Consider the following 144,179-nt stretch of genomic DNA (forward strand, 5'->3'; position numbering starts at 1 on the left):
TAAAATCGTTAAGTCGTCAAAGAACGAATGCGAAAAGTAGTATTTTGCGCATTAAAACGGGCCTTTTCGAAAAGACTACGTCTTTAGATCCAATCGAATTGGAATGTCGTCTCGATATATTAAATTCACATAGTGAAAAATTAATTAAGTGCCAATCAAAGATTGAAGAAATTGTTGAAGACGACATAGCCCGAGGGGAGTTAGAGGACATCATCCTTGAAGCGAAGTCCATATTCAAGTCAATTTTAGCGAAAAATAAAACTTCATTTGCCGAAACATCGTTTGTAGCTTCTCACATCTCAAGGCTCCCTCAAATGAATTTGCCGATATTCAAGGGAGAATATTCAGAATGCAAAAATTTTATGAGATTGTTCGAGAGCTTGGTTCATAATGATCCAAATATCCCAGATACTGAAAAATTTAACCATTTGGTAAATTGTTTATCCGGAGAGGATTTGGGAACAGTTAGAGCATTTCAGATGTCGGATGAAAATTACCCGAAAGCGTTGGCAAGTCTCAAAAAAGTTTATGATAATAAATGTTTGATATTTTTCAATACAATATCTAAACTTTTTGAGCTGCCAACAATCCCAAAGCTTTCTGCGCCTTCGTTGCGTTCAATGATTGACGAAGTGTCAGCGGTATATGATTCATTGTTATCGCTGGGCGATGAAAAACAAATAACGAATGCAATAATCATACACATTGTAATGACAAAGGTTGACCCTGCCGCCCGATCCAAATGGGAAGAAGCGCTGGACTATGACAAACTGCCGCTTTGGAAGGACTGTGAAGCCACCCTAAATAGGAGATACCAGCAGCTATCAGAGGAAGGAGCATCACACTCACGGACGAAACCCATACCAAAAGGCAGTACGTGTCATGGGAAGCAACACCAAATGGATAGGACAAATCGGCGCTAGTTACTGCAAACACAAGGCAGCCTAGTTGTCAACAGTGCAAATCGAGGGATCACCATCTAACTGCCTGCCCTACTTTCAACGCTCTTCCGGTGCAACAGAGATTCTAGTTCGTCAAATCGGTACCCTTATGAAAAATTGCTTGCGTAGGGGACATACCGTTTCCAAATGCAGAGCGGATCGTTGCCGAATATGCAATCGATCCCATCACTCCCTGTTGCACCAGTATCCAGTGTCCTTCCCAGCTGCACCTTATCCGCAACCATCCACCACACATGCCATGCATACAGCGAGTTTGCCGGATCGAGTAATGTTGGCAACAGCAGTAATTTCAGTGAGGACCAGCTGTGGAGATTACCTGCCTGCGACTTCATGACGGAGGACTTGGCACAGAAGTTGCGGATTCGAAGTCAGCGCAAAACATTAAGCGTGATAGGAATTGGCAATTCCAATACAAAAGTGGGGTCAAAACTAAGAGCGTTTGTCAAGTCGCGTTAAAATAATTATTAATTTTCGGCGGAATTCTGGGTAGTGCGAAGCATTTCAGTAAATCATCCAGACCATAACATCAATGTTAGTGGTTGGAAAATTTCGCTCAATATTGAATTGGCGGATCCAGAATTCCAAAAATGTAAAAAAGTGGATATCCTATTGGGTGCTGAAACATTCTTTGATCTTTTAGCTGTTGGCCAAATTAAGAATGTAGGTCTAACCATCCAAGAATACTTATACTCAACTCTTCTTCATTTTCGCTTACATAAGTATGCACTAACAGCGGACATTACTAAAATGTGCAGTCAAATAATTATGCATGAAGAAGACAGAAATTGTCAGCTTATTGTGGGGAGAGAGCATCCTTCTGAGCAGATTCAAATGTTTCGTCTAAACACCGTAACTTACGGCACTGCGCCTGCTCCATTTCTCGCAACACGGTGTTTGCAAATGCTCAGTGATGCTAATGCAATGAAATATCCACTCGGTTCATTGGTCATCAAAAGGGACTTTCATGTTGATGATTTATTAACAGGGTCCGAAAATTTTGAGTCTCTATATCTTTTGAGAAGTGAGGTAATTAAAATATTAAACTCGGGCGGATTCACCTTAACGAAATGGTTTTCGAACCACTCTAATATTTTCGAAAGTGATTACACTGAAAATTCATTAAGCTTCAATGACAAAAGTTCCACTAAAACGTTAGGAATGCATTGGTTGCCGAAAGAGGATTTGTTTCGCTTTGTTTTAGATGACAATTTTAATGATCTGCGAGCCACTAAAAGAAATACATTGTCAGTTTCTTCTCGCCTTTTTGATCCTCTTGGATTACTATCCCCACTAGCTACTAAAGCAAAAATCTTATTGCAAGAGCTTTGGATCCAAAAACTAGATTGGGATGAGTCGATTCCTTTGCGCCTTGACACTAGCTGGCAGAACTTTAAAGCCAACAAACGTTGAGTGGAGTGCCATCTGCCAAATACATGGCTTCTCCGACGCCTCAATAAGGGCGTACGGATGTTGCATATACATACGAAGCTAATCTGCTAGTGGTATTAAATGTGTGCTACTTACTGCAAAGTCTAGAAGGGCTCCGCTGAAGACCAAATCTCTTCCGCGTCTTGAGCTCTCGGCAGCACATCTTCTTTCGAAATTATGGTAAAAAGTCGTGCCTATGTTGAGTCGACATTTCGAAAATATTACATTTTGGACAGACTCTGAAATCGTTTTACATTGGATTAAAACACATCCATCCTCACTACAAACCTTCGTCGCAAACAGAGTGTCCGAAATTCAAGAGTTGACTGACAAAGTACATTGGAGACATGTGCCAACGAAACAAAATCCTGCGGATCAAGTGTCTCGGGGTTGTAACGTGGACGAATTGAATAATTCGGTATGGTTTGGCGGTCCACAGTTCCTCCTAGAAGACCCTGCATTATGGCCAATTAATAACCACTTCCAACTCTCACCAGAAGACGAAGCATTAGAGAAGAAGAAAAATACATTTACATTAATTTCGACTGCTGAGAAAAATTCAATATTGGACCTTATTGAAAAATTCTCTTCTCATAAAAAATTGCGTGTGGTCGCATACATATTACGATGGATCAGGCAACCACCAAAATCCTCCATGGGACAAGATCTGACTTCAGAAGAGCTAAACTTGAGTTTTCTAAAAATTGCACAGGTGGTCCAGCATTCAGAATTTTCGGATGATATTCGAAAATTGCATAAAGGTACCACGCTACCCGCAAACTTGCAAAAACTCAACCCGTTTTTGCATGAGTACTCGGATATGTCGCTTTCATTCAAATTAATCCGAGTAGGAGGTCACCTATTAAATGCACCTCTCCCATACGATGCCAAATTTCCGCTTTTATTAAATAAAAGTTCGCACTTCGTTATAACGTATTTATGGTTCCTGCATATTCGAAATCACCACGCTGGGGCTAAAGCGTCGGTTGCGCTTCTTCGAGAACGCATATGGCTACTTGCCAGTCGAAAGACTTCGAGCGCTACGGCCCTTTCTTATATATGGCGTAGATTTTTGTGGTCCGATATACACAGCTTTAAAAATACGTGGTCGACCACCAGTGAGAACTTATATTGCAGTTTTCGTTTGCTTAACTTCCAAAGCAGTACATTTAGAATTAGTTTCAGACCTGTCAACTAATTCATTTATTTTCGCCCTAAAAAGGTTCATTGGTCGCCGAGGAATGCCCCAGAAGATGTTCACCGACAACGCAACCAACTTCGTCAGCGCCGATCGCAAGCTGTACGTGCTGAAGGAAGCGTTTCTGATCCAGGCAAGTGCCAGTGGACCCAGTTCGTTGTTGCGAGAGATGGCAACTTGTTTGCTGTCTCAAGCAACAGTTCTGGCGGCAGTGGTCCAATGTATACCTGAGGGGCCTTCAGGAGCGCAACAAGTGGCTGCACCCCAAACGCAATATGCAGCTCGACGACCTCTTTCTCGTTCACGAGGACAACGTGCCGCCGCAGCAGTGGGTAACAGAACGAGTCGTCGCAACCGTCGAAGGGCAAGACGGCAAGGTGCGAGTCGCAGACGTAACAACGAAGGCGGGCACAATTAAGCGCCCCATACACAAATTAGTCTTACTTCCAATGGACGTTGAAGGAACCTGATACTGTCAAAGTGGCCGGTGTTGCGCCAAGCGACATCTTTGTAAATCTGGAACTAAATTTAAGAAAATGAATTATTTAAATTAAATTATTATAATGAATGATGAAATTGAATTTATAAATATTGAATTGTACAAAATAATATACTTACCTTAATAATACATTTATATTACCTTCATTCATTACTTACCCCTTGTAATAAATATTTACATTACCACTAGTTTAAGCCGTTAGTTTTAAGATTAGGCTAAGCAATTCCAAGAACGGAATAAAAGATGATCTTGTAATTTGAACGTGAATTCGAACGGACGTGTTTTTAATTTATCGGAATATTATCTTTTCTCTTCCGTGACAGGCAATTAGACTTTCAATTATTCGCGGATTCCCTGTGTATATTTTCGCATCTCAAAAACGCTTGAGATTTTTCATTGCCTTTTTTCAAAGGCACTATATGAAAATTGTTAGTACCTAGAATTTCACTTAATTTCGCAACAAGAGTATTACTGCTACGCTCGCGAAAATATATTGGAGGTGGTTTGGCATTAACGACTGTGGTGGTCGCATCGTCGTCTGAACCATTGCTTAGTTTGGCAAATCTCTTGCCATTTAGGATTTCTGGCTTTCTACCATTTGGCGTGCCTGGTTGAAATTTTTTAGTATTGACCGCTGATTTTACTGAACTTAATTTCCTTTTTACGTTAATATAGCGATCAATACCAGTCTGAACAGACGGCTCTTTTTTGCTTGGTACATTTTCACCTTGCTTTTTGTTTTCCTTCGCTGTCCGGGTGCTTGCTGGTACCTACATACTGGTTGCTGTCAGCGCATTTGTTGTTGCCCGATTGCTGTTCTCTGCAGCTTCTGCTGACTGTGCTTGCTTAGTTGCCCTTTCAGCTGATCACTGCGATGATGAGTTATCGCCGTTAGTTTTGTTTCTGCCAGGAGTTGCTGTTGTTGGCTCGACAAAGCTAAAGTAGGAATTTAAAGAATGCCTACGGCCTTGCTGGTGAGGCTGAGCAGCATTCATTTTTGTTTGTTAGATTATTTTTCTTTTTTGTTTTAACTTTTTGTTTCGTACACAATTTGTTTATGTTTAATAATAACAATTTGTGTGCACTGTTTGCTATTTGTTTGTTTTCTACTTAATCACTTGTTTGGTTTTTTTAATTTTTGCTTGTGTGGTTTTTTTAGACCCAGAATTTACGGAGCAAATTAAAAACACATCCGTACACTTTGAACACTATGTGGAATTTCCGATAGAATGGGAGAAAGCGTAAGTAAGAAAGAGAAAAACTATCGTCTGTCAAGCTTATTGAAATATTAATATGTTAAAATAGAAAAGGCGATACACAATTTCTCAAGAAGAAGAATTAATATCAAAAGCAGCGAAATGCGCAATAGTTAGGTTAATTTTGGAGTTTCAACAAGTAAACTCATATTTGTTAAATATTTTAATTACTATTCTTTTAAATATACCTATATATAGAAATCAAGGCGAATTTTTTTTAACAAAAACTTTCTTTTTTGCAGATTAACAAGCAGAAAAAAAATTATTGGAGTAAGTTTACTAAGCCGACTGGACATTGCTGGCCATAAAATCACACGATATCTGTTTAAGGTTAGTGGCACTTAGTACATACATTTGTATAATAATAAAGTTAGACAAAAGAAACTTAAAAAAAAAATTATGGAAACTTTGCAATATCACCTATGACATCGAGATGGAACAGTGAGTAGCGTTGGAAACAACTGGGCTTGTCACCATTACTAAATTTTATTAACATAATATTTTTTTCTTACTACCTTTACTACAATAACTCTTGGTTGTGTGATAAAGTTTTTGAGGCGCTATTCAAACCGCATTTAATAAACGTTGAAGGGCAACGCATCGCTGGGTTATGGTTTAACCAGCGTTTGAAAAACTACGCTACTCTCGTAGCATTTCATTTTACTCTTGCTACCGCTCTCACTTTGTCGGGAGCCGCAGCATGGCCTTAGCATAACAATGTACAGTATGTGCTCTACTCTGCTCCGAGTTTTGTTAGGTAAAAAACTATAGCTGGAGCGGGAGCAAAAAATTAAATTCTGCGCTATGCTCTGGCGTAGCGGGTGGGAGCGGTAGCACAGCGGAGCAAATGAAAATTTTCATGTGCTACAGCTCCCGAATGTGTTTGTTGTTTTTTTTCTTTTTTGCTATTTTCTGGCATAATATTTGAATTAATTGAATAATTCAAACAAAACAATGTTATGCAAATCATTTTGGCACTTGTTGCGTCAAGTGCCTTTATAAATCTAAAATCAAATATTTTAAGAAATATATTAATAAAGTGAATTAGATAATAATTGAATAAATTATACATTTTTTTTTATTATGTAAAATATTTACCAATTTTATATTACCAAAAACATCATCTATTCCAAATGTATTACAATACTCAATTACTATGAATTTTCGAAATTAATTTTAACTATGTACATATGCTTTCCCCCTTTTTATAAACATTAGCGTGTTTTTTTTTAACTATTAATTTTTTCAGTCCCGTCACGAAATTTCCTTGGAAATACCCCAAAAAAAAATTCCCTGAAAATTTTAGCCCTAAATATTTACATTAAGAACTGGACCGAGGCATGTAAAAATTTTCCATAGAAAATACACTACAATCCTGATTTTTATCTTTAAATTCCTACAGATCAGAGGTATTTTATGGCATTTTTATATGTGCGGAAGAAATTGCGGGAATATAGCGCGGGAATTCCCGCAACTGTTTTATTGAAGGAAACATGAATGACGGGAATTCCCGCAATTTACGCTAATGTGTTAATCCATTGCACTGTGTATTTGCAGTTCTATTCTACCATTCCCAATATTTAGTAATTTTATAATTTTTTAGGAAGTATCAGTTTGAAATTGTACGCATATACATACTTCAATGTATATTGCAAAGAATCGAAAAGATTTCTGTATATCTAAAATTATAATAAACCTTTTTATCAACACTCCAATTATTCCGCTTTATCTTTACGTTAGATATCGCGTTTGGTTTGTTATGAATGCATTTGTGTCCTTGACCAATAATCTAGCAAAGTATCCGCAGTGCCTTGACGATGAAAATTCCAATGCCATTTTTTGTTGTGATATTAAATATATCGGACGGGCTCGTCTTAAAAAAAAAACTACCTGGTTAAGAAGCAAAACCAGTATAACCCATATACTAAGCATGTTTGGAAATGAAAATTTTTACTTATTTCTTTCTATTTTTGAATTACTAAAATGTTCAAATGATTCTTACATAAATTTTGAACAAATGCTTATGATTTGAAATATAATTTTTGTATTTATAAGCTGTATTGAAATTTAGTATAAAGAGATAAAATGTATCCTATGTCCTTACCCTGCTTCTAAACTACCTCCCCACCAATTTCAAGCAAAATCGGTTCAGCCGTTCTTGAGTTATAAACGACTTTCTTTTATATACCAACTTGTACCATACTTGTAAATGCCAGAAAATAGCAAAAAAGAAAAAAAAAAACAACAAACACATTCGGGAGCTGTAGCACATGAATATTTTCATTTGCTCCGCTGTGCTACCGCTCCCAATTTTTTGCTACCGCTACGCCAGAGCATAGCGCAGAATTTAATTTTTTGCTCCCACACCAGCTATAGTTTTTTACCTAACAAAACTCGGAGCAGAGTAGAGCACATACTTTACATTGTTATGCTAAGGCTATGCTGCGGCTGCCGACAAAGTGAGAGCGGTAGCGATAGCATAACAATAATTTTAGAAATTTTGCCGCTACGGAGTAGTAAATGAGAACCCTGGGTTTAACACCATACAAACGGGTGATATCGATAAATTAACAGAATCGTACGAGCATATCGTGCTCGTGTGGATAAATTTGGTGATTGGCGGTAAATTATTGCAAATGAAACAGAGAAGAAAATAAAAAATATTATAATTTACAGAAATTTAAAATTAATCTTGAAGATCCGCTAGTGTGTTGGAAACAAGAAATTTAAGAAAAGTACTAAGTAAAAGTACTAGCATCCCCGGATTTCGGGGATAAAATGGGTATCAGTGGAAAGGGGACGTTCTCCAGATCACGAAAATATATATATATAGTTGCCGCTGACTTATAGTTTTAAAGATATTTGCATTTGAAGTTGAAAAATTGACAGCTTTTACATTGATAATTTGTATATTGTTTCTTTTCTTTTTCACTTATATTATTTTATTTTTCGCGCCGCGCTTCAAAAAAAATAACCATGGCAACCCTTTTCTTATTGTGCAAATGCAGAGAATTGTAACTAAAATAAAATAATTAAAATAAAGCTTTATTTACAACAAATATTAAAACAATTAATATGTAGTAGTGAAAAAGTTACTCACAATATACAAATTATCAATGTAAAAGTTGTTAATTTTTCAACTTTAAATGCAAATATCTTTAAAACTATAAGTCAGCGGCAACTATATATATATATTGTCGTGATCTGGAGAACGTCAGCTTTCCAGTGATACCCATTTTATTCCCGAAATCCGGGGATGCTATTCTAAATCCCAGCCAAAAATTATATAAAAATACTGAAGTTGAAGTGACAAAAAGGAAAACAAATCGAAGCAACATATATATATGCTTGCTACTGCTAACATGTTTATATGTTGAAGGTACCAAACCTCTCGTAACATCGACTCATCGTCCATGCCGCTGCGTCATATAGCAAGACGGGAATAATGAGTGACTTATAGAGTTTTGTTTTTGTTCGTCGAGAGAGGACTTTACTTCTCAATTGCCTACTTAGTCCAAAGTAGCACCTGCTGGCAAGAGATATTCTGCGTTGTGGATTTCGAAGCTGACGTTGTTGTTGGTGTTGAAGCTGGTTCCAAGATAGACGAAATTATTTACGAAGTTATGACTGTCAACACTGACGTCGGTGCTTAGTCGCGAGTGCGATGACGGTTTGTTTGATGACAAGATATATTTCGTCTAGCTCTCGTTCACCACCAGACCCATTTGCTTCGCTGCTTTATCCATTCTAGAGAGAGCAGAACTATCGGCGCTATTGTTAGGCCAATGATATCAATATCGAAGAGGTTGTGCGTGTCAATTCTGTTTTCACGGGTTTTTTCCCAGATGTTTATGCGACTTCTGATCTTGCGATATTTTGCTACGCCGCACATATCATCCTGGCAGCACCCATCGCACAAAACCCACACACACCACACCAAAAGGTCACAACCCAATTCAACACAACATGTCATCCACACAACCGCATCTACACATCCGGCTCGAAGGACCATGTTTAAACCCCTCAATGATATGGTATTCAAAATTCACTTACACTCGCGATTAATATTACAAATGAAAATACGCGGGTAATTTGGTGTACAATTACTTTAATGTTTTGTATATTTAAAAATACAATCAAGTTTTAAATCTATACATATAGACGAATTTAGAACGGTGTTCAGTTCAATTAAATTATAGTTGAGTTGAGACAGGATGCCGCTCGCAGGAAGTGAATTGACACGAAATTGTTTCTAGCGCGTGGGAACTTTGTTGTGGCGAATATCCAATCGAATGTTGATGTGCGATGAGTGTCTGGCGAATGTGTCGAACGACTGTTGACGTGCGGATTGTATGAGACGAATAAGTTCAATCTGCTCAGGAGACCACCCTTTATGCTGAGTGGGTGGATGTACAAGTGTGGTGAGTTGTCTTGTGTGCGAGTGTGGTGTCGTCAAGTATTAGTGTGTGCTAGTTTTTCCGATTAAAGTGGGGGGATGCTTAACTCATTTAAACAATACCAACCACACTACACACCAACACTTCGCTTTTCACCACCCACAACCGATACAAAAGGATTGGTCAGATGGGCATAAGGGCTTTTTTTCGTTCTTACCCGTGACCTCTAAGGTTTTCGCCATCGGTACGATCGTCGACGCAACGCCGCGTAACACTAGTGAACTAAACTTTCAACTGAATTTTCAAATTGTTAAGTGAACCAAAGTGCTAATAATTTTTGTAAAAAAAAGAAGAACATTTTGTGTGAATATAAAATAAGCATTGAAAAAATGGGGAATAAAGAAATACAAACAAAATTTTAATTTGAAAGTGAAATATTTATTTTCTTCATTTCAACGAAATTTTGCGAATTATACATTCCAGGTGCAAGTGCGGCACGATTCCGATTACTTTGGCGGAGGGGTAAAAAAACCGATTTTCCGTATAAATGGGGTATGTACGGATAGGGGAGCTTCTCCAGAGGAGGAATATCCAAAAATAATGAAAAAATTACTAATATTTTTTAAAATATTCACGATTAAAAGTTCAAAAATTTGCACTAAGAAAACATGTTATTTCTCTATGTTTCACAAAATTTTTTCACATTTTTTACTTTGTATATTTAAATACACACTCTAAGCTTTGAAATAAGCTTACATTTCACTTTTCTTTTGCTATATTTTACTTAAATTTATTAATTTAAAAAACATTTAGCACACTCATCGTTGAAAAGGTTAGATTGTTTACAATTATGAGGAAAACGAGCCTTGCCACATCTTAAACAGTAAATATGTAGTATTTTTAACGATTTTTCTTCGTTTGTTCTATAGCGTGATTCTTTTTTCTATATTAACTATAAAAAAAATACTTTCTACATATGTGTATGTGTGATACGTAATTTATGTGACGGAAGTACTTTCGCGAAGTACTCCTTTCTGCGTTGGCGGTCTTCGGCCGCGCTTTAAAAAAATAACCCTGGTCGAGCGAATACCCGGGGTGACTGAAGTACTTTCACGTAGTACTCCTTTCTGCGTTGGAGGCCTTCGGCCGCGCTCTAAAAAAAATAACCCTGGCCGAGCGAATACCCGGGGTGACTGAAGTAATATCGCATAGTACTCCTTTCGGCGTTGGCGGTCTTCGGCCGCGCTCTAAAAAAATAACTCTGAACGACCGAATACCCGGGGTGACTGAAGTACTTTCGCGTAGTACTCCTTTCTGCGTTATCGCCCTTCGGCCTCTTTTTTGTGTTGGCGGCCTTCGGCCGCGCTCTAAAAAAATAACCCTGGCCGAGCGAATACCCGGGTTACTGAAGTACTATCGCGTAGTACTCCTTTCTGCGTTAAAAATAAAAAAATATATTGACTTTTTGTTATAAAGTGGTGAAAGTGGTTATATTCACTCATTACACTCATATTCAAACAAAATTTAAGTTTTCGTTATAAAATTGATAAATTTTGATTATTATTTCTGTTAGCGATTTCCATTTATTTTTTATTATACATTGGTTTGTATATTAGGTGACGATATATATATATATGTATATATTATATTTAAAGTATGAGTTTGAGTGCATAATAACCAAAAAATATAACTACTTTATATCCAAAACTCAAATTTTGTTTCAATATGAGTGCACGATAACCAAAAAATATAACCACTTTGTATCCAATATTCAAACAAAATTTAAGTTTTCGTTATAAAATTTATACATTTTGGTTATTATATCTGTCAGCGATTTCAATTTATTTTTTATGATACATTGGTTTGTATTTTAGGTGACGATATATATATTATTATATTTAAAATATGAGTTTTGGATATAAAGTGGTTATATTTTACGGTTATCATGCACTCATATTGAAGCAAGATTTGAGTTTTCGTACTGTACTGTAACCTTACACTTTATTACGTGACATTAATATATAATATTACTTATACATATATACATACATAAATATAATATTATTATATAATATTAGTAATACATGTATATAATATTACTTATTTGCTTAATAAATTTAAAAAAGAAAATATCCATATGCATGAATAGAGGAATTTCAGCGAATTGCCTTGTCATCACATGGCAGCGCTCCATTTCTTCGTAATTTTTGGTAAACAAATGAGGTTCAAACGAGTGTAAAATGTAATTTTTAAAATAAAGATTTTTTAAATAAAAAAACTGCTAAAAGTGTAAAATGGGGATTTATTTAAAAGATTATAGTATAATTTAATTAATTTGAAGAGAAAAATGTGAATAAAGTGGGTTTAACGTGGTGAAATAGCTCCTTGAAATGTTCGAATTTTGCGAATTTTTGAACTTTAAGGTCGAATATTTCGTAAACTAAGCGTTTGCGGTACTATAACCCTATATATTTTTTAATCAGGAGGACTTCCTCTTTCCAACGGTACCTTCAAATCACGGCGCCAAAGAAATCGGAATTGTGCCGCAAGTGCAACAAGTGAGTATATCACCGACATCAGGGTGAACAAAAGATTTAACACAAACAAATGGTCCTTCCAGCCTCTTTGAAAGGCACCTAGAGAAAAAAAAATAAAAATATAGAATACAAGATACTCATACATACATATTAACAGTGAAAATAAATTATAATAAACAGGCGCGAAACAAATTGAAACAAACTAACACAAAACTCACGAAAAACTAAAAGCGGGCGCGATTTTATAATAAACGGGCGCGAAACAAACTGAAACAAAACTAACACAAAACTCAATAAAAACTAAATGCGGGCGCGTATTAATGAAAAAAGAAAATAAAAAAAATACAAAAAAACATTAAGCAGGGGAGAGGAAACCAGCAAGAAAGCAGAGAAAAGAAATGCTACATACAGCAATAACGCCGGAACAAGGAAAAAAAAAACTAAACTCAGAGAGCGAGAAGGAAGAGGAATATTCGCATAAATAAGTATCTCACCCTCTGAAAGACCCTTGGCGGAAATTAATGTGAGTCCAGCCCAATTTAATTTTTTAAAATTGAAGTTTTATGCACACATGTATATACAAATGTATGTATTTTTTTTCTTTTAAGTAACAGTTAGTAATGTTTCGGCATACAGTTACTTATAAAAAACCCAACTGTCCTTAATAAAATATATATATATATATATTATACTAGCTGACCCGGCGAACTTCGCACCGCCTAATTATTGGAGGCATATTTAGTAAGTCACGAACACACGACACAATACTTTTTTAATTTTATTGAAATTTGCTGCTTTTAGATTTTTAGGAATATTAAAGAATTATAGTATAGATGCACAGCAAAGAGACGTTAACATTTCAAGTGACATTTTACCATAGACAATTTTTTTTGAGTGAATACTGACAAATATTTACACTATAACTATCAAACTACATCTGTCGTTTTTTTTTTGACGATGACCATGGTTAGGAAAGGAAGAAGAACTACATCTGTCATCGAGAAAAAAAAAATTGAATCAACTATAATATAGTTATAGTGAAGCTATATATCCCTCAACTCCTTAAAATGCATTGTCCGTTTTGTAAAAAGTGGAAGGAACGGCAGAAAAAAAATAATAACTGTCCAGATTGTATTAAATTATTATTAAGATGCGACGAATGCTACAACATATTCGCTGTTACCTTCAGATTTTGTACCAATTGTGGTAAGAATGTAGAACGAATAATACGCGTGAACAGGGCAGAAGTACAAAAAAATATATTAAAGCTAAAGCTGCTATCTAAACCAAAACACGTTTCTACAATGCCATCTTCATCATCTGAGGAGACATTCTGTGAATTAAATTTATCGGCCGAAGACATACAGGACATTCAAGTTATTGAAGACAGCCAAAAGCCCAACATCAAGAATGTTCTGGTAGATATTGATGTTATTGAAGACAGCCAGCAGCTCAACATTGATAATGTTCTGATCGAATAAGATTTGTCCGAGTCGCCTAGTACTTCCACCATATTATCATGTCCTGGCGAGCCAAGTGGTTCCCAAGTAGATGGAGCCAAGTTGATGGAAATAAAGAGTTACTAATACACGTTGACATTAAGGATCCAAATGCACATATTATATACATATTAAGTCATTTATTTATATTTATACACTTGGATGTGCTCGTTTCTGGACTGTGAACATGATAAACAAATCTTTGCTTAAATTAAATACAACACAGTTATGATCATATACAGTTAATTAATATAGTAATAATATAAAATTGTCATTCTTCCTACATTATTTACATTGCCGTCAGCATTGATTGCATCGCGAAGATGAATGTACTCTTCAGATCGAAGCTGCTGTTGGTTAAGACGGATGTATGTCAATCTTTCAGTCTCAATTTTGACGTACATGTCCACTGCATTGACATAGTTCAGCGAATTAAAAGACAGCGGCTACGCTGGCTAGGTCATGTTGTCCGAATGGACGAAAACACTCCAGCTCTGAAAGTATTCGACGCTGTACCCGCCGGGGGAAGCAGAGGAAGAGGAATACCTCCACTGCGTTGGGAGGACCACGTGGAGAAGGACCTGGCTACGCTTGGATTATCCAATTGGCGCCACGTAGCGAAAAGGAGAAATGACTGGCGCGCTGTTGTTAAATCGGCTATAATCGCGTAAGCGGTGTCTACGCCAATTAAGAAGAAGAAGTCCACTGCATACTGATGAAAGAGCCGTTGACACATCAAAATGTGATTTACTTCACCTTCACGGATCATGAGTCTGTATGCATAATAATTCATGGCACTGACTTTTTTGGGTGTATCAGCACCTGGAAGTACATATGATAAAAAAATACATTTATATATTGAACATATAAAATATTTTATTTTGTATAATCTAATTACCTGTTGTTGGATTAACCATTTTGATATCAAAATGGTACCCATCTTCTCCCTGCCAGAAAATTAATGGGTATTGCAAAGCATCATAAGCTCTATGCGTTTCATAGACACGTTTCAATTCATTGTTCCGGCGATTAAGTACAATATCTCTTGATTGCAAATTCTCTCCAACAACGACAATAGCCACTTCATCTATTGTCGGTGAATTAAACCTCCTTGCATGCTCTCCAGCAGGTGTTTGGTCGGCTCTTATTACAATATTATGGCTGTCTGATGGCATTCGATCCAGTGCCATTTTGAACATCTTCACTGATTCATTATTCTCGTCAAGAAATGTTTGCAGTTGTTGGACAATGATTCGCTTGACGGTTGGATTATGACCACAACGTGTATCAACTTCCACATCTTGATTGCCCATAAAATAAATTTGCAACAATTTATGATCAGCTGCCAGTGCCAGCATTGCCCCCAGTAGGTGATGAATTTGTCCTTGTATCTGTAATTGTTTAAGAACTGGTTAAATTAATTGTGATACAAATACAAATTAGAATTTCACTAAAACAATTATGGTATACTACCTTGAAAGTAGGCATGAACCCGTCTTGTACTATATGCGTTGAACCAAACGATGTCATTTGGAAGCAATTATTATATTTTTGGATGTTAGCCAAGAAGTGTTTAGACTCACTTTCCATCCCATTAACTAATGAGTGTAACGGTTCAGGTGGTGGAACCAATTGAGGCAATTGTACATTGCCACCAGCACAACATAATCCTGCAGGTTCACTACTGTACTTTAATGCTTTACAATGTTGACAAATGATTGACATTTCTCCAATCGTCACAGATTTGTCGGCACTATAATCAAATTCCGGATCGTAGGAAAATGCTCCTCGTTCGAGGTTTACAGGAGCATTGCGTCTGCGGAATCGATTAAATTCGTTATCCCGTGCTCGCTGCTGTTGTGATCGATGTGCACGAACTCGTTCCATTCTCCCCCTATCCACTTGATAGTTATTTACTCTTGAACGTAATTCTCCCATACTTGTACGACTGTTATCATTATCAGCATCTCGCTGGTCATTAGTGCGGTTGGAGCGTAAAGTAGCTCGTTGCACATTTACACGACTTCGACGACCTATGTCAGGTCGTTTTCTTTTCCTCGGCATTGTAAGCAGCGAGAAGAAAATCACTTTTAGCAGTATTTCAATATTTCTCCAATTAAATGTTTCTTTTTTTTAACATGAGATGACAAACCCAAGGATGTTAAAGTAGGAGCGCAGCAAAAAGTCTCTAAATTTATGGACAAAACAATGTAACGTTCGGATACACGTGCTTTTTACATGAGATGACAAAACAATGGAACGTTCGGATACACTTATTACTTACTTATTACTTTCTTATTTCTCCAATTAAATGTTTCTTTTTTTTTAACATGAGATGACAAAACCAAGGATGTTAAAGAAGGAGCGCAGCAAAAAGTTTCTAAATGTATGTACAAAACAATGCAACGTTCGGATACACTTATTACAGGGCATCTCGACAGGATAGAATTTATAGAATACTAACTGTTACTGCCATTGCCAAATCTGTATGTGGGCATTTGCTATCATGATATAATCATTTGCGCAAAAGCGTAGGGTAGGTAGGTTCGAGATGATGTAGCGTAAAATTTCTTGAAAAATTTATTTTATCATTTGCGAAATGACGTCGGGTAGGTAGCTGATGTAGGGCACGTTTTGAGCTCTTGAACTCCTTAAATCTTTTGTGTTGAACATAAAAAAAGGATAAATATCCTTTTGTTTACAGATGCATTTTTGGAAAAAATAAGATAATAACAAAGGATAAAGATCCTTTTTTTACAAATGTATTTCTGGGAAAAATAAGAATTTATATTTTTGGACTACTATATAATAATTGTGGCATAACTTTTATATACCAATTAAAATAATAAATTTAAAATGAGAAATGATATTTTGATTTATGCTTGTATAAGTTTATTTAATTTAAGACTTCCCAACCCAATTCGCATAATATTTCTATAAATTAACAATATTATACTAAATATTAAATGTTATTTTGAAAATGTACTTTATTTTTATAATATAACACAACCGTCTTTACTCGCTCTTCTAATTTTCATATTACCAAAATTAAAATGCCGTCGGCATATATGGAAATGGGATATGTTGCCTCTTCGAAATTTTCGTATAAATGAAAACTGTGCTGTTAAACTGCTGAAGAGACAGCTTCTAGCTTACGATATATGGCAAACTATGTAGTATTCTATATCTAGTAAGCAATGAGCAATGTGGAGTCTGCACAATCAGAGATGCCCCGTTATTATAATAAAAGTATTTTTGAGAGTTGGTAACACTGTAAGGTTGGCACCATCAAACATGTCAACACATTAATTATATTTATATTTTGAAATTATAATGAATTTAAAATGAGAAATGATATTTTGATTTATGCTTGTATAAGTTTATTAAGTTTAAGACTTCACAACCCAATTTCCATAATATTTCTATAAATTAACAAACTAAATATTAAATGTTATTTTGAAAATGTACTTTATTTTTATAATATAATACAATTGTCTTAACTCGCTCTTCTAATTTTCATATTACCGAAATTAAAATGCCGTCGGCATATGTGGAATATGTTGCCTCTTCGAAATTTTCATATAAATGAAAACTGCGCTGTTAAACTGCTGAAGAGACAGTTTCTAGCTTACCATATACATTGGTAACACTGTAAGGTTGGCACCATCAAACATGTCAACACATTAATTATATTTATATATTTTGAAATTTGAAATTGAAATTTAAATACACGATGTTATGAGCAAAGTTGATATTATGTTGTCGATCATTTTTATTTATACAGATTTATATATAGATATACAGTAAGACAGTTCGGTATATATGTATGTATGTACCGAAATAACTGACCTGCCTATATGCTTATTTTGTGTTTCCAAACACAGCGCAATATAACTCAAAAAATAAAATTAGATTAAAATTTTACAAAGTCAAGTATAACAACTTGCAACTATCCGGCGACATCCCTTGGGCTAATAAGCAACAAGCAGGATGTGTACGACTAATAAGCAAAGGCGAACAAAAAAAAGAAGGAAAATATATTGTATCGGGTGATTTTTTAAGAGCTTGATAACTTTTTTTTAAAAAAAAACGCATAAAATTTGCAAAATCTCATCGGTTCTTTATTTGAAACGTTAGATTGGTTCATGACATTTACTTTTTGAAGATAATTTCATTTAAATGTTGACCGCGGCTGCGTCTTGGGTGGTCCATTCGGAAAGTCCAATTTTGGGCAACTTTTTCGAGCATTTCGGCCGGAATAGCCCGAATTTCTTCGGAAATGTTGTCTTCCAAAGCTGGAATAGTTGCTGGCTTATTTCTGTAGACTTTAGACTTGACGTAGCCCCACAAAAAATAGTCTAAAGGCGTTAAATCGCATGATCTTGGTGGCCAACTGCCCATGCATCCCGAAAAAGGCACTGTTTGGTGTGGTTTGTACGCTGGTGGAATCATTGGACCGTATTTTTTCAAAGATGCTGTTGGACGCAACGTTACGGTGAATGGCGATCGCTATCGTTCGATGCTAACAAACTTTTTGTTGCCAAAAATGGAAGAACTGAACTTGGTTGACATGTGGTTTCAACAAGATGGCGCTACATGCCACACAGCTCGCGATTCTATGGCCATTTTGAGGGAAAACTTCGGAGAACAATTCATCTCAAGAAATGGACCCGTAAGTTGGCCACCAAGATCATGCGATTTAACGCCTTTAGACTATTTTTTGTGGGGCTACGTCAAGTCTAAAGTCTACAGAAATAAGCCAGCAACTATTCCAGCTTTGGAAGACAACATTTCCGAAGAAATTCGGGCTATTCCGGCCGAAATGCTCGAAAAAGTTGCCCAAAATTGGACTTTCCGAATGGACCACCTAAGACGCAGCCGCGGTCAACATTTAAATGAAATTATCTTCAAAAAGTAAATGTCATGAACCAATCTAACGTTTCAAATAAAGAACCGATGAGATTTTGCAAATTTTATGCGTTTTTTTTTAAAAAAAAAGTTATCAAGCTCTTAAAAAATCACCCGATATAAGAAAAATACATATGTATATATAGACATTATTAATATATATGTATATAATAATAAGTGCAACACATACATATGTGCATATATTTCCGGATTTTTATTCTATTACACAAATATGTGCACATGCCCATGTAATTAAATAACACTGTGGAACCTTTTTGGGATTATTGTCTGGGGGGTGAGAAATTCCAAGTCAGGGTGATGATACTAGGTCAGTATAGTAAATAGTAATGTGTCATTTTTTTTATTACCTTTTAAATTTTTTCCTTATCTTGATGTTTTTTCGCTTAGTTGTTACATTTTGGCAAAAACGTAGTTTAACATAACTCGCGAACCACTATTATCTATTTTTCCAATCCATTAGACGGTTGTAGCAGCTTTTACACACTATATTTGGTACCCAATTTTCGTTCACTATAACATAAGAAAAAATTTAAAAGGTCATAACAAAAAACTGACACATACGAACGCCAAGCCCTTTGTGGGTTTTATACGTACTATACTGACCTAGTACTATCACCCTGACTTGGAATTTCTGACCCCCCAGATTAGCTGTTGTACTGTGAAATTTAAAAGGTCATAAAACAAAACTGACACATACGAACGCCAAATCCTTTGAGGGTTTTACTATACTGACCTAGTACCATCACCCTGATTTGGAATTTCTCACCCCCCAGATTAGCTGTTGTACTGTGTAATCAAATGGTACATACATAAGTTAAATAACGCCAAAGTTCAACGACCTGCGCTTTCGCTTAATTCGTGTCTTCAAACACACCACAAAATAAAATATCAAAAAAAAAAGCAACTAAATTTATATAAGGCAAGTATTCCTACTTGCGAATCTCCAGCGATAGCCCTTGGACTAAACAAACAAAACAAAAAAAAAACGCCACAAGCAGGATCGTTTAAAACATAAGCAAAGGCAAAAGAGAGAACCACAAAAGATAATAAGCGAAATTTATGTATGTACACATATTTATGTACCTTTACATTTGCATGTCTCCCGCCGAAATTTATACCGCAATCACACTCACCTTTATGCTCATGCTCTTTCCGTACTCAATCGCTCACTAAAGAGATCCTTATAAAAGCAATTGATACATACATATGTATGTACTGACCTGGGAACAAATACTTATAATCTTTCAATATAACACATTATATACATATATAATTATTTTCCGCGCTTTCATCGACCGGTTACCGATACATATATACATTAGGGTGGTTCTAGTGAATAGAGGTGAATTTTTTTTCTGAAATTTGTGTGTGCTCACTTCTAGGAATGTGCCATTTAGTGTAAAAATACAATTGTAAAAGTTTCAGCTTAATCGAACTTTGCTTTCCCGTGCCGAAAGGGCCTTGAAGTTTGATAAAATGGCCATTTTTCGCGGAAAACCGTTATTTTTCGAGTTTAACTTACTACTGATTCCACCTTTACAATAAATTTATTATCAAATGAAAGGTAATTTTGTTGAAATTAAAGTCTATTATAATACATTTTCTTTAGAAATGTATGGTTTGGAAGTTATTTAACATTTAATGGACCAAGTTCGTGTTATGTGCCTTTTTGGTGACACTCATACATAATATTTTTCGGACTAAAGATCAGAATAACTTTTATTAACCTTTACTTTACTACTTTTTCACATTTCAACCTCACTAAACATATTTTTTCTCCAATAAGCTGGCATCTCTAATATTATTTGGTATTGTGTATCTCTGGCATCTCATGGCTGACTTGTTGCTCATATTTACCGCTATGTATTCTGGTAGTAAGTAAAAAGTGGGGAATCCCCTATTTGATTTTGACGCTTTAAGAGAAATGTTATTTTAAAGTTTGTTGTGCTAAGTGAACAGTTCGATATTAGAAAGTGCAAGATATTACATATGTACATAGTTATATAATTAAATTCAAATGGCTACTACCTCATCTAATGTTCGTGTTAGATCTAAAACCCTAATTTATTTAATTGGGTATTCATCTCATCAAATAATCGGGAGTAAACTGCCATCTAATCATCAAGTGTTAAAGTCATTGTTTTACAACATTCGTGAAGTTGGATTACCTTTTAGTAATGCTGCAAAACTCACTCTGACGGAAGTTCTTGTGTTCTGGGAGAAAGCTAGAATACCTTATCAATTACGAAAAACTGCTGTTCGCAAAGTCGAAAAATTATATAAAATTAAATTATATTCAGAAGTGTTCAAGATTGAAGACAAAACGTCAAGAGGAAAAAAATCTTGCATTCACATCCAAACTGTCCGATCTTTTTGATGTAGCAGTGGAAGATGCCATTTCAAAAATGTCTAATCAGGAAGATATAAATTTTTGACATATCAGATAATGAAAGGACGTCCAGGCCATATGGAAGGTATCGATGTGAATACAGCTCTAGCTGAAGAGCGGCGATGGCGACAGATTTCACCAGTAAGCGCTGGTAAGTATATAGTATAGTTGCCCAATTTTACTAAAAAATCAGATACTCAAACCCATACTTAAATAGGTAATAAAATGCTGGCTCTTAGAAGCTATAACCTTTATTCATTCCTCTTTGTTACCAACATCAACAGTATTTTTCTCCCAAAATCCATACATTTTCTTTCCTTTTTTTATTGCAAAAAAAATGTACGAGACATCTCATTGTCTTCTGAATCAGAAGTGGAAGAAATCACCTCGGACGAAGTATTTACCGATGATGAAAACGCCAGCAAAGCGGAGACAGCGAGTAAAAAAAGGAAATACAGTCGTGGTTGTAAAGAAGTAATGACGGAAAAATTATCAATTTTGCTAGATATGTAGGTGCAAAATTTCTGATAGAACTGCTGTGCGAATAATTTTCGCAACAGCTGAAAGTCTGGGCTGTAATGTCGAGGAATTTGCACTTAGTAGAAGTGCTTTAAGAAAACGCAGAATATCCTTTCGAAGTCAACGGGCCCAGAAAATCAAGGCGAGGTTTAAAAACTCAGACTGAGGGTATTGTTGTTCATTAGGATGGAAAACTTTTACCAAACCTTCTTCAGAAAGAATGTGCTGAACGGTTGGCAATCTTGGTAAGCAAAGGAGACTATGAACAACTACTGGGGGTCCCGGAATTAGAAAATTCCACAGGCGCCAGTCAGGCAGAAGCTGTTAGCGGTAGTCTAGAAGAATGGGATATTGGCGATAAAATTGTTGGTATGTGTTTTGATACGACGGCTTCCAACACAGGACGAATGAAAGGCGCATGCACCTTGTTAGAAAAACAGCTAGGTAAAAGTTTGTTGTACCTGCCGCCATCACATTTTAGAAGTCGTTTTACGGTCAGTATTTGAGTACAAAATGGGATCAACGACTGCTCCCCAACCTGACATTTTTAGAAGATTTCAAATACATTGGCCTAACATAGATTAGCCTAAATACATTGAAGGGGTACAGGATGATTCGGTAAAGAAGTCAGTGAAAAAGTTCGAAAAAGAGGTTTCGGAATTTCTTCTCTTTCAGTTAACTGAAAAACAGCCGAGGGATGATTACTTAGAACTTATTAAGTTATGTTTAATATTTTTAGGAAAAGTCCCTTCTCACGATGTTTCGTTTAACACTCCTGGTGCTTATCATCACGCCCGTTGGATGGCAAAAGCCATTTACTCTCTGAAAATGTTCATTTTTAGAGAACAGTTTTCTATGTCCGAAGAGGAGTTCAGTTCACTAAAAGCTATTTGTTTATTTATTGTTAATTTGTATGTGAAGATGTGGTGTCAAGTTTCAAACGCAATAAGTGCACCTAGTAATGATTTACAATTTGTTCAGAATGTAATTAAGTACAGACGTAATGATCAAGGTGTATCAGAAAAGGTATTGGGAAAATATTTACTTCACCTGTGGTATCTGAACCCGGAACTGATTTGCCTTAGCTTATTTGACAAAAATGTTTCAAATGAAATAAAAAGAAAAATGGCAAAAAAGATTTTATCGTACAGGAATTTAACAGAAGAAGAGCGGTCTTCAAGGATAATGAGGGTGCAAGTTTCTGAAAATGAAGCTGTAAACCTATTTAAAAATATTTCGCTTCAGAACTTTGTTTCGGATCAAAGCCTGGCCTTTTTCGAATATTTCAAAGTCAAAACTGATTTTTTGACAGAGCACCCCAAGAAATGGTCCGAAAATAAAGACTTTTTGAAACTTCAAAGTTTTGTTAGGAGTATGAAGGTAGTAAACGACACGGCAGAGAGAGGAGTTAAGTTAATTCAAGAATTCAGTAGTATTCTTACAAAAAATGAGGAGCAAAAACAATTCCTGCTTCAGGTGGTAGCGGATTGTCGTCGGCTTTACCCTGATACTTCCAAAAGTAACTTTTCTCTACCCTTATCTGATGAATGATATTGAAAATAATAATATATAAATAAATTGTTAAATTTTTTATAGTTTTTGTTTTTAGTATGAATTTTCTTTTCTATATGTTTATTTTTTAAATAGATTTGTTCCCATCGTCTTATCTTTTTGTTAAATATTGTACCAACTAATGTACGAAAACTGAAAATACAATATATATCTAAAAGATTTTACTAATTTCTAGCTTTTTCTATTATAATAATATAAAGGACTTCAGTGTATGCATTGTTTATGGTTAAGGTAAGGATAGTTTCAAAAATCGTGGAGAACCTCGAGTGTTACTGCGAAGAACTATACTAAGGCATTTGACACGAACTTGGTCCATTAAATGTTAAATATCTTCCAAACCATGCATTTCTAAAGAAAATGTATTATAATAGACTTTAATTTCAACAAAATTACCTTTCATTTGATAATAAATTTATTGTAATGGGAGTGAATCACTCATAAGTTAAAGTCGAAAAATAACGCTTTTTCGCGAAAAATGGCAAGTTTATCAAACTTCAAGGCCTTTTCGGCACGGGAAGGCAAAATTCGATTGAGCTGAAGCTGTCACAATTGTATTTTTATACTAAATGGCACATTTCTAGAAGTGAGCACTTCCAAAAATTGAAAATTTATTTTGAAAAACCACCCTAATATACATTTATGTGCATTTAGCATTTTTGCTATATTGGACATACTTTTATAAATATACATACATATATACAAATATATATATGTATATACAACAATTGCAACAAAAGTTATAGTACAGAAAGTAAAAACAAAACAAGTATACAAATTAAGCGCGAGTGAAGCGAAGATAAATTAATTGATACACGGTAGAAAATATAATAATAATACATATATGAAACAAAGGATTAAACGATTTATGCGGTGAATAAGCGTTCGCAAAGTCATAATCTATTTCATTTATAAGAAAATGTATTATATCTACATACAATAATAAATTTTTACACATTTTTTTTCACAATACCAATCTTATTATTGTATTTCAAACGAAATATTTACAAACATTTGTTCATATTTTTTCATAATACCAATTTTACAATTGTAGTATTTCAAACGAAACATCTTTAAGCTCAAAACTTCCAATTTAATTTTATAAATGCAATCTGATAAATCTAAAGAGGTTAACTCTTTCAGTCGTGGTGGTTAGTGTCAATAACAAACACTTTCAGATTTTTTATATTAAAATCCACGCCATCTACCGACAATCGCGTGAATTATCATGAATGTTTGTACCTTTTTTGATAAGGTGTGACCGGGTTAGCGGCATATTCGATGAATGACAGTTCATTTGTTTTCATTTGAAAATTGCGCTAACGTACATTTATTCTTGTGTTTGATAAAAAATATCTGTGAAGCGGGTAAGTAACGTTTTTCTTTAATGTTATGATGATCTTAATGAAACTATCATTAATTTTTTATTTTCAATGTGTATTATCGCCGAAAATATAGTGGTTAGTAAACTAACCACCGTGACTGTTGCAGGTTTATAGGTTTAATCTACATATGAGTTAGGCATGTAAGTATTCATGTATTTTTATATTTATTTCAGTATGTCGCTCAAGCTAAATAATAGACACATCGAAGAATACTAGTTTGAAGATATTCCTTCAGATAGCGAGAGTATTTGTAGCGACGAGGATACAGAAGATCAGCCAAATCCGCTGGTGTTAGGCGATTCGAATGGAGAAGTTCAAATGACTGATTATGACAACTTTGATTCCGATGATGACATCCCTCTGTCTAACTTAGTACTTCGGAATCCTGAATCTACAGAGTCTAACACTGTAAACTCAATCAGACCGGCTACAATGGCTCCAAAATGAAAGAAGAATTATAGAATGGACATACCTGCTGAAATTACTGAAAGTGTGGTAATAACCGATCAAATTCTTAGCATGGAGAATGTGCAACCTCTTATACTATTTCGCCTTTTTTGGACAGAGCATTTACAAGATATTTTATGCTTTCAAACTAATCTTTACGCTACTCAATCAGGAAAGCTTTATTCACCCACCACTACAGAAGAGCTTGATGCTTTTATTGCTTTGAACTTGGTAATGGGTATGAAGAAATTGCCGACCTACAGAGATTACTGGTCATCAGCACCTGATTTGCATGACGGGTATGTATCGAGGTTCATGAGCTTTAATAGATTCAGTTGGCTTTTGAATTACTTACAGTGGATTGCCAAATTATTAGGGACAGTCGCATTTTTCCCCAATTTGTTCCTTTGGGCGCAGTTGAGTGCGGTTTTAAGAGCAACAACTTTACAGGAAAGTACTTTTTGCGTTCACCACATCTTGATAACTTCAGTTTTAAGTAGATTTTGAGAGTTAATGTATTTGTTTACTTTCTACAAATATTTTATTAAAGGTAGACTCGCAGGGTGCTGAACACGTATTTTAGTGAAAGTTGAAATTAATTATTTAAAAAAAGTTTTTATCATTTTTGTGCAACAAACGCAGATCAAATGTAAGTATCATAGTTGTATTATTAAAAAATAATGAATTTGGGCCGATTTTCATTATAATATTTTTTTATTTTGCTCCAGTATGGGTCGAGGGTGTTATTTGTCCCCAAGGAAAAAATCAGAGATTAAAACTCTTCTCCAGCACATAAGCCATTCGCAAAGGAACATAGCAGAACTAGCTGGAGTTTCTAAGACAGAAGTGAATAAAATAAAGATTAGTTTGGATCAAAATCAATCACTTTCGCCAAAAAAAAGGGCAAGAGTGGAAGAAAACGCATAACAACATCACGATCTGACCGGAAAATTCGGGACATCTGCTTGCAAAACAGGAAGAAAAGTGCTGGGCTCTTAACTCAATTAGTTCAAGAGTCTGGAGTAGTAGTATCCAAAAGAACCGTGCAGCGAAGGTTAGCAGAAGAAGGGTTGACTTGTCATCGTCCTGCTAAGGAAACCTCGGTTAACAGATGCGATGAAGAAAAAACGTCTTGCCTGGTCCCAAAAATACCGCCAGAAGACTGATGAGGACTGGAGTAAGGTCAGCTATTATTATTACTGTCATCTTACACCATTTTTAAATCATATATTTGAAAATAATAAGCAACTTTCTTTTTTTTCAGGTATGTTTTTCAGAGGAGTCAACCTTTGAAATTCTGGCCGACAAGAGCAGCTTCGTCCAGGCGAAAAATGTCACCCTGACTGCATTGTGGAGAGGGTTAAACACCCTGTTAAAATAATGGTGTGGTCTGTCATAAGTGCTAAAGGGGTTGGACGTCTCTACATTGTCCAGGGTACCATGAGACAAGACCAATACAGACAAGTTCTGGAAACTCGACTGTTACCGCAACTTAAGGATTGGTTCCCAGACGGTGAGGAATTCATTTTTATGCATGATTCAGCGCCATGTCATAAAGCAAGAAGCATAACCAAATTTCTGGCAGACCATAACATTCCAGTTTTACCTTGGCCTGGCAATTTACCTGACATGAACCCCATAGAAAATTTATGGCAGATTACCAAGGCCGAAATTGCCAAAGAGATAATAATTACCGAGGTAAAATTGATTGAAAGTTAATAAATGTATGGCACTACAACCCCATGATTAAAGAAAGTGCCTTAACGTGCATAGAAAGTATGCCCAGACGGATTAAAGCACTCATTGAGGCGAAAGGAAATGTGACTAAATACTGATTATTAATCAGAAATATTTTATCTCGCTCATATGTATATTTTTGAAATAATTATTTTTATTTTTTTGTTCTTATGTTAGTTTGTAAATTACTCTTTTATTATTATTAAAGCTTTTTATACCCTGAACAGGGTATATTAAGTTTGTCACGAAGTTTGTAACACCCAGAAGGAATCGTCGGAGACCCTATAAAGTATATATATAAATGATCAGTATGTCGAGCTGAGTCGATTTAGCCATGTCCGTCTGTCTGTCCGTCTGTCCGTCTGTCTGTATATATACGAACTAGTCTCTCAGTTTTTAAGATATCGTTTTGAAAATTTGCAAACGTCATTTCCTCTTCAAGAAGCTGCTCATTTGTCGGAACGGCCGATATCGGACCACTATAACATATAGCTGCCATACAAACTGAACGATCGGAATCAAATGCTTGTATGGAAAACTTTCACATTTGACAAGATATATTCACGAAATTTTGTATATGATATTCCCTAAAGAAACAATGTAATTTCCGAAGAAATTGTTCAGATCGGTCAACTATAGCATATAGCTGCCATACAAACTGAACGATCGGAATCAAGTGCTTGTATGGACAACTTTTACATTTGACAATATATATTCACGAACTTTGGTATATGTTATTCCCTAAAGCAACAATGTAATTTCCGAAGAAATTGTTCAGATCGGTCAACTATAGCATATAGCTGCCATACAAACTGAACGATCGGAATCAAGTGCTTGTATGGACAACTTTCACATTTGACAATATATATTCACGAAATTTTGTATATGTTATTCCCTAAAGAAACAATGTAATTTCCGAAGAAATTGTTCAGATCGGTCAACTATAGCATATAGCTGCCATACAAACTGAACGATCGGAATCAAGTGCTTGTATGGACAACTTTCAAATTTGACAATATATATTCACGAAATTTGGTATATGTTATTCCCTAAAGCAACAATGTAATTTCCGAAGAAATTGTTTAGATCGGTTAACTATAGCATATAGCTGCCATACAAACTGAACGATCGGAATCAAGTTCTTGTATGGACAACTTTCACATTTGGCAGGATATATTCACGAAATTTGGTATATGTTATTTTTTAAGCCAACAATGTAATCTCTAAAAAACTTGTTTACAACGGATTACTATAGCATATAGCTTCCATACAAACTGAACACATAGTTACTAACAGAAATGCACCTGAGTTAAGGAATGTATTCCTTATAATAGTAACAAACATCAAAACAACCTTTTGTTTCAGTAAACAGAATGCAGAAACAACCTTGAGTTAGAACAATTGAAGTGCACTGTCACTACAACAAATAATCCTAAACAAACAAGTATCAAAACAACATTGAGTTTGAATACCACAACCTTATCTTAGAACAAAGCAATTGTATCTAAGCAAGCAATATATATATAAACAAACCTAAACAAATAATATAATCTGTATCTTAACAAACTATCAACTAGTAATAAGTAAACATATTAGTTAGTATAAATAGAAGTAAGAACCATGTAATAAGTTAGTCTTAAGAGTATAAATAAAGAGTACACATTTCGGTGCAGCTCAAAATATATTCTTTTGACTCATTTTTACTTATGGTAAAAATTAACTCCTGTGAAGGGTGTTTAGCTTCGATGCAACCGAAGTTAACGTTTTTTCTTGTTATAACTAAAAAAGACCAATACTTCACTTATACCGTATTTTTGTGACTGTACCTAATAATTTGGCAACCCACTGTACATGTAAATGACAATATTCTAATGCCCAATAGAAATTGCCCAGAAAGCAAACTTTATAAAATCAGACCACTACTGGACATCATGCTAACTAATTTTATAAAAAACTACAAACCATCAGAAAAAGTTGCGATTGATGAAAGTATGATAAAATTCAAAGGCAGGAACTATCTGAAATACTACATGCCGAAAAACCTACTAAACGAGGGTACAAGGTTTGGATGATGTGTGCATGGTCAGGTTACTGCCTCGATTTTGATGTTTACACGGGAAGACAGGGTGCTAGCGTTGAAACTGACTTAGGTGGTAAAGTTGTAAGAAATTTTGGCGAAAATTTGAAACACAAAAATCATAAAGACTATTTTGACAATTATTTCAACAGTTACCCTTTGCAAGTTAAATTACGAGAAGATAATATTTTCGCCTGTGGAACTGTGAACTCAAATAGACAGTTCTTACCAACGCTAAAAGAAGACAAGCATTTGCAAAGAGGAGAACATGATTACCGGATGAGTGACACAAAAATATCTTTTTTGAAATGGAAAGATAAGAGATCAGTTTTCATGTTATCAAATTATCGTGACCCTAAAGATGTCGAAAAAGTTACCCGCCGAGAGCGTGATGGTACCAGTATTGAAGTATCATGTCCGGAATCTGTGAAAGATTACAATGCGAATATGAACTTCGTTGATAAATTCGATCAACTGAAAGGAAGTTATGCTGTTGATAGAAAATCCCACAAGTGGTGGCACATTTTCTTTCATTTTCTTGATTGTAGTATTGTCAATGCCCTTTTAATTTATAAAGAACATTCAGACGAAGTGTGAACCAGGGTCTACTGGCCCCAGCATATGTCAGAGACAAACGAAGGCCCGAATCAGTGAACAGCAACTGCAATTCTACAGCTTCTTCTACAGCCCTGCATTTATAAAACATCACAAGCCAACAGTCCCTTCAGAAATTCGTCTTGAATCCAGTCGCCATCAACCTGAAGGAAGCACATCAAGAAGATGCTGTCTATGCAGCACTAAAATATTTCCAGTCCGTGCTGTATGGCAGTGTAGTACGTATACATGCAAAGTGCCTCTTTGTCTACGCAAGGGAAAAGCTTGTTTTTCAGATTTTCTTGAAAAAAAAATTTACCTTAGTTTCGTTCCGGAGAATTTCATTATGTCATATAATATCGAGCCTTTACCGCCATTTTAGCGTAAGCGACAATTTTTTCGAAAATGAGTTTTTTATAGAAACTAGTAATTTAAGACGTAACGGACCTATCCCTGTTGATGTTTATCTCCAAAAAAGAAACCGTTATAAAGTTAAAGCAAGTGCTAAAATTATCGTAAATACATACATTTTTAAAACCTTAACGTAAGCGACACCTAGCGTTTTTATCTTAAGTGCCTTGCGCACAATTTCATGTCGTGCAAGCGACAATACTTGTGTTCGCAATCGACATGAGTGCTTGACTTAACGGTGTTTACTACTCGTATATGCAAACCATTCTTGTACCTGTCGTCACACGTTTATTTCCATGAAAGGTTTGATGAAACAAACATCGTTCTCATTGGATTTTTGTTTAAAAATAGTTTGACGCATAATCAAATTTTGTGTTAATTGAATTATAATCGTACTGTAGATAGTAAACACGACAGTTATCAAATAAATCAACAATGTCGACTCCAGCAGCTAAGGTATGTATTATATTTTAAATTTGGTTATTGAAATTTTATTGCATATAATATTCTCTCATTTACATTATTTATGTGATATTTGTTTTTGTATGCTATTGTTTTTTATACTCCCGAATAAAGGAAACTATGCAGATTCCAAGAGGAATAATACGTGGTGTTAAGTTAAAGAAAACCTTTATTTTGTATATACATAGCATAAGTTTAACAAATATTTCAAATATTTTATGTAAATAAATATATTTTTCAGTTATAATTATAACTATTTCATTAAAAACCTTCAAAAATACGTATTTATTTACCAAATACAGTTCCTTAGACTTAGTTAGTTTAATAGATATTTTTATCGTAAACGCCAAAATAACCTTAGATTGGAACAGCAAAAAAATGTAAGCGCCATAAATAGCATAAATACTTATTAATTTTATTTTTTTTTTCAATTATATCTGTAAATGTCTGAAAAGCATTAATGTATGAGAAATTTTAAATTACTACCACATTAATGGTTAAAAGTATTTAAAGAAAACCTTCTCCTGTAAAGTTTGGTTTTTGTCGCTTACGCTAAAATGGCGGTAAAGGCTCGATATTAATAAACAATATAAGTAACTCATAATTGTTTTGTTTCTATCAATAGTCACGGTGGTTAGTGCCACTAACCACCTGATACCTCGAAAACCGTCATACGTAGATTTTTTTTTCATAATAGGTTGTCAAAAAAGTCTTGCGGTATATTCGCTAGTTGGCGCTGAAAGCGCGTAGTTCTAGTTTTGTTCGTCGCATCGGGTCATGCTATACCTTTTTGGAAAGCTCATTTCACGCGCTAACACGTGTTTAATTGATTGTCGTTTCTTTTAAGTCGTTCGTGAGTTATAGCGGCGCAAACATGGAGCAAAATAAAGAGAAAATACGGCATATTTTACAGTACTACTACGATAAAGGCAAAAATGCATCTCAAGCCGCCAATAAAATTTGTGCAGTTTATGGACTCGATACAGTTTCCATTTCTACCGCACAACGATGGTTTCAACGTTTTCGTTCTGGTGTAGAGGTGGTCGAAGATACGCCACGCTCCGGAAGGCCTGTCGTCGAAAATTGCGATAAAATCGCTGAATTGGTCGATAGAGACCGGCATAGTAGCAGACGTAGCATCGGTCAAGAGCTGGGCATGAGTCATCAAAAATTCATTTCAATTTCAATAAAAAAAAATCAATAAAAATACCGCAAGACTTTTTTGACAGCCCATTACTTTCAGTGATATTTCAGCTGTAAATAAAAAGAACCAAAGATAATACAGTGTCAAGATTCCTAACTGAAAGTGACAGTTTTGTTAGATACTGCACAAGATTTAGTGCTTCCCCTATTAATGACAACACAGAATCCGTTCTAAATTTAAAAATTCAAAGCATAGATAGCATATGGGCACGCCTTCTGGCAGCATATGATTCATTAGCTCAAAAGCTTTACCATCTCATATACAAAACAAAAGGGGAAGCAGGCAGTATCGTCAACCGTTTCGGTTTAATTGACGAAAACTTTAATCTGGCTTGGGAAGCACTGGTCGAAAGATACGAAAATGAAAGAGTATTGGTAGACAATCAAATAACAATTGTAATGAATTTACCAAAAATTCAACAAGAAACCAGCCAAGACTTTCAAAACTTATACTCGACAGTGACTAATTATTTATCTGTGTTAGAATCACAAAAGATTTCCACAGAATCGTGGGACCCTATCCTATTAATTATTTGTGCAGCAACACTGCTTGATGCTTCTTTGCTACGATGGGAGCAATCACTAGTGGCAAGAAAGAAATCGCCAAAATGGCATCAAATGAAAGAATTCTTAACAACTCAGTACGAAATATCTGAGCGAGTTGACAAAAAAATAGTTAAGCCAAAATGAGTCGAATAAAACTTTTTTAAACCCCAAGCCAGCAATAATATTCAATATAATAGGCACGCTAATAGAAGCCAAACATTTGTGACAAATCAAACCAATCATTGGCAATCATTATGTGAAATATGTAAAGGAGTTCACAATACAAGATCTTGCGAGAAGTTTAAAAAAATTTCTGTTTCAGATAGGAACAATCTTGTCCAACAACATAAACTTTTCATCAACTGTCTGTCCAATTCTCAAGGGACAAAAGACTGTGAGAGCAAATTTAATTGTGTGTACTGTCAACGAAGACACCACTAATTTCTTCATATTACAAATTTTAAAAATATGAAGCAAAATCAATTTCATAAAACCACCGGATTAGTCACTACAACCAAAATTGGTAATCCCGAAATATCAAATCCCGAAAAAAGGGAAGAACAACCATGTTGCTTTAAAGCAGCAAAAATTCAAGCTCTTCATTCAGAAAATAAAAGCAAAATACTTCTACCCACTGCGGTCATCGCTATTGAACATAGAGGAGTATTATTCAAATTAAGAGCATTAATAGATCAAGGTTCTCAAAGATTCTTTATATCATCGAAAGCTCAAAATCGGCTAAAATTGATTGCCAAAAATTCAAATTTCCAAACAAAATTTGCCTACTCACTATAGTCTCCCCAAACGCGGATATAAGAATAGATGCACAAGCCATCGTTCTGCCGCAACTCACAAATTTGCTTCCAAGCTGTGAAGTAAATAAAAAGCAATGGGAATCCCAACTGCCATACGCCATCACAAATCGATTTATTATTAGGTAGTGACTTAATACCTCAAATAATTCTTGAAGGTATAAAAAAAATATCCAATAAATTGTTAGCCCAAAATACAATCTTTGGGTGGATATTATGTGGCCAAGTCACAGAAAAAATTAATTCTTTTACAACTGAAGTTGAAAATGTTTCAAACGAATTTTTAAATGATGAACTCAAAAAATTCTGGGAAGTAGAAGAATTACCTCAGACTACTCAACTTTCAGAAGAAGACCAGGCATGCGAAGCCTATTATAAGTCCACAACAACAAGAAACGAAAATGGTCGTTATGTTGTGCGACTCCCTTTCAAACCCACCTTCCCAGATTCTATAGCTCTAGGTCACTCTAGAATATCAGCAGTCCAGCAATTTCTAAGCTTGGAAAAAAGTCTGATAAAGAAAAGTGAGCTCAAATCAGCACATGATAATGTGATGGACGAATATCCAGACCTCAATCATATGGAAGAAGCTGTACCATATGAAAAAGTATTTAAAGGCAGATATTTATCTTTTTATCTGCCACATCACGGGGTAATACGACCTGATAAAATCACAACAAAAGTACGAGTGGTTTTCAATGCCTCAAAGTGTACAAGCTCAGGTAAATCACTCAACGACGTACAATATACTGGCCCAACCTTACAACCTGATCTCATGCTGCTAATACTAAATTGGCGCATGTTAAAATACGTTTTTAATGGCGATGTAGAGAAAATTTACAGACAAATTTTAGTACATAAAGATGACCAAGATTTCCAGCGTATAGTCTTCCGCAAATCAAGTAATAGTCCAATCAGCGACTACAAACTTAAAACCGTCACCTTTGGCATCAATTGCGCACCCTATTTGGCGATCAGGACACTGCATGAAGTGGCAAAAACGTGTGAAACAAATTTGCCCTTAGCAACTTCTGTATTACAAACACAAACATATGTTGATGATATTTTATCAGGTAGCCACAGTCTGTCCTTAGCGTGTGAATCACTATCTCAAGTGATCAAAGCACTAAATTCAGCGGGATTCTCCTTAAAGAAAATTACATCAAATCATCCCGAAATAATAAAAAACATAAAAAAGGAAGACTTATTAGATACAAATGTCCTTAAATTTGAAACGGCCAGTACAACAAAAACCCTAGGGATTCAATGGAATGCGATAACAGATCAATTCTCATATACAATTGAGTCAATATCTGCAATGTCCGCCATTACAAAACGCCAAATACTTTCCTCGGTGGCAAAACTTTTCGACCCCGCAGGATGGTTTTCGCCAATAATGATTCAAGCAAAAATCCTCATTCAAGAATTGTGGCAAATGGCACTGAATGGGATGAACAGGTAAAACCTGTACGTTTAACAAAATGGGTTCAATTTGCTAACAACTTGCATACTATATCAGAAATTGGAATGCCTCGATGGGTAAATTTTTATATCACTCCAGAAGAGGATGATATTCTCCACCGGTTTTCTACATTTCCTAGAGCACTAAGAGTAGTCGCTTATATGCACAAATTCACTCAAAGACTTAAACAAAAAATGAAAGGGTTACCAAATGATCCTTGTGTACAACTAACGCATACCGATTTGCAATATGCCAAAGATAGTCTCATTACCTACACCCAAACTCGCTATTTCATTCGATAGAAAGCAAAGTTGCTCGAAAGACGACCTTATGATCATTCTTAATGTATCTTCACCAGCTTACACTACATGGTGAGCATCGCTTAATGCAGCAAATGATCGGACAAGAATTTTATATACCGCGACTAAGGCCACAACTTAAAAAGACGATTTTTATGTGAAAACAATGTACCTTGTACAAACATAAAATGCGTTCGCTGGTATGACCTTTACCACCTGAAGGCTGCAATTATGCTCTACCTTTTACTATTACTGGGGTTGATTTTACTGGACCTTTCCAGATAAAGGCCTAGATGTTAAGGTCTTCTTCATTTAGAAAAGGGTATGTGGCTGTTTTTGTATGTTTTACGACAAAGGCAGTACACCTCGAGCTTTGTTCAAATCTGACAACTGCGGCTTTCCTCGCAGCATTTGCAGGCTTTGTCGGACGACGCGGATTTCCCTCAAAGACTATGAGCGACAATGGAAAAAACTTTATCGGAGCTCAAAGAGCCACCGAGAAAGAGTTCATAAACTTTATAAAAGAAGTACCCCCTGAAGTATGCACCCCAAGAGATCGATTGGCAGTTTATACCTCCATGTTCTCCACACATGGGCGGACTCTGGGAATCCGCAGTAAAAAGCTTTAAGTCCCATTTAAAGAAAACGGCTGGTAATCATAAATTCAATTATGAAGAGTTTACTACACTACCCACTCGTATAGAAGCCGTATTAAATTCAAGACCGATATCACCCCTCTCGCAAGATCCCTCTGATTTCACAGCTCTTACACCTGGACACTTCCTCAGAGGAGCTCCTCTTCTCGCCATACCTGAGACAGAAGGAGACTCACTCACTTTAATAAATCGATGGGAAAGAATTAAGATTCTCCATCACGAATTCAGCCACAGATGGAAGGAGGACTATCTTTAAGATCTCCATAAGAGATATCGATGGAAAACGATCCAGAAAGAACCCAGTACAGGCGAATGCGTCATCATACAGGACGAATGGCTTCCCCCAACGGAATGGCGACTAGGTCGCATTGAAAAGGTACATCGGGGACGAGATGGTCATATAAGAGTAGTAGATGTACGAACACAAACTGGCCTACTAACTCGACCACTAGTGAAATTGTGTTTTCTTCCAAATACCGAAGAACCGCTCACCGAAAACAAGCGACCGCAAACGCATACATAAAATCAAGCAATAATTAATTAAAAATACACCGTTTTACAATCCGTACGTGCAAACCTAAAACCAATGAGCGATAAGAATTGAACTGTAAATTGAAAAATATGTATAGTATACGACGATATATGTATCTATCTCTAAAAACAAATACCCAATTTCAATCCTTGAATCATACAATGTTTTAATATAGTATATTCCTATTCCAATAGAAATGGACATAGAAGACAACCAACTTACTCCCAAGACTGTGACGTCCTCCATTGCTGCACCTAGAGCATCAGCTCCACCCATCGCCGCACCAAGGACACGAAGTCTTGAGTCCGCCAAAGCAATCATCGGATGCAACACCTAGGGATACATATGAAGATCCATTTGAAGAAAATTTGCCTCCACGATGCAGCTTGTGCCATCGACCCCACGTTCTGAAGAGGTGCACTCTCTTCAAAAGCATTAAGCCATTCAACGCCAACAGATCGCCCGCGCACACGGCCATTGTATGAATTGCTTGGCGGACTCTCACGCCACATTCGAATGTCCAACCGATGGGTCATGCCAATACTGTTAACGCCCTCATCATACCAGCAATTCACACAAATAACAGACACAGACAACACGAGGATCCTGTACAACCGCCTAGGAGGGCCAGGATGTTTATGCGACATCTGATCTTGCGATATTTTGCTACGCCGCACATATCATCCTGGCAGCACCCATCGCACAAAACCCACACACACCACACCAAAAGGTCACAACCCAGTGGAACACAACACGTCATCCACACAACCACAGCTACACATCATACCAACCACACTACACACCAACACTTCGCTTTTCACCACCCACAACCGATACAAAAGGATTGGTCAGATGGGAATAAGGGCTTTTTTTCGTTCTTATCCGTGACCTCTAAGGTTTTCGCCATCGGTACGATCGTCGACGCAACGCTGCGGAACACTTGAACTAAACTTTCAACTAAATTTTCAAATTGTTAAGTGAACCAAAGTGCTAATAATTTGTGTATAAAGAAGAAGAACATTTTGTGTGAATATAAAATAAGCATTGAAAAAAAGGGGAATAAAGAAATACAAACAAAAAATTTATTTGAAAGTGAAATATTTCTTTTCTTTATTTCAACGAAATTTTGCGAATTATACATTCCAGGTGCAAGTGCTAGTGCAAGTGCAACAAGTGAGTATATCACCGACATTAGGGTGAACAAAAGATTTAAAACAAACACCAGATTTGGCGCATGGTGAATATCTAGTAAATAGTATAAAGTCCAATCAGTTTATTGACGGTACGCGCAATAGAACCTTATACGCGATGGTGAAAACGACTATCCAATGGAAGCTGGCTCAGATTATGGGGCGGATGTTCTTAGTTTACTCAGAGGATACTAGGTCAAAGACCGGAAGTCGTGAGCTGCTTGAGCAATATGTAAAAGAATCGTTTCTGGCCACTCCCAAGTGAATGGCGATAAAAGAACTTTCCTCACATGCGTGCTACATATCACTCCATCCTCCGCCGTTCGGTACCAAACGAGGTTTCAGACAAAGCGACTCTCTATCGTGCGACTTTTTCAATCTGCTGCTGAAGAAAATAATTCGAGCCACAGAACTTAACCGAGAAGGTACAATCTTTTATAAGAGTGTACAGCTGCGGGCGTATGCCGATGATATTGATATAATTGGCCTTAACACCCGTGCCGTTAGTTCTGCTTTCTCCAGACTAGACAGGGAAGCAAAGGAAATGGGTCTGGCAATGAACGAGGGCAAGACGAAATATCTCCTGCCATCAAACAAACAGTCATCGCACTCGCGACTTGGCTCTCACGTTGACAGTCATAACTTTGAAGTCGTAGATAATTTCGTCTATCTTGGAACCAGTGAAAATACCCACAACAAAGTCAGACTCAAAATCCAACTCAGGACTACTCTTGCTCACAGGTGCTACTATGGACTGAGTAGGCAGTTGAGAAGTAACGTTCTCTCTCGACGAACAAAAACCAAACTCTATGAGTCACTCATAATTCCCGTCCTGCTATATGGTGCAAAGGCTTGGACGATGACAGCAACCGATGAGTCAACGTTACGAGTTTTCGAGAGAAAAGTTTTGCGAAAGATTTATGGTTATATCGCATTCGTTGGAACGATCAGCTGTATGAGTTATACGAGGCCATTGACATAGTTTAGCGAATTAAGAGACAGCGGCTACGTTGGCTAGGTCATGTTGTCCGAATGGACGAATCCAGCTCTGAAAGTATTCGTCGCAGTACCCGCCGGGGGAAGCAGAGGAAGAGGAAGACTTTCTTGTTGTAGGCAGCTGCCTGCCTAGACGTAAAGCTGACGTTTAAAATTTTTTCCGCTTGTTCAGGTTGCACCTCGTCATCTTCCACATGTGTGCTGCTTTCTTCTAGATTTGTTGGTGCAAATGCAGTGGTTCCAAATGCGTCACCGCTTGGATTCACTGCCTGCTGTAAGCTGAGCAAATCGTCCACGGCCTGCTCAAAAGACGTTACGCTGCTTTGGGTGTAAGATCCTCCACCTGTGGCTACAATACCGTTTCTATTTTCTGAAATTTTTCTCTTTAATTTTAGTTTGTAGTCCAACCAAACCTAAGTGATACAAAAATTAATACAGATATATAAATATATCCAATAAAAAATTGTTATACTTGCCTTATTCCATTCACTTCCACTACGTATTGCAGAGCCGATATTATTTCATACAGCCGCAATACCTTCCCACAACTCCATCCTTTTTTTGTTGAGACAAACGGGGCTATTCCTCTGGCTAGGTCAGGATTTTTCTCCATCAATCTCACCATCAACTGAAATTGTTTCTGTGCGGTTCTTTTTATTGTTAAAATAAGAAATTTTTTAATAAATTAAATACAATAAATAAGTTTTTAAATATACTAACGTAGTATACTAACGTTTTCCTCTTAAAGCAAATGCTTCTTCGGAATACCTTGAAGGTGTCTTTAAACCATATGTTACATTCGATGCACCAGAAATTGAAACTAATTCTTACGAAAATTACACCAAAATTCCTATAATAACTAACGATAAGGTATGTGCAGAAATAAAATACTTCGGACTGAGTAGGCAATTGAAAAGTAAAGTCCTCTCTCGACGATGACATCAACTGATGAGTCGACGTTGAGAGTTTTCGAGATAAAAGTTCTGCGAAAGATTTATGGTCCTTTGCGCATTGGCCACGTCGAATATCGCATTCGATGGAACGATGAGCTGTACCAGGTATACGACGACATTGACATAGTTCAGCGAATTTAAAGACAGCGGCTTCGCTGGCTAGGTCATGCTGTCCGGATGGACGAAAACACTCCAGCTCTGAAAGAATTCGACGCAGTAACCGCCGGGGGAAGCAGAGGAAGAAGAAGACCTCCACTCCGTTGGAAGGACCAAGTGGAGAAGGACCTGGCTTCGCTTGGAATATCCAATTGGCGCCACGTATCGAAAAGAAGAAACGACTGGCGCGCGGTTGTTAACTCGGCTATAATCGCGTAAGCGGTGCCTATGTCAATTAAAAAAAAGAAAATTACTCTACAATCTATATTTATTGAAAATCTGCAGAGGTGATTATGTTCAAATAAACCCAGTAAGCCAGCGAGTTAAAGAACGTAATCCTTATAATAATTACAAACATCAAAACAACACTGTGTTTGAATACCATACTAACCTTATCTTAAAACAAAGCAAATGTACCTAAGCAAACAATATACATATGTATATGTAAACAAATAATATAATTTGTATTTAAACAAACAATCAACTAGTAATAAGTAAACATACTAGTTAGCATAAATAGAAGTAAGAACCATGTAATAAGTAAGTCTTAAGAGTATAAATATGTAAATAAAGAGTACACATTTCGATGCAGCTCAAAATATATCCTTTTGACTCTAGTAAAAATTAACTGGGGACTCAACCGGGATGGCAAATTTATTTGCTACGCAAAAAGCCAGATTTTAATCCAAAAAGAATAACATATGGCAAACGAATTAAGAACTACGATTTAAGGGGCATGCATGCCCTCATTAGAGTGAAGGCAGACATCACACCCGTCCAAGAAATGCGATGGACGAGACAAGGACTGAGACAAGTAGGTCCTTGTGGCATTTAATACAGTGGCCATATATAGTGCGCAAATTCGGCGTGAGATTCATGGTGGGAGAGAGACTCCGTCGCCGAGTACTGTCATTCACCCCGGTGGATGAACGACTAGCCACAATCCGCATCAAAGCGAAATTCTTCAACATATCGCTGATCTGCGTCCACGCCCCGTCGAAAGAGAAGGACAATGTGACCAAAGATGTCTTCTATGAGCGCTTGCAGTGCACCAATGGGAGCTACCCCCGCCACGATATCAAAATCGCGCATGGCGACTTAAACGCCAAGGTGAGCAAAGAAGGTATCTTTGGCACAAAAGTCGGTAAATTCAGCCTCCAATATGAAAAATCCCCAAATGGGTTGAGGCTGATCGACTTCGCCGGGCCCCGAAATATGATTATCTGTGGTAGTAGATTCCAGCGAAAGAAAATTCATGAAGCTACCTGGTTGTCTCCGGATCGAAAAGTCACCAACCAGATCGATCATGGTGTCATATACGGAGGCAGGTCTCAAGTGTTTTAGACGTTCGTACCCTCCGAGGTCCTAACATCAACTCGGACCGCTATCTTGTTGCAGCCAAGCAGCTCTGTTCAGCAAAAAACCGTAGTCAACAAAGACAGGGAAGGTTCGACTTTGAAATTCGGAAAATGCAAGAAACAGGTGGTACGATGAGGAGTGGCGTGGGCCGACAGGAGGACCCATAATCTGCGCCAACTTCCGTGGGATAAACCTTCTCACCATCGCGTATAAGGTTCTATCACGCGTATTGTGTTAAAGATTAAAGCCCACTGTCAATACACTGATTGGACCTTATACTAATTACTAGATATTCACCATGCGCCAAATCTTGGAAAAGACCCGTGAAAAGAGATTTGATACGCACCACCTCTTTGTCGATTTCAAAGTGCTCACCATCAATGTCAGCCTCGAAATCCAACTTTTTGCACTTCTTGCCAACAGATGCTACATCGGACTGAGTGAGCAATTGAGAAGTAAAGTCTTCTCTGGACGAACAAAAACTCAACTCCATAAGTCACTCATTATTCCCGTCCTGCTATATGGTGCAGAGGCATGGACGATGACATCTGATGAGTCGACGTTACGAGTTTTAGAGAGAAAAGTTCTGAGGAAGATTTATAGTCCTTTGCGCGTTGGCGACGGCAAATGTCGCATTCGATGGAACGATGAGCTGTATAAGATAAACGACGACATTGACGTAGTTCAGCGAATTAGCTTTTATACGCTGGCTAGATCATGTCGTCCGAATGGATGAAAACGCTTCAGCTCTGAAAGTAGTCGTCGCAGTACCCGTCGGGGGAATCAGAGGAAGACATCCGCTCCGTTCGAAATACCGGGTGGAGAAGGACCTTGCTTCGCTTGGAATCTGCAATTGGCGCCACCTTGCGACAAGGAGAAACAACTGACCCGCTGTGTTAACTCGGCTATAACCGCGTAAACGGTGTCTACGCCAGTAAAGAGAAAGAAAAGCTGTGCCGGCAATCTTACTATATTCAGAGCGGTGAGTTATAGGTAAATATTTTCACCACTGGTGCAACTTTTAGCAACATCATGGTGTCATTGAATCCAACTCGGGGAATTTTTCTGCTGCGTTTGCGATAATAGACTCCATCCAAACTCAACCTCGGTTGGATGCAACACATGTAATGGATAGCGCCATTTTAAGACTTGCTGAGGGCTTAAGGCACACAGGGAGTGGATCGGAAGTTATGTGGCACTACTGTGATATTAGCCTCTACAGCAATTTACAGCACCCAGTTCGAGCATGGCGCCGTCAGTCTAGTCGAGAGTGCAACATAGGACCTCTACGGTGCCAGAGAGCATGACTTCCATGACTTTAGCTAATCCTTACCATCCTAACGGGGACTAGGTAACAGCTAAAACAACTCCCAGTCTGATCAATTAAACTCCTTCTTATCCAAAATCGACCGCGATATACTAAATACATGTCCAACATGCCCACTTTCCATGTCCAGCAACCATTATCATCTGACACCCTTCTTCCTACGATCCGACCCCGTACCGTTAGATGATTTCGATGAGCGCCAAACCGCTACAACAACAACAACAACACCATCGAATGACATAATGAAAAGATTATATGTATATGGGTACCATACCAATCCATATCAATGTTAACGACACCGCCATACCAATACAAAAGTATTAATAGTTATCATAGAATCATATTTTATTTTTCATAAGTTAGTAATATATATATATATATGTATATATATAGTGACATATTCACTCTCACATCCATCTACTAATATCCAATTACTGCAGCATCAGTATTTTGGTGACACATTCATTCTCACACCCATCCATTAAAGTCAAGTAAACAAATAACAAGAGCTGCGCATCATTTTTGCTGTGCAGAGAATTTAATGTAAACAAATGACCGATATTCAGTGGCGATCGCGCCTTAAGCGTCTTCGCTTATACAAACCAAATAATCTATAAGCTCTCATCCAATGAATCAAGCGACCAACTACACTCTCATTTTAATGTAAACAATAGCCAATAGCCAAAACCAAGATTTTCATTCTCTTTGTAAATTAGTCTTAAGCTGAAATCCAATTGACGCACACGAAACCTTTCTTTCGTCGCGTACAATTTTAATAACTAATAAATAATAAAACATTTTAAACATTTGTATTTAATTTATTAAAAAACGGATCTTAGCGTTGTCCTTAGTCTTTCGACGGGACATTTATTTGACTCAATTATTTCAGTGGCGCAGTCGGTAGGATACTACAAGTATCCGAAAAAAAGAACCGCGAGTGGAAAATAAGTTAAATTTTATAATCCGCAATTCGCAAAAATACGCGTTTCAACTGGGAAAATAATTCCAATTCGGTCATCCCAAACAAGTGGAAGCAAATTAAAAATTCAAAAACACAAAAACCTGTAAGTCCAAAGGCAAGGTAAAAACATCGAATTAAGTGACAATCAAACAAAAAAATGGCACAACCAGCACAACCAGAGAATACAATAAACGAGAGCAACCTTGCTGAGGCCCGTGGACAACTTAAGGATGTCCCTCCATTTAGGGGAGAACCAGAAACACTTTTTACCTTCATCAGCAGAATGGACTACATACCGTCCCTCTACCATACCAATGATGTGCGACAACAACGCATCCTGCTTGGAGCCATTGAGCGGAACATAGAGGGTCATGTGACTAGAACATTGGGTCTGCCAACCATAGAAGACTGGCCGACCTTGAGGTCCAGAATGATCAGCGAGTATAAACCACAGGCGCCGAACTACAAGCTGCTGGAGAACTTCCGCGAGACGCCCTACAGAGGAAATCTGCGTGCATTCTGCGAGGAGGCCGAGCGACGACGCCAAATACTCATCTCCAAATTACATCTCGAAGGTAATCAATCAAACTTTATTATTTATTTGCAAGCGGTCAGAGATTCCATAAAAACACTAATTCGAAAATTACCAATTCAATTGTTTACAATTTTGGCCCATTACGACATTCCAGACTTGAGAAGTCTAATTAACATTGCACAAAATGAGGGCATTTATGAAGAACATATTAACTTTGAAACAAATAAAAACATTGAAATTAAAAATAAAACTCCAAATTTTTACCAAAATCCGAAAGCATTTAAAAATTACCCAATCAATCAATCCCAATACCAACCGAGATACCCCCAATATCCTCAACCATTACAACCCAGCTTCAACCCATACATGCATGCACCCAGACCCATTTATACACAACAATTATCTAACAACCAACCCATGGGACCCGGATAAACTTATCCCGGACCCAACAGGTACAGGAATCCTCAACCAATTTTAAACAGAATTCCATTTCCCAAATCTAATTTTAACCTAACCCCTCAAACACAACAACCACGCATGCCATCTAACCCAAACTTCCCACTACAACAAACAACCAAACGACCAAGACCATCGGACAGCGAACAAACCAAAATGTCCATTGACGAACTTAGATTACAAGAAGCACAAGAATACGAACAAAATTATCAACAACCATACGAACAAGAATACTACGACTACACTCAGTATCAAGACCAGACTTATGAAGAACAGTGTCAGGCACCACTCAATCAAGACCAAGCCGAAATCAATTTTGACGAAAATTTTCAGTCACCAGCCCCGGAAGATACCAATACTTAATAATTACCCACAAGGGCCACGCTCACAAATGTTTGATTGACACAGGATCCACAATCAACATGATGCGAAAGAATTTTTTTTCTCTACCAATACACAATACTGAATGTGAAGTTTTTACATCAAATGGCCCGATGATATTAAAAGATTCAATAACTCTGCCAAGCAACAACATAATTAGGACACCTGAACAATTTTACTTGCACGACTTTTCTGGCGACTACGATGTGCTAATTGGCAGAAAACTGCTCAATAAAGCACAAGGTATAATAAATTACAAAACTCATACTATTACACTTTTCGATAAAACCTACCCATTGATAGACACAGATTCAAACAAAGATCAATTTTTCTACACACAAGATTCATATGAGAAACCAACCCCCAAATCAGATAAAAAAATAGACTTTTCACTATTCCGTCTGGATCACCTTAACCCGGAGGAAACCTATAAATTAAAACATTTATTAAACAAATTTAAAGATTTGCAATATTCTGAAGGAGAACGTTTGAGATTCACAAACACAATCAAACATGTATCAAACACAACACACAATTCTCCCATTTATTGAAAACAATACCCACTTGCTCAAACACACGAAAATGAGGTAGAGAACCAGGTGCAGGGGATGCTTGAGCAGGGATTGATCAGAGAAAGTAATTCACCCTACAATAGTCCCACTTGGGTTGTACCAAAGAAATCCGACGCTTCGGGAAAAGCAAAATACAGAGTAGTCATTGATTACAGGAAGCCGAATGAAATAACCATTCCCGATAGATTTCCTATTCCCAACATGGACGAAATACTTGGAAAACTGGGAAAATGCTAGTACTTCACAACAATTGATTTAGCTAGGGGTTTTCATCAGATAGAAATGGATTCAGAATCCATACAGAAAACTGCATTTTCAACCAAACGTGGTCATTACGAATACGTTCGCATGCCATTTGGCCTAAGAAATGCACCCGCCACATTCCAGAGGTGCATGAATAACATACCCCGACCATTAATTAGCAAACACTGTTTGGTTTATTTGGATGACATCATTATTTTTTCCACATCTCTCGACGAACACTTAAACTCATTGCAATTGGTTTTTGAAAAACTGTCCGAAGCAAATCTAAAGTTGCAACTAGATAAATGCGATTTCCTGAAAAAGGAAGCAACCTTTCTAGGACACATCGTAACACCCGATGGAATAAAACCAAACCCTTTTAAAGTAGAAGCCATAGCATCATACCCAATCCCAACAAAAGTAAAAGAAATCAGAGCATTCCACGGAATGACCGGTTATTACCGAAAGTTTATCCCAAGCTACGCTGACATAGCAAAACCCATGACCCGCTACTTAAAAAAAGGAGCAAAAATAGACATAAACAACCACGAATATGTGGAAGCATTCGAGAAACTTAAAACCCTAATAACAAGCGAACCAATTCTACAACTTCCCAATTTTGAAAAGAAATTTGTATTGACTACAGACGCTAGTAACCTGGCTCTTGGAGCCGTCCTTTCTCAAAACAATCACCCCATATCTTTCATAAGCAGAACATTGAATGACCATGAATTAAATTACAGCACCATCGCAAAAGAATTACTTGCCATAGTTTGGACCACAAAAACATTCCGTCACTACTTGTTGGGAAGACATTTCCAAATAGCTAGTGATCATCAGCCTCTCAGATGGTTACATAATTTAAAGGAGCCAAATGCCAAACTGCAGAGATGGAGAATTAGATTGGCTAAGTTTGACTTTGATATTGAGTACATAAAAGGGAAACAGAATTCAATTGCTGACGCACTGTCCAGAATCAAGGTTGAGGAGAATTATTTCAGTGAAGCCACCCAACATAGCGCAGTAGAAGACAGTAATGATCTTATCCAGTTAACAGAAAAACCAATAAATGTATTCAAAAAACAGATAATATTCATTGAATCAGATCAGAATAGTGTAAAGCAGACAACCGTTTTCGGAAATTCAATAACCACAATTCACTATAACATGACTGTTGAGAACGCCAAGCAATTCTTACTTGACCACTTCATTTCCAAAAGCATTGCCATGTACATCGTGAGCGATGCCGATTTCGAGATCATCCAGACAGCCTATAGGGAAATTATTAACCCCTCTTATACTAAAGTGACTCGTAGCCTCATTCTATTGAACAACGTGAGCTCATATGCTGAGTTTAAAGAAATCATACTTCAAGCCCATGAAAAACTGTTGCATCCAAGTATCCAAAAAATGACTAAATTATTCAAAGAAAATCATTATTTCCCAAATAGCCAACTACTGATTCAAAACATCATAAATGAGTGCCGTGTGTGTAACCTAGCCAAGACAGAACACAGAAACACAAAAATGCCTTTTAAAGTCACACCTAGCCCTGGGCATTGCCGCGATAAATTTGTAATAGACATCTATTCATTCGAGGGTAAGCATTACCTTAGTTGCATTGACATTTACTCAAAGTTCGCCACTCTAGAACAAATAGAAACAAAAGATTGGATAGAATGCAAAAACGCCCTGATGCGTATCTTTAACCAACTCGGAAAACCTACACTGTTAAAGGCAGACGGGGACGGTGCATTTTCCAGCCTAGCTCTTAAGCAATGGCTCGAGTTGAATTACAATTAAACACAGCTAAAACGGGCGTGGCGGATGTTGAGAGATTACATAAAACAATAAATGAAAAAATTCGCATAATCAATTCCTCCAAAAACGATGAAATCAAAATGGGCAAAATGGAAAATATTCTTTATATTTACAATCACAAAACCAGGAATGACACCACTGGACAGACACCCGCACACATATTTCTTTACGCCGGACAACCAACCCTGGACGCACAAAAAATTAAAGAACAAAAAATAAACAAATTAAATGATGATCGTCAGGAATACGACATAGACACCAAATACAGAAAGGGTCCCCTTCAGAAAGGAAAGTTAGAAAACCCATTAAAAGAAAACAAAAATGTCGAACAAACCGACCCGGACCATTACAAAATCACTAATCGGAACAGAGCTACTAACTATTATAAAACGCAGTTTAAAAAAACGAAAGAAAATTAATGAGGTCCCCATTCCACAGGTATCTGGCGCACAGTGATGATACTGTCCCTGTTGCTTACCATGAGCCATGCCCAACAAATTCAGATAGGCGGCATCGATACAAACCATGGATATCTTCTTTTCTGTTGTTTGTTGTTGTTTTAACCGAGATTCAATCCCCGTTGGGATGGTAAATATCATTTGAGTTGTCGTCGATGTCATCTAACGGTAGGCCCAAGAAACGTGCTGTTTCGACGGGGTCGGACCAAAGGGAGGAGGGTGTTAGATGGGTAGGGTTTGAGGGGCATGCAAAGAGGTGGTCAGTGTCAAGCGGAGACTCGTTGCATGCAGGACATACATCGAGTGTGTCAGGGTCTATTCTGGATAAGTAGGAGTTTAACCTGCTACAGTATCCAGAACGAAGTTGCGCAAGGGTCACACGCGTTTCTCGCGGCAGCTGGAGCTCTTCGTCTGCGATGGGTGGTGGTTTAACTCCAAGAACGCCATTCACGGGAAGGGAGTCGGTGAAGGTGTTGATGGCTCCACTGTGAATGGCGGTCAGTACCTGTCGAAAGTTAGTTGCGTCCGAAGTCCGGTCGGCGTACTGTACGACGTCGTCGACGTAATCCAGGAATGACCTCTTGATGCTCCTAGGAGGCGGTTCCGCTCCAAGCAGATGGCTGCAGGGGTGATTTCTGCGAAAGCATCCCAGCAGGAACTGCCTGGAGAGGAGTTCGTTATGCTCCTTAACCGGGAACATGCGCGTCTCACTATGGAGGTGTTCAATCGGAGACATCAAGAGACATCCTGTAGTGGTCCGGAGTGCAGTATTTTGGCAGGTCTGAAGTTTCCTCATCTGCGTGCCACTGCATCCAGGCGACCATATGGGCGCTGCGTAATTGAGGACCGGCCGGCCGATTGCCTTGTATGTTGCCAACAACGTTTCTTTGTCTTTTCCCCATGTGCTGCCGGCTAGCGACTTGAGGATTTTGTTGCGGCTCTGTACTTTGGCGATAATCGCGGTCGAATGCGGAGAGAAGGAGCATAGACTGTCGAAAGTTACACCTAAAATCTTAGGATTATTGACAGTCGGAATTTTGACGCCGTCGACTGCAATGTTAAGCTCAAGTCTATACTCCTTCGTCCAGTTGGTAAAAATGGTCGCTGTGGATTTGGTGGGGGAGAGTGTTAGATTTCGTGCAGTGAGGAAACGAGAAAGATCGGAGAGGTAGCTGTTTACCTTCGAACACATGCCATCGATTCCATTGCCCGACGCCAATATCGTGCAGTCATCAGCGTACGAGGTTATGGAAACTCCCTCTGGTGGTTGTGGGAGTTTCGAGATGTAGAAATTAAACAGTAGTGGGGAGAGGACACCACCCTGCGGAACCCCCTGTTTAATTCTTCTCAGTTTAGATGTTTTACCTCGAAATAGTACGGATGACTGGCGACCGCTCAGGTAGTTCATGGTCCACCTCTTTAACCCTGGAGGGAGCGTAGTTGTTTCAATGTCCTGCAGTAGCGTTGTGTAATTGACCGTGTCAAAGGCTTTTGACAGGTCCAACGCTACGAGGATCGTTCTTTCGCAGGGTGGTTTCTGGTTGAGGCCACGAACTATCTGGGCGTTTATGACGCTAAGTGCTGTGGTGGTGCTATGCACTTTTCGGAATCCATGCTGGTGGCTGGCTAGGCTCAGGTGGTGAGTGAAGGTCGGGAGTAGCAAGGCCTCAAGTGTCTTCACTACTGGGGAGAGGAGAGTTATCGGGCGATAAGATTCCCCTTTGTTGGCGGGTTTCCCAGGTTTCAGTAGTGGGACCACTCTTCCGACTTTCCACACATCGGGTATTTGAAGAGTGGTCAGCGACAGATTAAGTACCTTGGTGAGATATTCTACTCCCGTCGAGCCTAGATGCTTTAGCATTAGCATGTTGATTCCATCAGGGCCAATGGATTTGGAGGATTTTGCTTTTTTGATGACACCCTGAACCTCCTCATCGGTGAAAGTAAGTGGCGCGCCGTCGTTTGGCATTTTGCGCAGCCGTCGGTTAACACATCGTTTAGCTTTATCTACCGAAGGGTGCAGTGTGAACTGCCGGCTAAAATAGCTCGCGCACTTCTTCGGGTCCGAAGAGGCATGACCATTGAATTGAACTTCAACTCGGTCGTCATGTCTCTTCGGGTTAGACAGAGCTTTGACAGTAGCCCAAAGCTTACTCACTCCGGTGGAGAGGTTGCAGGACTTCAGGTGTTCTAACCATTTCGTCCGCTTATGTTGATTTACCATACGCCGAATCTCCAAATTGAGATCCCGTATTCGGGGATCCCCGGGATCGGCATGGCGTAAGGTGTCGCGCTCATTAGCTAAAACGGCTGCTTCGGCTGGGAAATTTGGGCGGATTTCCGCTATTCTTCCAGCCGGTATGAAGCGAGCGGTAGCTGCTGCGATCACCTTGCGGAATTGACGTTCGCCAACGCATACGTCCGTAGGAATGGGTAGAGCGTTGAAGGTGCTCTCAGTAAATTCTGTGAAGCCGACCCAATTAGCTTTGTTAAAGTTAAAGTAGGTGCGGTTGTCCACAGAAACAAAATCAGGAGGCTTCTCGATCGAAATAATTATGGGCAGATGGTCTGATGCGAGAGTTAGCATAGGTCGCCAGGTTATGCTGTTTATCAGACCACCGCTAGCAATGGTAATGTCCGGCGAGCTATTACAGGTGCCCATAACTCTGGTGGGGGCTTCGTCATTCATTGTGCAGAATGTCGAATCGTCAATCTGTTCCGCCAGCTCCATCCCCCTACGATCATTTGACAGGCAGGAATGCCAAAGATCGTGGTGCGCGTTAAAGTCGCCTAGTACCAAACGGTTTTCACCACGAAGTAGCGCACTTATATTCGGGTGATATCCTGTTGGGCAACATGTAACTGGAGGGATGTATATATTAAATATTTCGAGCTCGACATCGCCTGACCGGATAGCTATACCCTGACATTCTAGGGTAGTATCCCTGGGGTCGATGTCTACATCGATTAGACGATACTGCACGGTGTTGTGCAATATGAAAGCTAGGCCACCACCATTATCTCGCTCGCGATCTTTACGTATAACGTTGAAACCTGCACAACTCAGAAGATCTGAGCGGCTGTTTAACTTGGTTTCTTGGACCGCAGCTATCGATAGACGTTCCCGATTCATTAGTGCAACTATCTCCTCGATCTTGCTCTGGAGTCCGTTGCAGTTGAATTGAAGTAGCCGGGTTTGTCGCGGGTGTCCGTGGGTGATCCTGGGGGTGAGGGAGTGACGTGTGGGTGGAATTTGTTGCAGCTGTAGTACCCGCAGGGGCGGTTGTCGCGCTGGGGTGTTGGTTGGCGACGCCACTGTTGTGAGTTGCGGGGACAGACTCCTGCAGCATGGGGCAACGTATGAGTCACTCCACTCACGTGTGGTGCGCAGGCCGGAACACGTCGAAAAATGACACCAGCCAGTACAAGAATTGCACTTGACGGATGTCACATTCCGGCGTATGACGGCTTGACACACGGAACAGACTGTGCGAGGGACCAAGAGCTGCTGGTTGGTTCTCGCACGAGGATTGGAGCGGGATGAAGGTTGGGGGGGGGACAAGTCAGAAGGGGAGTTATGTTGCCTGATTGAGCTCCTAGGGACCGTGGAGGTCCTTTGTTGGCCACTTGGATTGGTGGCGGCGCGGCGCGCGAACTGTGTGCGGATTGCACAGCCGTAGAGGCTTGTGTCGCAATATTGCGCAGGCAACATGGGGCCACGTAACGCGTGGTCCACTCCCTATGGGTCTTAAGGCCTGAGCAGGTCTTAAGATGGCTCCATCTATTGCATGTGTTACACCTGACCGAGGTGGAGTTTGGATGGAGCCGTTTTGCGCATACGCAGCAGAAAAATTCCTCCGGGCCCGGGTTGGACTCAATGCCAGCGCGAGTCAGGAGGATACGGAGCAACCCTGCTGCAAGGCATTGCTCTAATGACGACAAACACAAATTAATACTCACCGATCCAAACGGGGTTAGATCGCCGAAAAAACAGCCCTTGGTCGGATGAAATCCGAGTCAATTCCGGTGCGTAGAACCGGCTGTCGTGGGAATTTTCTCAAGTAAACCAATTCAAAGACCATCAGCATTCCAACATCATTGCCTAACATTCAACCTCACAGAAATAAACACTATAACCACATATTTTGGAAACAAAATACAAAACAGTACAGACACACCCCGCATCAAATTTTTGTATAACAAACTGATTAAAGAACCAAGCGGGATCACTCTACACAAAGAACGTAGACAAAAACGCGGTCTTTTCAATTTCGTAGGCTCAGCTTTTAAATTCCTTTTCGGCACACTCGACGACAATGACAGAATACAATTCGAAGAGAAACTGAATTCGGAGGCGAAAAATTCAATAAAAATGCACGAATTTAACGAAGTAATGCAGTTCGTTAATGACGGATTGCAGAGAAGCAAACAGTATGAAAACAATAGAAATAGCATTGACACCTTGGTTTATGAACTAATGCAGTTCATTGAGTACATTGAGGACCTTGAAATGGGAATGCAGCTCTCACGACTGGGACTGTTCAACCCAAAACTGCTTAATTACGACAAGCTCCAAAAAGTTAACAGCGAAAACATATTATTAACAAAAACATCCACTTGGATTAACTATAAGAATAATGAAATACTAATAATCTCACATATTCCTATTAATCATGAACTAATTAACACCATTAAAATAATCCCTTATCCCGATAGAAATGGGTACCAATTGGAGTACTCAGGCAGTGATTCTTACTTTGAAAACGATAATAAAATTTACAATCAAGACAACAAAGAAGTAAATAGTGAATGTATTGCAAACATAATAAAACAAAGAAACCCAACATGTAATTTTGTACCAGTCCTTACAAAAGAAATAATTAAGTATATTGAACCAAATGTTATAATAACATGGAATCTGACCCAAACAACTCTTACACAAAACTGTCAAAATTCAAACAGCAACATACAAATAAAGGGAAATAAAATTATAAGAATAACACAATGTAAAGTAAAAATCGAAAATATTATTTTAAGCGAAAATTATTTACACCCAGAAATTGACCTAACACCTTTGTATCCACCGCTCAACATAACTAAAATCAAAATCTTAAAACACAATGACATTATAAAAATGATTTCACAAAACAATATTACACTTTATACAATTATTATACTGGCTAATCTGGCTTTGGTCGCAATGATTTTTATTCATACATAGTAGTAGTAGTACATAAACTTTAATCCATTTATATTTTTGTATACAAAATTAAGAAAACAAACTGAAAGAAATCAGCCACAACTTCAAGAAAACGAACTTGGAGAAAACCCATTACCCACACTGTACCCATCAATGCCAGCCCAAGTATATGCTGCCTTTTTAAGGGGGGAGGAGTGACATATTCACTCTCACATCCATCTACTAATATCCAATTACTGCAGCATCAGTATTTTGGATACACATTCATTCTCACACCCATCAATTAAAGTCAAGTAAACAAATAACAAGAGCTGCGCATCATTTTTGCTGTGCAGAGAATTTAATGTAAACAAATGACCGATATTCAGTGGCGATCGCGCCTTAACCCTTTCACCCCTGAGTTTTTTTTCGAAATCAGGCGGGGTTTTCATCATTACGACAGCAAATACTGTAGTATGACTAAAATATACGATGTTTGGCATACCTGAAAAATCGGATATCCTTACGGTTATCCTGGGATATAGTATAATCCCAATAACATTTATAGGTGGGACGCATAAGTCCCAATAATACCAAAAGGAACAAAAAATTAAATATCAACTTCTAATAAAAAATAATGGATTTCACTGTTTATTCATTTTTCCTTTTACAAATTTAAGCCACTTGTGAAAAGAAGCAAAACATTTAAAACATAAAGCGTTGTTGCATCCAGAACAGACGTATTTGGTTCTGGTTTCCTTATTTTGTGAAGTGCAATGAACGCATCGGCGACGAGAAGGCTGTTCAATAGGAAGATGATCGCCAATATTTAGACGTTCAGTTCGTGATCGCTTTGCTGGTCTTCCCCCACATTGACGTGTTGAGAGCTTTTTGTGCTTTATTCCTTCAGCTGAATGAGCGAAATTTTACGGCGTTGACGTTGTGTAAATATAATCCAAGCGTTAACCACAGCTAGCATAAAAATCTTGTAAAATACCTTTTTCCACCATTTTTGCGACTTACGATTCATGTCGTATATTGCAGCCTTCTGATCTGATAAGTCTACGCCCCCCATTATACGATTGTAGTCTGCAATAGCTAGTGGACAATCAACTTCTAATTTAGAACCATCTTTTTGTTTTCGGCTAACGTTAGGTGAAAAACCTATAAAACGCTAAAACAACATTTTGCTCAAGAATGTCTGCTGTCAAGTTTTCTACAATTCGTTCTCCCAGAGTTCCTTTCAGATTAGAGGATGTGTCTTTTCCAGTATATACATTCAAGTCATAAGTGTAGCCTGTTTTGGCATCACAGCGCAGCCATAATTTTATCCCTCTCTTTATTAGCTTCAAAGGCATATACTGTTTCAAACTTGAGCGACCCTTGAATTTTGCCATACACTCGTCTATGGATTGCGCACTACTTTCACTTCGCGCTGCTGGGAATGTTTTTTTATGCATGATACAACTTCTAAAACTTGACCGTCATCGTCATCCAACTCCGATTCAGAAGAAGACTCATCACCTGATTTGCTTACATATTTAGCGTTTGCTACAGGAACTTCCGCATCTTCGTCATCGTCATCCGATGGTTCATAGCTAGACTCAGAGGCACTAAAATCATCGGCCATATCGTCGCTATCCTCTTGTAAAAAATAATCAGCAATTTCGTTCTCACCCAATTTTTTCCTTGTAGACTTTTAATGGTATAAACAAATATTGGGATATTATTATCCCAAACAAATGCATTATTGGGATTATATGTCCCAATGTAGTTACAAATATAAAAAACTTACCTTTTTCAATCCAATTTGTTTCCAATTTCGAAGGAATTATCTTTATTCACACCTAAACCGTAAAGCAAGCGGAATATTACGAATAAAAACTGAACCAGATAGACGTTTAACATTGAAATACAACGCGTGACTGATAAAATTTCGCGAAATGTCTGTGCAAAATATTCGGTAACGGGAAATTGATGTCAATAATAACGGAATGCGGTTACTGATCATCAAAGAAGTCTTCAAGGCTTTATTGGGTACATTTCAATGCGTAATTGGACCAAAATTAAAAGTTATACACATGTTTGAAGTTTGCTGGGACATATTGTCCCAGTAGGGGCGAAAGGGTTAAGCGTCTTCGCTTATACAAACCAAATAATCGATAAGCTCTCATCCAATGAATCAAGCGACCAACTGCACACTCATTTTAATGTAAACAATAGCCAATAGCCAAAACCAAAATTTTCATTCTCTTTGTAAATTAGTCTTAAGCTGAAATCCAATTGACGCACACGAAACCTTTCTTTCGTCGCGTACAATTTTAATAACTAATAAATAATAAAACATTTTAAACATTTGTATTTAATTTATTAAAAAACGGATCTTAGCGTTGGCCTTAGTCTTTCGACGGGACATTTATTTGACTCAATTATTTCAGTATATATATTATGTATTTTTATTTAGATATTTTCTAGTGTTCCATAAATTTATAACCGGTATATATTTTAAAAATTCAAGACCCATTCTGATCCCAACCATTTTCTAAAGATAAAACTCTATTTTTAATTGATGTGTTCATGTAAGGTCTCAAAACCCATTCAGTATCCGAAGCTTGAATTTCATCTAATATTCCCAATTTTATTTGGTACAACTTTAGTTGAAATCTAGGGCCAATTTCTATTAATTCCAACTCTTTATTTTCATACTTATATAAATGATGGCGAAATGATACAAAGTCATCATGATTAGCAAAAGTGATTACCCTTTGGGAATCCCCCTTCGGCGTAGGAAAAAGATGTTTTAATATATTTACTGCTCGCTGCCCAATTTTGGTTTTAAAATTGTGAAAGATTAAGTGGGGACTTTGTTCGCTCATTTTTCCAATAAAAGGTACATCATGTCTCATAACAACACTAGAAATGTTAAAAAACGCGGTAGGGCCGTTAGGTAAGTGGCTTATGACTATATTATCAGGTATTCCCCGATGTTCGTGTACAATTATAATATCTGTCACGTCGTTAGAACAGCATAATTTTACTATTTGCTTTAAATCATTTTTGCCCCTATTCATTCGCTGTGCATTTGGAAAAATTAGTCGTAACTCCTTTACAAACATTTTTAACCTTGCAGAAGGGTTGTGTGATGTCGTGATCATAATTTTTGGGGTGCAGCTGTTCCCATATTTGTATTCATCGTCAACTTCATCAACATCTGAAATTAAATATTAATATCATAAATAAAAAAGTAATTTGCAAATATCTACCAAATTTTGTAAAATATATGTAGATACAACTACTACTTTTCATAGATCTGTTTTCATACATTGGGGTTTGAAAAGTTGACTATCATAAGCTTGAATGTGTCACATTTTCAAAGCACTATTTGTGCAACGATCTTTTCAATATGCATACGAGTCAAGTTGTTTGTTCGGGATAAACTCATAGACCGTTTAAAATAAAATTTAGCGCACGGTCACTGTCTTTAGTTTCACATAACTAAAAACATAGTTTATATCTCAACTATGTTAAAAGTCAAAACAAAACATAAATACACAAGTTAGGAAAGGCTAAGTTCGGTTGTAACCGAACATTCCACAATCAATCTCTAAATTTTATTAACATAACTCACATACTGACCGCTATATGCGGTATAAAGACACCTGAAGTTCTTTATAATGTATTAGGTATATGGTATATGGGGCTAATAGAGCCCATACACGAGCACACAAGTGCGTTCGATCGGTGTGAATTCGTTTGCGCATACACGACACACAAATCCATTTTGCGTTCATTCTTCACAGAGTTAACATGTGAGACAGGCAAGCGGACCATTTCTTCGAATTTATTTCTAATGTCGCACTTTTATATATTTCTTTGTATTTCGATAACAAGTTATTCAAACTTTTATTTTTCTTACACTATATGTATGAGCGCTTAGGCAAAAAGCGAAAACTTTGAAGCGTGATTACTCGGTTTTTCATTTTTACGATTATTCTTAATTGGCGGGCAGGATAGAAAAAAAACTAAACGTCGTATGGAATTAGGGCAAAGTTTATTATCATTGGCATAAAATTATCTTCTATTTAAACTAAAAAAAATATTAAGAAAAGTCAAGTTTTAACATATTTTTAAACAGCATAAATTAAAATTTTTTTGTTCAAAAGCCACTCTTTATTAAATTTTTAATAAAATTTTAAATTTTATACTTTTTTTTGGAATTTTCTTAGTTTAACTAGAAGATAAATTAATAAAAAATATGAATCTCTTTGAATTTTTTGTTTCCGATAGAAATTGCGACCTGCATCCTGCCCGCCGTCCGAAAAGATTTCATATCCGAATATCAAAAATATCCAAAAAATTTGTGAAAGATGCTCAAGTATATAACTATAAAGCCTAGAAATTTCGCTTGAATCAATTATTTCTTTCCCTCCCAAAAAAATCGATTTTTTGAGGCCTCGAAAGCAGGCTCTGCCCTTAACACTTGCCATTGTCCGCGATCTTCACTGTTCGGCGACACGAGAGAAATGAGATTTTGTGCGCCGACAACGCCATACACGATACACATGCTCGCGCACCGATCGTAAAAAATCAAACATTTTCGCGAACATGGATCGGTACGCGAACAAGCCCATACACGATAAACCGCAAGCGCACACATACCGATCGAACGCACTTGTGTGCTCGTGTATGGGCGCTTTAACGGAAGTAGGTTTGAACAGTTTTGGTTCGATTTGAACAATTTTTGGTCATAAGGTGTCACATTTCAAAAGCACCATTTGTGCAGAGATTTTAATCTCGTTATATTAATTGCTTCGTGATTTGTATACTGGTAAGTAAACGAATCGAACATTAACAAAAATTAGGTGAACGAAACTATTATACTCTGTAGCAACATGCACCACGATATCTTAAAATTTCCTCAAGTTATCCTTGCGGATAAATGGACGAACAGGCAAAGATAAAAAAGATATATCTTGATTAAATGACATCCGCATTAAAACAAGAAAAAAAAAAATAACTTCGGCTGTACCGAAGCTAATATACCCTTCACAGGTGCATTTCTTTTAGTAACTATGTGTTCAGTTTGTATAGAAGCTATATGCTATAGTAATCCGATCTGAACAATTATTTCGGAGATTTTATTATTACCTTAAGCAGTAATCCATGTAAAAATTCGTGAAGATATCACTTCAAATACGAAAGTTTTCCATACAAGCCCTTGATTCCGATCGTTCGGTTTGTATGACAGCTAAGTATCTGCTATAATGAGCCGATCTGAACAATTTCTTCGGATATTACATTGTTGCCTTAGAAAATAATCTATACCAAATTTCGTGCATATATGTATATTGTCAAATGCAAAAGTTTTCCATACAAGAACTTGATTCCGATCGTTCAGTTTGTATGGCAGCCATATGCTATAGTAAGCCGATCTGAACAATTTCTTCGCATATTACATTATTATCTTAGAAAATAACCTGTGCCAATTTTTGTGAAGATACATTGTCAAATGTGAAAGTTTTCCATACAAGAACTTGATTCCGATCGTTCAGTTTATATGGCAGCTATATGTTATGGTGGTCCGATATCGGCAGTTCCTAAAAATGAGCAGCTTCTTGAAGAGAAAATGACGTTTGCAAAATTTCAAAACGAAATCTTAAAAACTGAGGGACTAGTTCGTATATATACAGACAAACGGACAGGCAGACAGACGGACATGGCTAAATCGACTCAGCTAAACATACTGATCATTTATATAGATATATACATACTTTATAGTTTCCTTGTGGGTGTTACAAACTTCGTGACAAACTTAATATACCCTGTTCAGGGTATAATAAAGAAAAGGTATAACCGAAGATTTTTTACTGACGCAATTTGCAGACAAGCTGAGAATATTTTCAGGTGTTGAGAAATTTTATATTAAACAAGTAGGAAAAACTAAGTTCAAGTGTAACCGAACATTTTACCTTCATACAATATTTCCAGGTGTGGAAAAGACATTATATTCAGGGGTGTTGTGGAATCTGATAGTTGTCGGAATCAGAATTGAAACCGATCAAAAAAAGCAGTAGGTGTCATGAATTCAGATATTATTGGTTTGATATTCGAAACAGAATTTGTATCGGCTTTGAGTGTCACGGAAACCAATTTTATCGGTTTTGCTGTCAGAAACAAATCAAGATATATGAACTTTGGTATGTTTCTATCACTTCGCACGGTTGGTTTATCTGTTTTCATGTTCGTTACATGTCCAAATTGGTTTGTGTGTTTATCTAGGTCAAATACTTTAGCCGCTAGAGCGTTTTAAAGGTTAAGAAAAATGTAATTTTTCTCAAAATGTTAAATTTTTTGTGAACGCTATAAGACCCACTTGTGGTAAGAAAATGCTTCCAACAAGCTAAATTTCCTTACCATTATCATATCCGCCGCAAGAAGATCTGGATTATGGAATGTTGATGAATCACAACTATCCTGAACAAATTTGAAATAAATTAGTATCGCCCATAGTTGTGGAAAATATGATATACATATATACCTGAACAGGTATGTGATATCCATGAAACTAATTTTAAAAACATGGTATAGGAAATAAAACACATCTCCCAAGGAACTTCTTAAAGTGAAAGTGAAAATGAGTGCACTGAAACTATAATCTTCCCACTGCAAAATAAGCTTCATCAAACAGGAATGAAGTCATTCTGTATTCATATCAATCAACTTTGTACATTTTTTACCTATTATTTTTTAAATAAAAAAGAAAAAAAATTTGTTTATAATATGACAATAAGTGCTGAATCGCAGGTCTCCAACTTAGACAGGTTTATTTTACTTTTCTCACAGCGTTAATGGGATATATTCAGGGGTGTTGTGGAATCCAAGACAGAATTGCTTAGCTGTCAGAATTGCAAACCAATTCTGATTTTCAATGGTGTCACAGAATCTGATTGGATTTTCGTCTTTTCGAACATACGCAAAACCAATATTCGAATCAGCTGTTTACTAATGTGACAAAACTTGCAAATGAATACATTTGGAAGCAATCCTATTAAAGTTTTTAATGAGTTCCGAATTAAAGAAAGATTTTAAGAGACAACATTTATCGAATGAATAAATACGCATTTGGGTGTTAAGTTACGTTTAATACGTTTTGTAAATCTTCTTTAAGGGCGAATTTTTTTTTTTTTTGCTTAAATCTCTTTAAAAATTATCTAAGAATATACCCCCAATGTTATAGATGGGAATTTGAAATATTGTCGAAGCTAGAAGGGAAATAGTGACCGAGCACTGGTAGATATGTATATACATACATATGTATATGAGCGCTTGGGCAGAAAGCGAAAACTTTGACGCGCGATTTCTCGGTTTTCATTCTTACGATTTTTCTTAATTGGCGGACATGCTGATTTGTTTTTACGATTCCGAGGGTATTGTAAACCTAGAGTTCGTCTCACCTGGCCAAACGATTAATGCTGTGTTTTACCTTGGTGTTATGAAGCGTCTTTTGTCACGCATTTGTCGTGCTCGACCACAATACCGTGAGGCAGGGTCATGACGCCTGTTGCACATTATCGCCGCGTCATCGGTCGACGCTTGTCACCGATTTTTGACAAAAAAAACTCCATATTAACCATTAATTACTCACCCTACTCACCTGACCTGGCACCCTGTGATTTTTACCTATTTGGAAAACTTCATTTGCCCATGAAAGGACACTGGTTTCAGAACATTTCAGCTGTCCAAAAGGCGACGACCGATATTCTCAAGAGCATTCCGAAAAATGACCTTAAACACTCATTTGAAATGCTAATTGACCGGGCTAAACGCTGTATCGAAGCACAAGGAAACTACTTTGAATAAAAAAATATCTTTTTCTTCTTAATTGGCGTAGACACCGCTTACGCGATTATAGCCGAGTTAAAAACAGCAAGCCAGTCGTTTCTTCTTTTCGCTACGTGGCGCCAATTGGATATTCCAAGCGTAGCCAGGTCCTTCTCCACTTGGTCCTTCCAACGCAGTGGAGGTCTTCCTCTTCCTATGCTTCCTACGGCGGGTACTGCGTCGAATACTTTCAGAGCTGGAGTGTTTTCGTCCATCCGGACAACATGACCTAGCCAGCGTAGCCGCTGCCTTTTAATTCGCTGAACTATGTCAGTGTCGTCGTATATCTCATACAGCTCATCGTTCCATCGAATGCGATATTCGCCGTGGCCAATGCGCAAAGGACCATAAATCTTTCGCAGAACCTTTCTCTCGAAAACTCGAGTTTTAGAAAAATATAACTTTAACTTACACCCAATTTGTGAAAGAGGTACTGTTTGATACGGTAGCCTTCATTATTAGTTGGCACTGCCTTTTTGTTATTGTGTAATAACTCAAATCAAAAAAACGAATGATGATTTAAAGTTATTTATGCATTACTTGATAAAAATTGAAGGTGTAGAAACAATTTAGTTAAGCGTTAGTGGATATAAAGTGAACTTTTAAAATACATACATTGTGACGAGTTACAGACTTTAAAGTAATTTTTGAACTTTATTAATAGTTAAAAAAATAACTTTAATTCAACATTTAATTTTTATTCCATTTATTCACACAAAAAAAGGTTGCAATCCAAGGAATTATCAGTGTTACCGTATCTACATAGTTTGAAAGAAACTAAAATAAATAAAGAAAACAGATAATAATAGAATTATTTTTTGTACTGGCGGCCTTTGCCCGAATTACAGACATAATCCTGTTAGTTCAACACCGTAATGTCGTCAGCTCTTTTGCGTTAGCGACTTTCGCTCGCGGTTCAAAAAAAAAACATTCTGAAAAAGGATGCGTGCGAACTATGTAATAATTACAGCAGTACGCTATTGCGTTGCATATTTGCTGACAATCTACTGATTTAGCGTTACCGTTTTATTGCATAAATTGCGCCTAAATTCACGCAAAACATGATACTTTGATAAATTTGAAACATGCTATCGGCATTGCCATCTCGAACGCACCCAAATTTAGCTACATTCATTTCACGATTATCAATTTGGTATTGACGGTATTAATTTTCTTTTATTGGTTCTGGTTAGTTTGCAAAATATGTATACATATATGGTACAAGTAGCCCTTATAATTGGTTTACATGCAATCATTATCTTATAGCATTGACAGACGGCAGCGTTAAACCAGATTAATTGCATTTTTCGGGATTAATTCAGGAGTTACCACAGCTAACTCCGTTGCTGAATCCAAAAATAACTCTCAAAATTTTAGGGAGTTTGTGAGATTTTCGTTGGCAACATTGTTAAAAATGGCCAATTTTCATCTATTGTGAATGAAATACAAGCAACCCTGACAGCTGTTTATCAAATTCTCAATATAATATCAATAAAACTTCTATGTTATGATGCAGTTTTAAAAATAATGTGTTGATATGTTTTTGTAATAAAAAATGGTTTGGTAAAAATTGGTCGGCTAACAACCGTAATGTTTATCTTCTACCAATTTTCATTGAAAATATTATAAAAAGGACAATGAGCTGTTTATGAGAGTTTCAAACTCGCATAGCTGCCGTCTGTCACCTACAAATTTGGATCTGATTAAGTGCGCAGTTAATCCGGATTAACGCTGCCGTCTGTCAAGGCTATTATTGTATGAATAAATATAATTGAACATAAGTTAAATATTCAATGAAAGTAATTTTTGTAGTACTTAATATAAAACAAACGTGTAGAAATGAACTATTAGTGGACTTAACTTTTTTAAAAATATAAGTTAAAAATCATAATAATTAGAGAAATAAGTACTTTAAATATATTAATTTTTGAAATTTAAATGAAGTCAGTGACAACTATAATATATACAGTGAGAGTCCTCATAACCTGGCACTCACCGTCGTTTTTGTGCGGCTAAGGGAGCTGTCCATGTATACATATATATGTATTTTTACTGTTACAGCGAGCTTTGCATGAGGAGCGTACTTTTTAATATATTTATGACAAAGTGAATAGGTCTGCAAAAGAGCAAAGTTTTAGGATTTCCTGTGATCTTCATATACAATGTATGAAACTGGTAAAATCCTTTAGGCCAATTAGTTAAATGTGCTTCTTATTAAAAGTATAGAAAAGATCCAACATCGATCGCGCTGAAAATTGCACCTTTTTGGATATCGTTATTTTAGCTAATGCAAAATTCGAATACAATCTCTGTGACATCGCACAAAGTGTATTAAGCCTCGAAAAGTAATGATGAAGTGGGGTTTGATCAATCCTTCGAAATAAAGGAGCTGCCCCGCAAGAAAAATGGGCAGTCGGGGCGAAGGATTGGCAACAGCTCTAAAGTATGTGCCAGGCCAAGTTGTTAATGGGTGGTTACAACGGCTGACTTTCTAATTGTTTTTTCTTTGCATTCGTAATGATATCCGTGCGCGATAAATGCGCAAATAAAAGCAATCGGAGTATCGCTCAATTTGTTGATGCAATTGTTCAAAACAATGGCGACCGAAGAAGAAAAGTAAGAAATGTTCACATTTTTTACAAGCAGGCGGTGTTGTAAAACTTTAAGGACAGCGGTCCAGAATTTCCGTTCTTGCAAATTCCTCAACGACATGGTGACTTACACCTTATATAGGTCTTACGTAGTTTTCGACCATTTTAAATATACATTATTTTGAAATTGTTAGGCACTGTTGTCGAAGCGTCTTCAGTTTACTCTCAGCTGTCGTACACTACACAACGCAACGAAATTTATATCATATCCGAAGAAGCTCTCACGATAATCCTTCATCTAAATGGAGGTCTAAAAATATAAATTTGCATAAAAGACATCATGTTTAATCAAACTAGCTTTAAAAGAGCTGTGTCATGAGTGTGTTATTTCATATGTGAATTCTGGACTGACAATTAATAATGCTTATAAAATAAATCATCGTATAGTGTTTGCAAAATTTACTAATAATACTTTCGTTAGTTGCTTTCAAAATATAACTAAAGCTGCTGAAACAATTTATAAATGGAAGAAGAAGGTTTGGATGATTGCGTGACAGTTTTTGGAGACGGCACATGGAACAACGCGACCACACTTCACGTTTCGGTGTTGCAACTCTTGCGGGTAAATATAATAAAAAAAAAAATATCGTAAAATCGACTTATTGTAAGAGTTGTGAACTATGGGAAAAGAAAAAATATACTCATCCTGAACAATACGAAGGTGGTATGAAAAGCATGGCGATTGCGATGCAAATCATGTTGGATCGGCTGGAAAAATTTAAGTTGACAGTGTAAAAGAAATATTTAGCTTAATTGGCGACGGTGATAGTGCCACACACAAAGGCTTATTGGATTTGAATCCATATAATGATAAATGTATGTACATATAGAAAAAAGAATGGCCACGCGATGACGTAATCAAAAAAAATAGCCAAAGGATTAGGAAGGAGTTGGCTGATCAAGTTATCAATAAATTACAAAAATGTTACGGATTAACAACTACCAGACATCAAGAAAATATTGATGAAATGTGCAAAGGAATTTTGGGCATAATTTTATCACTTATGTTCATCAGATAGAAATCCAAACCATAAAAATTGCCCCTTAGGTGAAAATAGGTGGTGTTCCTATCGCCGCGCGGAAGCTCAAATAAAGACTTTGATAAGGATATTACGGAAGCTTTGAAACCAATTTATACAGATTTGAGGTCAAGGGTCACAAAATAACAACGAAAGTTATAATGGGTTGCTATGACACTTTACTCCAAAGCACCATCACAGAGAAATGAAAACGATCGAGCTCGCTAATTTCCAATTAGTTTCAATATTTAATGATGGTTTTTATAGTATTTTTTTATAAGTGATGGAAGTAATGTGCGTGGCCGTATTGCGGAAGAATATGCTGTTCAAAGAGATGACAGCCGAATCAAGCAGACGGAGATGCGTCACGCGGTGTCCTCAGCAGGCATTTTTCCAGGAAGAAGAAGGGGTGTTGTATAGGCCAGACATAGCAGAAGGCAATTTTTATGGCAAATGTAAATCATCGTTAGTTGTAACTTTAAACGCTTTTTTCTCGAAGCGACATTTTTCAAAATTGCTGACATCATAACTCAACGAGAAATTAACCGAAATTAAAACTAAGTATTCTTGAATATATTTACTACACAATGATCTACAATTTTTCTGATTTGTTGAAAATTGTCAATTTTGCATTAAAAAAACGACTACCTTTTTACTTCAAATTAACGACACTGTTTTCAGAACTACTCCAGTTTGTTAATTTTTGTAATGGCAATATATTCAACTTTAATAACCTTTTTGAATTTATTTTGTTTCAGCTACTCATTTGGCCGAAATCATGTCAGCAGCTAGGGAACTTATTTTTGTGCAGCAGTGTTGCTCCGTATCCTCCTGACTCGTGCTGGCACCGAGTCCAACCCGGGCCCGGAGGAATTTTTCTGCTGCGTATGCGCAAAAAGGCTCCATCCAAACTTCACCTCGGTCAGGTGTAATAAATGCAATGGATGGAGCCATCTTAAGACCTGCTCAGGCCTTAAGACTCACAGGGAGTGAACCACAAGTTACGTGGCCCCCTGTTGCCTACACAATACTGCGACACCAGCCTCTACGGCTGTGCAATCTGCACATTGTTCGCGCTGCGCCGCCGCTCACCCCGAGTAGCCAACAGAGGACCTCCACGGTCCACAGTGATTCGCCTGGATCATAGTAGGCGGACAAACGTCAATGTAAACAATCAAATAATTGACAGTACTCTGATTATAACAACCCTTGATATTTCACAATTTTAAGGAAGAATTGCGCAAAATATTCTAATACGGTTAACTACAATAACTTTAATTGAAGTGATACGGTGTTATCATTTTTATGTTTTCAATTTAAATAATAAATACAATATAAATAGTGATATAACAAGGTTTGCAGAGGAAAACACGACTGCTGATGAAATGGACTTTAATTTAGATGATATGTATGTATATTTTATGCAATTTAATACTTGGTTTGCGTTTAGCTAATACGTTGTACGAGGTTTTGAAAACTCATATAAAAATGTTTGTGTTCTTTTTATTTTCAAGTTTTTAACGTATGCAACTTTTTTTATCCACATATATCCAAGCTAATGTTTGAATATTGTATAACGGCAACCTTAAGCTATACAATCGAGTACCACATCTTTCCTCAATAATTTTTAATTATCTTTTTCCAGATCGAGTTGGTTCTATTTCAAAAATGGAGTTATTTGAAGAATGGCGAAAATGTAAAATAGAGCAAAATTCCAGGTTAAATTTTGACAAAATTTAGTGCTATAGATGTAACGTCTGATACACAGAAGGATATAAAGTTTAAAATTTCGAGTGTTTCGCCAAAATTTTCCAAAAAATGGACTGAAGCAAATATGATGATTGAACGCTTTTTAAACAAAAATCGCAGTTGGTTAGAAGGAGCAGATTTACAATTTCACCTACAAATGGAACATCTCTGTCCTACCTCATCAACTGGAAGCAATCGTCCTCAAGGTAGACCAAATACAAATTTTGAAGAGTCGTCTTTTAAAACGAAAAAACGAAGGGTTGAGGACTTACTAGAATCGCGAGGTGCCATCGAGTTGATCCTAGCCGCTGAAGTAGCAAATCGCTTGGAGGGTAATAGAAACATAGCTACTTCGATTAGAGAAAGTTTGAAATCTACAGAAAAAAAGAAGTCTGGTAATACTACATGCGAAGGCAGGCAATTGACAAGTGATGAGGCATTAGCTTATTATGTGGATTCTAAGTGCACAAGATAAAGTGCACAAGGAAAATATATATTCTAATTCGTCATTCACACTAATCAGCGAATGGGGATGAGACGGAAGCTCCGCCCATAGCGCTTATAAACAAAAATTTGAGAACTGCGATGCTACTGATGAGTATCTGTTTGTTTTTGCTATTGTTCCATTGAGATTGAGTGACGATGCCAGCCAAAATATTTTATGGCAAAATCCGCGGCCTTCGTCCACTCTTTATGTCGCCCAATTAAGCTGATTTTTTCAAAGGAAACAACTGATTTTACTACATCAGAAACTAACAAGGTTTTGGAAAAAGCATCTCAACTTCTTCCAACACTATGTGATAATCGCGGTTCTCAAATTTCGGTAAAACATAATCTTTTACTTACAATGGCAGACGGAAAAGTATGTAATGCTTTAACTGGTACACTTTCTTCACAAAAATGTTACATCTGTGGTGCTACTCCCAAACTGATGAATGGCGAATTAAAAGACGTAGTGGTTAAAAAAAAACATTACAGTTTAGGTTTGTCTACTTTGCACGCCTGGATTCGTTCCTTTGAATGCATGTTACACATTTGTTATTGTTTGGACATAAAAAAGTGGCAAGCTAAGAGCGATATAGAAAAGGCTAGTGTAAAACAGCGTTCGGAAGAAGTAAGGCAAAAGTTTAAAAACCAGATGGGACTTATAATAGACACACCGAAACCTGGATATGGGAACTCTAATGATGGGAATACGGCCCGCAGGTTCTTTATGAATCCGGACCTGAGTGGAGGGATTACCGGATTGGATATTAATCTAATTAAAAATTTTAGCATTTTATTGAGAACGCTATCCTCCGGCTACGATATTAATTGCAATAAATTCGAAAATCTTTGTTCCAAAACCAGAACCCTTTATCTTAATTTATATTCGTGGTACTATATGCCTGTCACGGTACACAAAATCCTGGTACATAGTACGGAGGTAATTAGAACTTGTATTCTTCCTATCGGGCAACTCTCGGAGGAATCTCAAGAGGCCCGTAATAAGGACTGCCGTAGATTTCCCAGAAAGCAGTCACGTATAGCCACGAATATAGATTTACTACATATGCTTTTAATAATATCCGATCCGGTAATCAACTCACTCAGAAAAGTTCCCAAAAAGAGAACAGATAAATTACCGGTGGAAGTTCTAAATTTAATTGTACAGCCTTCAATACTATCAAAAGTACCACGCCAGGTAACATGTGACCATGACGGTAAGGATTATGTAGTATCTGATTCAGATGAATCTAACAGTGATGATTAGTTATTTAATGAGTAATGATGTTGTAGTATTAAACATTTTGTTGTTGTGTGTTATTGTTATTTTTATGTTATTGTTAATATTAGGTCTGTTAGTAGAAAACCCTTTTATTAGTCAGTTATTGTTATTTTTATGTTATTGTTAATATTAGATCTGTGCGTAGAAAACCCCTTTATTAGTCAGCTCGCTTCTCATTAGTTGAAATGTAATGGACTTACAAACAGATTTCTATGCATTTCAACCAATTAAAAACGCGATGATTAGTAACAGATTTTCTACGAACACACCTATTATTGATATTATAATTTTCTCTACGTTCAAATAAATGTTGTGTGTTCTGATATTTAAAAAAATAATTAAGTATATTTTTTAAACAATTCTTTGTTTTCTACACGTAAATCTAAAAAAATATATTAATTTTTTCAATGAAACTTAAGATAATTAATTAACACGACCAAAATAATTAAATTTCAAACTAAAATATTTTTATCCCCCTAGCTTGTATTAAACGATACACTGTGCGGTCTCCAGGAGCTCAAACATGCAACATAGCTCCCATTCTGACAGATCTTCTGAGTTGTGCAGATTTCAACCTTCATATTGCACAACACCGTGCAGTATCGTCTAATCGATGAAGACATCGACCGAGTTATATCGTCACATCAACCCCCACCAAAACCCAGAAGGCACCAATAGAATAATAAGAACATATCATTAAATTTATTTTATTATTTGAGGCATTGCAACAACTGTAATTAATACTTCCTGTTATCAACTTTTGTGCAATTGTTGTTGTTTTAATTTTTACTGACTCATCAAATTTATTTTACTTGCTTGACTTCATAAGACAGCAATGGAATAGTAAGAACATGTCATTAAATTTGTTTTATTAGGTATTTAAAACATTGCAAAAGTTGTAATTAATACTTGCAAAAATTGTAATTAATACTTACTTCCTGTTATCAACTTTTGTGCAATTATTATTGTTTTAATTTTACTGACTCATCAAATTTATTTTACTTGCTTGACTTCGTGTGGAATTGGTTTGAGAAATAAAAATTATTATTGGTGTAACCTTCGAAGAAACAAGGTGTTTAAAGTGTTTTATTTGAACGGAAGAAAGTTTGAGCAACATAACTGGCGCAGTCGAAAAGCCAACGGTTCGAGTCGAAACTAAGAGTGCTAACGAAATAAAACTTTGTGAATCCTTTGACCACATAAGGGGCCGCCTGTTCTAAATCCGAGGGAATATCGGACGGAAAACAAATACCAAGAGCACATTGGTATAAGGCCACAAGGAGATAAGTGAACCGTTGGAAAAAAGGACCTACACCCCTCATGCATACCATTCTCATAGGGGCTCTGTAAGTAAATGAGCGGTTATTGAATTACATATATATATACAATAAAAAAAATAATAATAAAAAAAAAAAAATTGAGAAAGAATTGAAGAATTGAATTGAAGAAAAGTTAACATACATATATATATATTGCGAAAGTAGATGAAATTAGAAAATTTGGAATAAGAATATATTAATTCAAAAGAATGATTGGAAAGATCAAAAAAAAAAAATAATAATAAAACAAAAAAAAAAATCGAAGAAAAGTTAACATATGTATATATAAGAAAATAATAAAGAAAATATAACATACATTGCCAAAATCAATAAAATTAAAAAAGGAAAAGGAAGAAGTGGAAAAGTAGAAAAAGTTAAATAAAAATTAATTACATATAATTTTTGTGTAGGCATTATTTGATTCCAAATTCCTATCAATCGGAACCAAATTATTATTATTATTATTATTATTATTATTATTATTATTATTATTACAATAACGCCAATCGGCAATATACATTAAGAGAAACAAATAAAAAATGAAAAATGTAGGTAGAAGGTAAATGTGTATATGCAGAGTACTATGGTGATGGTTTCTGGTTGTGGCGGGCAGCAAATGGAGTCCTTGGTTAAACAAGCAGATGTTTCTTAGTATTGTTTATGAAGGCAGAGTATGTATCTCCGTAGAAGTCAATCACACCTTGAAAAGAATTGACAGATTTGGCCAGTCTATTCAGAGGACCGTTGATCACATAATTTTTCTTGGAGTTGGAAGTTTTTAGTAGACGATTACGTCTAAGTAAAGTGCCTACTGGGGCAAATTCAAAGCAGCCAAGAATGTCTGGAGCATCAATAATATTATTGACAACCTTGTAATAGAAACTAAGATCGGCAACCTGTCGACGTGCTGATAGTTTATTGATACGAAAGCTCTGGTAAATTTCATCAGTGGAGTAAGTATGTGTAGACGATGATAATTTATAGGCTAACGACTTGCAGAGTTTACGTTGAACCTTTTCCACTTTGTCTATAGATGCATTAGTATATGGAGACCAGATGACTAAACCATATTCAAGGATAGGTAGGACTAGCGATTGAAAAAGTCTGGTTACAGAGTAGGGGTTGTTGAAGTCTTTGCTGTTTCTTAGGATAAATCCGAGGGTTTTAAATCCCTTTGATGTGATTCTATCAATGTGTTTAGAGAAGGAGAGCTTGTTGTCAACAATGATCCCCAGGTCTTTTATCTCATCAACCTCTATGATTTCCTGATCCTTGAGTTTGTATTTTGCAGGAATTGGTGAGTGTGAGCGAGTGAAAGTTATAGCGGCGCATTTGTTGATATTAAGATCAAGATTGTTCACAAGGCACCAGTTACCAAGAGAGTCAATATCATGCTGTAGAATTAGGATATCTGACATACTAGCTATGGGCCTGAAAATTTTGAGATCATCTGCATACAATAGGTGATCTGATATGATATTGTTGCCAATGTCGTTTATGAATATATTGAAGAGTACCGGGCCCAAATGAGATCCTTGTGGTACCCCAGATGTAACGATATATTCGAATGAAAGATGGCCATCGACTCTAACTTGTAGGCGTCTACCCGTAAGATATGAATGGATCCAAGACAAAGCACTACTTCCAACACCATAGTTGCTCAACTTGTGCATGAGTATATCATGGTCAACACGATCAAACGCCTTGCTAAAGTCTGTGTAGATGCTGTGAACACAGTTTCCGGAATCCATAGCATTTAACACCTTGTTAATGTATATGAACAAATTAGTAGTTGTAGATCTGCCCCCAGTAAATCCATGTTGTCGAGTGATTATAACGTGTTCGAAAGACTGCAGTAGTTGTGGTAGCACCAATTTCTCAAACAACTTAGCAAGGGCAGACTGAATACAAATAGAACGATAATTGGTGACCATAGCTTTAGATCCATCCTTATGTATTGGAGTGATATATGATAATTTCCATGACGAGGGGAAGATACCACCGCTAAGTGATTCACCAAACATATGCGTCAACGGTTCGCAAAGACTGATCGCGCAGTTCTTTAGGAATAAGTTAGGTAGACCATCAGGTCCAGCACCTTTTCTAGGGTCAAGTGAAAGGAGTAATTTAAGTACTTCGTCATATGATACTGTCAGATCGTTCAGGAGTATGTTCTGAGATCCCGGGTTGTAGGTAGCTGCAGCAGCGCCATGGCGATTGTTAGGTGCGTAAACACATGGAGGAAGGTATGTCACTGCTAGAACGGTTTTTGTCTTTGACATAGTTCCAGAAGGCTTTGATGTCCGATTTGAGTTTGGCTTCAACATTACTCACGTAATTTTTATAGCACTCAGAGCTCAGTGATTTGCACTCAAGTCTCAGTTTACTGAAGCAAGAGTAATTGTAGTTGGTACGTCTTGTCTTGTACAACGCATGCGCCGACTTCTTCAATTTAATTTTGCGAATGAGATCTTTTGAAAACCAGGGTGGATAACTGCTGTGTTTATAAGTATATGTATCAATTGTGCTGAGTTTATATAAATCGATCCAATTTGTTCTCAGGTAGAAAGTGTTGAGCTCAGCATAGTTGGCCTTTTTGAAAGAGTACGTAGAGGAGTAGATAGGAACTAGTCCAGGCTGAAAGTTGAGCGTGATATCTAGAGCGCGATGATATGTGTCTTCAGGAACCAAGGCAAGCGAGTGTTCAGGAGAAATGTCGATGTCGCTGAAACAAGGGCTGAGTTGTGAGCATTGAGAATGTGGTTGCGCTGTGTGCAATTCAGGAGCGAATAGCAGTCGTAAAGTAGTTTTTCACAGTCCGCACGAGAAGAGCTGCTAGGGAGGTTGAAATCACCAACTATCAGTAAGTCAGATGCTTGGTGTTTTTCTCTAATGAAAGAAATAGTGGCCAGGTGGTCAACAAAGATGTCATAAGGTGTCTGAGGAGGTATGTATACACAGCCGATGATTAGGTCACGGGATGCGCCCTTCACCCTGATGAATATTTGCTCTAGGCTATTATTTTCAGTAGAGATTGGCTCAGTGTGTAGATAACGTTTGCATGCGATAAAGACTCCACCACCACGTACTTTATGATTAGCATGAGATGTACGATCTTTACGGTAGATATTATAAGAAGAGTCAATGACTTCTCCATCACGTATAGATGGATGGAGCCAGGACTCAGTGATGCATATGATATCAGACTGGTTAGACGACGTGTTGGTCAGAAATGCGCAGAGTTTTGTGCGCAGACCTCGAACGTTCTGGTAATATAACTGGATGAGAGATACTTTCTTCTTGTTCGTTGTGCGAGCGAAAATTCTTCTTTACAATCTTAGGCATACCATGGATATACTTTATAGTCATACTGTCGTTGCCGCTTTTTACTAGAGAGTCAAGTTCCAGTCGTAAATCTTTTAGGTGCTGTTGTTGAGAAGGGGTAAGATCAGCTTTGAAAAAGACTGCAGTGTTACTATTAGGTGGTCTGTATTTGATAATTGAGAGCGCATCATCAGCTGAGCGAGTTGTAATATGTAGCGCACGTGTACGACCCGGTGTATGTCGGCCTAGTCTGCGTAGCTTAAATTCAGTGGCAATGTTCGAGAGACAAGAAGGCAAAGCGGCTACTAGATTTGTCCTGTCGTCATCCAAACGATCTTTATCCATTGGTTTGACTGATTCCGGGATGTTTAGAGCAATTACATTGACTTTACGGCGCTCACGTTCCAACATTTCAGTGAAGATATCTTCCTTGCTCACTGGTAAGTCAGGCTTGGCATTGAGTTTATTATTAATTTTATTCTCTACTGATGAAAGCCTATCGTTAAGGGCAGTACATTTATTAGCGAGTATTGTATATTGTTTAGACAGATTGCTTACCTCATCCTTAAGGTTATTTACGCTACTTACGAATGATTTTTTGAGATCTTCAAATTTGCGGTCATAGTCAGAGGTGAAGCGATCAAAGTACTTCTGGAAGAGACTTTCCATTTCATTAGCTTGTGGCGAGATGTGTGTTAAAACTTCATCATTAGATAAGTGGCTGTCACATGTCCTAACACTGATATCATTGCTGCAGGATGAACAGTTCCAAACCGACTCCTTTTTCTTGATACTGATCGCTGTGGCCTTAAATTCCACAGATGAAAGGCCTGTACACCTAGAGTGAAACCAGAGTTGGCAAGCAACACATTGGATGCTGGACTGTACACCATCTCGTATCAGCTCAGAGCAATAACCACAAAATTGTGATGTTGTGTTTATTTTCTTGGGTGGCATTATTTATCGATGGATAGCACAATTTATATGTAACTAAGCAATTACTGTAGCCCTCCTTTATTTACGACGCACTGCAAACGGACTGCACATCAGCAATGCACCGTTGCCGTATATTTTGTTATTGGTTTTCTTCACGTTTTATGCTTTTATGTTATTTTCCTTACATTTAGTTGTTGTTTGCATCACATGCCCTCGTTGTTGTCGTGCTCAATGAGAAATACCGTTTGAAGTGACAAAAACTCTGTTTAGAAAAATTAGCAGCAACTTGTTTGCTTATGTACGCTTTATTAAATCTTTAAATAAAACAAAACTTTTGCGGTAGGTAGTATTTTTAACTCTTTAAACGTTGTTGGCTTTTCATCAATTTTAATTTTGGTTAATATACATTTGAGTTGAAAAGAAAATTGTATCGCGCAAATTGCCGTCTACACACGTCCGTTCGTATCGAGTTCCTACCTCAATACCTCTTACGTAAATAAAACAAATTATTTTTGATGAGTAGTAAATCTAGATATTTTCCATATCCTAAAAGTTTTTGGATTTTTAAGTCAAGAAGCCTACCCGTTATATCCGAGGACAGTACATTAAATTTTAATATGCTTTCAAATACAGAAGTTCCAAGTATATCAGGGACTCAAACGACAAGTAATAATAACAACATGAATAATATCGACATTTTTAACTCACTTAGAATTCCAGATGCAATCAAGGACCTACCCAAATTTGATGGTAATCCAAGATTGCTCCACGAATTCATTAGTAATGTGGAAGAAATTCTCCTTCACATTAGTGGAGCAGATAACACTCCTCATGGACTAATCCTCTTGAGGGCCATAAGAAATAAAACAGATGGTCAAGCCAACGAAGTCTTAAACATGTATGGCACATCCCTCAATTGGGATGAGATCAGAGGAAACTTGATATCGCATTATTCAGATAAAAGGACAGAAACATCCCTAATTAGAGATCTTCATTGTTTAAAACAATACGGCAAACCGATCGAAAAATATTACAGCGAAATAATGGAAATCCAATCTGTCTTGTCTAATAATTTATCTATCCATGAGTCCCGACACTAATGTAATGCAAAGAGAAATCTATTTTCTGAAATGTGCCTAAACTCATTTTTGTCGGGTTTACGGGAACCTATGGGATCTACGATTAGAGCAATGAGACCAGAATCATTGCCGATTGCCCTTGACTACTGCATCAGAGAACAGAATATTCATTACAATAGGTCCAATTTGAATAAACCCAAATATCCTCAATGGAGACCAAATTACCAATATAATCCATATCCTAAATATCCACAAAATTTTGTAAATAATGCACCAAGACAAGAAAATTATTACCAACCTAAAAGATATTCTAATTTTTCAACCAGACCTTACTATGTTAATAACAATAATTTGAGCCAAATTCAAACAATCAGAATCGTAATTTGTTACTCCAAAATTCCCAAGTACATCGCGAGAATTTTTCAAATTTTAAACCCAGCCAACGCTTCGATAATTTTTCGAGACAAACAAATTGGAGACAATCACAGCCTCCACCAGAACCTATGGATTTTCAAAATTTGAAAAGGGCACAAACAAATTTAAAACTAGCCCAAGCACTCAATTTAGTAGGATAACAAATAGGAATGAAATGAATAATATTAACGAATTTAGAAGTCTTCGAAATGAAAGCTCTGTCCCATGTCTTGACCACGCTAACAAGATAAACCTGGACCAATATGAAAATTACAATATTGACGATAATCAGGATTTTTTACAGTTAGCCTCAAGAAACAAACAGGATATATAGACTGCAATAAACATGGTAGTATTTTACCCTATATCAGTATAAGCTCTCCATTTGGCAGACAATTAAGATTCCTAATAGATACCGGAGCTTCTTCTTCATTTATAAACCCGGAATTTATAAATCCCTTAGATATCAAGAAATGTATTCCAATAACTATATCTACCATCTTACATAAATATATAATTGACAAGCAAGTGACATTACCTATTTTCAAAGAAATTAGGAAAACAGGAACTCTTACATTCTTAGTTTTTAAATTCCATGATTATTTTGACGGACTGTTAGGCTTAGATTTTCTGACAAAAATTAAAGCTAAAATTGATCTTGAAAATAAAATACTAATTACAAATAATATTACAATACCTCTTAAAATGAAACCAAATTTTTCCTCTGATAAATTCACCATAAAGTCAAATTCGAAACAAATCGTAAAACTAACTGACAGTCTAAGGAAGGAGATATTATGATAAATACAATAACTTTGGACAACGGCTTAATTATTTCTCCAGGCATATATTTTGCGAAAGACTGGTTTAGTACAATAGAAGTAGTTAATCTCACGGGGAATGACCAAACAATTTTCTTAGAGCAACCCCTGAAAACAAGTCCATATGATTCAGAAAACTTCGTCGAACTTAATAACTTTAATATGCATTGCAAATTAAACAGTGAAAGAATTGCAAATTTATCTGACATACTCCGAATGGAACATCTGAATGGCGAAGAAAAGCATAAACTTTTGAAACTATGTACTAAATATAGTGATATCTTTTATAGAGAGGATGAAAAGTTGACGTTTGCAAATGAAATAAAACACAGAATTAGGACGACGGACGATATTCCTATTCATACTAGGTCTTACAGGTATCCTTTCGTTCACAAAGAGGAAGTTCGAAGACAGATATCAGAGATGTTGGAGCAAGGGATTATTAAGCCGAGCTTTTCCCCATGGAGCTCTCCAGTATGGATTGTTCCAAAAAAGAAGGACGCATCGGGGAAAACGAAATGGAGACTGGTCATTGACTATAGGAAGTTGAACGAGAAAACCATCTCGGACAGGTACCCACTCCCGAACATATCTGAGATCTTGGATAAACTGGGCAAATGCCTTTACTTTTCGACTTTGGACTTAGCAAGCGGCTTCCATCAAATTGAAATGGATCCACGGGACATATCAAAAACAGCCTTTACTGTGGAAGGGGGTCACTACGAATACGTAAGAATGCCTTTTGGCTTAAAAAACGCACCCTCAACTTTCCAGAGGGTCATGGATAATGTCCTAAATGATTTAGTTGGAAAAATCTGTCTAGTGTATTTAGATGACATTATTATATTTTCGACGTCCCTCCAAGAACATATTGAGAATCTAGAAAAAGTCTTTCTAAAGTTAAGATGTTCAAATTTTAAGGTCCAGATGGACAAATCAGAGTTTATGCGAAAAGAAATTGCTTTTTTAGGACATGTAGTCACGACGGAAGGCATAAAACCGGATCCGACAAAAATAGAAGCTATCCAGAAATTTCCAATACCACGAACTAATCGTGAAATAAAATCGTTCATAGGCCTACTTAGTTATTATAGGAAGTTTATCCCGAACCTGGCAAGACTTGCAAAACCAATGACAGAATGCTTAAAAAAGGGCAGAAGCATAACACTAAACGCCAGATACCTAGAAGCTTTCGAAACATGCAAGAACATTTTAATGAACGATCCAATACTGCAATACCGTGATTTCACAAAGCCATTTTTACTCACAACAGACGCAAGTAACATTGCGCTTGGAGCAGTCCTTTCTCAAGGTCTCATAGGTAGTGACAAACCTATTTGCTACGCAAGTAGGACTCTTTCTGAGAGTGAGATTAACTATTCCACTATTGAGAAAGAGCTTTTAGCTATAGTGTGGGCAACCAAATATTTCCGCCCATATCTCTTCGGTCGTAAATTTAAAATAATTACTGACCACAGACCACTTACATGGCTAATGAGTCTCAAGGAGCCCAATTCGAAATTGGTGAGATGGCGCCTGAAGTTGGAAGAGTATGACTACGAGATCGTATACAAAAAAGGAAAATTGAACAGTAACGCAGATGCATTGAGCAGGATAAAATTAGACCATGATAAAACCGCTGATATAAATTTGTGTGATTCGGAAGAACTGTCTACAATACATTCATGTAAGGAAAATGTGAATGATGGCATACCAATTTCAGAAAAACCTTTAAATGAATTCAACTTGCAACTTTTATTAGAAAGATCTGACAAAAAACCCAGTATGACTGTTGAAACCATCTTTAGAAACAAACAACGTAGAACTATAAGAGAAAAAGAATTTTCTCAAGACACAATAGTTCAGATTTTCAAAAAATTTATACCCTCAGGTAAACTAACTGCCATTTTCTCCGATGAACCAACCTTCAGAACTATTCAACTGATATACTCAAAATACTTTTCAAATGGAAAACAATTTCGTATTGTCCGATGCACTAAAATCCTATCAGATGTAACTGACAATGATAAACAAGTTGAACTAATTCGTACCTGTCATGAAAATAGGAACCATAGAGGAATTACCGAAATTTATGAATACTTAAAGAGACAATATTATTTTCCCCTTATGCAATCTATAATAAATAAAACTTTAAATAATTGTGAAATTTGCAATACACTCAAATATGACAGACATCCACCAAAATTAGAATTCCAAGTTACAGAAACACCAAACGAACCTCTTCAAATTTTGCACATTGACATATATACTATAAATAGTAAATGTATTTTGACCATCATCGATAAATTTTCTAAATATGCGACAGGCTATACATTACCATCAAGAACAAGCGTTTGTGTGCTTAAAGCTTTAAAAACATTTATGAACCTTGCGGGAATACCTAAGAAAATTGTTTGTGATCAGGGTACCGAATTTACATCTAACATTTTTAAAGATTTTTGTAGACAATATGAAATTATACTTCACTTCACATCATTTCAACAATCCAGTAGCAACTCTCCAGTAGAACGACTTCATTCAACCCTAACTGAAATATACAGAATTATAATGACAACCAGAAAATCCAAGAAATTGGAATTAGATCACGAAGAGATATTAGATGAGACGTTCATAACTTACAATAATACAATCCATTCATCTACAAAATTTACACCATATGAGTTATTCTTTGGAAGACCGTATAACTTCTCAAGAGACATAAAATACGACAACAAACACGAATTTTTAGTTAAGTTAAATGAATTTAAAGAAAAACTATACCCCATAATTAAAGAAAAAGTTATGAAAGCTAAATTAAAAAATATTAGTCGTCTTAATAAATCTAGGAAACCTCCAGAGCGTAGGAACAAAGAAGAGGATATATATAGAAAAGAATGTAGGAGAAACAAAATAACTGCACGATTCTCAAAACATAAAGTATTAAAAGATAATGACGTTACTTTACAAACTACTAAAGACAAAAAATTACACAAATCAAAAATTAAACTGAGACCACGAAAATAATAAACAATTATTTACCTTTAGAATAGCCTTTGCTTATGGACAAGTCTTGGAAATACAAAATTTTGACGAAGACCAGAATATGATAGCCCTGAAGATTGGACACGCGAGAACGATTGAAAGTTATTTCAATTTCATTCATATAATAGACTTGGACAATTTTAATTCGCAAACTTCAAAATTAATTACTATCGTAGACAAATTTGAAAAAAATAGCCTTCTAAAAGATGCTGCTAAAATTTGTAAGATGAAACTTAAGGGACTCGAAAACAAACTACAGACATTAAATCCATATAAACGTACAAAACGAGGACTATTCAACGGCTTAGGCTCTGTAATAAAATATGTAACTGGGAACATGGACGCAAATGACGCTATGACTATAAATAAACAAATACAAGAACTACAGGACACAACATTAAATTCAAAAATAATAGAGGAAAATCAAAAAAGTTTGAATATACAAATGATACAGAGAATTAAAAATTTGACAGAGCATATGAATAACAATCAGGAAAGCATTACAAAATTTTTAGAAAAACTCTCAACAAAAACAACTAATCATATTCTAAAAGAAGACAATGCGCTATTAGAAATCCAATATATGAATCAGCTTGATTATAATATAGATTAATTATTGAACCATATCTCTGACATAATAGAAGCTGTAACGCTCGCAAAACTTGGTATAGTATCAAAGCTTATTATTCATCCAGATGAATTGGATGAAATAAGACACCATTTTAAATCCCAGAATATTGACTTAGTTTCGGACGAACACCTTTACGAACTTCTGGAACTCCAAGCTTATTATAATAATAGCAACCTAATTTTTAATATAAAACTTCCAAATTTGGCTAAAAGTACGAATTCGTTTTTCCATCTCATTCCTCTTCCTATGAATAAAACGAAAGTAATTAAAACAAAACCATACGTAAGTTACAATAACCACGAGCTCCAATACTTAACAGAGATTTGCCCAAAAATTGAGAACGTGTATTACTGCAAGAGGTCAAATGACTTCGAAAGCACCAATAATTCAACTTGTATCGCTAGAATCTTGAATAATAAAACATCAATATGTCCTGCGAACGATGTGGGGCCCACATTGAATATATTCCAACCGGAAGATAATTATATAATGGTTATCAACGTAAAGGGACTACCGATAACCACTGATTGTGGGCAAAACTTCACAATTGAAGGAACCTCCCTTCTCCACTACACGAATTGTTCCGTCACGATAGCGGGAACAACATATAAAGACAACCCTTCAGTCCATTGGGACACAATCTTCGTAGCACCACCAAATAATGTGCAAATAACAACAATAACAGAGACTTTAAGCCTAGAGAAGATCAAAGATTACAGTTTCATCAACAACAAGTAAGGAAGGGCTAAGTTCGGGTGTCACCGAACATTTTATACCCTCGCATGATAAAGTGATAATCGAGATTTCATTATCCGTCATTTACGTATTTTTCAAATATTTGTGTAAAGTTTTATTCCGCTATCATCATTGGTTCCTAATGTATATATTATACAGAGAAGGCATCAGATGGAATTCAAAATAGCGTTATATTGGAAAAAGGCGTGGTTGTTAACCGATTTCACCCATATTTTGTGCATGTCATCAGGGTGTTAAGAAAATATTACATACCGAATTTCATTGAAATCGGTTGAGTAGTTCCTGAGATATGGTTTATGGTCCATAAGTGGGCGACGCCACGCCCATTTTCAATTTTAAAAAAACCATGGGTGCAGCTTCCTTCTGCCATTTCTTCCATAAAATTTAGTGTTTCTGACGTTGTTTGTTAGTCGGCTAACGCACTTTTAGTGATTTTCAACATAACCTTTGTATGGTGGATGTGGTTATTATCCGATTTCTTCCATTTTTGAACTGTATATGGAAACGCCTGAAGAAAACGACTCTGTAGAGTTTGGTTGACATAGCAATAGTAGTTTCCGAGATATGTACAAAAAACTTAGTAGGGGGCGGGGCCACGCCCACTTTTCCAAAATAATTACGTCCAAATATGCCGTGTACCAAGTTTCATCATGATATCTCAATTTTTACTCAAGTTACAGCTTGCACGGACGGACAGACAGACATCCGGATTTCGACTCTACTCGTCACCCTGATCTCTTTGGTATATATAACCCTATATCTGACTCTTTTAGTTTTAGGACTTACAAACAACCGTTATGTGAACAAAACTATAATACTCTCCTTAGCAACTTTGTTGCGAGAGTATAAAAATGATATTACGAGATTAAGAAAGGATGCAATTCAAAGGAGAAACATAATAACGATAACAACATTGATACTCATCACCTTAACTATCACTTGTGTAACTCTGTTATGGAAAAACACCAGAATTCGGTATTATCCTTAGCCCACTGAAGCCGCTCTGTCTCCACCAACTTCGTTGTGGCCATCGCTCTACTCTAAGGGGGGAGGAGTTATATCGTCACATCAACCCCCACCAAAACCCAGAAGGCACCAATAGAATAATAAGAACATATCATTAAATTTATTTTATTATTTGAGGCATTGCAACAACTGTAATTAATACTTACTTCCTGTTATCAAATTTTGTGCAATTGTTGTTGTTTTAATTTTTACTGACTCATCAAATTTATTTTACTTGCTTGACTTCATAAGACACCAATGGAATAGTAAGAACATGCCATTAAATTTGTTTTATTATTTAAATCATTGCAAAAGTTGTAATTAATACTTGCAAAAATTGTAATTAATACTTACTTCCTGTTATCAACTTTTGTGCAATTATTATTGTTTTAATTTTACTGACTCATCAAATTTATTTTACTTGCTTGACTTCGTGTGGAATTGGTTTGAGAAATAAAAATTATTATTGGTGTAACCTTCGAAGAAACAAGGTGTTTAAAGTGTTTTATTTGAACGGAAGAAAGTTTGAGCAACATAACTACCGCAAAGATATTACCCTAGAATGTCAGGGTATAGCTATCCGGTCAGGCGATGTCGAGCTCGAAATATTTAAAATATGTATACATCTCCCCAGTTACATGTTGCCCTACAGGATATCACCTGAATATAGGCGCGCAACTTCGTGGCGAAAACCGTTTGGTACTAGGCGACTTTAACGCGCACCACGATCATTGGCATTCCTGCCTGTCAAATGATCGTAGGGGGATGGAGCTGGCGGAACTGATTGACGATTCGACATTCTGCACAATGAATGACGAAGCCCCCACCAGAGTTATGGGCACCTGTAACAGCTCGCCCGATATTACCATTGCTAGCGGTGGTCTCATAAATAGCATAACCTGGCAACCTATGCTAACTCTCGCATCAGACCATCTGCCCATAATTATCTCGAACGAGAAACCTCCCGATTTCGTTTCTGTGGGTAACCGTACCTTCTTTACCGTTCACTTCATCCCGGCTGGAAGAATAGCGGAAATCCGCCCCAATATCCCAGCCGCTTTAGCTAATAAGCGCGACACCTTACGCCATGCCGATCCCGGGGATCCCCCATTAAAGGATCTCAATTTGGAGATTCGGCGAATGGTAAATCAACATAAGCGGACGAAATGCATAGAGCACCTGAAGTCATGCAACCTCTCCACCGGTGTGAGTAAGCTTTGGGATACTGTCAAAGCTTTGTCTAACCCGAAGAGACACGACGACCGAGTTGAGGTTCAATTCAATGGTCATGCCTCTTCGGACCCGAAGAAGTGCGTGAGCTACTTTAGCCGGCAGTTTACACTGCACCCTTCGGTAGACAAAGCCAAGAGATGTGTTAACCGACGGCTGCGCAAAATGCCAAACGGCTGCGCGCCACTTACTTTCACCGATGAGGAGGTTCAGAGTGTTATCAACAAAGCAAAATCCATTGGCCCTGATGGAATCAACATGCTAATGCTAAAGCATCTAGGCTCGACGGGAGTAGGCTATCTCACCAAGTTGCTCAATCTGTCGCTGACAACTCTTCAAATACCCGATGTGTGGAAAGTCGGAACAGTGGTCCCACTACTGAAACCTGGGAAACCCGCCAACAAAAGAGAATCTTATCGACCGATAACTCTGCTCTCCCCAGTAGTGAAGACACTTGAGGCCTTGCTACTCCCGACCTTCACTCACCGCCTGAGCCTAGCCAGCCACCAGCATGGATTCCGAAAAGTGCACAGCACCACCACAGCACATAGCGTCATAAACGCTCAGATAGTTTGTGGCCTCAACCAGAAGCCACCATGCGAGAGAACGATCCTCGTAGCGTTGGACTTGTCAAAAGCTTTTGACACACTCAACCACACAACGCCATTGCAGGACATTGAAAAAACCACGCTTCTTCCGTCAGGGTTAAAGAGGTGGACCATGAACTACCTGAACGGTCGTCAATCATCCGTACTATTTCGATGTGAAACATCCGAACTGAGAAGAATTAAATTAAAGAATTCGTATACAAAAAATTTTCGGGTGATGTTTAAATATATATCTATAAACCCTCGAAATTTCGCTTTAATTATTTCTTTCCCGCCCAAACAAAAAAAACGTGAAGCCTCTAAAGCGGCTCCCCCACTTAAAAATCCGCATTTCCAAAACTCAATAATTAAGACATTTCATACTTTATTCTTATGTTTTCTCCTATAGAAATAAAGATAAATCAATTGGTAACAATAAAACAACTCGATTTCTTAACTTACATTTCAAATCTGTGTGCGATTTTCTTCTTGCTTTGTTTCTGACAGCAAAACCGATAAAATTGGTTTCAGTGACATCCAAAACCAATACAAATTCTGTTTCGAATATCAAACCAATAATGTCTGAATTCATGACCCCTACTGCTTTTTTTTATCGGTTTCAATTCTGATTCCGACAACTATCAGATTCCACAACACCGCTGATTACCTGATTTTGATCTGTACCTTACAACGATCTCAAATTTTTAGTATTTAATAAGTTTTGTGATTCAACCATATGTATTCATTAAATTAATTTAATAATAATAAATAAAAAAATATATAAAAAAAAAACATCGGCCCACTCCGAGATTAGCAGGGATAGTTGTCAAATTAATTGTAGTTCTTTTTTGAGGAAAAAACAAAAAAAAAATGGCGAACTTTCACAAAATGGCGAACTTCCAAAAAATGACGATTTTATTTAAAAACCGATTATTTTATATAATTGATCGTGCTACTTTTTTTAATGTATTTTTTCGAAAAGTTCATTCAAAAACAAAAATTTTAAAAAAAGGTCCCCAAAAGTCAATTTCTACAAAAGTTATGGCTATTTGAAAATAAAAAAGCCTTTTTTTTTGGAAAATTCATAACTTTTTTTTGAAGTTGGACAAAAAATTTTGAAAAAATTCTCAAAAATGTTTTTCAAAGGGTAGAAAAGAATGGATAAGTTTCAGCAAAATCTAAAGGCGTCGGGTTCAAAATTGGTCGATTTGGTATGGAATACCCCATTTCATATAAACCTTCCCCTTCAATCACTCTATCTATTAAAAAAACCGCATCAAAATCCGTTGTGTAGTTTTAGTTTTAAGCATACATGGGGACAGAGAAAGCGACTTTGTTTTATGTTATGTAGTGATGATAAGCTGACAACAAAGTAGTAAGCCTTTCCTTTTTCGCTCTTGCTTCGCCTCGTTGGTTGGAAGGGCCATCAGAAAATCCTTCGTGCTCCAATATAAAGTTATGAAGCACGAAACAAGAAATAATAACTTCCTTGCTAACTTAATGTCTTGGGTTTCTAAAAAATTTAGTATTCTGAACTATGGACATACTATAACCTGCTTCTGGACAGAAACCAGTCCCAACATTTAAGCGATTGTAAGCCTTTATTCCATAAATGTTCGAGCATATAGCGTAATTTCTGAAAAGTGGAGTAATAATATTACTTCGAAAGATTTTTGCATTCTGAAATGGCAATAATAATATCGCTGATCTGCGCCCACGCCCCGACGAAAGAGAAGGACGATGTGACCAAAGATGCCTTTTATGAGTGCTTGGAGCGCACTTATGAAGGCTGCCCCCGCCACGATGTCAAAATCGTGCTTGGCGACTTTAACGCCAGGGTGGGCAAAGAAGGTGTCTTTGGCACTACGGTCGGTAAATTCAGCCTCCACGACGAAACATCCCCTAATGGGTTGAGGCTGATTGACTTCGCCGGGGCCCGAAATATGGTTATCTGTAGTACTAGATTCCAGCATAAGAAGATTCATCAAGCTACCTGGCTGTCTCCGGATCGAAAAACTACCAACCAGATCGATCATGTTGTGATAGCCGGAAGACAAGTCTCCAGTGTTTTAGATGTGCGTGCGCTCCGAGGTCCTAACATCGACTCGGACCACTAACTTGTTGCAGCTAAGATCCGCACCCGCCTCTGTGCAGCAAAAAACGCGCGCCACCAAACACAAGGAAGGTTCTGCTACTCGGCTTGCACTCCTGCTCTCTGAGAGCACTCGTCAACAACTCGGTATAAGGGAACTGTGGGACGGAATTTCAAACTCCTTACGTACAGCTGCAACCGAAACCATTGGTTTTCGGAAAGTGCAAAAGAACAGCTGGTAGGACGAGGAGTGCGTGTCGCAGCGGAGAGAAAACAGGCTGCCTACCTCGCAACGTTACGATCGACCACTACACGTGCGGGATGGGATAGATACCGAGAGTTGAAGAGGGAAGCGAGACGCATTTTTAGACAGAAGAAGAAAGAGGCTGAAATGCGTGAGTACGAAGAGCTTGATAAGCTGGCCGACAGGGGTAATGCTCGAAAATTCTACGAGAAAATGCGGCGGCTTACGGAAGGTTTCAAGACCGGAGCGTACTCTTGTAGAACCCCCAAAGGTGATCTAGTCACTGATGCCCAGAGCATACTTAAATTATGGAGGGAACACTTCTCCAGCCTGCTGAATGGCAGTGAACGCACAACACCAGGAGAAGGAGAACCTGATTCCTCAATCGATGACGATGGAGCAGACGTTCCATTACCCGACCATGAAGAAGTCCGAATAGCAATTGCCCGCCTGAAGAACAACAAAGCGGCAGGGGCCGACGGATTGCCGGCCGAGCTATTCAAACACGGCGGCGAAGAATTGATAAGGTGCATGCATCAGCTTCTTTGTAAAATATGGTCGGACGAAAGCATGCCCAACGATTGGAATTTAAGTGTGCTATGCCCAATCCATAAAAAGGAGACCCCACAATCTGCGCCAACTACCGTGGGATTAGCCTCCTCAACATCGCATATAAGGTTCTATCGAGCGTATTGTGTGAAAGATTAAAGCTCACCGTCAACAAACTGATTGGACCTTATCAGTGTGGCTTCAGACCTGGCAAATCAACAACCGACCAGATATTCACCATGCGCCAAATCTTGGAAAAGACCCGTGAAAGGAGAATCGACACACACCACCTCTTCGTCGATTTCAAAGCTGCTTTCGACAGCACGAAAAGGAGCTGCCTTTATGACGCGATGTCTGAATTTGGTATCTTCGCAAAACTAATACGGCTGTGTAAACTGACGTTGAGTAACACCAAAAGCTCCGTCAGGATCGGGAAGGACCTCTCCGAGCCGTTCGATACCAAACGAGGTTTCAGACAAGGCGATTCCCTATCGTGCGACTTTTTCAACCTGCTTTTGGAGAAAATAGTTCGAGCAGCAGAACTAAATAGAGAAGGTACCATCTTCTATAAGAGTGTACAGCTGCTGGCGTATGACGATGATATTGATATCATCGGCCTCAACACCCGCGCCGTTAGTTCTGCTTTCTCCAGGCTGGACAAGGAAGCAAAACAAATGGGTCTGGCAGTGAACGAGGGCAAGACGAAATATCTCCTGTCATCAAACAAACAGTCGTCGCACTCGCGACTTGGCACTCACGTCACTGTTGACAGTCATAACTTTGAAGTCGTAGATAATTTCGTCTATCTTGGAACCAGCGTAAACACCACCAACAATGTCAGGTTAGAAATCCAACGCAGGATAACTCTTGCCAACAGATGCTACTTCGGACTGAGTAGGCAATTGAAAAGTAAAGTCCTCTCTCGACGAACAAAAGCCAAACTCTATAAGTCACTCATAATTGCCGTCTTGCTGTATGGTGCAGAGTCTTGGACGATGTCAACAACGGATGAGTCGACGTTGCAAGTTTTCGAGAGAAAAGTTCTGCGAAAGATTTATGGTCCTTTGCGCGTTAGCCACGGCGAATACCGCATTCGATGGAACGATGAGCTGTACGAGATATACGACGACATCGACATAGTTCAGCGAATTAAAAGACAGCGGCTACGCTGGCTAGGTCATGTTGTCCGGATGGACGAAAACACTCCAGCTCTGAAAGTATTCGACGCAGTACCCGCCGGGGGAAGCAGAGGAAGAGGAAGAGCTCCGCTCCGTTGGAAGGACCAAGTGGAGAAGGACCTGGCTTCGCTTGGAATATCCAATTGGCGCCACGTAGCGAAAAGAAGAAACGACTGTCGCGCTGTTGTTAACTCGGCTATAATCGCTTAAGCGGTTTCTACGCCAATTAAGAAGAAGAAGAAGAAATGGCAATAAAATACAGACGCGTGCAACTAATTAACAACGCTGGTAGGAAATATACAAATTTATTGATATTTTGATTTTCGAGAAAAACATTTTAACTATATGCTTTAAAGATAAATTGTAAAAATATCGTTATTGTAAATAATATATATATTTTTTTTGTTATAAGAGAGCTTTTATGAAATAAAGGCATTTTACGACTTCAAAGTCAAACATAGGTCGCGCATTAACAACGCTTTCTTGATTTTTGGAAAAATGCTTTTTATTTCGGTTTTAAAGTTAATATTTGGTTGCAAACCCATTAATGTCAATCACGGCTTGACATCTGCGAGCCATCGGCTCCACTAAACTTTTGCAGATGTCCTTTTCGAATAATTTCTGGAAATTTCCAACTTTATGGGGACGAACTCTTTTCTTCAAATGTGTTCAAAGATTTTCAATTGGATTTAGGTCGGGGCTGAATGAAGGCCAGTCTAATAGAGTCACCATGTTTTCCTGAAATCATTGCTTTGTACCACGCACATTATGTTCCGAGTCGTTATCCTGCTGGTAAGTCCACGTTACGGACATATTGTCATCAGCATATGGTAACATTACGTTGTCCATGATTGATATGTATTCAAACTGGTTCATGCGCCCATCGATTTTATAAATAAGCCCAACACCTCGCCACGACATAGCACCCAAAATTATTATACAGCCCCCACCATGTTTTAAAGTTGGCCCAGTGTATTTAGGGTCCAACTCCTTGCATCGAGGATTGCGGACATTAGTTTTCCTATCTGAAGAAACCCTATTTGTCTTACTTTTATCAGAAAATAATACTATTTTCCACACTTTTACTGTCCAATGTCGGTATTTTTTTTTTTTTGCAAACTCTATGCGGCTCCTTCGATTGCGTTCAAAGAGTAATGAATTCTTCCTTGAAGCTCTTCCAAAGAGTCCCTCGCATTATCATCTTTCGACGATATCTACAGATGGTGCATTTGGATTATCTCCAAAAACCGCACCTCGAATTTGATTTGCCGTCTTGTGAGGACGAGTTAACTCCTTCTCCCGAAAAGTCGATTTCCGACCTCTTTTCTTTCTTGGAACTTGTTTTGTTGTTTTATTTTGGTTGAAATACTTAAGTGCATCAAAGCCATACGTTTGGAGATATTTAAGGTATTTGCATTATCACCGTAAGATTTCCTATCGTTGTGCATCTGTACGATCACAGCTCTAGTGTCCTCATCACAAGACTTGCGCTTACCCATTTTTTATTCACTAAAATTATTTAATTCCTTAATAATAACCTAATTTCACACCGCTTCCCCCAATAATTGGTCAGGCAGCCAAACACATATTGCTCCAAATGACAGCAGAAGGGTTTGGCAGAGGTAAGGTAATCTCTTCCTTGAACATGAGGACTTAAGTGGCGAAATGTCACTGGCTCTTCTCCCAAGGACAGCATTACCAAAAGTGTAAACTTCATTAAGAAGTTTATATTACCCTTAGCAGTAAAGCTGAATGGAATAATTCCACTCTCGAACTACTGCTTAGGGATAGAACAATCAAGTGATACACCGACGGCTCAAAACCGTCGGAAGAAATAGGTGAAGGAGGACCACATACAAAACTCTCCACACCTATGGGAAGTTTTCTGAGCATATTCCAAGCAGAGGTCTTTGCTCTCGGTGTGTAGATATAAACCTCCAACGCAACTATCGCAATGTCAAGCGGCACTTAAAGCGATCTCTGTGTACGAGATCAAATCGCTATTGGTGCAGGCGTGTAAGAATGGCTGAAAAGTCTATCAGATCGAAAGAAAGTACCCTTATCTGGGTATCCGATCACAAAGGTATAGCCTGGAACGAACTGGCTTATGAGCTAGCCCGCAGGCAACTGCTTCGTATTAGGAATTTCAAATCTTCTTAATTGGCGTAGACACCGCTTAGCCGATTATAGCCGTGTTAACAACAGCACGCCAGTCGTTTCTTCTTTTCGCTACGTGGCGCCAATTGGATATTCCAAGCGTAGCCAGGTCCTTCTCCACTTGGTAATTCCAACGGAGTGGAGGTCTTCCTCTTCCTCTGCTTCCCTAGGCGGGTACTGCGTCGAATACTTTCAGAGCTGGAGTGTTTTCGTCCATCCGTACAACATGACCGAGCCAGCGTAGCCGCTGTTTTTTAATTCGCTGAACTATGTCAATGTCGTCGTATATTTGTACAGCTCATCGTTCCATCGAATGCGATATTCGCCGAGGCCAATGCGCAAAGGACCATAAATCTTTCGCAGCACCTTTCTCTCGAAAACTCGTAACGTCGACTCATCGGTTGCTGTCATCGTCCAAGCCTCTGCACAATATAGCAGGACGGGAATTATGAGCGACTTATAGAGTTTGGCTTTTGTTCGTCGAGAGAGGACTTTACTTTTGAATTGCCTACTCAGTCCGAAGTTGCACCTGTTGGCAAGAGCAATCCTGCGTTGGATTTCCAGGCTGACATTGTTGGTAGTGTTAATACTGGTTCCTAAATAGACGAAATTATCTACAACTTCCAAGTTATGACTGTCAACAGTGACGTGAGAGCCAAGTCGCGAGTGTGACGACTGTTTGTTTGATGACAGGAGATATTTCGTCTTGCACTCGTTCACTGCCAGACCCATTTTCTGTGCTTCCTTGTCCAGCCTGGAGAAAGCAGAACTAACGGCGCGGATGTTGAGGCCGATGATATTGATATCATGATACGCCAACAGCTGTACACTCTTATAAAAGATTGTACCTGCTCGATTAAGTTCTGCAGCTCGAATAATTTTCTCCATCAGCAGATTGAAGTCGCTCGATAGGGAGTCGCCTTGTCTGAAACCTCGTTTGGTATCGAACGGCTCGGAGAGGTCCTTCCCGATCCTGACGGAGCTTTTGGTGTTGCTCAACGTCAGTTTACACAGCCATATTACTTTTGCGGGGATACCAAATTCAGACATCGCGGCATAAAGGCAGCTCCTTTTCGTGCTGTCGAAAGCAGCTTTGAAATCGACGAAGAGGTGGTGTGTGTCGATTCTCCTTTCACGGGTCTTTTCCAAGATTTGGCGCATGATGAGTACCTCGTCGGTTGTTGATTTGCCAGGTCTAAAGCCACACTGATAAGGTCCAATCAGTTTGTTGACGGTGGGTTTTAATCTTTCACACAATACGCTCGATTGAACCTTATATGCGATGTTGAGAGGCTTATCCCACGATAGTTAGCGCAGATTGTGGGGTCTCCTTTTTTATGGATTGGGCATAGCACACTTAAATTCCAATCGTTGGGCATGCTTTCGTCCGACCATATTTTACAAAGAAGCTGATGCATGCTCCCTATTACTTCTTCGCCGCGGTGTTTGAATAGCTCGGCCGGCAGTCCGTCGGCCCCTGCCGCTTTGTTGTTCTTGAGGCAGGCAATTGCTATTCGAACTTCTTCATGGTCGGGTAATGGAACGTCTGCTCCATCGTCATCGATTGGGGAATCAGGTTCTCCTTCTCCTGGTGTTGTGCGTTCACTGCCATTCAGCAGGCTGGAGAAGTGTTCCCTCCATAATTTAAGTATGCTCTGGGCATCGATGACTAGATCACCTTAGGGGGTTCTACAAGAGTATGCTCCGGTTTTGAAACCTTCTGTAAGCCGCCGCATTTTTTGTAGAATTTTCGAGCATTACCCCTGTCGGCCAGCTTATCAATCTCTTCACACTCACGCATTCTTTTTCTGTCTGCAAATGCGTCTCGCTTCCCTCTTCAACTCTCGGTATCTATCCCATCCCGCACGTGTTGTGGTCGATCGTAACGTTGCGATGTAGGCAGCCTGTTTTCTCTCCGCTGCGACACGGCACTCCTCGTCGTACCAGCTGTTCTTTTGCACTTTCCGAAAACCAATGGTTTCGGTTGCAGCTGTACGTAAGGAGTTTGAAATGCCGTCCCACAGTTCCCTTATACCGAGTTGTTGACGAGTGCTCTCAGAAAGCAGGAGTGCAAGCCGAGTAGCAAATCGTTCGGCTGTCTGTTGTGATTGCAGCTTCTCGACGTCGAACCTTCCTGTGTTTGTTGACGTGTGTTTTTTGCTGCACAGAAGCGGGACCTCGGAGCTTATGCACGTCTAGAACACGGAGTCTTCCGTCTATCACAACATGGTCGATCTAATTGGTGGCTTTTCGATCCGGAGACAGCCAGGTAGCTTGATGTATCTTCTTGCGCTGGAATCTAGTACCACAGGTAACCATATTTCGGGCCCCGGCGAAGTCAATCAGCCTCAACCCATTTAGGGGTGTTTCGGCGAGGAGTCTGAATTTACCGACCGTAATGCCAAATATACCTTCTTTGCCCACCCTGGCGTTAAAATCGCCAAGCACGATTTTGACATCGTGGCGGGGGCTGCTGTCACAGGCGCGCTCCAAGCACTCATAGAAGGCATCTTTGGTCACATCGTCCTTCTCTTCCGTCGAGGCGTGGGCGCAACTCAGCGATATGTTGAAGAACCTCGCTTTGATGAGGATTGTGTCTAGACGTTCATTCACCGAAGTGAATGATAGCACTCGGCGACGGAGTCTCTCTCCCACCAAGAATGCAACACTAAACTTTCGCTCCCTTTATATGGCCACTGTAGTAAATGTCACAATCCTTGGTCTCACGCGAGACTCCACTTTGCGGTAGAAGCAGCACGTGGACCTGACCTTGGTCAAAGCAACAAAGGCATTAATGGTGTGCAATCGGCTGGCGGGTAAGTCCTGGGGCTGTAAGCCAAGGATTGTTAGGTGGTTGTACACCATGATAGTGCGACCGATTATCACGTACGGGGCGGTAGCCTGGGCCTCAATAGCGTCGCAGACCTCGGTAGGAATTAAATTATCGAAGCTGCAGCGGCTAGCCTGTGTCTGCATGACGGGCGCAATGCGCACCTGCCCAACGGCAGCTATGGAGGCCCTGCTTGAACTCACACCGCTGCACTTGTTTATCGGCCAAGTAGCCAAGAGCACGCTTCTGCAAATAACGGCAAAAGGGTTTGGCAAAGGAAAGGTAATCTCGTCCCAGAGGATGGAAAAGATAAGTGGCAATATACCAATCGCCCTCCTCCCAAAGGACAGCACTACCAAAACGGTTATCTTCACTAAGAAGTTTAAGGTCACCCTCGGAAGCAAGGATGAGTGGAACAACTCCACCCTTGAACTGCTGCTGAGGAACAGCACTTTGAGGTGGTACACCGACGGCTGAAAAATGTCGGAGGGAATTGGTGCAGGGATCGCGGGTCCACGCACCAAGCTCTCCATACCTATGGGGGAGTTTCTGAGCATTTTCCAGGCGGAAGTCTTTGCCATAAGTCGGTGCATAGATATAAACCTCCATCGCAACTATCGCAATGAGCGGATAGCCATACTTAGCGATAGTCAAGCAGCACTAAAAGCGATCTCCTCCTACGAGATCAAGTCGCTGCTAGTGCAGGAGTGCAGAGAAAGGCTGAACAGACTTGCGGAAAGAAACCAGGTGCACCTAATTTGGGTGCCAGGTCACAAAGGAATAGCCGGTAACGAACTGGCAGACGAGCTTGCTCGCTCCGCAGCCTCCACCAAAATGGTAGGTCCTGAACCCTTTACAGGGGTGGGTCCCCATACCATAAAGGAGCTACTTCGCAAAGAAGAGGGAGTGTGCGGTTGCTAATGGGAGGGTACAACATGAGCAGGTTCAAAGTTGTAATCAACCTCCCCAGGAAAATAAGCTTAGGCTCTTGGTCGCATTTTATACTGGCCACTGCAAGTTAAATAGGCATTTATATAACATGGGCCTATCTTCTTGCACTAACTGCCGGTTCTGCGACATGGAGCCTGAAACACCGGAACACCTGCTGATCGACTGCACAGCAGTGTGCAGACGCAGGATTAAGGCCCTCGGATCCATGTTTCCGGACAGGAATTGCATCGACTCATTAGCACCCAGTAAAATATTGGAATTCATCGACGTGCTGGGGCTAAGTGAGTCCATGCGATTTAGGAGAGGGCACAATAGATCAAAGGTCGCGGTGCATTCCTCATCAATAAATCTAATCTAATCTAAATTGTTAAAAAATTTCAAGGAAAACGGTTTACAATTTAGTTAAAAAGAAGGTGAATAATAATTGCTTGGACAAGGTGAAAAGGACAGAGCGGAAACCGGTGAAGCCTCAAAGAGAATGTCGAAAATTAATAGGGATAGACATACAAAATCCCACAATAAGTCCCGTTAGGCATGCAGCAGCATCAAATCAACTCGTTGGAAAAAAGTCAGCAATGACTTTTCGTCGGAGACTAAAAGAAATTAATATAAGCACTTACGTTGTACGAAAATTGGTCGACATTTCTGAAATTAATAAAGCAAGACGCCTGTCATTTGCTCTAGAGTACATCCAAGATCCTACATAGTTTTGGTACAATGTACTGTGGACAGATGAGGCTGCATTTCAATTCCACGGATCGTTTAGTAAACCATTTATGCATTTTCCACGTGAGAAGAAAATAGATGCAGTTCAGCCGCTAAACAGATTCGGAGGAGGCATCCTATTGTTTTGGGGATGTTTGCTTTATTACGGCTTTAAAGATTTGGTACCATTTGAGGGCACTTTAAATCAGTCCAGGTATACTACAATTTTAAACGACCATGCATTTTACATTACGACAATGCTTCACGTCATAAGGGATGGCTATTTAAGAAACTTTTAAATGAAACACAGCAAGTTGTACTTCCATGGCCTTCGCAGAGCCCCGACCTAAACATTATTGAAAAAGTCAGATGGCAATTGATAAGAACCGAAAACGTAATATCAATTCAACTGAAGACGTCCGAAGAATCCTGAAAATAAATGACCTGAAATCTCGACGACAGGTAGCAGACCTCATCTTCTTATTCAAAATCCTCAATGGATTAATTGATGCCCCAGAAATCCTTGCAGACTTTGAAATCGTACCAAATGAGCTTAACCTTAGACAGATGAGGATCCTGAAAACTTGCAGATCGAACAAAAACTATGTAATCAATGGCCCAAAGGAAAGAATCTGTAGATTGGTAAACTCTTTGCACGGTGACATCAACTTCTTCAGCGGGTCTCTACAGAACCTCAGAAAGATCGTTAAAAAAGCTTTATTAAAATACTAGCATACGAACTAGGCTACGAGTTTAATTCCTAATTTTATATGTTTAAGCCTGTTGTCTTATTTAGAATTATAATTGTTATTAAATGTATAGTGCCGATTGGCGTTAAATAAATAAATAAATAAATAAATAAAATAAATAAATAAACACAATTACTGAAATATCCGAAATTTGGTCCGAATTGACAGCAGATTTTGCACACAATTCAGTGGAATCAATTCCAAGCAGATTGCAGGCAGTTATCGATGCGAAAGAAGATGAACCAATTATTAATTCACAACCTTATTACAATAAGTTAGGCTAAACATAAAAATTTAAAAATAATTGATTATACAAGAAACTAAAGTTTAGGTTTTGTGTAAATACTTTTGACGCTCTAAAAATGTGTGTAAATACTTTGGACTACCGTCAGCTCACTTAATCTGTTTTCAGTCCTATGTATTGTTACCTTTACCAAATTGACGGACCTTTAGTATCCAGCTCTTAATTGCTCAAGAAAAAAATTTCCTGCGGTAAATTTTCTTGTGCTACTATGCAGAACAGAAGAAATCTAGTACTAATTACATATTAATACATTTTTTCAATAAATTGCGAAAATGGCAACGCTGGTTTTGCGAAGAAACAAGAAATCAACAATTGTTTCTTGAAGGAAATTCAAACTAACCTACCAATCATCAACATCCCTTAAACTGCAGGAAAATTTCTTGGTTGCTATCGGATAGATCAAGGTTTACAACAACATATAAGTTTTTTTGCACAGCAACAACAACGACAAGAACAGAACCCGATTTCTGTGGAATGTGAAAAAAAAATTCGTTGTGTAAATTCTTTTGAGCATCTCTGTATATAAAGCTGTTGACAACTTATTAGAAACGCTATCTTTTTGTAAGGTGCTGATGAGTATAATAATTAAATGTTTTAAAATACCGTTGTTTACATTCCTAAAATCCTTGCATCGTGTGTTACTCTATTTACCACTGAATTTGCTCAGTTTTGTAGTTGTGCAGTTGAAGTTCTGTTAATTTTTTCCCAAATAGTAAATGCGTTACGATGTAGAAGGTGAATTGGGTCGGCTTTGGTATACCATCGCACGATTTCAGGGTTAACCCTGGTCGAGACCAACGGTCTGATACACTTAGTTGTTGTTGTTGTTGTTTTAACGGAGATTCAATCCCCGTTGGGATGGTAAATATCATTTGAGTTGTCGTCGAGGTCATCTAACGGTAGGCCCAAGAAACGTGCTGTTTCGACGGGGTCGGACCAAAGGGAGGAGGGTGTTAGATGGGTAGGGTTTGTGGGGCATGCAAAGAGGTGGTCAGTGTCATGCGGAGACTCGTTGCATGCAGGACATACATCGAGTATGTCAGGGTCTATTCTGGATAAGTAGGAGTTTAACCTGCTACAGTATCCAGAACGAAGTTGCGCAAGGGTCACACGCGTTTCTCGCGGCAGCTGGAGCTCTTCGTCTGCGATGGGTGGTGGTTTAACTCCAAGAACGCCATTCACGGGAAGGGAGTCGGTGAAGGTGTTGATGGCTCCACTGTGAATGGCGGTCAGTACCTGTCGAAAGTTAGTTGCGTCCGAAGTCCGGTCGGCGTACTGTACGACGTCGTCGACGTAATCCAGGAATGACCTCTTGATGCTCCTAGGAGGCGGTTCCGCTCCAAGCAGATGGCTGCAGGGGTGATTTCTGCGAAAGCATCCCAGCAGGAACTGCCTGGAGAGGAGTTCGTTATGCTCCTTAACCGGGAGCATGCGCGTCTCACTATGGAGGTGTTCAATCGGAGACATCAAGAGACATCCTGTAGTGGTCCGGAGTGCAGTATTTTGGCAGGTCTGAAGTTTCCTCATCTGCGTGCCACTGCATCCAGGCGACCATATGGGCGCTGCGTAATTGAGGACCGGCCGGCCGATTGCCTTGTATGTTGCCAACAACGTTTCTTTGTCTTTTCCCCATGTGCTGCCGGCTAGCGACTTGAGGATTTTGTTGCGGCTCTGTACTTTGGCGATAATCGCGGTCGAATGCGGAGAGAAGGAGCATAGACTGTCGAAAGTTACACCTAAAATCTTAGGATTATTGACAGTCGGAATTTTGACGCCGTCGACTGCAATGTTAAGCTCAAGTCTATACTCCTTCGTCCAGTTGGTAAAAATGGTCGCTGTGGATTTGGTGGGGGAGAGTGTTAGATTTCGTGCAGTGAGGAAACGAGAAAGATCGGAGAGGTAGCTGTTTACCTTCGAACACATGCCATCGATTCCATTGCCCGACGCCAATATCGTGCAGTCATCAGCGTACGAGGTTATGGAAACTCCCTCTGGTGGCTGTGGGAGTTTCGAGATGTAGAAATTAAACAGTAGTGGGGAGAGGACACCACCCTGCGGAACCCCCTGTTTAATTCTTCTCAGTTTAGATGTTTTACCTCGAAATAGTACGGATGACTGGCGACCGCTCAGGTAGTTCATGGTCCACCTCTTTAACCCTGGAGGGAGCGTAGTTGTTTCAATGTCCTGCAGTAGCGTTGTGTGATTGACCGTGTCAAAGGCTTTTGACAGGTCCAACGCTACGAGGATCGTTCTTTCGCAGGGTGGTTTCTGGTTGAGGCCACGAACTATCTGGGCGTTTATGACGCTAAGTGCTGTGGTGGTGCTATGCACTTTTCGGAATCCATGCTGGTGGCTGGCTAGGCTCAGGTGGTGAGTGAAGGTCGGGAGTAGCAAGGCCTCAAGTGTCTTCACTACTGGGGAGAGGAGAGTTATCGGGCGATAAGATTCCCCTTTGTTGGCGGGTTTCCCAGGTTTCAGTAGTGGGACCACTCTTCCGACTTTCCACACATCGGGTATTTGAAGAGTGGTCAGCGACAGATTAAGTACCTTGGTGAGATATTCTACTCCCGTCGAGCCTAGATGCTTTAGCATTAGCATGTTGATTCCATCAGGGCCAATGGATTTGGAGGATTTTGCTTTTTTGATGACACCCTGAACCTCCTCACCGGTGAAAGTAAGTGGCGCGCCGTCGTTTGGCATTTTGCGCAGCCGTCGGTTAACACATCGTTTAGCTTTGTCTACCGAAGGGTGCAGTGTGAACTGCCGGCTAAAATAGCTCGCGCACTTCTTCGGGTCCGAAGAGGCATGACCATTGAATTGAACTTCAACTCGGTCGTCATGTCTCTTCGGGTTAGACAGAGCTTTGACAGTAGCCCAAAGCTTACTCACTCCGGTGGAGAGGTTGCAGGACTTCAGGTGTTCTAACCATTTCGTCCGCTTATGTTGATTTACCATACGCCGAATCTCCAAATTGAGATCCCGTATTCGGGGATCCCCGGGATCGGCATGGCGTAAGGTGTCGCGCTCATTAGCTAAAACGGCTGCTTCGGCTGGGAAATTTGGGCGGATTTCCGCTATTCTTCCAGCCGGTATGAAGCGAGCGGTAGCTGCTGCGATCACCTTGCGGAATTGACGTTCGCCAACGCATACGTCCGTAGGAATGGGTAGAGCGTTGAAGGTGCTCTCAGTAAATTCTGTGAAGCCGACCCAATTAGCTTTGTTAAAGTTAAAGTAGGTGCGGTTGTCCACAGAAACAAAATCAGGAGGCTTCTCGATCGAAATAATTATGGGCAGATGGTCTGATGCGAGAGTTAGCATAGGTCGCCAGGTTATGCTGTTTATCAGACCACCGCTAGCAATGGTAATGTCCGGCGAGCTATTACAAGTGCCCATAACTCTGGTGGGGGCTTCGTCATTCATTGTGCAGAATGTCGAATCGTCAATCTGTTCCGCCAGCTCCATCCCCCTACGATCATTTGACAGGCAGGAATGCCAAAGATCGTGGTGCGCGTTAAAGTCGCCTAGTACCAAACGGTTTTCACCACGAAGTAGCGCACTTATATTCGGGTGATATCCTGTTGGGCAACATGTAACTGGAGGGATGTATATATTAAATATTTCGAGCTCGACATCGCCTGACCGGATAGCTATACCCTGACATTCTAGGGTAGTATCCCTGGGGTCGATGTCTACATCGATTAGACGATACTGCACGGTGTTGTGCAATATGAAAGCTAGGCCACCACCATTATCTCGCTCGCGATCTTTACGTATAACGTTGAAACCTGCACAACTCAGAAGATCTGAGCGGCTGTTTAACTTGGTTTCTTGGACCGCAGCTATCGATAGACGTTCCCGATTCATTAGTGCAACTATCTCCTCGATCTTGCTCTGGAGTCCGTTGCAGTTGAATTGAAGTAGCCGGGTTTGTCGCGGGTGTCCGTGGGTGATCCTGGGGGTGAGGGAGTGACGTGTGGGTGGAATTTGTTGCAGCTGTAGTACCCGCAGGGGCGGTTGTCGCGCTGGGGTGTTGGTTGGCGACGCCACTGTTGTGAGTTGCGGGGGCAGACTCCTGCAGCATGGGGCAACGTATGAGTCACTCCACTCACGTGTGGTGCGCAGGCCGGAACACGTCGAAAAATGACACCAGCCAGTACAAGAATTGCACTTGACGGATGTCACATTCCGGCGTATGACGGCCTGACACACGGAACAGACTGTGCGAGGGACCAAGAGCTGCTGGTTGGTTCTCGCACGAGGATTGGAGCGGGATGAAGGTTGGGGGGGGGACAAGTCAGAAGGGGAGTTATGTTGCCTGATTGAGCTCCTAGGGACCGTGGAGGTCCTTTGTTGGCCACTTGGGTTGGGTGGCGGCGCGGCGCGCGAACTGTGTGCGGATTGCACAGCCGTAGAGGCTTGTGTCGCAATATTGCGCAGGCAACATGGGGCCACGTAACGCGTGGTCCACTCCCTATGGGTCTTAAGGCCTGAGCAGGTCTTAAGATGGCTCCATCCATTGCATGTGTTACACCTGACCGAGGTGGAGTTTGGATGGAGCCGTTTTGCGCATACGCAGCAGAAAAATTCCTCCGGGCCCGGGTTGGACTCAATGCCAGCGCGAGTCAGGAGGATACGGAGCAACCCTGCTGCAAGGCATTGCTCTAATGACGACAAACACAAATTAATACTCACCGATCCAAACGGGGTTAGATCGCCGAAAAAACAGCCCTTGGTCGGATGAAATCCGAGTCAATTCCGGTGCGTAGAACCGGCTGTCGTGTATATGTATGTACAATATAGATACATTTTTGAAATTTCTTACCCCTCGATTTGGTTGAAATCAAATTGACTGACTTGTTCACGCTTGGCGTGGCAATGGCGTTAACAAAAAATGTAACACTTTGAGAAAAATTACATTTTTTCTTAACCTTTTAAAACGCTCCAGCGGTCCCACCGGGGGCGTGGCAATAGGCGAAAATGGGTTTTCACCATGTCGCCCCTTTTGTTTCAGTACAGTTGGGGGGGTATGGAGCCGGGGGGAATTAAAACATTTTGCGAGCTATTTCACCCATGGGGCTTTCAGGAAAGCCCTCAACTTCCCCTCTATCCCTACCAGGGGCGTGGCAATAGCGTTCACAAAAAATTTAACATTTTCAGAAAAATTACATTTTTCGTAACCTTTAAAACGCTCTAGCAGCTAAAGTATTTGACCTAGATAAACACACAAACCAATTTGGACATGTAACGAACATGAAAACAGATAAATCAACCGTGCGCAGTGATAGAAACATACCAAAGTTCATACATATATTTTCATACAAAATATATGGGTTCTAGCCAAGCACCATTGGTTCACTAAGGTGTAATATTATACTATCTTTTTTTCGTCCTTTTCGATACGATATCCTTGAATTTTCTGAATTCTAAAGACAATAAAATTCAAGGACGCTACCTGGAAGCGCAAGTCGTTTGCTACACTCTAAATATATTTAAATAACATTTAAAAACAAAATATGCCTGGCCAGACCCGAGGGTATCGATGAGGGTTAAAAGTGGTATGGTTGGATAGAGCTGATGATTCAGATTAAGAATATATATAATTATAGCCGCTGCAAACTTATAATTTTCGAGATATTTGTATCTAAATTAGAAAATTTCGAAAATTTTATTTTGCAATTTCTCGATTTATAGTAAGTCTTTCTTTCATATTATGCACATTTTATAAACATACACTTCACTACATTTTTTCTACATATTTATTTTATGCTAATTATTTAGATATTTGCTTAAAATAAGTATTTTCTTTTTTACATAAATTTCATTAGATGCTCAATAACATAAATGTTCCGTGTTGACAAATAATAAGTATTGCCATATCTAGACATTTATCAAACGAAATTAAATTAATAAAAAAATAGGATTATACTTCAAATATAGAAAATATTACCCCTTTTCTTGATATATCATGATTTGTGATCGGCCAGGATTATTTTTGTGAAGCGCAAAAAAAACCTGAGACACTCCGGGTCTGGATCGGCCAGGATTATTTTTTTAGAGCGCGGCCGAAGGCCGCCAACGCAGAAAGGAGTACTTCGCGAAAGTACTTCAGTCACATAAATTACGGGCACAATTCCGATTTCTTTGCCGCCGCAATTTGAAGGTACCGTTGGAAAGAGGAAGTCCTCCTGATTAAAAAATATATGGGGTTATAGGTACCGCAAACGCTTAGTTTACGAGATATTCGACCATAAAGTTCTAAAATTCGCAAAATTCGACCATTTCAAGAAGCTATTACACCGTGTTAAACCCACTTTATTTACATTTTTCTCTTTAAATTAATTAAATTACACTATAATCTTTTAAATAAATCAACATTTTACACTTTGGCTGAGATTTAGAACAGCATCCCCGGATTTCGGGAATAAAACGGGTATCACTGGAAAGGTGACTTTCTTAAGATCACGCTCCAAAAAAAATAACCATGGCAACCCTTTTCTTATTGTGCAAATGCAGAGAATTGTAACTAAAATAAAATAATTAAAATAAAGCTTTATTTACAACAAATATTAAAAAAATTAATATACTAAAACGTTATAGTGAAGTGTTAGTAAGTGAAAAGTGCATAATATAAGTGAAAAAGTTATTCACAATATACAAATTACCAATGTATCTTTAAAACTAAAAGTCAGCGGCAACTATATATAAATATTTTCCACTGATACCCATTTTATCCCCGAAATCCGGGGATGCTATTCTAAATTTTACCCTACACTTTTAGCAGGTTTTTTATTTAAAAAATCTTTATTTTAAAAATTACATTTTACACTCGTTTGAACCTCATTTTTTTTTACCAAAAATTACGAAGAAATGGAGCGCTGCCGTGTGATGACAAGGCAATTCGCTAAAATTCCTCTTTTTCGCAAAAATTCCTCTATTCATGCATATGGATATTTTCTACGAAAACTCAAATTTTGTTTCAATATGAGTGCATGATAATGGTAAAATATAACCACTTTATATCCAAAACTCATATTTTAAATAAACCTAATAATATATATATCGTCACCTAAAATACAAACCAATGTATCATAAAAAATAAATTGAAATCGCTGACAGATATAATAATCAAAATTTATCAATTATTTGAGTTTTGTATATAAAGTGGTTATATTTTACGGTTATCATGCACTCATATTGAAACAAAATTTGAGTTTTGGATATAAAGTAGTTATATTTTTTGGTTATTTTGCACTCAAACTCATATTTTAGATATATCGTCACCTAATATACAAACCAATGTATCATAAAAAATAAATGGAAATCGCTGACAGAAATAATAATCAAAATTTATCAATTTTATAACGAAAACTTAAACTTTGTTTGAATATGAGTGCATAATAACCAAAGAATATAACCACTATCACCACTTTATAACAAAAAGTCAATATATTTTTTTTATTTTTAACACAGAAAGGAGTACTACGCGAAAGTACTTCAGTCACCCCGGGTATTCGTTCGAACAGGGTTATTTTTTTAAAGCGCGGCCGAAGGCCTCTAACGAGGAAGGAGTCCTACGCGAATGTAGAAAGTATTTTTTTTGTAGTTAATATAGAAAAAAGGGTAAAGGTTCAGGAGAGCGGCTTTTCCGAAAACGTGCACCAATTTTCACGGGAAATGTCTTAAAATACTCGTTTTTAGTTCTACTTTACGAATATGTTAGGCGCGTGCTTTTAAAAACAATATTTTCTTTGTTTTAATAGAAAAACATCGTATTTCCCGAAATCAAAAATTCACTTTTGCACTTTAAACGCCTTTAGATGTTAAAAATATATGTTCTATCAATTATATACACGTAATTATTGATGTTCTTTAATTAATTAATTAGAGAAATGGTTTTTATTGTTATTTTTATAAAAATATGTAAAACTTCACAACTACTTCACTTCAACGAAAATGGCAAGGTTATGTTCGAAATTATGGCATCGCTGTTGTAAATTCGAATCTATTGATTTATGCACTGATCGTTTTCGAATTATCGATACTCTCGATATTTGAGTCTGAACGAGAATTGGTTAAAAGGAGAAATACATAATAGAAAAATTTATAATTCATTCAATTTCGAGCGCTCGAAAAAAAATAACCCTGGTCGGTCCAACACCCCGGCGTTCATAATTCTTCTGTGTCCAACTTCTTCTTCTTTCTGCAATAATAATGAATTATAAATTTTTCTATTATGTATTTCTCATTTTTACCAATTCTCGTTCAGACTCGAATATTGAGAATATCGATATTTTAATTTATTTTTATTTTTCCAACTATTATTATTTTTCTATTATGTTTCTCTCATTTTTATCAATTCTTGTTTAGTCTCTAATATCGAGAGTATCGATATTTCGAAACCGATCGCTGCTTGTATCACTAGTATCCAATTGAATTTCGAACAGTGATGCCATTTATAGCGTAAATATCGTGCAAAATCATAATTTTTCTTTTTGTTTTTACTACAAAAAAACATAAAAATAGATAACGCGCCGTATATATTCGTAAATTGGAATTAAAAACGCGAATTTTAAGACATTTCCCGTGAAAATTGGTGCACGTTTTCGGAAAAGCCGCTCTCCTGAACCTTTACCGAAAAAAGAATCACGCGATAAAACAAACAAAGAAAAATTGTTAAAAATCCTACATATTTACTGTTTAAGATGTGCCAAGGCTCGTTTTCCTCATAATTGTAAACAATCTAACCTTTTCAACGATGAGTGTGCTAAGTGATTTTTAAAATAAATAAATTTAGGTAAAATATAGCAAAAGAAAAGTAAAATGTAAGCTTATTTCAAAGCTTAGAGTGTGTATTTAAATATACAAAGTAAAAAATGTGAAAAATTTTGTGAAACATAGAGAAATTACATGTTTTCTTAGTGCAAATTTTTGAACTTTTAATCGTGAATATTTTAAAAAGTATTAGTAATTTTTACATTATTTTTGGATATTCCTCCTCTGGAGAAGCTCCCATATCCGTACATACCCCATTTATACGGAAATTCGGTTTTTTTACCCCTCCGCCAAACTAATCGGAATCGTGCCAAGTTTTTGATTAAATATGCTTTACTTTTCGTAAAACATAACTTAATTTGAATATTAGTTTTTTTAAAGATCAGCTAATATGCACTATTTTTTTGCTATATGTGAACACTTTTTGAACTCACTGTATATACATATATATATATATATATATATATTTTAGATTTGGAGGACCTCCACTATAATTACAGACACATTTTAACCACGAAATCTTAGGACGGTATTCTAATTCTAAATTCCAGCATATACGCAAAATACAACTTACCGAAATTGTAATGGGATTGATTACATTTTAGCTTCAAATTTTCTGAATAAAAGGATTCTTTTTTGGCAATCGTTTTTTCAAGACGAGTTTTCTGAGATTTTCTTAAAAGAAATTCACGCCTCAACCGCGATTGCCTTCGAAACATTTTTCAATTCGGTACACGCGCTAACTAAATACTATTGTACATGTGATGAACGATATCTATCGATGTACGAATATCGATGTTTATTTCAACTAAGAGATTCTAAATTTCGATGTTATACCATATTCAGACCGCCACTTAAGGTGCCCATACACGACCACACAAGTACGTTCGATCGGTATGAATTCGTTTGCCCATACACGACACACAAATCCATTTTGCGTTCGTTCTTCACAGAGTTAACATGTGCGACAGGGAAGCGGAACATTTCTTCGAATTTATTTCTAATGTAACACTTTTATCTATTTCTTTGTATTTCGCTAAAAAGTTATTCCAACTTTTATTTTTCTCAATTTTATTTTCATATATATCACTTTTCATTTGCCAAATTGCCAATTCATTTTTTATAAGATCAATAAATTCTGATACGAAGTCTTTATTAAGGGGGGAGCCTGCTTTAGAAGCTTCAAACAATCGATTTTGCTTAAATTTTCTTAAAAATTATTTAAGAATATGTATGTCCCAAAGTTATAGATGGGAATTCGAAATATTATCTAAGCTAGAAGGGAAGTGACCGAGCATCTTGCAGATATATATATGAGCGCTCGGGCAAAAAGCGAAAACTTTGAAGCGTGATTTCTCGGTTTCTCATTTTTACGATAATTCTTAATTGGCGGGCAGGATAGAAGAAAACTAAACGTCGTATGGAATTAGGGCAAAGTTTATTATCATTGGCATTAAATCTTCTATATAGGTCAAAAGCCACTATTTATTAAATTTAAAAAAAAAATTAAAATTTTACACTTTTTTTTGGAATTTTCTGAGTTTAACTAGAAGATTAATTCATAAAAAAAAATTCTCTTTGAATTTTTTGTTTCCAATAGAAATTGCGACCTGCATCCTGCCCGCCGTCCGAAAAATGCACATGCGAGATGCATCGGGCAATTGCTTACCAAAGGCAAAATATCAAAGATTTCGTATCCAAAAAATTTGTGAAAGATGTTCAAATATATAACTATAAAGCCTAGAAATTTGGCTTGAATCAATTATTTTTTTTCCCTCCCAAAAAAATCGATTTTTTGAGGCCTCGAAAGCAGGCTCTCCCCTTAACACTTGCTATTGTCCGCGATCTTCACTGTTCGGCGACACAACAGAAATGATATTTTGTGCACAGACAACGCCATACACGATACACATGTTCGCGCACCGATCGTAAAAAATCAAACATTTTCGCGAACATGGATCGGTACGCGAACAAGCCCATACACGATAAACCGCAAGCGCACACATACCGATCGAACGCACTTGTCTGCTCGTGTATGGGCACTTTTATTCACACGATCTCGGCTGTTGAGTGGGTTATCCCACTAATCTTATAAATTTTTCAAGATTTCGACATACAAAAATGACAGTTCAAAATCAGTTCATCGGAGTGATTTGAAACTGATCCACGCTAAATCTCTCTGTGAGACCAAGAACAAAAACAAATACACTGTTCAACAATTTCGTGACGTAACAGTTTTGCGTTGAGAAGAACAAGCATAGAAATGCATACAAATTGTAAACAGAAAAGTAAACACTTTTTGAATTTCCCAAAATAATATTAATTCATTCGTCTTTGCAAGAAAAATTTCAGTGGAATGTTTAGAATATTGTTGCGAGAAAATATCTATATAATTAGTTTTAGGCACATCCACAATGAATAGAGTAGCATGTGTGGAAACTGTTCAAATGAAGAAAACCAGTGTAAGTGTACTGTTGTATTTATTTAAATTTCTAAGCATAAATATATTAATTTTTTAAAATGAAATGTGCAGTGGCTTGTTGTAATAATTATTATGCAATTAAAGGATCGAAAACGAGTTTTTTCAGTTTTCCGGCCGATTTAAAAGTTGCCAAAAAATGGGTGTTATTTTGCAAAAGAAATGATATATTTAATACTAAATTAACAATTTCACAATTCTTGTGTCATAATTTCATACATCTGATACATCTGAACTTATTATATATGTATATATTTATATACAACACAAGAAACGTCTTCTCCATTGGAATCACAACTTAATAGACAATTTTATTATCAATAGGCCGATATATTTCTTTAGAAATGATTCAAATCTTTTCACTCAACAATATTCAATCGCTTCACTAAAACTTTTCATTAAAATCGAAAGAATTAATAATATTTTGCGAATTTACAAAAGTGTTTACTTTTCTGTTTACAATTTGCAAGCCATTTGACAGTTTTTCACTCTTGTTCTTCTCAACACGGAACTATGACGTTTCGTAATGGCGGTCGTCGTAATCTTGTATTCTATCATTCTTGATACTCTGATTTTGCGCCATCTACTTGGCAGCATTGGAAATCTATTACATTATCACAGCTGATTTAGACACTACAAAGAGGAAAAAATGTAAACAAACAATTTTTCATTAAAGCAATAAATCTAATTTCTGCTGAAAATCGACTTCGCAAATGAAAAAATACGTCCATTGATTCCATTATATGGAATATATTTAAAAGAATACGGCTTTTATTATAGAATACTATATAACAATGTTTTCTTTTGATAAATATTGAGCGATGTAAATTCTAGAATGGCAAAAACAGCTGTTTTTAATCTCTTCAACGGCAGTAAGAACACTGTTGGGTTTTGAAATGCTTAAATGTAATCTAATCTTTTAAATTTTGGGTCTGAACATGGTATTAACTTGCTAAACACATAGAGAGCGACATTTTGTAAATTTATAAAATCCATACGTTCTTAAAGGCCATACACGACACACATCTGCGCTCGATTTGTAGGAAATCGTTTCGCCATACACGACATTCATATCCATTTTGCTTTCGTTCTTCAAACTGAGAATATGAGCGACAAGCAAGCGGAAAATTGTTTGTCCGCGATCTATCCTATTCGGCGACACGAGAATAATGAGATTTTGTGTTCACACAGCGTCATACACGATATAATTGTGTGCACACCGATCGTAAAAAATCAAACATTTTCGCGAACATGGATTGGGCACAATTCCAATTTCTATGGCGCCGCGATTTGAAGGCTCCGTTGGAAATAGGAAGTCCTCCTGATTAAAAATATAGGGTCTCATGTACCGCAAGCGCTTAGTTTACGAGATATTCGACCTTAGATTTAAAAAATTCGCAAAATTCGAACTATTCAAGAAGCTATTTCAACACATTAAGCACACTATATTCACATTTTGCAATTCAAATTAATTCAATTACACTATAAACTTTTAAATACACCCACATTTTACACTTCTAGCAGGTTTTTTTTACCTAAAAATCTTTATTTTAAAAATTAAATTTTACACTCGTTTGAACCTCATTTGTTTACCAAAAATTAAGACGAAATGGAGCGCTGCCATGTGATGATTAGGCAATTCGCTGAAATTCCTCTTTTTCGCAAAAATTCCTCTATTCATGCATATTGATATTTTCTTTTTTAAATTTATTAAGCAATTAAGTAATAGTATATACATGTATTAGTACTTTTATATATATGTACCTATAAGTAATATTACATAATAATATTACGTAATAATAAATTGTAAAGTATACAAGTACAGTACCAATACTAAAATTTTGTTTCAATATGGGTGCATGATAACCAAAAAATATAACTATTTTATATCCAAAACTCATATTTAAATATAATAATATATATATCGTCACCTAAAATACAAAACAATGTATCATCAAAAATAAATGGAAATCGCTGACAAATATAATAACTAAAACTTGTCCATTTTATGACGAAAACTCAAATTTTGTTTCAATATCAGTGCTTGATAACCAAAAAATATAACCACTTTATAATGAAAACTCAATATATTATTTTATTTTTTAACGCAGAAAGGAGTTCTACGCGAAAGTACTTCAGTCACCCCGGGTATTCGCTCGGCCAGGATTATTTTTTTAAAGCGCGGCCGAAGGCCGCCAACGCCGAAAGGAGTACTACGCGAAAATTCTTCAGTCAACTCGGGTATTCGCTCGGCCAACGCAGAAAGGATATAATATATATAAACAATCAATAATATTGTGAGATGATTTTATTATAGTATAAAATTATAATAAGTATATAAAAATGTTATATTACAATCATAATAGGGTGTCAAGGAAGTCTTGCGGTATTTTCGCTGGTTGGCGCTGAAAGCGCGTAGTTCTAGTTTTATTCGTCGCATTGGGTCATGCTATACCTTTTTGCAAAGCTCATTTCACGCGCTAACACGAGATTGATTGATTGTCGTTTCTTTTAAGTCGTTCGTGAGCTATAGCGTCGCAAACACGGAGCAAAATAAAGAGATAATACGGCATATTTTACAGTACTACTACGATAAAGGCAAAAATGCATCTCAAGCCGATACAGTTTTCATTTCCACCGCACAACGATGGTTTCAACGTTTTCGTTCTGGTGTAGATGTGGTCGAAGATGCGCCACGCTCCGGAAGGCCTGTCGTCGAAAATTGCGATAAAACGCTGAATTGGTCGAAAGAGACCGGCATAGTAGCAGACGTAGCATCGGTCAAGAGCTGGGCATGAGTCATCAAAAATTCATTTCAATTTCAATAAAAAAAAAGTTCAAAAAAAATACCGCAAGACAACCCATTATATACTATACACATAATAGTATAATATTATCACACGATTTTACTTATCTGTATTTATTAAATATAATGGGGTTTCCTCGTAAATATAAACACTCTAAACCTCTCAGCCATAAATTTAATAAGTGATTTTTAAATTACTAAATTTAGCTGAAAAATTGAAAAAAATGTGACATATGAGCTTATTTCAATGCTTATATTTAAATATACAAAGTAAAACACGTGAAAAAATTTAGTGAAACATAGCGAAATAACGTGTGTTCTTAGTGGAAATTTTTGAATTTTAAAACGTGAATATTTAAAAAAAAATATTAGTTATTTTTATATTCTTTTTGGATATTCCTCCTCTGGAGAAGCTCCCCTATACGTACATACGTACATACCCCATTTATACGGAAATTCGGGTTTTTACCCCTCCGCCAAAGTAATCGGGATCGTGCCATGGATTGGTATGCGCACAAGCCCATACACGAGTAAATCCCGGTCTAACTCATACCGATCGAACGCACATGTGTGTCGTGTATGGCCACTTTAAGGACACAGTCATTTAGACATCTGCACGACTACACTAACATAAAAATATTTATAAATTTGCCTCACGTTATTTTACAATCAGGAGCATAAAATTTCTCTGGGCTGGGATTTAGAATAACATCCCCGGATTTCGGGAATAAAATGGGTATCACTGGAAAGGTGACGTTCTTAAGATCACGCTCCAAAAAAAATAACCATGGCAACCCTTTTCTAATTGTGCAAATGCAGAGAATTGTAATTAAAATAAAATAATTAAAATGAAGCTTTATTTACAGCAAATATTAAAAAAATTAATAGTATACAAAAACGTTATAGTGAAGTGTTAGTAAGTGAAAAGTGCATAATATAAGTGAAAAAGTTATTCACAATATACAAATTACCAATGTAAAAGTTGTAAATTTTTCAACTTTAAATGCAAATATCTTTAAAACTATAAGTCAGCGGCAACTATATATATATATATTTTCGTGATCTGGAGATCGTCACCTTTCCACTGACACCCATTTTATCCCCGAAATCCGGGGATGCTATTCTAAATTTTACCCTGTCTCTGTTCTGTCTTTTGTAATAACAAATAATAATTTAAAACAAAAACAATTACTTATTTACTTATTTTTTGCATAAAAAATTACACTTTGAAAAAAATATTAAAATTTTACTGAAGAGAGAGGTATCAGCAGGAATAAAGGGATGTTAAACTTATTCCAGTGTGAGAGCGCCTCAAAATTAGCGTTTTTTATAACATTTTCCATTATTGCCAGATTGAACAAAATAACAATTTTTGGGTATTTATCAACCCAATACCCAACATTTAGTACGAATAAAAATTACTAAATAGTGGTTATTTATTATACGAAGAAACTAATTAAATCTTTTTAAAGAATATTATAATAATTGTTTTTTGTCCTTTCAGTACCCAATAATAGGATTTAAGCTTGTTAGCTCTCAATCATTAAACGCTTTTAATCATTTTCCATTGAAAATAAAAGTATGATGCTTCAAATTACAAAACGTTTCATCAAATATCTTTAAATTTCACAAATTTATTTAATTTTCATTGTTTAACATTTTTTATAAGTGGTCTTGAACGATGCAACAAATCCCTCCGTTTACACATTTTTTTGGTAAGATTTCAATCTGGCCATCGCTCGTTTCCAATTGATAAACGTCAAAACCTACTGAACTCGATTAGCTGTCAAATCTCAGTAGGTTTTGACGTTTAGCAATTGCTCTCTCACTTCCAGTGAGAGAGGAGTTAAACATCTCTTTATCTCTGGTATTAGTATGGCGAATGCGAAATTGTGTACATACAAAATGGACAGCTATGTTGTTTTGTGTACATGACGGCCATTGTGGTGTCGCTCTCTATGTGTTCAGCACAAGACATTAGGGGTATTCTCTTGCTCTTGCAAAACCCTTGCACGGTGCACGAATTGTAGATATTTCCTCTTGGTGCACCGGCGCAACAAAAAACACATGCAGAAAATTATTTGCAATGGCTGTGAAATATGTCAGACCAAAACCCATGTTTATTCTCGTGCACGTGACACGTAAAAAAATAAATGCAACCCTGTGCTAGCTGTCGTTGTACTACAATACATATATTGACGTTAAATTGTTGAGGTAGGTAAATTTTAAATATATTTTATAATTTCTATTTAAATTATTAAGATTTGTTACAGTTTTTTTTGTTAAGAATGAATGCAGAAGGTGCGCCAATTCACAATAGTCATTTACAATAATTTGACCGAATCAGCCGTTCCTACATCACTAGATTCTGCAATGGGTGCTCTCGTGCCCTTGTATATTTCGGTATAGGATTTTTGTAATCTGCCATCTTGCAAGAGCAAGAGAATCCCCCTATTATGTAAGTTATTTTTTTAACAAGTGTTAAACACGCTTCAAGAATTTCTTAAATTTTGCATGCAAAAAGATACAGTCCTGGGCGGTAAACTTTCGTTTGACATATACCAATTCGCCGTTACAAAAGAAAATTAGTTGGAATTATAAGAATGTAATTTTACAAATATTTTAATTAATTAAAATAAGCGAATTTTAAGATAAAAAACAAGATAAGCTTAGGAAATCAGCACCTTATATGTTTTCTGTCAGTCAAATGTAAACAAATACATTCTGAAGAAACTCACCACCAAGAAATCTAAAAACAGGGCTTCATTTTGTTAATAAGAACTCACTACATAAAGAATATCTGAATATCGGTAAATATTCTTTTTATAGGCGGAACATTTCACACTATGGCCTTTTAATGACCTATTAGGAAATATATATCATTAATAAATAATTCCCTTTTATATTAAGCAACAATATTTATAGTTTTTTTTATTTAATCTAGTATTTACTACCTCAATATATACAGCACTGCGTTGCTACCACTGAAAATCCAAAATGGCCGCTATTCACCCCTCAGAAAGATACCACGAAAAGGTTTTCTACTGTATATACTGTGGTTCATGGTGTACCAATTGTCGAAACGTTCCTTTTTTTGAGGGGGGGACCTGGTTTCTATTAGAGGATTTCTTCAAAAAATATTATTAGCGGATTTCACTAAAATTTAACATGAGGGGGTCGAAAATAGCAGAATTGAGCATTTACAGTGTAAAATGAGAAAAATACAAATAAGAGACAGCCAATGAAATAAAAGCTATGCATATGTATTTTTTTGATATACAAGTTAATGCTGCCCACCAATAATATCAACACGCACCTTTGCTGCTGGCAAAAATTGAACTCTCTTTATTCAACAAATTTACTTAGTTTTTATAATCAAATTTTGCTTACTTACTAAAAACTTACATATGTACGAGTTCTTACTAGCTAGAACTTATTTCTATACATCAAATAATCATAACGTAAGCTAAAACCAGTGCGAACCTCAGTTTGGTTGTGAAACGGCTCACATTGCGGCGGCACGGTTTTCGCTTCGGTTTCCGCTTGTTATAGTTCCGACGAAATGTGTTTTTGTTATTGCAATTTTTGGAAATTAATTTTATTTGATTTAATTTTACTTGAGCAATGCAAAATATTGCTGAATTAGATTTTACTTACAAAATTGTCTGTATATTTTGTATATGTGCTAACTTACATATGCTTTCATGGAGGAGTTGCGCCAAATCTAACGATAAAATATACGTATGTATAAGTTACCGCCACCAATAGCTAAGGGCACCGATTAAATATGTTATTGATACGTCACCAATTAGGAAGCGGCCATTAACTTTAACTTGTGGCCCGCTTTATGTAAAATTAGACAGCACATCATCTAACACCTAAGTCTGCACTTCTTAGAATGTGAGATGAAACTCTGTATCTAGGCTTAAGATATCAATTGTATAAATATAAGTGAAATAAAGATACTTCAGTTCAGTTTTTGAACATAACTCACTAGATTCACATCTTTTTTAAAACCACCCCGCGTTAGCGCAAGTAATAATTGGCGATCCTGCCAGGAGCAACATAAAACTCCAGTTGGAAAAAACAAAATCCGAAATATAAATCTACAATCAAATGTGTAGTATTATATCAGAATTGAAACAAAAGTGAAATTGCTTTAACTTATCAATTACAATAGTACCATTGTTATTGTAAAGAAACAATCCCTTCCATATACCACGCAACGTGACGATTCGCGAAGGCAAACTAAACATCAAGTGCAACAAAATCAAAAGTTAAATGGCGAGCGAGCCACAAAGTTAACAGTGTAATCAGCAAAAGCATAAAAATCAAATTAGAAAGAAAAAAATTGAAAAACTGTTTCACTATGAGTATTGCAAAACCAATAATCATGACACTCACAAGTGCCCTTCTTTAAGAAAAAAAGAAAACAAAATAAATTCTTATACATCTTTTAAATATATATAAATAAAAAAGAAAACGAGGTAAATTATACTATTATTGTATTAAACATACATATATAAACAAAAAATTTTTTTTTTTGCAAAGTGGGCAACATCATTCTAAAATTTTCGAAAATGGCGGTTAGTAATTTTACTGCAGAAGACATATGTAGCTCGACTGATAGCGACGCAAACGACGAATTTAAGAGCTGAAATAACTCAGCTAAACAACCAAATAAAAAATAAAACAGCAGCTAGGCAGGTGACAGAATACGAAACACAGACAATTAACGACTCAATTATGTGCAATAAAAATTTAGAAATTGTAAAATCTTTACCGGAATTCTCGGGAAGGTCATACGTCAGCTAGATAAAGCTGCTAAAAATTTAATGCGTCTCTATATAGAAGGGAGTAGGAGATATTTTGGAGCCCTAACAATACTGAGAAACAAGATTGTGGGCAATGCTAACGACATTGTGACAAACCATGGCACAGTTTTAAGTTTCGAGGCCATATTTTCGAGATTAGATTTTGCGTATGCTGATAGAAGACCAATACACGTAATTGACCAAGAAATGAGCATATTTAGACAAGGATCACAATCCTTAATAAACTGGTACAATGATGTCAATAAGAAATTGACATTGTTAATAAATAAACCAATAATGACGCATGGAACAAGTTCCGAAATAACCAAGCAGTTAAAACCTTCATAACTGGTTTGAACTACCCTTTAAACCAAATACAAAAACACTTTAGTAACTAAGAAGAGGGTAAGAATCATTAATGGTTCGACCATCATAAAATATTTTCATAATATTAATCTATTGGGGTTCAAGAACGTTTTTATGAAATTGATAACTTAGAGAGCGATCTTTTAATTGGAATTATTTTCTTAAATAAAATCGGAGCCACAATAGATATTCCAAATCGGAAACTAATTTATGGAAATAATAAAATAGAGAGAATAAACTTTCTCAATGATTTAATTTTATTAAACTCCTTGGGACAAGATAGTCCTAAGACGCCAGCCGAGGTTCATACCGGCAAAATAAGACAAAACAATAATGGTAAAAAACCAAATAAGAATACAAATATACAAAATGTATACTACTTGGGACAAAAAAGTCCTAAGACGCCAGACGAAAAAAATACCGGCAATATTAAAAATAAACAAAATATTGTAATTGTGCTACAACGCCTGCCGAACAAAATACCGACAATATTAAAAATAAACAAAATATTAAAATTGTTGAACAAACAAATTCTACAACGCCTGCCGAAGATTTTACCGGCACTATTATATTAAAAAAAAGTTATTTTGGGACAAAAAGAGCCTAAAACGCCAGTCGAAGTTCTTACCGGCAAAATAAAACAAAAAAAGAATGGTGATAAACCAAATAGAAATATAAAAATACAAAATTTAAACTACTTGGGACGAGAAAATCCTAAGAAGCCAGTCGAAGATAATACCGACAATAAAATTAAAAAAATACTCCAAAAAAGGGAGGCATTAATATTTTAAAAATAAATAATTTCAATATTACCGACGAAAATAATTTCGAAGAATTTGCCTAAAAATATAAAAACAAAGGTAATGAAGTTAAAAATATTAAAATCCCACTGCTTAGAGAGGATTTTATCAAAATAATAAATAAAACCCATGAAAATATAAACATGGATTTACCATTCAGAACAGATATCAAAGCAGAAATAAGAACAGAAGATAGAAAACCCATATGCTCAAAAAAATATCCATATTCATTATCCGCAAATAATTTTGTCAGTCAGGAAATCCAAAGTTTATTGGAAAAAGGAATTATAAGTCATAGCAAAAGCCCATATAATTCTCTTGTTTGGGTTGTTCCGAAAAAAGGTTTAAATGAGGACGGTAGTCCAGAACTAAGAATGGTCATCGATTTTAAAAAAATTTAACGAAAAAAACAATAACGGATAGATACCCAATGTCTAATCCAGAGGTAATACTATTTGATTGGAGATTGATGGAAGGAAATGATGTTGGAAAAACTGCATTTTCCGTGAATAATGGAAAATATGAACATTTAAGAATACCATTTGGGCTAAAAAATGCTCCAAGTATATTTCAAAGAGCAATGAACAATATTTTACACGGATGTATCGGAAAATTTTGCCACGTCTATATTGACGATATTGTAGTAAATATACTCAAAACCATTAAAAGAACATATATTTCATTTAAAATATATAGTACAAACACTTGAAAAAGCTCATATGAAAATTTCCATGGAAAAGTCAACGTTTATAGAAGCCGACGTTGAATTTTTAGGATACGTTGTATCCCACAAAGTAATAAAAACAGATCCCAAAAAGATAGAAACAATAAAAAATTATCCAAATCCCAACACGCTACGGTGACTTAGAGGATTTCTAGGGAAAACGAGATATTACAGGAAATTTATAGAAAACTACGCAACAATTGCTAAACCATTAACCAAACGTTTGAAAGGAGAAAATGGGAAAATATCACAATATATGTAAAAAAAAGAGTTATTAACCTTGATCAGATGGAAAGGCACATGGAGGAATGGCAGTGTTGGTAAGAAAACGATTAAATCACCACGCATTAAAATCTTATGCCACAGCGCAATTACACGATACAACAATAACTATAAAAAATCGCTGCGTGGACTTAAACTTTACGACCATTTACTGCCCACCTCGGTTTAAAATTACAGACATCCAATTTAAAGATTTTTTTGGAACACTAGGTGATAGGTTTCTAGCAGGTGGAGATTACAATGCAAAACACACGTACTGGGACTCATGTCTTATTAATCCGAAAGGACCACTGCTGTATCAAACTATTATAAATAGGCACAATAACCTTGAAATTATATCTCCTGGTAAGCCGACATATCGGCCTAGTGATCGTAACAAAATACCAGATTTAATTGATTTTGCTGTAATCAAAAATATAGATAAATCGCACATAACAGCTGATATATGTACTGATCTATCTTCTGATCACTCTCCGGTACTGATAAAGTTATGTGAACAACCCATATTCGTTAATCCAAAAGTGGGCTGTACGTAAATTAAAAAAAACGCTTAAACGTGAGGAAGAATTGAACATCGAAATGTATATAAAGAATCTGTGTCCAAATTAAACAAGCTAAATTCCCTTTGGAAAGCCCAAAAATCCATGAAGCCACCAACTGACTCCAACATGCCTATACGAGACTTGGGTGGAAATTGAGCTTCAAGTGACGAGGAAAAGACTAATTGTTTTGCAAATCACCTAGAAAAGGTACTTCAACCTAATTTGCCAAAGGACAACTTTAAACTGTCAATCTTACACAACACAGCTAAAGAGTCGCTCGAGTCTCTTATGACTTCACCTTCTGAAATCATTGGTATCATCAAAGAACTTAATCCAAAAAAGTCGCCGGGACATGATAAAATTTCCCCAAAAATGCTAATTGAGTTACCAATTATTGCTGTAGAGGTGCTCTCTTTGCTCTTCAATGCAATTCTTAGTTTCGGATACTATCCAATTTCATGGAAAAAGCCTCAGATTATCCTGATAGATGAACCTGGTGTTGCGCCAAGCTACAAGATATATGTATATATTTAAACCTAAAATTAAAATTAAGAATATTGAAAAATAAAAGTTATAAAATATTGAATTATTAAAAATTAAATTAAGAAAATCTGTTATAAATTACCTACCTTAATAATGCATTCATAATACCAATCTATTACTTACCTTAATATTTACCAGGATCTGTTACAATATCTAACGAAAGTTGAAAATTATTATATTTACCCATTTTTAATACATATTTATATTACCACTAGTTTAAGCCGTTAGTTTTAAGATTTAGGCTTAGCAATTAGATTAAGTGAAGTAAAGAACTCTCTTGTAATTTGAACGTGAATTCGAACGGACGTGTTTTTAATTTATCGAAATATTATTTTTTCTTTCCAGTGACAGGCAATTAGGATTTCAATTATTCGAGCATTCCCAGTGTATATTTTCGCATCTCAAAAACGCTTGCGATTTTTCATGGCGCCCGAGCAGGGACTAAGTGCGCGAGCTTAGTACATAATTTATTTACTTTCGTTTCGTTAATTAACTATTTTCGTGACTAATTGCCTGTCAATTCGTTTCGTTTTCGGCCTTTCGACAAGTGGAAACAAATTAAACCTGAAAAAAACAAAGAAATAACAAATTTAAATACAAAAATATCGGTCTATGTACATATATACATCTTCTTCTTCTTAATTGGCGTAGACACCGCTTACGCGATTATAGCCGAGTTAACAACAGCGCGCCAGTCGTTTTTTCTTTTCGCTACGTGGCGCCAATTGGATATTCCAAGCGAAGCCAGGTCCTTCTCCACTTGGTCCTTCCAAAGGAGTGGAGGTCTTCCTCTTCCTCTGCTTCTTTCAGAGCTGGAGTGTTTTCATCCATCCGGACAACATGACCTAGCCAGCGTAGCCGCTGTCTTTTAATTCGCTGAACTATGTCAATGTCGTCGTATATCTCGAACAGCTCATCGTTCCATCGAATGCGATAGTCGCCGTGGCCAATAGCAAAGGACCATAAATCTTTCGCAGAACTTTTCTCTCGAAAACTCGCAACGTCGACTCATCGGTTGCCGTCATCGCCCAAGCCTCTGCACCATATAGCAGGACGGGAATTATGAGCGACTTATAGAGTTTAGTTTTTGTTCGACGAGAGAGGACTTTACTTTTCAATTGCCTACTCAGTCCGAAGTAGCACCTGTTGGCAAGAGCAATCATGCGTTGGATTTCTAGGCTGACATTGTTGGTGGTGTTTACGCTGGTTCCAAGATAGACGAAATTATCTACGACTTCAAAGTTATGACTGTCAACAGTGACGTGAGTGCCAAGTCGCGAGTGCGACGACTGGAGATATTTCGTTTTGCCCTCGTTCACTGCCAGACCCATTTTCTGTGCTTCCTTGTCCAGCCTGGAGAAAGCAGAACTAACGGCGCGGGCGTTGAGGCCGATGATATCAATATCATCGGCATACGCCAACTGCTGTACACTTTTACAGAAGATGGTACCTTCACTATTTAGTTCTGCAGCTCGAACTATTTTCTCCAGAAGCAGGTTGAAGAAGTCGTACGATAGGGAATCACCTTGTCTGAAACCTCGTTTGGTATCGAACGGCTCGCAGAGGTCCTTCCCGATCCTGACGGAGCGTTTGGTGTTGCTCAACGTCAGTTTACACAGCCGTATCAGTTCAGCACTCATAAAAAGCATCTTTGGTCATATCGTCTTTCTCTTCCGTCGGGGCGTGGGCGCAAATCAGCGATATGTTGAAGAACCTCGCTTTGATGCGGATTGTGGCTAGATATTCATTCACCGGAGAGAATGATAGTACTCGGCGACGGAGTCTCTCTCCCACCACGAATCCCACACCAAACTTGCGCCCCTTTATATGGCCACTGTAGTAAATGCCGCAAGGACTTACTCGTCTCTGTCCTTGTCCCGTCCAACGCATTTCTTGGACGGCGGTTATGCCATCCTTTATTTTCACGAGGACATCAACCAGCTGGGCAGCGGCACCTTCCCAATTAAGGGACCGGACCTTCCAGGTGCATGTCCTAATATAGTATTCCTTATTTCGTTTGCTATGGTCGTCATCAAAAGGGGGGTTTCTCATCCGAGGCTGTTGGTAGTTTTTCATTGGTAGAGTTTTTTACTTGGCGGGTCCCAAACCCAGTGCACAACCCTATGGGGATATTTTGCCTTCTCACTTCAGCTCGCCCTCGAACAGATGTTCTTAGGCTACCCAGAGGATTCTTGGTCAAAGACCGGAAAGGCCATTCACCCCCAAGTGAATGGCGATCAGAGAACTTTCCTCACTTTCGTGAACTTCTACACATGACTCCATCCTCCAGTGGAGCATTTAAATGCCAAAAAAAGCTCCTGAAGTCAGTCATCATCTATAGTAAGAGATCCTGTTTCGAAAAGGTTTGTGAAGAGGCGAACATAGACCCATGTCCATGTTGTATGTCGAAATTCAAAAATAAGTCGCAGCAACCCAAGAATGCATTATTTATGAAAAATGTTGTTGAAGCGTTATTCCCAACACATGCCTCCATTTCCTATATTAAATAAAACGAATCTACGGAGCCACCCCTATTAGTGACAGAATACGAACTATTGGCTGTTGCGAAAAAAAACAAAAACTCCAAAGCGACCGGAATAGACGGTATACCAAATAGAGCTCTTAAAGAATCCATAACTCTAAGGCTCAGATTATTTGTTAACATGTACAATGCGTGTATTTTAGAAGAAGTATTCCCCGATCCGTAGAAGATACAGCGTCTGGTTCTACTGCTAAAGCCAAATAAGCCACCAGAAGAACCTTCATCTTATCGACCTCTTTGCATGCTCGACACAATTGGGAAAGTGTACGAAAGCATTGTAAGAAACCGCTTGGAGTTAGCAATCCAAAAAGCCGGTGGATTATCAGAGAGACAATACGGCTTTATTAAAAAGAGGTCCACTATTGACGCACTAAGAGAAGTAGTTGATACTGCAAAATGTGCAATAAGTGGAAAAAGATGGAAAGGTGGTAGGAAAAAATACTGCGCGCTAATAACACTGGATTTGAAAAATGCGTTCAACTCCGCAAAGTGGGCAAATATAATAAAAGCTCTACATTATATACACGCTCCTCATTATCTGATAAATATTATAATGAGTTATTTTCAAAATAGGAGATTGCTATACGAGGGGGACGAGGGCACTCAGAGCTACACTATCTCCAGTGGAGTACCGCAAGGCTCGGTTTTAGGCCCGCTGCTATGGAACCTGATGTACGACGGGGTGTTAAGAATACCGCAACCAAAAAATGTGAAAACAACCACTTATGCGGATGACCTCATAGTGGTAGCTGTAGCTAAACATCTGATTGACCTCCGGATCAAATGCAATGACAGCATAAATGGTCTGCGCCGATGGTTTGCTACCATGAGTCTTGAGCTGGCTGAGCAGAAAACAGAAGTCCTGCTCATAAGCTCAAGGAAAATTGAGGAGAAAATATCGCTGACCATAGGAGAATGCGAGATTACTTCACAGCCGCAGTTGAAGTATCTTGGGGTAACAGTGGACCCAAGACTCAAGTTCAAAGAACACTTAGAAAATGCGACAAGTAAAGCAAATAAAATATATAATGCGTTATCTAGAATGATGGCAAATAAAGGCTGTGTGCGTTCCAGCCGACGATGTTTAATAGCTAAGGCAATAAACTCAGTGATCCTGTCTGCGGCTCCAATATGGATACAGGCGCTAGAAACAAAATCATATGCTAGACCAATTAACACAGTGCATAGGCTTTCAGCAATAAGTGTGATAAGTGATTTCTGAACCATTTCAAATGACGATGCTGAGGTATTAGCCAGTAAGGCGCCGATTGACATTCAGGGAGACGACTTCGCGCTAATATATAACTTATCAGAGACGCCTATCACAGCAAAAAGAGAAGAGAATATTAAATATCGTCATGACTTTAGTCAATACTGTCCGACGTGTAAAGAGTATATAGAAGACTCTGAACACGTGTTCTTTTATTGCCCTCGGTTTTCACGGTGGAAAATTTGACAGCACTTATGTGCGAGTCCTCTGTAAAGTGGAAAGCTGTCAGCGAAGCGGCAAGTCTAATTATGACAAAATTGAGACATTTAGAACAGATTAGGCGTCAGTTAGTCCGTGCAATAGAGGAGACTTAAACGTCGTCTGCTCTCCCATGAAGTAATACTTTGTCCAGTGGTCCCGTGGGAGAGACATGAGGTGGGAGTAGGTTTGGTTTAGCGGATTAAAGTCCCACACTCCGGCTTTCGATGCTTCCTCCTACTATAAAAAAAAAAGAAAACCGTTGGTCTTGGTTCTCAGTCAGACCAGACTTTTCAGCTGAGAGCTCTAAGCTACCGGGAGGGTCGGCTGGCGGCAGGTCGCGGATAGCCGGACGGCCTGTAGTAGCAGGTTAGTTGCGAAATAAATTATGACGAATAACCCCCCACGAGGAGCGGAAGGAGTGCCGGTATAAAAGCCAGTTAAGCTGATGAAACCCCTGCGACAGAGGTGAGCCGATACCGGGTCTCAAAAATTGGTGTCCTCCTGTATCATGCATGGGAAAGGTGGGTAATACAATCGAGGCGCGACGGACTAACAATGAGCGGCTTCCTGGTGAGCGTCTGTTCACCATGTCAGGTGCGGCTGGGAGTCCCTTTAAATCTTTTCAGCGACTTCTCTGCTCCCGAGATTAATTGGGTGATGTGAGCCTGCTCTTCCGAGGTGTTGGCCGCGGTGTTCATCAGTAACCAGCTCCTTCGAGCTCTGGTCAAGGAGTGAGCATTGGGCTCAAGATTAGTAGTCTGTGTTGGTCCGATCGTGTTTTCCAGAACCAGTAAAGCAAATAACAGGCCTCAGGGAACTGGGGTAAGTGCATAGCCACCGAGGTTACACCCGGTTCTGTTTATTTCGGCCCGCCCCCCTACACACGATGGCTGGTACAAAAGAAAGGAAATGAATTTTACATAAGAAAAAACAGTACAAATGGCATCAGAATAAGCAGCAACAGTAGCAGTAATATCTATGCTACTATACTGGGAAACGATGCGGGAAACGCCCAAAGGACACCAGGAAATAGCTCCATTTAAGCGGTCTTCGCGACTTTGTAGATCTCCCATAAATATGCTTAGCGTAGAAAAACCAACTTGAACAAGATCGTCGCCACCAGCGCTGCAAGACAATACGCCTCAAGCGAAGGCGGTAAAACCTCGCGGCGACCACATGAATGACCTTGATGAAGAAATCAAGAAGTTGATAGATTTGATGCGACCACCACAGCGAACAATCAATAATAATCTAAAAGACCTCGTTGGCAATATAACGAAGATGTACGAAAAAATCTTAGAGGAAGACCAAAAGAGCAAGGAAGCTAGACGGAACATCCTAAATATGTCCACAACAATGGAAATAGTGCCTAAAAGACCTTGCGAAGAAAAACAGGCGAAAAGGCGGACTCCTCCAAAAAAGAATAAAACCAACCATGGAGAGGAACCAAAGAAGGTGAAAAATAACGAGGAAAAAGGAGATACGTTAACCTCAATTAACCAAGGACAGATACGGAAAAACAAGATGGCTGGACGGAAATCAAAAGGAAAAAGAAGGCAGCATATAAGCACCGACCTAGTCCTGATGCGATAGTGATTGCGCGAACCGGTAACATGACATACAACGATATTTTAAGGGCTGTTAAAAAACAAGACGCCCTACACAAACTGGTAGAAAGTGTAACCCGCATGTAAAAAACAAGGAAAGGAGAACTCTGACCACTGGATAGGTGGCAAGAAATATCCTCTCTACCAAGAAGCGTGCAAAAAAGCCAAAATATTCGAGTTCTACAGCTCAACCTCAACCACTGCGAAGCAGAACAAGACCTGCTTACGCATACAGTGTTTAAGCAGAAAATCGACGTGGCAATAGTCTGCGAACAATACAAAAACATTAGCGCAGCAACGTGGACCTCCGCCCTAACGGGCAAAGCGGTCATTTGTACCTGTGGAGAAAACGTGTTTCAAGAAAAACCACTAACAGGACAAGCTTATCACACTCGGGCAAAAATTCGCGAAATAAACTTCTATAGCTGTTACATTCCGCAAAGCATTGCACAAGGTGAATATGAAATAATCATCGATAACTTTGTACGAGAAGTGTCGAACACCACAATGAACGTAGTGGCAGGTGACTTCAATGCATGGGCAGTGGAGTGGGTTAGCACGTACACAAATAGACGAGGAGAAACTCTTCTGAAGGCTTTTGCGGTACTGAACACCGTTTTGCTGAATACCGGCAACAAAGATACTTTCGAAAAAACGGCCTCGGTTCTGTAATCGATATTACGTTTGATGAGGATATATACAAATAAATGCTAGATGACAATCCGAACTACGCTTTAGACATAGAAAAGAAGTCTGAATGCCTTGTTAAACATGTCAGTAAAGCCTGCGATGCCGCTATGTGTAGGAAAAAACAAGGCACATTCAGTAAACCCGCATACTGGTGGAATAAGGCTATTGAAGCTCTACGAAGTGAATGCCACAAAGCGAGGCGCTAGTTTCAAAGGGGACGACAAACGGCAGATTTCACAATGCTAAACGAGCGCTTTAAACGGTAACGAAATGAACTCAAGAAAGCAATAAAGAAGAACAAAGCCTGTTGTTTTAAAGAGCTCTGCAACAAGGTCGAAAAAACCCGTGGGGAGATGCATACAAAATCGTTATGTCAAAAATTAAAGATCATAAAGGACAAGCGCCCACATACCCTAGGTTATTAAAGACGGTTGTCCAAACACTCCTTCCGGCGCAATTGCTACATTGCTAAAGCATCAGGTCTAGATGGCATCCCGAACAAGGTCCTAAAAGTAGCTATTAAGTATAAACCCACCCCATATACGGAAGTTTATACGGAATGCTTACGAGAGGGAGTATTCCCTAAGATTTGGAAAAAACTGCGGCTAGTGCTTATACAAAAGCCAAATAAAGCAGCAGGGGAGCCAGGCTGGCCGACCACTATGTATGCTGGACACAATGGGAAAAATACTGGACCGTATAATCTGCATGCGGCTAGAGAAATACCTAGAAAGAGAGCCGCCGGGCTTAGCCGAAAACCAATAAGGTTTTCGAAGACACAGGTCAACAATAGACGCCATAAAAAAGTTAACAGAGGACGCATCAAAGCGGAGTGCTACGTCTCCTATTGCCCAAAGAAATACAGATAATCGGGTACGCTGATGATATAGCAGTAACGGTAGTGGCAAAAGAAATAAGCCAGATAGAGAACCTATGCAACCACGCGATTATAAAAATAAAAGATTGGCTCACAAAATAAGCTCCAAATAGCAGGCCAAAAAACCGAAGCGATGCAAATAACGATTAGGAAAAAACTAGAGGTGACTCCGCTCAACATTGATGGATACAATATCCCAACGCAACAATCGTTGAAATACCTGAGTTTAATTATTGATGCGAGGCTACATTATCGGTTCCACATCGCGAAAACCTGTGAGAAAGTAGCAAAAGTGCCGGCTGCATTAACTAGAATCATGGCCAACATAGGTCGACCTAGTCAGAATAGACGCGCTCTTCAGGCAAAAGTTAGCCAGTTAGCCAAAAGTTAGCTACGTTCCCAGCAAGTGTTGAATTCTGTTAGAGAATGGTAAAGCTTATCCTTGCGAAGAAATGCGAGGCGTCCAACCCCGCGTGTTCCGCACTTGGTAACAATGGCGGCACATGCGCGAGTAGGATGAATTAAAACCAAAGAAAAAAAAAACATATATGCGAACTCACGTAAATACGTCACACGCAACTATTAAAAACATTATTTTACGATAACAACAACCAAATCAAATAGCATCAGCAGCGTCAGAGCCGATGCCCAAATTTTGAGAAAATACGCAACAACAACATTGTCATTCATGAACGCAAAGGCACTTTCAACGGGCAAAGTCGATTTATTCAGAAAAGCAGACACCATCATATCCCACCGAACATGTATTTGCCAACCAGCGTCTTTTCGCGATGATGGCAAAACCTAAAAATCATAATTTGAGCAATGATTTATATGCAAGCTCATACATAAACATACATATTTCCGTTGGTTTGTTGGCGAAGCTGTTACAATGGCAAGGGAAGAGGTCACAATCGGCGTTTGTTTGTTTAATTTTTTCGGCACAGCTCAGATTTTCTACCAACACTACAATATTATGACGCTTTGTCGTTACGTCAATCTTTCGACACATTGCCTCTTTGACTAAACGTGAGCTTCGCCCATTGGTTGTCCGTGACAACGGAGATTTGGAATGGTTCTTTCAAATTTGTTTACATTCACAAATAATTATATTGTATATGTGAATATGTGCGACTGTTTGGTCCAAAGCAAATTTACACATATATATAAAAGAAAGACGTGTTAGCTACACTATTTATAACTCAAGAAGGAAGGTAGCTTAGTTAAAATTCAATAGAACTCATGTACTAAATAAAAATCATATTTCAAATCATAAGCATTTGTTCAAAAATGTATGTAAGAATCATTTGAATCTTTTTTTTATTTCAAAAAATAATCTAATAATGATAAATAGCTACTATAAACGTAAAGCATGGATTATACTGATTGTTGCTACTGAACAAAGCGGGTTTTTTAGAACGCACCTTGTGGAACCGGTACATTGTTGATATCAAAACAGAAAATCGCATTGGCAAATGCATCGTCAAGGAATTGCTCCTACTTTGCTTGATTATTGGCGAAAGACGCTTTAGCATTCATTACAAAAAAAACGCAACATCTAAAATAAAAAATAGAGGAATAGTTGCAGTATTGATAAAAAGTTCAATTACAATTCATATGAGTGATTTAAACGGAACATAAGTCTCTAGCAGCTCACGACCTCCGCTCTTTGACCAAGTATCCTCTGTGTAGCCTAAGAACATCCGTTTGAAGGCGAGCTAAAGAGAAAAGGCGAAGCATCTCCTCAGCAGGGTTGTGCGCTGGGTTTGGGACCCGCCACGTAAAAAACGCACCCAATGAAAAGAAACAACAAGCCTCGGATCAGTGGCCCCTTTTTTGATGACGACCATGACAAAAGAATTGAGAACTATGAATTAAGGGCATGCACCTGGAATGTCCGGTCCCTTAATTGGGAAGGTGCCGCTGCCCGGCTGGTTGATGTCAGGTTGATTAGAGTGAAGGTTCACATCATCCCCGTGCAAGAAATGCGATGGACGGGACAAGGACTGAGACGAGTAGGTCCTTGTGGCATTTACTACAGTGGCCATATAAAAGAGCGCATGTTCTATTTGGGATTCGTGGTGGGAGAAAGAGTACGTCGCCGGGTACTGCCTTTAATGCCAGGGTGGGCAAAGAAGGTATCTTTGGCACACGGTCGGTAAATTCAGCCACCACGAGGAAACATCCCCAAATGGTTTGAGGCTGATCGACTTCACCGGGGCCCGATATATGGTTATCTGTAGTACTAGATTTCAGTACCACGTCAACAAACACAAGAAAGGTTCGACGTCCAGAAGCCGCAATCTCAACATATAACCGAACGATTTTCTACTCGACCTGCACTCCTGCTCTCTGAGAGCACTCGTCAACAACTCGGTATACGGGAACAGTGGGACGGCATTTCAAGCTCTTAATGTAAAGATGCAACCGAAGCCATTGGTTTTCGGAAAATGCAAAAGAACCGCGGGTACGACGACGAGTGCCTTGTTGCAGCGGGCAGAAAACAGGCTGCCTACCTTGCAACGTTACCATCGACCACAACACGTGCGGGTGGGATAGATACCGAGAGTTGAAGAGGGAAGCGAGACGCATTTGCAGACAGTAACAGAAAGTGGCCGAAAGGCGTGAGTAGGAAAAGCTTGATAAGCTGGCCGACAGGAGTAATGCTCGAAAATTTGGCGAAAAAATGCGGTGGCTAACAGAAGGTTTCAAGATAGGAGCATACCCCCAAAGGTGATCTAGTGACCGATGCCCAGAGCATACTTAAATTATGGAGAGAACACTTTCCCAGCAGACGTTCCATTGCCCGACCATGAAGAAGTTCAAATAGCAATTACTCGTCTGAAGAACAGCAAAGCAGCGGGGGCCGATGGATTGACAGCCGAGCTATTCAAACACGGCGGCGAAGAACTGATAAGGAGCATGCATTAGCTTCTTTGTAAAATACGGTCGGACGAAAGCATGCCCACCGATTGAAATTTAAGAGTGCTCCGCCCAATCCATAAAAAAGGAGACCCCACAATCTGCGCCAACTACCGTGGGATAAGCCTCCTCAACATCGCCCATAAAGTTCTATCGAGCGTATTGTGCGAAATATTAAAGCCCACCGTCAACAAAGTGATTTGACTTTATCAGTGTGGCTTTAGGACTGGCAAGCCAACAACTAACCAGATATTCACCATGCGCCAAACCTTGGAAAAGACCCGTGAAAAGAGAATCGACACAAACCACCTCTTCGTCGATTTCAAAGCTGCTTTTGACAGCACGATAAGGTGCTGCTTTTATGCCGCGATATCTGAATTTTGTATTCCTCCAAATTTATACGGCTGTGTAAACTGACGTTGAGCAACACGAAAAGCTCTGTCAGAATCCGAAAGGACCTCTCCGAGCCGTTCGATACCAAACGAGGTTTCAGACAAGGCGAATCCCTATCGTGTAACTCCTTCAACCTGTTGCTGGAGAAAATAATTCGAGCTGTAGAGCTTAATCGAGCAGTTACATTCTTTTATAAGAGTCTACAGCTGCTGGCGTATGCCGATGGTATTGATATCATCGGCCGCAACACCCGCGCCATTAGTTCGGCTTTCTCAACACTGGACAAGGAAGCAAAGCAAACAAACAGTCGTCACAGTCATAACTTTGAAGTCGTACATAATTTCGTCTATCTTGGAACCAGTGTAAACACCACCAACAATGTCTGCCTGGAAATCCAACACAGGATATCTCTTGCCAACAGATGGTACTTTAGACGGAGTAGGCAATTGAGAACTAAAGTCCTCTATCGACGAACAAAAACCAAACTCTATAAGTCACTCATAATTCCCGTCCTGCTATATGGTGCAGAGGCTTGGGCGATGACGGCAACCGATGAGTCGACGTTGCAAGTTTTCGAGAGAAAAGTTCTGCGAAAGATTTATGGTCCTTTGCTATTGGCCACGGCGACTATCGCATTCGATGGAACGATGAGTTGTACGAGATATACGACGACATTGACATAGTTCAGCGAATTAAAAGACAGCGGCTGCGCTGGCTAGGTCATGTTGTCTGAATAGACGAAAACACTCTAGCTCTGAAAGTATTCGACACAGTACCCGCCGGAGGAAGCAGAGGAAGAGGAAGACCTCCACTCCGTTGGAAAGACCAAGTGGAGAAGGACCTGGCTTCGCAATAAAGAAGAAGAAAAAGATGTAAACGGCATGATGAAGTTTTCGATGGTACTCAACATAACTACTTGTAATAATTTAAAGAAAGTAAATAGATATATTCTTCAAATATTTTTAATAAAATTGGAAAGATTTTCCAATATTTTGAAACAATAAATAAAATTTTAATGAAAACTAGGTACATTTAATCTTTACGAATTTTAATAATCGAAATATATTTGAAGATTTAACAAAAACGTACTTAAAGTAATAAATTGTATAGCATAACACGGCAACACACTCTTAGCCTTTCTTAAGGTATTTGGCCGTTTTAGTAGTAGAATATTTAGGAAACCCTAATTAAGTGCCTAGTCTTTCGCCCTGTGTCTCCCTGATTCTATGACATTCTTAATTAGGCTGTGCACTATAAGGTGGTTATTGGGTTATGTGGTTATGTGATTAAGTCAACAACAACAAAATGCAGTATGACAAAATAACCAACTTTGACCAACCTAGGTCCTTGTTTACAGATTATGTGGTTGTTTGCTTATTTCCAGTGTTAGAAAGTCGTTGGAATTTAACTAAGTGGCAGCAAAAAAATAAAAAAATAAAACTAAGCGAATGGCATTTCCATTTAGAATTTCATATTGGAAACTCTGCTATTAACACCTGTTTTTGTTTACAATCAGCAAATTAAAAACGGAATAAAAATCATCAAAGTAAGTAAGAAAAGAAAGAAAAGTACAAAATAAATATACATTTTTTGTCAATTATTTATACTCCTATTTTAGTGTCTACAGAAATACAGATGTCTGCAAATTTTATACAAAGAATTTTTTGAACCCTTAAAATTCGGATTATTCAATAAGCACATACATTCCATTTCCTGAATAGTAGAACTTATTTCAAATTCGATTATTTTAACTTTGTTTAGGCATTTTGTAAATAGGAATTTCATTGAACTAAAATTTTAAACAATGAACTGTTTGCGTAAAACTAAGCAAATAACCATACATAGGATGTTCACGGATCATAGAGGTTATTTTTAATCTAATAACTACATAACCCGATAACCACCTTACCGTGAACAGCTTAGATGTAATTTCTGTCATTCTATAAGCTTTCGCCTGCGTATATATGGGTGAAAATGATAGGATTTATTACTTGTAGGTTTCTACAATGTCCTAAAGCAGGCCCGTCCAACATAATTTTGGGAAGGGCCAGGTTTAGCATTTTCATAACCGTAGCGGGTCAAAAAAAAAATAAAATGACCTTCAGTTTTGGTATATTTATTTATTTATAATAAGCAACATCACATAAATCTTAATATATTATTATTAATGTAACTATGGCCTTAGCATATAAAGATATTCTTATTCTTAAAATCTAATTAATGAGATGTCTGAAATTTTTTCTGTTTGCACAGCGCATCTATGTGAGCTGGAGTTTTAGAAGTGGCTATGCGCAAAATGCCTTTAAGATGGCTATCTAATAAAGATGATCTGGTTTTTGATTTGTTAAATTTCATGCGAGAAAACAGCTGCTCGCAAACATATGTACTACCAAATAAAGAAATATGTTGAATAGCCAGCTTAGTAAGGTTTGGGTATTGACTGGGTGTAATATACTTTTTGTAAAATTCAATTAAGTTTGGAAGACAATTATTATATGCTGATTTTAGATGAGAGCTGCTTTGCAATTCTATTAACTCCAGCTGAAAACTCTGCGCAGCGCCTTCAATTTCAACATCAAATGGATTTTGAAATACTTTCATGCAGGGAGTTTGTGATTTGAAGTCTGCGAATCTGTCGTCAAACTCGTTTCTTAATCTTTGTAACATCAACACGTACTTGTCAAAATCCAGGGTATCTTGCTTTTTTGTAGATAAGGTCTCCCAATGAATCAACTGCTTTTGTTCCAGCTACTTTTCCAACAATAAAAGCTTTTTTGTGAAAGCTAGAACGTGTTCGTATAACTGTGTGCATAGTTGGTCTTTCCCTTGTAGTTTTAAGTTAAGATCAGAAAGATATTTAGTTATATCAACCAGGAAAGCCAGATCAGCCAACCACTCTCCTCATCAGTAAGGAAAGTAATTTCTTGGTCTTTGTTGCCAAGAAAAATCTTTAAGTCGTCCAGCAGGGAATAGAATCGTTTTAGTGTGTCTGCTCTGCTGAGCCAGCGAACGCGACTGAAGTATACAATGTCTTCGTGATCTGAACCGACATCAGCCAGAAAAGCCTGGAACTGTCTGTGGTTAAGCCCTCTTGCGCGTATAAAATTAACTGTCTGCACTACTTTATCCATCACGTGTTTCAGGCCTATACAACTGGGATGCCCAAAGACTATAAGAGATGGCGGGCCGGATGAAGGGCCTATGCGGGCCGGATGGTGGCCCGGGGGCCGTATGTTGGACAGGCCTGTCCTAAAGCAACCAAGGGGAATAATTGAAAACTGATCCATATTTATCCCGATTCAGATTGCAATATCAATTTCTTAATATTGGGAATGATAGAATAGAACTCCAACCAAATACGCAGGATATCACGAAAAAAACTCGATTAAGTGAGAGTATATTCCTGAAAGTAAAAATTAATTGATTGGATCTTAATTGGCTACGTTAATATTGGCTTAAAATGTAAAAGGGAAATGAATGTATTTTAAATCATTCGATACTGTTATTGATGAAGATGGAAACGAAAATCATCTAGATATATCCCGGAATGACAACTAATCCAACAATTATTATTCACTGTAATTTCAATCCACCAAACGTTTGGAAATCAAACAGATTGCAGGAAATTCAATAGTAGTAACTATTCTGCTATTACTAATTTTAATGGAAAAATGGTCCTCTTGCCACTCGCAGTTTTACATTGAATTTGAAAATGTGTATAATTAAAAAATTATAAATATTATTGCTAAGTATTAAGAATGACCTACCTTCCTTCCTTATCACAAGTATTATCAACTAACAATTTTGAAAATTGATAATTCCTTACAAGTGGAATATAAAATTAATGAAATAAAAAATCAATGTGTGGTAATAAATTTTATTTTTATTGGTGTTCAATAACAAATCGAAGAAAATTAGTATCAATTATTTTCAAATTTGGAAGTAATTCACGGAGTTATTCTTATACCAAGAATAAAATTTTCGATTTTACTCATACATACAATTTTACTGTACAGTTAATAATTAATGTATGCTTTAGCCTCAGCAAAACGGGGACGGGGTCTTCTAGTAAATATATAGATATAAGTTATGTATTTATATATATAAATTATAAGTTATATTTTAATATAAACCTACATTAACTAAATATTTAAGTAATAACACAAACATGACTTTAGTATATATTTTAAACGATTTTAAGGAATTCATCACGAAATAGTTCAATTTGTAATTAGATGCTTATGCGCTTTGATATAAAATATATGTCAATATACGAATCTGTAAGCGTACATTTGTAAACAATGAAATTAGCATAATTTTTCTCATTAAACACTGAAAATGCTCAATTTTAATTGTGCCTCTGATGTTAACTGTGGTGAAACACGCTCATCCAAAACAGTACCCCTTCGCAAAATGGCACATTTTGGCCGCACCGTGAAGTAGAGAACGTATATGGTAGAGAATGTTCAAGACGCAGAAACCGTAAAAATATTTTTGGCTAACTCATACAAGATGAGTGAGTTTCATTCGATTTCAATTCACTCATTTGGTTGGGTTAATTAAAACCCATGAGGGTTTTAATCGACTTCACTCCTGCAAATGGTATTTTATAGATTGCGAGTTGCAGTTTTGTTATGTCGACTTGTGGCTTAAGGGTAGTTTCCAGCTCTCAAGAAATGTAAAAACTTCATACACAAAATCGCCTAAGAAATGGTCAATAAAAATTCCTGCGGTAAATTTTCTTGTGGTAGTATGGAGCTCTAAAGAAATCTAGTACTAATTTTTAATAAATTTTTTAAATAAAATGCGAATACGGCAACGCAAGTTTTGCGAAGAAAAATGAAATCAACAATTAGTTTGTGGCAGTAATAAAAGACCACATTAATTATTAAAACGATTATTTATTCAGATAATTCAAAAGATGGAGGATGGAGTCATGTGTAGAAGTTCACGTAAGTGCGGAAAGTTCTCTGATCGATATTCACTTGGGAGTGGCCAGTAACGATTCTTTTACATATGACTCAAGCACCTTACAACTTTCGGTCTTTGACCAAGTATCCTCTGGGTAGCCTAAGAACATCCGTTCGAAGGCGAGCTAAAGTGAGAAGGCGAAACATCACCTACATAGAGTTGTGCGCTGGGTTTGGGACCCGCCACGTAAAAAAAAATTCCTCAATGAAAGGAAGCAACAAGCCTCGGATGAGAGACCCCCCTTGTGATGACGACCATGGTAAACGAAATAAGGACTACGAATTAAGAGCATGCACCTGGAATGTCCGGTCCCTTAATTGGGAAGGTGCCGCTGCCCAGCTGGTTGATGTCCTCGTGAAAATAAAGGCTGGCATAACCGCCGTCCAAGAAATGCGTTGGACGGGACAAGGACAGAGACGAGTAAGTCCTTGCGGCATTTACTACAGTGGCCATATAAAGGAGCGCAAGTTTGGTGTGGGATTCGTGGTGGGAGAGAGACTCCGTCGCCGAGTACTATCATTCACTCCGGTGAATGAACATCTAGCCACAATCCGCATCAAAGCGAGGTTCTTCAACATATCGCTGATTTGCGCCCACGCCCCGACGGAAGAGAAGGACGATATGACCAAAGATGCTTTTTATGAGTGCTTGGAGCACACTTATGAGAGCTGCCGCCACCACGATGTCAAAATCGTGCATGGCGACTTTAACGAAATATGGTTAGCTGTAGTACTAGATTCCAGCATAAAAAGATTAATCAAGCTACCTGGCTGTCTCCGGATCGAAAAACTACCAACCAAGAGAAGCTGCAATCACAACAGACAGCCGAACGATTTTCTACTCGGCTTGCACTCCTGCTCTCTGAGGGCACGCGTCAACAACTCGATATAAGGGAACTGTGGGACGGCATTTCAAACTCCTTACGTACAGCTGCAACCGAAACCAATGGTTTTCGGAAAGTGCAAAAGAACAGCTGGTACGACGAAGAGTGCCGTGTCGCAGCGGAGAGAAAACAGGCTGCCTACATCGCAACGTTACGATCGACCACAACACGTGCGGGATGGGATAGATACCGAGAGTTAAAGAGGGAAGCGAGACGCATTTGCAGACAGAAAAAGAATGCGTGAGTGTGAAGAGATTGATAAGCTGGCCGACAGGGGTAATGCTGGAAAATTCTACGAAAAAATGCGGCGACTTGCAGAAGGTTTCAAGACCGGAGCATACTCTTGTAGAACCCCCAAAGGTGATCTAGTCACCGATGCCCAGAGCATACTTAAATTATGGAGGGAACACTTCTCCAGCCTGCTGAATGGCAGTGAACGCACAACGTCAGGAGAAGGCGAACCCGATTCTCCAATCGACGACGATGGAGCAGACGTTCCATTGCCCGACCACGAAGACACGGCGGCGAAGAACTGATAAGAAGCATGCATCAACTTCTTTGTAAAATATGGTCGGACGAAATCATGCCCGACGATTGCAATTTAAGTGTGCTATGCCCAATCCATAAAAAAGGAGACCCCACAATCTGCGCCAACTACCGTGGTATTAGCCTAATCAACATCGCATATAAGGTTCTATCGAGCGTATTGTGTGAAAGATTAAAGCCCACCGTCAACAAACTGATTTGACTTTATCAGTGTGGCTTTAGACCTGGAAAATCAACAACCGACCAGATATTCGCCTTGCGCCAAGTCTTGAAAAAGACTCGTGAAAGAAGAATCGATACACACCACCTGTTCGTCGATTTCAAAGCTGCTTTCGACAGCACGTAATGGAGTTGCCTCTATGCCGCGGTGTCTGAATTTGGTATCCCCGCAAAACTAATACGGCTGTATAAGCTGACGTTGAGCAACACGAAAAGCTCCGTCAGAATCGGGAAGGACCTCTCCGAGCCGAACGATACCAAACGAGGTTTCAGACAAGGTGATTGCCTATAGTGCGATTTCTTCAACCTGCTGCTGAAGAAAATAGTTCGAGCTGCAGAACTAAATAGAGAAGGTATCATCTTCTATAAGAGTGTACAGCAGCTGGCGTATGCCGATGATATTGATATCATTGGCCTCAACACCCTCGCCGTTAGTTCTGCTTTCTCCAGACTGGACAAGGAAGCAAAAGAAATGGGTCTGGCAGTGAACGAGGGCAAGACGAAATATCTCCTGTCATCAAACAAACAGTCGTCGCACTCGCGACTTGGCACTCACGTCACTGTTGACAGTCATAACTTTGAAGTCGTAGATAATTTCGTTTATCTTGGAACCAGCCGAAACACCACCAACAATGTCAGCCTAGAAATCCAACTCAGGATAACTCTTGCCAACAGGTGCTACTTCGTACTGATTAGGCAATTGAGAAGCAAAGTCTTCTCTCGACAAACAAAAACCAAACTCTATAAGTCACTCATAATTCCGGTCCTGCTATATGGTGCAAAGGCTTGGACGATGTCAACAACGGATGAGTCGACTTTGCTATTGACTGTGCGCATTGGCCACGCCGAATATCGTATTCAGTGAAACGATAAGTTGTACGAGATATACGACGACATTGACATAGTTCAGCGAATTAAAAGACAGCGGCTACGATGGCTAGGTCATGTTGTCCGAATGGACGAAAACACTCCAGCTTTGAAAGTGTTCGACGCAATACCTGCCGGGGGAAGCAGAGGAAGAGGAAGACCTCCACTCCGTTGGAAGGACCTAGTGGAGAAGGACCTGGCTACGCTTGGAATATCCAATTTACGCCACGTAGCGAAAAGAGGAAACGACTGGCGCGCTGTTGTTAACTCGGCTATAATCGCGTAAGCGGTGTCTACGCCAATTAAGAAGAAGATGAATTCATAAGACTTCAACGCTTCTTGGCGTCTGTACAAGAAGTGACGCTTCTTGAAAACTAAAAAATTTCAGTTGAAACTGTAAATTTCTAGAAAGAATATCAAGAGAAGGAAAGAATATAATAACTGACAAACGGTGCTGCCAGATGTGATACTTTTTGTCTGTGAGCCCACAATACTCCCCCCCAAATAAAGTCTTGCTAGACGTTTTTTAAGGTTGAGTTCCACTACCAGATCCTGGCGCGGGTGCTTGGTGCATGTAGGCTGGTTGATGTACGTGGCGAATTCATTGGCTCGGTGAGTGTACGGCTATGGGGCGTACTGTTGTCACTGGTCAAATGGTATGGTTAAGTGGTCGTTGTGCTGTTCTCGGTTAGGGCTATGACCGCTGTAATGGGGGCGGTTACATAGAAGCTTAAGCCGTGCTAGTCTGAGTTAGGGTCTACAAAGCGACCGCGTTAGCTATACAAAATATCCAATGGGTCTGACGCCGTTGTCCTATGTTGAGGGTGAGTGCCTTATCTCCGTAGGTTTCGATTTTGCTACCGTTTGCAGCTTGCAGTCGAACAGGAGTTACTATTTTGTTGAATTTACGAGAAAGCGGAGTCGCCCAAATATCCGTGCCAGTGTCGACGAGGAATTTCGTACTCGATTTGCGATGTGTTAGTAGTGCGATGCTTAGGGTATTGAAGCGTAGCGCGGCGGCCGGTTGGCAACCTGTGCGACGGCTGAGTGTGGCGGAGTTGTGCACCTGATAGTGTTACATGTGGCGTGGAGGCGGCGACTGATGCAAAGTGCGTTGAGCCGAATTCACTGTAGATGAAGCGATAAATTGCGGACTCAAATTGATGTCGATCATCTGTACCGTTGACATGTGTGGCAGCGTCAATTGTGGTTGTGCATGTTGCATGATGACGGCTTGTGGTGCCTGCAACAATTGAAATGTGGTCGGCGGTTGTGGCATTGGTAGATGATGGTGAGGTTAGAGGTTGAATGGGAGGAAGAATTGTTCGTATTTGAGGATATGGAGGAACTGTTGCAAGCAAAATGATGATGATGATTGTTGCTGCAACAAAGTTTGCGGCAGTGGTGCTGGTGGTGCTTGCTGTTGCTGATGGACAGGTCCTGTTGAATAGATAGTGATTAAGATTCAAGTTTAATGTAGGTGATGTTGGAGGGTGATGAGGGGTGATGTAGGTAGAAATGAACAGGTTGTTGTTGCTGTTGCACCTGTGATTGCAGTTGCACTTGTACGCGTTGGTTTTGGTGCTGTTGTTGTTGTTGTTGTTGATGGTTGTGGCCATGTTTTTGCGCTGTACCAGCCAAATGCGGCGACATACTTGTGGTGGTGGCCATCAAATTGAGCTGATAGAAATCGCTGGCGCTAATGTAGTAGGTCGTGGTACCAACGCCGGTGGCTGGCGCCTCGATGATGGCTGGCGAGAGGCCCCTGACATCGGTGCTGTACGCCCATTGGATTTCTTGCCCGCTGCCGAGGTCGTGATTTTGTATTGGCTGTATCGCGTTGGCCGCTTGCGTCAGTTGCAGTTGCGCGGCCTGGTAAGCGCAAATGGGCGGCTAGGTGATGTAGTGTTGCTGATCGGCTTGCGTGTGTCGTTTAACTGTATGGGTCACCAGTTATGTGGCGGTAATAAAAGACCACATTAATTATTAAAACGATTAATTGTTCAGAAAATTCAAAAGACTTTTACACTTGTTGGCGACTGTACAAGAAGTGACGCTTCTTAAAAACTAAAAACTTATAATTTAGTTGAAACTGTAAATTTCCAGAAAGAATATCAAGAGAAAGAAATAATATAATAACTGAAAAACGGTGCTGCCAGATGTGATACTTTTTGTCTGTGTTCCCACAGTTTCTTGAAGGAAATTCAAAGTAATCGTTAAATTAATCCTAAATTAGTTAAAATCATTATTATGAAATGTAGTTCATTTTGTAATGATGTATAAAACTTACCAAACATCAAACACATTACTTAAATCGCAAAGAAAACGTTTATATACTTAATCACATAAGTATATTTTCTTTGTTTACTTTCTCTTGCTCTCATTCACAATGCTTAACCTGCTGTCAAATTTTCTTGACTACAACTCAAGAAATAAGAAATTTTTTTCCTGAGCATTTACTTGAGAGCTGGAGCCCAACCTTTACGGAGAAAATGCTATAAAGAAAATAGCTTCAATTTTTCGAATTGACGATGGAGGCACAATTGGCATTGTTAATAACACCATATAGAAGCAACTCGGAGCAATTGAACATAGAAAAACGCCATGCATTTAATCGACGCAATAGTAAACATCACATACGAATTGGATATTGTTTTGGGTTGTTTAATGAGAAATTTGGTAGTCTAAGGAGTTCAGAATTCGATTTCAAAACAGAGAGCGTCACAAGTTTTATTGTGATTGATTTGTAGCCTGCTGCATTTTTCACAATAATTTATTAAACGAAAAGGAAATAAAGTCAATATTTGTCGATCAAGAAAATCGAAAACAAAACCAACCGAAAATGAATTCCAAACTAATACCCGTCAGTAAAATTTGTATCTTGAATTTGTGATTTTAGTTAATTTTTTTTAGTTAAAAATAAATTTAGTAAACTTCTTCTTAATTGGCGTAGACACCGCTTACGCGATTATAGCCGAGTTAACAACAGCGCGCCAGTCGTTTCTTCTTTTCGCTATGTGGCGCCAATTGGATATTCCAAGCGAAGCCAGGTCTTTCTCCACCTGGTCCTTCCAACTGAGTGGAGGTCTTCCTCTTCCTCTGCTTCCCATGGCGGGTACTGCGTCGAATACTTTCAGAGTTGGAGTGTTTTCGTTCATTCGGTTAACATGACTTAGCCAGCGTAGTCGCTGTCTTTTAATTCGCTGAACTATGTCAATGTCGTCATGTATCTCATACGGCTCATCGTTCCATTGAATACGATATTCGCCGTGGCCAAAGCGCAAAGGACCATAAATCTTTCGCAGAACTTTTCTCTCGAAAACTCGCAACGTCGACTTATCAGTTGATGTCATCGTCCAAGCCTCTGCACCATATAGCAGGACGGGAATTATGAGTGACTTATAGAGTTTGGTTTCTGTTCGTCGAAAGAGGACTTTAGTTCTCAATTGCCTACTCAGTCCGAAGTAGCACCTGTTGGCAAGAGTTATTCTGCGTTGGATTTCTAGGATGACATTGTTGGTGGTGCTTACGCTGGTTCCAATATTGACGAAATTATGTATGACTTCAAAGTTATGACTGTGACGACTGTTTGTTTGATGGCAGGAGATATTTCGTCTTGCCCTCATTCACTGCCAGACCCATTTGCTTTGCTTCCTTGTCCAGTCTGGAGAAAGTAGAACTAACGGCGCGGGTGTTGAGGCCGATGATAACAATATCATCGGCATACGCCAGCACCTGTACACTCTAATAAAAGATTGTACCTGCTCGATTAAGTTCTGCAGCTCGAATTATTTTCTCCAGCAGCAGGTTGAGAAGGTCGCACGATAGGGAGTCACCTTGTCTGAAACCTCGCGGCATAGAGGCTGCCTCGTACTATCGAAAGCAGCTTTGAAACCGGCGAAGAGGTGGTGTGTGTAGATTTTCCTTTCACGGGTATTTTCCAAGATCTGGCGCATGGAGAATATCTGGTCGGTTGTTGATTTGCCATGCTAAAGCCACACTGAGAAGGTCCAATCAGTTTGTTGACGGTGGGCACTTAAATTGCAATCGTTGGGCATGCTTTCGTCTGACCATATTTTACAAAGAAGCTGATGCATGCTCCTTATCAGTTCTTCGACTCCGTATTTGAATAGCTTGGCGGTAATACATCGGCCCCCGCCGCTTTGTTGTTCTTGAGGCGGGCAATTGCTATTCGAACTTTTTCATGGTCGGGCAATGGAACGTCTGCTCCATCGTCATCGATTGGGGAATCGGATTCGCAATCTCCTGGCGTTGTACTTTTACTGCCATTCAGCAGGCTGGAGAAGTGTTCCCTTCATAATTTAAGTACGCTCTGGGCATCGGTCACTAGATCACCTTTGGGGGTTCTACAAGAGTATGCTCCGGTCTTATGTAAGCCGCCCCATTTTTTTGTAGAATTTTTGAGCACTACCCCTGTCGGCCAGCTTATCATGCTCTTCGTACTCACGCATTGCGGCCTCTTCCTTTTTCTGTCTGCAAATGCGTCTCGCTTCCCTCTTCAACTCTCGGTATCTATCCCATCCCACAAGTGTTGTGGTCGATCGTAACGTTGCGTGGTAGGCAGCCTGTTTTCTCTCCGCTACGACACGGCGCTCCTCGTCATACCAGCTGTTCTTTTGCATTTTCCGAAGACCAATGGTTTCGGAAGCAGCTGTACGTAAGGAGCTTGAAATGCCGTCCACAGTTTCATTATACCGAGTTGTTGACGAGTGCTCTCAGAGAGCAGGAGTGCAAACCGAGTAGAAAATCTTTCGGCTATCAGTTGTGATTGCAGCTTTTCGTCGTCGAACCTTCCTTGTGTTTGTTGACGTGCGCTTTTTGCTGCGTAGTGGCGGGTGCGAATCTTGGCTGCAACAAGATAGGGGTCCGAGTCGATGTTAGGACCTCGGAGGGTACGCACGTCTAGAAAACTGGAGACGTGTCTTCCGTCTATTACAACATGATCGATCTGGTTGGTGGCTGTATCCAGTTGAGATCCAAGCAATTAATTTTTACTTTCAGGAATATACTCTCACTTAATCGAGTTTTTTTCGTTATATCCTGCGTATATGGTTGGAGTTCTATTTTATCATTCCCAATATTAAGAAATTGCTAATTCAATCTAAATCGGGATCAATATAGATGAGTTTTCAATGATTCCTCTTGGTTGCCTTGCTTTCATTTTCACCCATATATACGCAGGCGAAAACTTATAGAATGACAGAAATTACATTTAGAACAAAGAACGTAAAATTATAGACAGAGAACGTTTATCGTAGAGAAGGTTCACGGCGCGGAGAACGTAAAAATATTTTTGGATAACTCGGTCGAGATGAGGGAGTTTCATCACTGCCAGCTCGGCAGGAGAAATCTTAACAGTTGCGCTTGAACAGAGCTGAGCATTGAATAAAAATTATGCTCAGAACTATATATTGCTGTTACCGACTTATGTTAGCTCTTTTGCTTATATTTTTATACATTTATATGCAAACATGTTTATTCATATGAATTATTTTTGTGCATATTTTTGAATACAGGTGCAATTGGATACATTTGAATTAATTAACTTTTTCAAAGCAATATTCGTAGTTAATGTGATAACAAGACCCATTTTTTTAACTATTTCTAGTATTTGATATATTCATGCTTATATGTATACTTCATTATAATATGTGACCTGGTCTACGAAAAGGGAGCTAACGTGCGAAAACCTTTTGGATTCTATCATGTGAAAAAGCATCTCATCTTCCATGCGAATCAACTAAAAAGTGAAAATTGATTTTTTGACATGTAAGCAAAATAATCTGTTTTACGGAATCGATCTTCATTAGTCGAGGTCGATTAAGAATCGATTCTTGACATCCGAAAAAGGTTGATTCAGAATGGCACACCCTGATGTACATACATAAATATGCTTACCAGTTGGTATGTCTTGAATCCTACGGGATCAGGCATCCCAGCTGAGCTTTAAGTTACCGGGGGTCGGCAGGTCGCGTATAACCGGACGGCCTGTAGTAGCAGGTTAGTTGCGAAATAAGTTACAACGAATAAGCAACCCCCGACGATGAGCGGCAGTAGTGGAGGATGCGGTATAAAAGCCAGCCAGGCCGATGAAACTCCTGCGACAGAGGCGAATAGTTACCGCCTCTCTAATATACATAGGTGACCGATCAAAATCCAGGCGCGACGGACTCAAAGTGAGCGGCTTCTGTTCACCATATAAGGTGCGGTGCACTGGGAGTCCCTTGAAGCATCACCAGCTGTTTTTACTGGTGGTGTGGAGAGGGTGATGTGAGTCAGCTCTGCAGAAGTGTCAGCCACGATGTGAATGAGTAATCAGCCCCTTGGGCGCAGAACTAGTAGACTGGGTTTCTCCGAGTTTTCCGGAACCGGTAAAGCGTAGGTCAGGCCTTAGGGAACTGCGGTAGGATCATAGCGCTGGTTAAACTGCTAAATGGAGACAATAAATTAAAAAAACACACAACAACAACAATAGCAGCAACAAATTTAGCGGTGTCACCAGTCAATTTACGATTACGATTACGAGTAGACCCTTTAAAAAAGCTTCGCTTTGGCTAGATCGCCAGTGAAGGTGCTCTTCACATAAAGACCAGTGAGGTCGAAATCGTCACCTTCAACATTTCAGGAGAACACACCGATATTGAAAGAAGCACAGTCGCAATGTGATCATATGTATAAACTTGGAGATATGATACAAAAGCTAACGGATATGATGCGTCCGCCACAGCGCTCTATCAATAATTACATGAAAGAACTGCTTAGCGAAATATCGAAGTTCTACATCCGTGCACAAGATGATCATATTAGACAACGGGAAGCTAACATAGGTAGAAGCGTAGCTATGGAAAAGACGACTGCTGAAGTCACACCGAAAATACCACGTGAAGACAAGCAGATAAAACGACGAACCTCTCCAAAAAGGACTAAAACAACCCATGACGGACTAATTGTGAAAGCAGGAGAAAACAGAAATCTCGGGGGAGGAGAAAAGAACGCGACAAGAAAAGATACCTGGATCACGATACCAAGTAAAGCCCAAAAAAAATAAAAACAAGAAGAAGGGAAACACCGTACCACGCCTTCGACCATAAGCAATTGTTATCGCAAAAACCGGAGACATGTCTAACGCAGACATACTTCCGGCGGTTTAACAGAATGAAAATCTGCAAGTGCTTGGCGAAAATATCTCAAGAATTAAAAAGGCAGCTAACCCTCATCGGTTCTGGCCAGGCATATTTTGTTTTTAAATGTTATTTAAATATATTTAGGGTATAGCGAACGACTTGCGCTTCCAGGTGGCTTCCTAGAATTTTATTGTCTATAGAATTCAGAAAAAAATTCAAGGATATCGTATCGAAAAGGACGAAAAAAGGATATTATAATATTACACCTTAGTGCACCAATGGTACTTGGCTAGGCCCCATATATTTTGAATGAAAATATATGAACTTTGGTATGTTTCTATCACTTCGCGCGGTTGATTTATCTATTTTCATGTTCGTTACATGTCCAAATTGGTTTCTATGTTTATCCAGGTCAAATACTTTAGCCGCTAGAGCGTTTTAAAGGTTAAGAAAAATGTAATTTTTCTCAAAATGTTAAATTTTTTGTGAACGCTATTGCCACGCCCCTGGTAGGGATAGAGGGCAAGTTGAGGGCTCGCAAAATGTTTTGATCCCCCCGGCCCCATACCCCCCCAACTGTAGTAAAACAAAAGGGGGGACATGGTGAAAACCCATTTTCGCCTATTGCCATGCCCCCGGTGGGACCTTGGGCGGCAAATTATACATTTCCGGAAAGCTCTTGAAATAGCCTAACCGGTGCAATTTATTTGACCCACCTAAATCAAATACTTTAGCCGCTAGAGCGTTTTGAAAGGTTAAGAAAAAGTGTAATTTTTCTCAAAATGTTACATTTTTTGTGAACGCTATTGCCACGCCAAGCGTGAACAAGGCAGTCAATTTGATTTCAACCAAATCGAGAGGTAAGAAATTTTAAAAATGTATTTATATTGTATGTACATATATGAGCGTAAATACAAATGTATGTAAACACCATTTGGCCTAGCCAAGCACCATTGGACTCGACTAAGTGTATCAGACCATAAGCCTTCATGCACAGGAAGCAAAGCACCTACTGGCAGCACAAAAGATTAAAATCGGCTGGACAATCTGCCGAATCCGCGAAAAAACGCAACTAAAGAAATGTTTCAGATGTTTAAAGTAGAAGACACGAGCAAGTGCTGTATTAAATGTGGAGAGAAGGGTCATTTCGTCAAAGATTGTGTTAACAATCCTTCCTGCAAGGCATGTAAACACAGTGGAAGCAAACATAGACCATCAGATAGGAAGCCGGATATACCCCATATCTGTATAATAATATATCTTGATGCAATCAAGAAAGTTACAGGTATAGCAGAAAAGGCTATTGAAGGAGACAGGTTGATGTAAGGGAAAAAAGAATATTGTGCGGTCGTCACATTTGATGTGAGAAACGCGTTTAACTCGGCCCATTGGCCCCATATACGTCTACGACACTGACAAAGGACCAAAAAAGTATAGTGTATAGGTGCGAATGGTAAGCACCTTGTCGTGGTGCAGGGGCTTAGTCGCAAGGCATACTCGGCACCCCCCAACCGGTGTGGGTGGTGTTGAATTGCACTGCCCAGGCAGGTTGACGAGTGCCGCATGCGTGCAGCAACCAAGAGCTACCACCTCCTAATCCAGGGTGTTATTCGACTCCCGTGCCCATTGGATGATTTGAAGCCAGGAGGGAAATTCGGCTGTATTATAACGAAGCCTCCCCAACACCGAGCCGAATTGGGGAGTAATTGTGGCCTTACCGCGCCAAGGGGCTCTGGCGTGGCGGACCTCCTAGTTCCCCAAAAGCTACATGGACCCTCAAGCTCACCTCGTTGAGCCGAGGGTCGTAAGAACAAGATGAACGACAATGAAAAACTTAAAACTACAAATAAAACAGTAACTCCCAAGGATTCGACCAGGCGACCAGGCGACAACAACGGACGATGAGTATGGATCAGGAGAAGGAGGAGGTAGTCGGCGCAGCTGCAAACGGGAGGGGTCAAGGAGCTAAGCGGAAGTTCAGCTTCCTTGATGCTCTCTCGCCAGAAGAGCGGGGAGCATGCTAGGGAGGATGACGACGACATACCCTCGTGCAGCGGCGTCCAAGCGTCGAAGGCCGCGGATGGAAGTCAAAGCACCACTAGGACCCCCTGTAGCAGGCTCAGCTGCTCAGACTCAGGGCAGTCATGTCGGGCAGAGACCGATGGTGCGAGCAAGAGGAGAAGAAGGCGCAGGAGGGGAGGGCTGCTCCCTCTCCCGGCAGCTGGCAAACCCGGCGGGTGCGATGATCCTCGCAGGAAGGGCATGAGCGGGGTCAGCCTCAAATAGTACCTGCGGCACCTCAGGGACGGGAAGACCCCCGATGTGGCGGAAGCCTTGGCCAAAGGAAGAAGTAAAGGGAGCAGGGCTCCCACTACATGCGAGCGTGCGACAACCGCGTCTGTTCGTGCGCAAGGCATCCGGGCAAGTGACCGTGGCCATGTCAGTGCAGCCACCTATGTACAGACCGCGAAGCGGAAGAGCGGGCAGATAACGCTGCAGGAGCCCCCCAGCTCCAAAAGGATGAGCGGCGGCAACACAAGGATAGCCGGAAGCCA

General features: G+C 38.4%; 3 protein-coding genes and 2 long non-coding RNA genes across 12 annotated transcripts; 2 read left to right on the top strand and 3 right to left on the bottom strand.

The window, feature by feature from the left end:
- Positions 1-20,614: 20,614 nt before the first annotated feature.
- On the top strand, positions 20,615-68,818 carry LOC126764095 (uncharacterized). Of its 8 annotated transcripts, none has more exons than XR_007667809.1 (5): positions 20,615-21,245; positions 24,741-25,468; positions 25,569-25,663; positions 25,743-26,196; positions 26,279-28,433. XR_007667809.1 is itself a non-coding variant. In XM_050481885.1 (2 exons), the coding sequence occupies exon 2, from the start codon at positions 66,354-66,356 to the stop codon at positions 67,443-67,445; it is 1,092 nt and encodes a 363-aa protein (XP_050337842.1). In that variant the 5' UTR covers positions 20,615-21,245; positions 65,589-66,353; the 3' UTR covers positions 67,446-68,818. The 8 variants fall into 8 exon arrangements, 1 of the variants encoding a protein (XP_050337842.1); XR_007667810.1 differs by having other exon boundaries at positions 24,741-25,313; positions 25,372-25,663; XR_007667811.1 differs by having other exon boundaries at positions 24,741-25,062; positions 25,133-25,663.
- LOC126764140 (brix domain-containing protein ZK795.3) lies at positions 54,777-103,898 on the bottom strand. The gene is made up of 2 exons (XM_050481941.1): positions 103,710-103,898; positions 54,777-55,603 (listed from the first exon to the last, which is right to left on the bottom strand). Exons 1-2 carry the CDS (start codon positions 103,852-103,854, stop codon positions 54,906-54,908), a joined length of 843 nt encoding a protein of 280 aa, XP_050337898.1. The 5' UTR covers positions 103,855-103,898; the 3' UTR covers positions 54,777-54,905.
- On the bottom strand, positions 73,036-73,503 carry LOC126764255 (uncharacterized). The gene is made up of 2 exons (XR_007667830.1): positions 73,225-73,503; positions 73,036-73,131 (listed from the first exon to the last, which is right to left on the bottom strand). It is a non-coding gene; the product is annotated as an uncharacterized LOC126764255 (long non-coding RNA).
- On the top strand, positions 81,553-82,815 carry LOC126764152 (uncharacterized; the record flags this gene model as incomplete). The annotated part of the gene is made up of 2 exons (XM_050481949.1): positions 81,553-82,072; positions 82,562-82,815. Coding segments are annotated over exons 1-2 (774 nt in total), but the record flags the coding sequence as incomplete, so codon positions are not given.
- Positions 102,315-102,930, bottom strand: LOC126764367 (uncharacterized). The gene is made up of 2 exons (XR_007667979.1): positions 102,616-102,930; positions 102,315-102,563 (listed from the first exon to the last, which is right to left on the bottom strand). It is a non-coding gene; the product is annotated as an uncharacterized LOC126764367 (long non-coding RNA).
- Positions 103,899-144,179: the final 40,281 nt, after the last annotated feature.

Source organism: Bactrocera neohumeralis, unplaced genomic scaffold (assembly GCF_024586455.1).
Source record: "Bactrocera neohumeralis isolate Rockhampton unplaced genomic scaffold, APGP_CSIRO_Bneo_wtdbg2-racon-allhic-juicebox.fasta_v2 cluster09, whole genome shotgun sequence".
Taxonomy (NCBI): Eukaryota; Metazoa; Arthropoda; class Insecta; order Diptera; family Tephritidae; genus Bactrocera; species Bactrocera neohumeralis.

Coding starts and splice junctions, on each gene's coding strand:
- LOC126764095 (XM_050481885.1), top strand. CDS start 66,354: ATGGCAAAATCCGCGGCCTTCGTCCACTCTTTATGTCGCCCAATTAAG.
- LOC126764140 (XM_050481941.1), bottom strand. CDS start 103,854: ATGTTTCGAAGGCAATCGCGGTTGAGGCGTGAATTTCTTTTAAGAAAA. Junction 55,604..103,709: donor TCAATCCCATTACAATTTCG/GTAAGTTGTATT, acceptor ATTTAATTTCAG/ATGTTGATGAAGTTGACGAT.